The sequence below is a fragment of the Lissotriton vulgaris genome, chromosome 1_1 (assembly GCF_964263255.1).
Source record: "Lissotriton vulgaris chromosome 1_1, aLisVul1.2, whole genome shotgun sequence".
Lineage (NCBI taxonomy): Eukaryota > Metazoa > Chordata > Amphibia > Caudata > Salamandridae > Lissotriton > Lissotriton vulgaris.
Genome location: NC_141685.1, coordinates 1,160,180,582 through 1,160,324,760, shown reverse-complemented (window position 1 = coordinate 1,160,324,760; position 144,179 = coordinate 1,160,180,582). Strand labels below are relative to the sequence as shown.

General features: G+C 46.4%; 1 pseudogene; it reads right to left on the bottom strand.

Moving 5' to 3' along the window:
- Positions 1-27,298: 27,298 nt before the first annotated feature.
- Positions 27,299-28,053, bottom strand: LOC147748851 (prolyl-tRNA synthetase associated domain-containing protein 1 pseudogene; annotated as a pseudogene).
- Between the last annotated feature and the right edge of the window lie 116,126 nt (positions 28,054-144,179).

The window sequence follows — 144,179 nt, the reverse complement described above, 5'->3', positions numbered from 1 at the left end:
CACACCTTTTTGTCCGCTACTACTCTCAGCCGAGCCGGGAATATCATCGAGTATGGCAGTTCCTTCTCCCTCAACGTTTTTTTCACTTCCAGGAACGTCCTCCTCTTCCTGGATACCTCAGCCGTATAGTCTGGGAAGAAAGCAATTCTCGAGTTTTGAATTTGAATGGCCGGCGCCACTCTTGCGGCCTGTAGAATGGCGTCGCTGTCCCTGAAGTTGAACAGTCTTGCCAGTATTGGCCGAGGTGGGCCTCCTGTCTTCGGTTTCCCCCCCCGGAATGCGGTGGGCCCTTTCCACCGAAAAGAAGTTTGAGAGTCCCTTAGGCTGGAGTCGGTTTTTGATCAGGTCCTCCACGTAGAGATCCATTGCCCCTGTGTCTTCCGATTCCGGCACACCTAAAATTCGGACATTGTTGCGCCGGGAGCGACCTTCTTGGTCATCCAGTTTGTCCCTGAGTAGTTTGTTGTTAGTTTGCAGTCGCTCCATTGCCGTTTGTAGTTCAGACACATCCTCGACCAGTGATTTAGTGACTACTTCGACCTGCTTGACCCTCTCGTTCATTTTCTGGAGGTCTGCCCGTATCAAGGTGACTTCAGTGGCCGTAGCTCCCACCGTCGCTTGCACCTGGGCCAATGCCGCCAGGACATCTTCAAGTGTGGCCTTTTTAGCCCCTTCGGTCTCCGTCGCTTTCCCCGAGTTCTTGCGTTGCTCTTGGGGCGGCGTCTGTCTTTCGTACGCGAATTTGTCCAGCTTGGCCTGGGTAGTGCTGTGCTTGGGGCCCCTGTTTGCCATGGTGCAGTGTGTTATCAGCGTTGCAAGATGTCACAGTGGGCCAGTGTTCGGGCCGAGCAGGGCCGTCCACGTATGCACCAGTAGTCCGCTGTGTAGCGGCCACGTAGTTGAGTCCACAGTGAGGGAGTGTAGTGTCCCCTCGCAGGCTTTCGGCAGCTGAATGTCAGCTCAGGAACGACTTGCCGGGTGTTATCTGAGTCTATGATAGTCCATGCGGCACCTCTCCCCGTGGTGCTATTAATTAGGTGGTCTGCCGAGCCCTCATACCTGCATTGAGCCAGTTGATAAGTCCGGCGGTGTGCTGTGGGTCGCAGCTAGTGCTGGGTCATGCCTCTGCTTTTTGCCGGGCCTTAGCGCCCCTTCAGTGTGCGTGCTGCCAGGGCCCCATCCGCTCCCATCATTGTCTTTCCAGTGGAGTGCCTTATGAGCGCTCGTTCATGCCACAGAAGGGGGTCCGCAAAGAACCGCTGTCCCCCGCTTGCACTCCCGGGAGGTTGTAGTGATTGCTGCTCTGTGTGAATGGCCGCTGCTGGGGCTCGGGGTGATACTCGCGTGTAGTGTGTAAAATGGCGGCGGCGCGTCTGTAGTCCGCGGTGCTTTCCGCGCTCCCGGCCAGATCCTGCGGGTTTGTAGAGTACCGCTGGGTGTCGCGGGGCTCCGCTTGTGTATTTGGGCCGCCGGAGGAAGTTTCGCGGACTTTCTGGGCAATGCGTCCGAGGGGCTGGCACTTCCTGCCACTCACCGCCGCCCCGAGACCACTTCTGGCCGGCTATAGTCTTGCTGCGACTCCGCTGCTTTCAAGCTGACAATAGGTCCCTCTCCGGTCTCCGCCCAGCGTTTCGAGGCGCGTTCAGGCCGTCACCGACCCCAAAGTTGCTGCGCTGGTTGCCGCACGGACTCCGGGTCCGGTCCTCCCCTTAAAGCTCGTGAAAACAAGGATAATTATGACGGATTGCCGCGGAAAGCCGCCTCGTCTCGGGAGCCTCTCTAAGCTGCGGCCGCCATCGTTGGCTGCTAGCCACGCCCCCTCGCATTGAAACATTTTAAAATGTTTTGCAGCTCTGTATTTTCACGACATGGAGTGTTTGAAAGTGTACATGTGTTGAATAAACTCCACATACAACGCAAAGAATCAGAAAGGAATCTGCTAACAACGAATGCAAAGGTAGGCCACATAATGGCTTTCACACTAGGCTAGAGAGGCTCTAGGTTTGAATAATTTACACTTTGCATTTTCTTAACAGGCCCCTGCACCTTTCACTGCCAAAACGTTGGGGAATTAAAGAAAGAAAAATTTCCGAGCATAACAAGAGATTCTTCCTCAGTCCACCTCCTAAATCTGGTATGTAGTCTTAAGTCAGAGACATTGCATTGGTCATTTGTGCAACTGTAATGGAGATAAACAATGAGATTTTTAAACACAAAACTTTATTGTTTTGTTGTTCACATCATACAGACAAAAGAAAAAAGGCCCTGATGAGATTCCAGGAAATGGTTTCCTGTAATCGAAACGCGTTGGCATACTTGGAGGCACAGACACAGTTGGAGGCACATTTGAAGGAATAATTTACTCACAAGAACTATTTGTTAGCTTTAACACCATGAAAGAGTATCATTAATTTGACTCTATTCCTTACGCTTTCCTTCCTTCCTGCCTTTCTTTTCCTCCTTTTGATTTTGTCTCTCATTTATTGAGATTAGGTACACATCAATTTAATGTGTTTTTTGTTGTGATGATGTTTTTTTGAGTTTGTGTAGATACATTGTGACTTGTTTTGTTTATAAATTGGTTTGTATAGTATTGTAAATATATGTACAGTTTGTCCTCTCTTTGCTAATGAATATATATGTAAAAAAACTTTGAAAGTAAATAAAAGAAGTCAAAGGCATAAAATATAAGTACATGATCAGAATTCAATAAAGAGTATTCTTGACCTTCATTAATTGTTCTTGTTTTTTTTTAAAAAAGAGTGGTCTAGGCATTTGTCTGTTTTTTGCATTTATATATGGTCCAGCCTTGTCCACGTCCAAAAAGGACCTAACTCCTATTACTTGAGCTGGGCTCTTACCTTTCTCAACTAATAACCCCGTTTTATACAGATGGATAATCTCCACTGCTGTCAAATGTGAAGAACAATGTACGATATTGCAGATCATGGTGAAGAGTGTACAGTTCCAGTAAGTGAGGGTGCATTGTGCTCACATATCTTTTTTGGGCCTTTTAACATATGTGTGCCTTTTGAATAGCCCCTGCTCAGAAGGAAACCACTAATCCTTTCTGTTGCACCACACCACCTCATTGATGGGAAAAATCCCATAAATTTCACCTATGAGAGGGCCTATTACACTGCCTTTAAAAAAGCGTCACATTACTTTGCAAATTATTACACTTATCACTGGTATCAGGTTTCAATTGTAGCCCTGGGAGACACGTTGTCTAGAACCACCTTTGTTGCAAGATGAGATGTGGTGAGGAGGGAGCTGCTTTGTATAAAACTAAAGTTTTTGCAAAACTCTCCTGAAGTAATAATTGTCTATAGTTGAATAACCTTAATTTGGAGTTAATATGTTCAAAATGCTATGAGTAACATATCTGCACAAATTCCATCCATTGAAATCAAGAATTGCTGCTAGATGTATTCTATGCTGTACATTCAAATTAAATGCTGTGCATTTTTGCCCTCTGCTCACGGGCCCTCATCTTCCCAGCCAACTGGGAAGTCACCATTTACAACATTATGATGTATTATTTGATCCCTTAGCTATGAGAAAAAGCATGGGGATCAAGATTGAGTACGTGTGTGCACTTGAAAACGGAAGGTCAATATGCCGAAACTTAAATAGTGAGAGTAGCTCACAAGCGGAGGAAATAATAAGCGATGTAATGCTTCATTGCAGGGTTCTTGAACAAGCTCAAATCAGATACACACACCAGCACTTTAATGAGAATGGAAACGAAGAATATATTTTAAGATGATCCATTTCTTGTGAAAAACAAGTAATCTGCTTTGCTGTGTTTCCTTAATATTTGTAATAAAACAAGCACGGGTTCGTAAAATGGCATTTTTCATATTGAAAGATGTAATGGTTGGTAATAAATACATAAAACATACAATATTGTATCTCCGGACTTCATTTAAATCTTCAAACTCACAGCTCAGATCCGGACTACGTTCCACTGCACTAAATGTAGATGGTCCCTGTACTTGGCCTCATAAATAGAAATGTGCCATTTTTGAGAACGGGAGGCAAAAAGATGCGCATAGAATATAGGGGAAGATTTCTACTCTCCGTTGACATGCTTTGGAGAAATGATTTGTGCATCAGGGAGGTCGAAGGCTATTAAAGTGTTTGTGGAATGTATCAGGGAATGCCCATGCACAAATAGAAAAGATGGCAAAAAGGCTCATCATAGCTCAGCCCTCTTTCTTTGAAGGTCCAGGTCTTGGCCACTAGTGGGACTTTGGCAGATCAGCGCGCAGTATACTTCCATCCATTCGGCAATAATCCAGTCCATGGAGAAAAGAGTTAAACAGAGCCCGCCTTTCCCTCCCTTTCTCCACCACATGTGTTTCTGCAAGGATCTGTAATGTGCTAAGTGGAACCATATGCCCAGGAAAGCTCTTTCTGGATCCAGGTTCAAAGCCTTTCTCATTTTCTTTTTTGTATTTATTTGATAAGATTTTTTCCTTCTTTCTAATTTTTGCTGCTCTTTGTTCTGGTTCCACTGAAGATCTGCGTAATGAGGCCCGCGGGTGGCCTGTGCTGCCTCGGCTGCTCCATGGCTTCCAGGTCATGCCCAGGTCAGGGGTGCAGCCACCTCACCAGGACGCGCCTTGATTGAGTGCTAAAAGCATTGGCATCCTTTACTTTTTTGCACGTTTGGTTAAGGCTGCGTTGCTCCACGGATGAGGCATCTTAATTGCACATGCCTTTTACTGAAAATGGGTTCCACATTTGATTGGAAGGGCAGGCTTGATTTCTCACGCTAGTGTACTGTTGAAAAACACTCGGCTTGCAAGGGGCAGGCGATCGAATTCTATCAAACTCTTTCAGGACGGCCAACAAGCTGATACTGTAAGAAACACACATGGCAATGGCTACTTTCAAATTCCAATATGTGGCATGACCTGTGCATATGTGACATCATTTAGAATGTAGCTCAGAGAGACAATGTGCCTGCGGCCGAAAGTTCAGCAAACTACAAGGTGATGAGTGGAATGCGTGCATTAATGTCAGCCACTGGCGATTGCTCGGGCCACATTCCAGTCAATCGTTTTGAGGCGAAAGTTGGCAAACGAATTTCTTGACCTTAACATGAAGGAATGAGTCATAGTTCCAGTTATCCACTTCTTCAGTGTTACTCATGACCAACATTTGGGCGGTGCTAGCCGCCGTGAAAATAAAATCATGGAAGTCTGAGTAAAGGTCCAGGGGCCTATTTATGGGGATGTCACGCCGTGCAGCGCAGCAAGTAACCTTGTTGCGCTGCACTGCATTACAAGGAAAGGGCAGGAACGCACCGTTTTTAACCCCTTGCATGCGGCCGCGATTCTGCGCCTACGGCAAAATCGCAAGTTGGCGGGTTTATGACGGCCCCCAGCCGTCATCAGCACACAAGCGCCGTAGTGCATGACGGATGGGGGCCGTCATCAGCATGCAAGGGGTTAAGGCATTACCTGCCCTTTGCCCTGCGTTGGCGCCCTTTTGGCTGTCTAGCGCCAATGTGGTGTAAGGGTACCTGCGTTGCATGCAGAATTGTTTTTGTGCAAAAACAATCCTGGGAGGCATATACCTCTTCCTATGTGTGCTGCAGAATGCAACACACATAGAAAGAGGAAGAAACGAGGACAAATCGCCATATGTCCCATCCTTAATCCTTCCCTGCGAAGGTGTAAGATTTTGGTGAATTCCCAGGTTTACAAGTTCTTGTAAATCTGGGAATACGCCAAAAACCACAGGAGCCACATGGAAACACCCACACAACACCCATGGAACACTTTCCCAGGACAGAGTAATGCATCGCATTGATTTGCCCTGATGAATTGGATTAACAAAATGTATATTCATTTTTTCTTATCCTTTTAACTGTTTTTAGGATGTGTGTGATTTTATGCTCTTTTATGATTTTAATTAATCGAAATAAAGAATCTTTGACTGACTGACTGATTTGCGTTGTGTTGCGCTACTCCAGATTTTTGGAGCCACTCAGAGCCACACAAAGCAGCTCTTCGTGACTTCAAAAATCTGTCTTAAGGTTTGCTTTGCTCTTGCACCATGTTGCGTGGTGCAAGAACGATGCAACACTTCTCAAGAATAGGACCCCAGTATTTAGCCAACTGTTGGAATGGAGAAAGTTCAACAAAGCGTTCACCCATGCCTTGAAGTCTCTTTAGCAATCTGGAGTGTTTCTGATGCTTACCTCAGTACATACTACGATCATGCATGTGCTCTCAAGATTTGCATGATGTGGAATGAGTCCCAGAGGGGGGTCTGCGCCGGGAGTGCACACCAAGTGCACCTACATGCAACTCTCTTTCTTTTTAGAGTGTGACTACAGCCATCTCCCTTAGAAGCTGAAGAGTGACAGTAGTGGCAGCAAAATAATTATAGTGCCGGGCACACCTTTCTACCTTTAATCTGCTAAGGGGCACCTGCTTACTGGCCTCACCCTTGTTTGAAATTGTCCTGCCACTCCCTTATAACTTGGTCCTTTGCCCATCCATAAGAGCAATTGATGTTGCTTGTGCTGGTAATGCTGACATGTAGATCTTGCATGTGCATGCATTGCTTATGTATGAAGAATACATGTTGCTAGCACGCCAGTGATTGTGGCCACAATGGGTTACATTTTGCATCGAGCATCCTCTGTATGGTATCTAAGATAGAGACTTTGAGGGAGAGCCAGGACTCCAGATGCATATTTCAGGGCTTCTCTCCACAATATTTTACAGATTCCTTTGTTGCTGAATTAAAGATAGGAGATAGAAGATGTTATTTAGAGTTTGGTGGAAAGAGTACCTTTCCACCAAATTGATGATTCATACTCTCTATTTGAAGTCTAGCGAACCATCCTGTTTCTGCCTCTGGACCCCCGAAGGCTCTGCCTATCGACACCCAAGACTGATGGCCCCAGGACATAGGGCTGTTGGCCTGAGTACCCCAGACCATCTGCCCTTTTTAGAGTGGACATTCGTCTGCAGCTTTTTTCGATTCAGGAATGTCAGGAAAAGCCTGGTGTTCCAGAACGAAATAAAAAATAAATAACCATCATACCCTTCAATCAAACTCCCATTTTCGTGGACCGTTCTGTTTTTTTGTTTCATAAAGCAAGCTCCCACTTTGGGAGTTTGCTTTTGAGAAAACAAATGTCTTAGCTGAGCGGCTGAGTTGAAGAATGGCTGCTGCACAGCACATTTTCAGTACCTTTAGTAGCACCTCCTATGAAGGACCATGCATCTTTATATATGGTAATGTGGAGTCCAACACGGCTGCAGAGTACTTGAATGTGCTGTCCTGGCACAATAGAGTACAGCTTGCTGAACGTTGAATGACCCCTAGCGTGTCCCTTTGAAGCTAGGTAGTTCACCCTGACTATTGTTCACTGGGAAAAGTTCTCCATCCACATGTCAACAGGCAGTTAGTTGGGAGCAGACTCCCTTGCCTTTCTGTTATTTTCGGTTGCTCCTGAAAAGTGAGTCTCAGCTCCCTCCTGCCTTCCTGCCCACTCTTGTCACAAAGATCATGGCTAGGCCAGTCTTCGTAGAATTCACACAACCTAATAACTGCCCAGAACTGTTCAAAGTACTGTTGAAATACACGAGGAGTATCTGCAATTTAGGTATAAAGATGAAACAGGAACTGTAACTCATTGAGGCTGAATCCAATGGCCAGAAGCCTGTGGTCCCACACTGCTGACCACTGCGAGATTTCTTTCAGCTTCATGATTCATCAAATCCTCTTGCCAGGTTAGGGACCAGTAACTTAGGGATGACTTCTGAACTATCCAGGAGTGCTTCCTGGAACCTACTTGAGGGAGAGAACTTCCCGACTGCTCTGAATGGTTATTGGATGTGTCCTTGCATGAAGACAATGCTGCACAGAAGCAGAGGTTGCAAAGAGTTGGAGCACGGTGAGGCAATACAAAGCCACTTGACACCACCTGTCAGAGTTGCCAGTCCATACATGTGTTCATTGCGAAGGCGACGTCGACCCCCGTGACTTAGGGTGTCCTGGAATTCATCTCATGAGAATTCCAGTCTGATATGCAGCATATAGAAGGACTGAAACAATGAGTCAACTGTTAGCATTGAAGCAGTAGGTCTATCCTGAATCTCCAAGTGCTGGCTCCCCGTCAATAAGAGGATTACTTTCCGCCTCCTAACCCACGCACACAAAGCACTTTACGAAATTGGACCCGAATGCCTCAACACACGACTGTCCTTCTACACCCCCTCCCGCCAGCTACGATTCTCCAACCAAACCCTTGCCACTGTACCTCGCATCAACAAAACCACCATGGGAGGTAGATCCTTCTCCTACCTGGCAGCTAAAACCTGAAACTCACTTCCCACTCACCTTCGCCTTACTCAGAACCACCTAGCATTCAGAAAGCAACTCAAAACATGGATATTCGACAAGTAATTCCCCACCCTTCTTCAAGCGCCTTGAGACCCTCTGGGTATGTAGCGCGCTATATAAATCTCTTGACTTGACTTGAGAGAACCCCAACAATGTCTGGAGGAGTATCACCACTGCAACTCGGGGTGGGCACCTGCTTGTTTTGAAGGGGTGTTTGAATTTGGGCCCGAGGATGACTCTTGCGGCAAGATCCCTGTGACCATGAGCTCTGCTGTCACTCATGCTCCTCTGCCAGGTTTTTGATTGTACTGCCACAAACTACCTTGCCGCTGACGTGTAACGTGACGAGTGCACTCTGCCTTTTGAGCTGAGGTCCTGACTGAAGTGTCCTAGCTTGGTGGGCCATTCCATGTGCACACCATCTGAGAGGGATGTCCTCCACTCACAGTAACACACACAGGCAGCACCCATGAAATACATTCAGAAACGTCACAATTGGGGCACCAAAAAGTAATGTGACATTGTTTTCTAAGGTGAGAGACAAGTACTCAAGTGGGGGCTAACTGAAAGACTTGACTGTGACTGTGTATAACCAAAGCATCAGGCAATATCCCCTCCCAGGCGCTGTAACAGATGTACTGACCCAGAAAAGACTGTCCCACAACACGCCATGGAGAACTGCTTCCTTTAGTGCCTAATTAACCTCATTCTGCTAAATTGTGTACAGTGATCCTTTTATTAATTACTTTGTGGGATAAGATTACTTTCCTTTCCGGTAATCAATGTCCTAGCTGGACACTGATTTGTTACTTGTCATCTGAAGACTGTTGAATGCTGAGTCTGTAACTCCATACCAAATCCTGAGTAAGCCCTGGACTGCTCAACCTCTCTACCGTGAGAGTCAAGTACTAATGGAGTACGTGGTGACCAGTTTTGCGTCCAACAATAAAGTTAAGCCCTGCGCCAGTGGTAAAATGTTCTGGTTGGTGCAATCTGAGCTCAGTAACCCATGACTGCTCAAAGACTTCTAAATACATTCTCATACCAATGCTCAGCATAGAACTATACATGCTTTAAAAGTTGACAGATATGGAAAATGAGACAGAGGAACTTGAAGTCATATGCCCATAATTGGTGCTTGCCTTGAATCTGGGCGTGTCTCTGATCTGCATATCAGACAAGGACCTCTGTAATTGAGCTCTCCACAAAGGGGGAAGCCTCATAGGTGACCAGTGCTTCAGAAAGGGGACCTCACTTTTGCCCTCGTGGCTCTTTGGATAAACATCACCCAAAAGCAAAGACACATCGAGGGAGGTATGTGGTGAGAATGAAGGAACAGTAAATATAGTTTTCACACTTACAATAAAGTATTATTGTCCGGCCAGATTGATGTGATAACAGGATCGCTCCTGGCAAGGCCGGAGCCCACTGGATGAAATGGACTGTAACTTCATTTCTTGGAACATTGGTGGCCTGGCAAACAAGTTTCTCGATCTGGCATAGATTTGATTCATAAAAAAGTGTAATGTGATTTGTTTACAGGAAATGTGGGCCAACGAGAATAGCTCCCCCTTGGAAGGTTACAAGTCCTTTTTTGTACCTGTACTTCCCTCAAGATCAGGAAGATCCAAGGGATGTCTAGGTTTTTGTTTCTCCAGCCATAGAATGTAGAATGTCATTGTTCCCTACAATCAACCCCTGTTTGCAATCAGTGTTGCTGAGTAAAGGGTCTCTTAAACTGGGGCTTTTGAATTTTTATAATGCCATTTGTCTTATCCAGACGTTTGTAACATATTCTGTTGGGTTACTATGTAAGGAATCAGCTTACAATAATTTTATGATTGCAGGAGATTTGAATACCCATCTATGTGGGGATCCAATGATAACTGACCTTACTGACCTGTTTTGCCCACGAGTGAAGGGCATCCATTTTGGAATTTCCTTAATGCCTTAGTTAATGAATTTGACTTAACCTCTGCTATGTGCAAACTGGAACTTTGCAGAAGGATCTTAACCCCTCTATTTTTGGGAGGGGAAGTGGTTCATTTATTGATTTTATCCTAGTGTCAACCCCTCTCTTTAATCTGATCTGGATTTTTTCCATTGAAGCCAGCATACATGGCGATCATAATCCACTATGTTCTCAAATTAGCTGCCCATTATTAGCGCCAACTAAGGGGGGAGGGAAGAGGTGATTATTGAAAGCTATGGATGGAAGCAGAAGGCTAAAATGGGCTCATTTAATCCCAGAGTAATTCCGGAATCAAAATCTACCTTGTGTCAGCAAGAGTTAGCAACTTGTATAGCTCCGTTGCCGGATCCAAGTGACATTATAGCGGCCTTCAAGGTCATTTCTTGCACAATATCAGACCTCCTTAGTGCCCAAGCGCGGCAACCTTCTATTTTGGCCCCAGATAGTTTAATTCGGACTGCTCTCATGCATCTAGGAAACTGAAGGAAGCCCTAGGCTAGAGTCCAAGGGACATTGCACTAATTAAGATCCTTGAAGGGTGTATAAACCTGAATTAGCTAGACAAAAGGTGTCGCTAAAGGAGGAAGCATGGCTGCAGCTAATCAAAGCAAGCACCCTAAAGAGTTGGGCAAAGTTCTGGAGCATCATAAATAGCCCCTTTTTAGCTGAAGATGCATAATATTTAACCACTTACCTAACATTGTTCTAGAGCACCCAATTCAGCCAAGACGTCCTTTGAATCAATAGCTTCGCTCACACACAAACTAAGGCTTATACAACAGAGGAAGCATCTATCATTTACAGTCTTATTAACGAAGTCAGTGACTTACAAGCACACAGCGGATCGATTAGTCATCAATTAAAACAACTGGAATTTACAGGTAAAAGGGAATTGAACCAACGTTTGCATGCATTGACGTTGATACAATACCACAAGATCAAAAGGATCCCACGGGCCTCAGATTATCTATTAAACCTATCCATTACCGACTGTAGCAAAACACGCATTTTATGGAAAAATGGTATCAGATATTAAACAAGGGTTCTTTGGATCTGATCCTTCTAATCATCGAGGAATTAGCTAAAACTATTGAGGAGCTGAATTCGGAAATTGCAAGTATACGGGCAGATTTATCCGAGAGAATGCCAGAAGATGATTGGAGGAAATTTCTGGATGATCTCAATTTCAAAAATTGCTAAATACGGAAAGAAAGTGTAAGAAACCAAACTGCGAAAGTTTAAACCAGATACAATCGACTATAAGTTGAACGAAGCCTATACCTGGGCAGAGGTATAAGCGCAAAGAAGGTTCACTCGACGTCCGACTACATCTTCAGAAGAAAGTTTGGCTACGGATAAAGACATCGATGCATCAAGAGCTCCACTTAGAGTGTCTCAACCTCCTTCTATCGAAAAACCAGTGGAGGAAGCTGGTACCTCAGGTCAACGGGTTTCTTTTTTGTTACAGGCCAAGGAATCAGATCATCCACGGGATCCGTTAAGCCAAAAAAAAAACTAGGAGAGGACAAAGAAAAGGAAAAATCTCATTTTATAGATTCATGAGGAATTTACGACTAAGGAATTTTTTTGAGAAAATCATTTCTACAGAAGAATCCAACAGACCCAAAATGGAGATTTTCAAACCTAAAAGCACGTTTGAAGCACCCACATCACATAAAACTCTGGATCTGTTTGAAGCTCTTGTCCTTAAGATCTTAAAAAATTGAATTACAAAAGAGGAAGAAGAATGTCTAACATTTTAAGTAGAGCTGAAAAAAGTATTTTGATTCACTTGAGTCCCAAATCAGAATTGACTTTTCAAAAGGCAGACAAGGGAGGCGCCCTTGTACTAATGGACACCGAATTCTACAACGCTAAAGTACCAGCACATGTAGATGACAACAACACTTATCTACAGTTGGAACAAGCTCCCACTTGTGAGATTAAAAAAAAAACTGCAACATTTGGTAGATAAAGCCTTAAACATGGGCTGGATCACAGAGAATATGAAAAAATTCTTGTTAGTCGAATTTCAGAGAAGGCCTAGTTTGTATATGCTGCCAAAAGTGCACAAGAGTCTTGAGAACCCTCCATTCTGACCCATAGTGTCAGGATGCAAATCACTCTTTGAACCAGCGGGAAAGGTTATTGATTACTTCTTGCAACCCCTCATTCAAAAAGTGGCATACATCCATACAGGACACCTCAGATTTCATTCTCAAACTTGAACAGGTACAACTGTCTACTGGAGTGAATCACATCTTGTGTACCATAGATGTGGTATCACTTTACACGTCCATAGCTCATTCAGAGGGATTAGAGGTACAAGAGTGGATGCTACTGCAACACCATTTTTGCTTACATCATAGCTATTTCAAATGGCGTGACAAATTCTATATGCAACTCAATGGAACATCTATGGGTTTTCCTGGGGCCCCGGCGTACGCCAATACATACATAGCCCAATACGAAGAAGAACACATTTTTGAAAGGAGCGAATGGGTCAACCATCTAAAATGTTACTGTCGTTATATTGATGACATTTTTATTGTCTGGTCTGGAACCCAAAAACAATTATTGGAGAACATTGAGATCTTGAATACTAAAAACCATAGAATTCAATTTACATACACCATGTGCACATCTAAAATCGCCTTTTTGGACGTAATGGTTTAAATCAATGAACAGCACTTGATGACTACATTTTACCAAAAAGAAACGGATACAAACTGTTTACTTCACTACCAGAGCTTCCACCCTCAGAGTTTACTGAACAATTTACCCTATTCACAATTCCTGAGATTGAGACGTATAATCCAGGATAAAGAGAATTGCATAGAGCACATTTCAGAATTCAAAGGAAAATACAGCAACTGAGGATATCCCAATAAACTGTTGGAAGATGCAGAAAAACAAGCACTGGAACAGGATCGCAATACTCTGTTAATAAGAAGAGAAAAAGACAAAACCAGGAGGAATGTGTTTGTATCCAAATGTTCTATTAATTCTCAAAAAATGAGTAGTATTATCACCAAAAGGTTGGAGCTACTACAATCTGAGACAGATTTTCATATCATCTATACAGAACGTCCTTTGTTCGCATATACTCGAGCATAGAATATCAAAGAGATTCTGAACACAGGAAAAAGACAATCTCAGACAAAAGACTTTAAAGGCATGCGCAGATGCGCAAATTGCGTACATTGTAATAATATTATCAGTGGAAATAGCATCTCTCACCCACATACAGTGGAAAAAATCAAGGTATTCTTTGATGGTGATTGCAACACCAGTCAAGTAATTTATACGATCAAATGCCCGTGTGGCCTATTGTCCATAGGCAAGACAGAACACAAACTAAAGACGAGGATCTCTGAACATAAAAGCCGGATTAGGAACAAAGTTATGACTTCTGCATTAGCAACGCACTGGGTAGATAATCACCACACAATTGCGCAAGTTAGGTTCCAAATTATTGAGGCAGTTGCCATACAAGAGGGTCAGGCCACAAATAGAAAATTGCTTCAAGGGGAGACATACTGGATAAAAAAACGTAATACTTTGACTCCGTGCGGTCTCAATGACCGGATTGAACTAAGTTGTTTTTTGTAATGAATCAACATAAAAAGAATGTTTCATCAATTTAACAAGTATGCTTCTTGTATTTCCTATTGTCTCTCCTCTTTTTTGTTTACATTTCAGCATTGGTTCACACTTCAGCACTCGCTCACGTTTTATTTTTATTTTTATTCATTGCCTAAATGAACGTGGATGTTTGAGTAGGGATTTTTGAGTGAAAACAGATAATCACTTCAGTTGGCTTAGGAACATAATGGATCTGTGGGTAGTTATAGGGATCGTTGTTAATCATTATAAGATATTCGTAGTAATAAAGCTTTTGTTGAAATCGGATGTTTATTTGGATCACCTAGGAAACGGGAACTTCTGTAATTATCGCGAGATGGCGTGAACACGCAAGCTGAGTTGTGTGTAGTTTGGTTGTTTTTTCACGGAGGTTAGACCAATTATAATTGAGGATGTGATGACGTCAATCGCGCAAATAAGGACTCTCACACAACTCTGAATATAGCATAAAAGGTCACCTTTATTACCAGGACAGCCAAAGACAGACCCGCAACAATAACTTTTCCCAACAATACTTTGCTTTTATTTTCCCCAAACCTTTTCCATAGAATACATTTCCTTTTTCCCAATGCTTTAATTCCAAATAACCATAACTTGTTTTCCATACCATCAGTATGTTTTCCTTCTTTCCATCTCTTCCCCCACCTACCCTCCCAAGCCCTCCCCCTTAGAGAAAGGATGAATCCGCTCTAGATTATCCTATCCCTTCAAACACGCCAACAACACAACAAAAGAGTCTGCCTGTAGTGCCCTAAGGTAACATCCTGGACATTTTATTTTATTTATTATTATTATTTATTTATTTATTTTTTATTGACACATAACACGATAACACAAGACTATAGACAAAAACGACCATACCCTTGACTTCTTTCAAAGCCAGGGTGAGTGGGTGGGTCAAACGCGACACCACCGCTCCTCTCACTCGCTCAGAGTGACGTCAAACCCTCCCTCCCCTCCCCGCACTTGGACCTAACCCCTCCCACCCTCCCGCCACCCAATCAGGCCGCGTGAGGTCGTCCCTCGCGTGAAATACCCCAGGGGGACATCGGCTTTGCAAAGTCCCCCTGGGGGCCCATCGCGCAAATAAGGACTCTCACACAACTCTGAATATAGCATAAAAGGTCACCTTTATTACCAGGACAGCCAAAGACAGACCTGCAACAAAAACTTTTCCCAACAATACTTTGCTTTTATTTTCCCCAAACCTTTTCCATAGAATACATTTCCTTTTTCCCAATGCTTTAATTCCAAATAACCATAACTTGTTTTCCATACCATCAGTATGTTTTCCTTCTTTCCATCTCTTCCCCCACCTACCCTCCCAAGCCCTCCCACTTAGAGAAAGGATGAATCCGCTCTAGATTATCCTATCCCTTCAAACACGCCACCCAGGAAAACTTCTGAGTTTTCCTGCCCCACTCAGACCCCCACCCCATCCTAAATGGACCGCTCAAGTCTGGTGTAAATTCTCATTGAAGGAAAACACTACCTTTTATTGTTCAGCTGATATGGTTTTTTGTTTTGGAGCACCACAGGTCAACACACCATAGATTGGCCAACGTGTCTCTCAGTTCCATTAGGTAATAAGACTGACCCATTGGCGAGAGGTGAACTCCATCACTCCTCAATAAATGCTGCATTTCGTTGTTGAAATGCTCATGTGCTATTACCGTGATGCCCATTGCTGTACAGAATGTTTTCAAAGCCCTATTAACTTTGCGGCGAGCTCTGTCCACAGCCGCATGAACTCTGACACCTTTCCATTGACTCCTGTACAAAAATTCCGTCCACACTACCCGAGTCCCCACCCATCTGTCTTTTATCACCGCCAAGTCCAGTTTCATTTGTTTGATTAAAGCCAATCCAGACAATTCTACCAGATCGTTTTCGCCCAAGTGCAGTATCAATAAATCAGGAGTACCCCATGCCGCAGCCAACTTAGTTAAAACAGGAAAGAGCTCCCTCCATTTCATCCTCCCTAAACCTTTCCAAATCACCTCATGGTCATTACTATACAAACCCAGACCTCTCCCACACAGCTGCTGTTCAGCAAAGTTCGCTGCCCATTTTACTATTGAGTGGCCAACAATCCAGGTCCTCTTTTTCCGAGGAAAATCCGCCACTCGACCTGTGATGGAAAAAACTAACATTAATACTAATCCAGAAACCCCTTTTTTTTTTTTTTTTTAAACATTTACAATCTGACATATTTAAAGCAACAATTAGATTTCCATCTCCCAATTTGCTGCAATTCCTCTTTTCCCCAACCCAACCTAGCAGCTTCGGTAGCCGCACCGATTCTAAAAGAGTGCGTCCCAAAACTTCGCGGATTTTCCCCCACCAACGCCAAGGCCTTTCTCAAAACAGCTAAAAATTGGAAACAATTCAACTGCGTTTTATTCTCATGGCAAAATATCGCTCCTTCCTGAAATACTGCTGAATGAACAAATGATTCCCATGCCCCCACCGGGCAACAACCCCCCACCCCACTCCGTCCGAGCAGCACCAGCATCCCACACCCTTTCTGGTCTGTCTTTGACTGCCTCACCTTAATCTGCAACAGTCCATTTCCCAAAATTTTGATGTCTGAGGACTGGATCCCCACCTGATTTCGCAACCCAAGTAACTCCGATATCCTAGATGCACCAAAGAACAACCACACCATACATAACTTGAAACGAGACCATTCCCATTCATTATAACAACAGACGGGCAGAACACCCAACAGTTTTTGTAATAAGGCAAAAGTAATGGGATCTCGCAACTTTTTCGCATGCCAGATGCTTCTCCCAAACCCTTTTAACATTTTTTGTAAACGGAAGCCCATCCGGAACTCACACCCCAAAAACAATTGGCTATAAAAAGAAATACCTGCCAACTTGCCTGAAATAGTCGAGGGCGACAAACCTTTGTCTATCAAATACAACACAAACTCCCACATAAACTGCTCATTTTGCACCGCTGTACCGTTCATGCCGCGCTGAGAAGCATAGCCTAAAAAACCAGACCATGCCAGCTGATAACTGCGTCTCGTGGAGCCCGCTAATGACTGTTCAACCAACTCCGCCATTCTCAGTTCCCCAGGTCCCACATGCTCGACGGGATAGATGTCCTGCATCTGTCCGCTCCAGGTGCCAATTCCCGAAACCTCTGCCACTGACAACGAGATAAAGCGTCGGCAATTGAGTTGTTGACTCCAGGAATGTGTTGAGCTCTAAAAACAATATTCAACTGCAGAACACGCAACATGAACGCCCTTAACAACTGCAGCACCCGCACATCCTTAGCCCGTTGCCCATTAACCAGGCTTACCACTGCCATGTTATCTATATGAAACAACACGCAGCGGTCTCTGAATTCTTCCCCCCAAACCTGCAGTGCCACCAAAAGTGGGAAGAACTCCAAAAAGGCGATGCTACGACCTTGCTGCAACCACAGTGGCGGCCACCGCTCCGCACACCATCTTCCTTCCCAGAATAAGCCGAAGCCCATGGCCCCAGCCGCATCAGAGAAAATTTGCACTGGCCACACTGTGTCTTCTGTCACAAAATTGACGGACACTCCATTGAACTCTTCCAAAAATCTCAACCATATGATCAAGTCCTCCTTGATTTTTGATGTCAAGCGTATGTGATGGTGGGGCAAAGATGCCCCCGCCATCGCAAAACCCAGGCGTCTACAAAAGGTCCTACCTGCCCTGACCACTCTGCATGCAAACGTCAAGTACCCCAGAAGCCTCTGGACCTGCCTCAGCTGCACTTTCTTGGCTCCTAACATTTCCTGAAGAAAAAGCCTGATCTCCTGTACTTTTGCCAAAGGCAAACGGGCCACCATTGCCGTGGTATCTATTTCTATACCCAAAAAGGTCAATGTTGTCGTTGGACCTTCCGTCTTGTCTTCCGCCAATGGCACACCAAACTCACTAGCCATGTCTTGAAAACATGCCAAAGCCTTAGCACATTGCTCCGTACCAGCTTTTCCTACAAACAGAAAATCATCTAAGTAGTGACATACCGACGCATGTTCTGATCGTCGGATGACACACCACTCCAAACATTTGCTAAATGTTTCGAACAATGAGCAAGAGATAGCACAACCCATAGGTAGCACACGGTCCACATAGTACTCTCCTTCAAAATACATACCATGCAACTCGAAATCCACTGGATGTATAGGTAAAAGACGGAAGGCTGCCTGAATATCACATTTGGCAAGGTCAGCTCCCACCCCAGCTTTGCGCACCATCTGTAGAGCATCGTCCACTGACGAATATGACACAGCAGAATCAGTGGTGGAGATGAAGTCATTTACTGACTGCCTTTCCGGCCAAGACAAATGATGAATCATGCGAAACTCGCCTTGCGCCTTCTTTGGAATAATGCCAAGAGGTGACACTATCAAATTTGGCAAGGGCATCTCGAAAAAGGTACAATTATTCTGCCTAAATCCAACTCCTTTTGCAACTTCATCCTCACCACCGTAGACAGCTCCTTTGCAGATCTGAGGTTATCCGCCCAACGCAAAACTCTGGGACCTTGGTAGCCTATTCTAAAACCCAGCCAAAAGCCCCAAAACAACTTAGCTGCCGCCTCCGAGTAAATCTCCAGATAACTCAAATCGCTTGCAATCTAATTGGGGTAGGAGCCTTTTGGAATAAGGGTTGGCAATGTCCCTCGCCCCCTCTGAGCAATTTTGTCCTGCCTAATCTCCGTGTGCCACTGTGTACGGAGCTAGCTACTGATGAACTGGGGCTCCCTCCCCCCTCTTTATCCTTCCTCCCCCCATGCCCTGCCAGTGATTGTAAACTTTCCACTGTTTTTGTCCCCAACCCTTCGCCCCCCGCCACCACCCCCTGACCACCCTCCGCAGGCGCAACACCTGAACCACCTGCCAACGGCCGTGTCCAAGCAGCCCAGCAGTCTGTCTTACCTGCTGGTAACTGCGAAGCTCGTTGACGAAAATCTCCCAGACCATCACGCTTATGATGTCCGCTCTGATTCCTACGTGCCGGTGAGAGAACCGCTCCAGAACTCTGAAACACACTGGCAGAAGTTAATTGTCCTACCCCCCAACCTCCACCCTTCCATCAGGAATAATAATTCTCATTTTCTTTATCAGATTCATCATCATCACCTTCATGATTTTTGTCAACTTCTGAAATTACAAAACTTGTACCTGGCCTATTGCCAGACGTCACGTTCGTAAACTGGCCATGTACCTCAGACTCAGGCCTCCGTGTAAAGCGCCCAGTCGCAGGTATAAAATCCGCACCAGATTCGCTTCTTGAACTAACCCCTCCCCCAAAAGCCGCACTCTGCTTCGCAGATTGAGACAAAAAGAACTGCTCATCCGTTACCAAACCAGCAGCCTCCGTAAGGTACTCGCCGCTCAAGCGAGGAACCGTTCTATACTTACCTGATAACTGTAAAGCTGAATTACCAGACCTTTGCTTCACCGGCATCTCATCATGCTCCACCCACACCCATTGGCCCTGCTGAGCCTCGGACCCCGCATCAAAAGCCACCTGATGGCGCCCAGGCGGAGGCCTAGCGTCTGGAAACAACGCACCATTTCCCCTCATTTGCCCCACACAACCTCTGCCACCCTTATCCCCCCGCCTCCCACTCCGGAACAGCCCAACTCAATGCTTCCACACCACACCCCCCACCATTTGATTATCCTGTGGAAAATAAGTATCATATGCTACATCCCCATCGACACCCTCATCAATGAATTGCTTTGGGGGGCCTCTAGGCTGAGGAACAATAATGTCCTGGCAGTCCATTAACTCCTCCTGCTGTAGTAGATCCTCTAATTCTTGTGCACCGCCCCTGTCATCGTCGCCTTCCTCAGCTCCTGACTGTCCATATTCTTCGGACTCACTATCACTGGAATAATCTACCAAAATCTGTTTCTGCCTTTCAAAAGAAACTTCTGGTGCTATGTCAATTCTATTGCTGATCTGCGATGTACCTTCTGACCTCTGAGGCATATCTGCTGACCCTGTCATGCTGGACTTTATCCGTGCCACTCTTGACACCTGTGACGCAGGGACCATATTTTCCTCGAACACCCTGTCAACATCCCTCTCTGCCAGCTGAAACTGCGACACACACGTGTCAAACACACCACCAGCTCTGCCTCCGCGCCTGCCAGCACGTCTTCTGGCTTGTGTGGTAGCTAACCTTCGGCTTGCCTGCATCGCACTTGGGGCCGATGCCGAGCGCAGGGGTGGGGGCTTCTTACCCCGTCCGCCTTTTGCTCACTGAACGCGCTCTCCTGGCTCTCACCGCCGGCACCTTTGCACCGCCCTCCTCTTCAGAAACATTACTGGGAACCGACCTGCAGGCAGCCACAGCGCGCAGGACTCCCTCCGCTGCTAGGCGACGGGGACGCTTCACTGCTACTGAGGTGTCTACCACAGCGTCAGGCCTCAGCAAATCACTCCGACCAACTGCCACCAACGCTCTAATTTCCTCTCTAGCAATGTCATCAGCCGCCATTCTTCAAATACTGACGAGAAATCGTCGAAAAAACAGCTCACAGAACGTGTGACAGCGCTGACAGGATTACCTCACAGCTGCTCCTGTCAAACGCGACACCACGCTCCTCTCACTCGCTCAGAGTGACGTCAAACCCTCCCTCCCCTCCCCGCACTTGGACCTAACCCCTCCCACCCTCCCGCCACCCAATCAGGCCGCGTGAGGTCGTCCCTCGCGCGAAATACCCCAGGGGGACATCAGCTTTGCCAAGTCCCCCTGGGGGCCCATTGGTATGAAACACCGCAGCGAGCACTCTGGTCGCAACACCCGTGGCAGTGGGTACTTGTAGAGAGGAGATTGCTTCTGTGAAGAAGGTGAGCAAAAGACTGGCGGTTACATATGGACGCTTGGTGTTGATTGTTCGGTAGGGGTCAGAAACAGCAGTAATTATATTGTTGGTTTTTACTTTTGGCAGTGATTAGAAGTAGTGACGGTCAAGCTACGTGTCTACATGGATCAGGATTGGGAAGACCGGTACCTTTGAAGATTACGATATGCGTGTTTTGTGACACTGATCTGAGTGAGCAGATATGGTTAGCTACTTCGTTATAGGGAGGTTGTGTGTAATCATGTCTCTAGGTATATTCTCTTTTTAGATTATATACACATCTCAGGACGTGAGTATTCTCAAGTGTTTTTTAGATATGTAAGAATTCACACACAGAGTTGGGGTTTATACTTAGAAATGGTTTCCCGTCTTTTGAATTGGTAGGTTCATCTCAATAGTCAGTGATGAACACTCAGCCGGGTGTTTTCTACATTTGGAGTGAGTTTTCCACATTATTTCCACTCGAGGTTTTTGGCACAAAGGTGATGGTTCTTTCTTTTTTTCACATTTAGTTTTGATCCGGCATTCATGATTAAGTTACATTGAAAGAAATTATTCTGTACTGTTGTGCTTGTTATACTCTTTTTTCCTTGGTTTTTAGTGCAATCACCTGACGAAGGGACCTCATCTAAGTCCCGAAATGCATTGGGCTTAAGTCATCTTGATTGTATTATATATTATGTGATTGTGTATCAAAAATGTTAGTTCTGTTAACGTTTTCAAAAACAATGTTACTATACAAATGTTGAAGGTATTGTTTAAACATTTGCTGATTGGCTTATGAATAAACCGCAAGACTAAGGAGTCTTAAATAGTTCTTTTCCAAATTGAGTAAAGATCAAAAAAATCCTATTTATGTTGTGCGCATCCTGAGTCTAGTAGGCAGGTTCTGCAAACTAGCCCCACTTTAGAAGATGCAGGAAAGGCACTGGGGGCCCGTATAACAGAGGACAAATGGGTGATACATGTTAAGGACATGTTTCAGTGCCCCCGACAGGAATACACTTACTAGATTGGGGGGGAAATCCAACTTGGTCTTTTCTTTAGAAGAGGTTAGAAAGGGTATTGCTGGGCTGTCCAGCAATAAAGCTCCAGGACCAGATGGCATCCCACCTGATCTTTACAAATCCGATTTGAATCTTTGGGCACCAGCGGTCATCAATGCAGCAGTAAAAAACTGCACCCCTGGTTTCTTGGCCACATCTACTATAGTCCCAGTACTCAAAAAGGGTACTAGAGATAGCACCCATTGCTGTAGGCCAATCTCTCTATTGGACTCAGTGGTCAAGGTGGTTGGTCGTATCCTTTTAGATAGGTTGACCAGCTGGGCAGATAATGATGCCATATTAGCCGATGCCCAGTATGGTTCCCATCCGGGACGGTCGACCGTGGACCAGTGTTTAAACTTATTTTTGATCCTTAACAAGTACACAGTTGCCAGGCCAGGCACAATCCACCTGGCCTTCAAGGATCTGTCATCTGCATTTGATCACATAAATAGAACAAAGCTCTGGCAGGCCATGTTGTCCATCGGGGTGGAAGTTGATATTGTCCATTTCCTGCAGGACCTCCATAGAGATACTATGTCTGAGGTTCTTTACACTCAAGACATGAAGGTTACTCGCCAGCTCTTTATAAAAAGAGGAGTCCGACAAGGGTGTATCTTGGCTCCTTTTTTGTTTAACTTATATATTAATAAACTAGAGAAGTTTTTATTGGAGTCGAAGGTGGACTATTCCCAGGTGAGTCGTCGTGGCCTGCCCATTTTATTGTACGTGGATGATGCGATCCTTATGGCCTGGACCGGAAGAGGGTTGCACACACTACTTAAAGCATTTGCTTCATTTATGGAGGACCAGGATTTGTTGATAAATAACTCAAAATCCTATGTGATGCAGGTAGGATTACACACAAGAAAGCGTTGTCCTTTCAAGGTTGGATCTGCCCAGGTTCCACGCACAGATGTCTTTTCCTATCTGGGGTTCCTGATAAACGACAAGTTGAAATGAGGGCCATTGAAACAGAGAAAGAAAGGAGCTTTTGTGCGTGCCAACACAGCCATTTTTAACTTTCCCTCTAGACTAGGAAGGAGACCGATCGGGGCGCTACTGCAGATATATAGGGCAAAGTGTATTGCTAAACTCTCCTATGTTAGTGAAATCTGGGGCTATACCGTTCAGGAAGAACTCCAAGTGGCTGAAAGCTGTTTTTTTAATGCTTTCTATGTGTGCCCCAGGGAACTTGCTGGGGGTGTGCTATCTCTCTGACCTGCTGGCCTTTCTCCCAGTGTTTTTGTGTGTAAATATCTGGGAACAACCCTAAACAAATTGATCCTGAAGGATTGTTTGGTCCTCGACTATGCCCATCACATCGCCTGGCTGAACTATATAAAGGGATGTTTCTTGAGTTTGGGGAGAGCTGACTTACTTTCTAACCCAGAATCTGTGAACAGGAAAGACCTGTGGTGGGAAAAGGAGTCCTTTTTTAGACTGAGAACCTTAGACAGCAAAGGTTGGGAGCTGAGGAAGACTAGTGTATGCAGATTTGTCATCCTGAAAACGGTGTAATCTACACACTATGGGGTCCATTAGGATGTTGGGCGGTGGCACCACCGCGGTGCTGGCGGGGTGGAAAAATGCCTTTTTCCGCCCGCGAGCAGCAATACTCACGTCCGCCATATTAGTATAGGAAAACATAGGTAATTTCCGATCCGCCGCTGAGCGACGCGCACCGCCATCAATGTGCACCCGCCACCGCGGCGGTGTGAGCAAATGGAGACTCTCCGCTGTGCGGAATGACGTCCGCCCCGCTCCACAAATTTGGATGGCCCAAACAGGCAGACGCACAGCAGCGGAGACACCGGCCAACCAGAGAAGGCAGAAATTCGACAGCGGAGCGCGAGAGCAGAGACCCGGTCCTCTCCACCCGGTCATGAACACCATGGACCCAGCCCTACATATGCATCCGGTGATGTACCTGCTACAGCACTACCATCAAATGAGCCGCCACGGACGACGCCGCAGGTATGCAACTACACAAATACAACACACAACACACAGGCTGACACAGGGTGCAATTCCACCACATACACCCTGCTGGGGGTAACAACACATTCAGAAAGGCACCCACACATTACCCACCTGCCACCAAATCACCCCACTGCATTCTGAACGCACATCGACCGTGAACTAGCAGCAACGTCCCGTTCCCGGTCACGTCACTGCCACGGTCAACACATGCGCACAATGCAGAAGGCAGGGCCACTCCAAGGCATGGGCAGGGCACAAAGACCACAGGGACACACCACCCCCAAACACACATCAATACACCCCATAAAGTCACAGGCCAGGTGCCCATCCTGGGCACCCCATGCACACCAACAAGAAACAATCAACAAGCAGAGCAAAAGGCAAGCACAATACACACCCTGCACGACACAACAAACAACCAGGGAGACAGCCACTGCAGGAGTGGCTGACAAGGAACACACAGCACCAGTGCCACACACACTGAAGGCTGACAATCCTTGACAGCACATACACACACCCTGGGTGTAGCTACAAACATAAGACACACACAGGGAAGCTTGAACATATGCCTGTCCAAAAACAACACAAACACCACAGGAACACACACAGAACCCTAACAGAAACAGACATACCCTGTCAGCCAAACAGTGGAAAGGCAATGGGAGCACAAACACAACATGAGTGCACAACATCATCACTCAGGAACAAAACACACACAACATACCACAAATCACACAAGAAGTGCACCTGCACAGAACCACACTGCTACATCAAACCAACCACAGATGTGCATGAAATTAAAAAACAACAAACACCACAGGACTTCAGGGGATGCACATCAGGGAATGCCAAGCCCACATACACACAGCACTGTATGCAAAACAAGCAGTGTGTGCACACCAAGCAGAACAGCTACACACAGACATGACTGACACAACCCCAACACACACACCACTAATCAGCACAGCACACCCAGGAAGTGAAGCAATACCACAGCCAACACACATACATCCAACACAACAACAACAGAATGCACCACTCTGGGATACAAGAGCAGAACCATCTTCACCAGAGCACTGGGCAGCACACACAGCTGAAGTGCACATGAGCAATCCTCACTATTAAATAGCACAAGAACATCACACATAGGCCATTGGGGCAATGTCCAGAGTGGAACATCACTCTTGGCCCAAGAACTGCACCACAAGGCACAGTGTTACAAATGAAGTGATGGGGAGGCACATACACATGTAAACCAATGGGACAGCTGACATCAAAGTCAACTGACTTGCATGTCAGTAGTAGAAATGTAAGGGGTGTACCATACACAAATAGAGGGAGTGCAGACCCACAATGGCTAGGCACAAGTGGCACACATAGGGGATGGCATTACACCACACACACCATGCCACACACACCATGCCATACAGGGGGATAAAAGGCACCATGTGTCAGGATTACAGGTCCCAGGCGTCATATTTTAAAGAGACACTTGAAGAGTGACAGAAGGAAGCCTCAGTTGTCCTGGAGACAATTAGTGGCTCACCATTTTATGAAGACCTTTTAGATTGCGGCTGCGGTTTCTCGCTGTAATCCAACATGGCGGCTGCCGCGATCATTTAGTTAGCGCTCTAGTGTTTTTCAGCGCTTCAGGTGACAGTTAAGTGCGTGCGCGACCGTCTATGCTCTGGGCACTTCAACTGTCAATTTTACGGGAGTAGCAGCTTGTTTCCTGAGCTCCGGTTTTTCCTGTCAGAGTACTTTGTGAAGAATTCTCCGCTCGCCTATTTGTTCATTTCTGTTTTTGGAAGAGTTCCAGTGAGGAGGTCGGTAAGCAGAAAATTTCAGACTTCGTGGGACTACAGGTATTGCGGTGGCTGGTTGTAGGAGAGACTTGTAAGCGTCTCTTCTCCTAGCTTGCTGCGGACCTTTGTCATTCATTCTCGTAATAATTTTGGAAGGCGTTTTGGTTCCAGTATCCTGTACTTCTTCCTAACCTGAAGAAGCATCTCAAGTGCACAGGAATTCTTTAGTTGCTTCAAAGTTTAAGGGCGTATTAGTTTCTGAATGATATGCACTTTAAGAACAGCTCATAATTCTTAAGAATTGAAGAATAGCCAGTCAGTGTTTCAAGAGACTTTGAGACAGTATATTGTGTGACAACCTAAAGGATTTTAAGAGCAGTTTACCTTCAAGTAGGTGTAAATATATATATATATTTGTGCTTACCAACTTACCTGCGAAGAACTTCATTTGCTCATGATACAACGTTCACTTGAAAAGAAATACAGAAAGACAGTTGAATAAAGTTATTCATTTATAAACAGACAATAACAAGAGAGAGGCATTCACCACTGTGAGCACAGGTAAAGGAATAGGAAAAGGCTATTTAGGCAGGCATGTATTTTCTAGTCTAGATTTGAAAACTGTTGTGTGAACTAGTAATCTTGTGCTTTGTGATTACAGGTGTAGGAGTTCCCTCACGGAAATTCCAGTTGAGCAAGACACCGCAGTGGCAGTCTCTCTTTCTCTCCAATTCCCCTTTCCCCCTCTTTACTGCTAGTTAAAAGAGATTTTGGCTGTAGTGGAGTAGGGGAGCTGGGAAAAAGTCTTCTGATCCTGTGGAAGCCTGGTTCTGGTATTCGGCGCTCGACAGATTGAAGTGCCTGACAGAATCTTCCACCTGGTCAGAATGGCTGAAGGTTTAGATGTTAAGGGGTTAGCATTAGTTCTAGAAGGTATTCAAAAACAATTGAGTGATACTATGGCGGAGGTTAGGAGGTCGGGTCAGGAGGCTGGTGTTCTACGTAGAAGGTTTGATGAGTTTGTGGCAGGCTCCAGTACATTACCTAGGGAGTCTAGTTCGCAACCATTCTCACCCTCTTCATCCACCACTGAGTTATCCACACAGGTTATCCATGCATTCTCCCCCACTATTCCTTTGGCAGCCCCAGAGAGATTCATGGGTGACCCCCTCAAGGCTCAAATATTTCTCACACAATGTTCCTTACATTTCCTATGCAAACCTATTATTTTTAAAGAGGACCAGTCTAAGGTGGCTTTCGTACTGTCATATCTGAGCGGAAATGCGGCTGCATGGTTCATGCCCCTGGTATCTACCAATGATCGAGTATTATACAACTTTGAAGAGTTCAAGACAGAGTTTTTATGCATTTTTGATCGTAGAACCAGTTCTCAGGCAACAGATAACGAACTTTTGGATTTGAGACATGGTAATAGGGATCTGGTGGCGTATCTGGCGCAATATAACAAGCTAATAGTGGAGACTGGGTGGCCAGTAGAGAAAAGAGCAGCGCCTAAAGGACGAGCTTAAGGATGGTCTCGCTCAGATTCCGAAGAGAGCCACGGATGTTTCTGAGTTTTTTTGTTGTTTTTTGTTTCGTTTCTTGCAATTTATTCCAAGGGCTAGAAATGTTAAAATTGTTTCTAGGGCCAGTTTATCTGCATTGGGTATTGTTTTGCATCCATGACATGGCAAGGATGCACCGCATTTCAGAATCCCATCATGCTGTAATCATGTTTTATATCCATTTCTTCACAGTGATTCTCAATGTATTTACTGCCTGAGTACTTAAATTAATCATCAAATTTGATCATTATAGGTTCATGCCCAATTTTCTTCACAGAAGCCAAAAAGTCATCTGGCTTTAACCCCATGGTGGCGGAATTTGTCATTGGATGAAAGTACACTTTTTCATAGCCTCCTTCCAGAAAACGTGAATCCAGGACAAATTTCACATCTCCGTTAGTACAGAATAGAGCCAGTGGTTTCGCGCAGCCTAGGACCACTTTCAGTTTTTCTAACATTGTAGCTTCATCAGCAAACCGCAGATTTCGACTCCCAACGTTCAATTTTTTGGCAAGATCATTAAGGTTTATCTGTGTGTCATGAAGAACTGTAACTAACCAGAGGCTTTTGTTCTTCTTGTCCTTCAGAAATAGATTTTTACTGTGAGCTCCACTCAAGTGCTGAACATGAGGCATCATTTCTTCAACTGTGAAAACCTCGGGGTGTTCCAGGCAGACGGCCTCGATGTTGAGCGCCTTTAGGTATTCCTCCAGCTCCGCTCGCAGCCCGGTGCTGGACATGGTGGCCCTGTGTGGCTGGCAAACAACCCTGCAACTGTAAAGATTTCGGAGAGCCCTGTGTAGAAAATGTTGTAATGTACTTGCAATCTTCTTCGAGTTCTAAACTGATGATAGCCTTTATTTCAATCAAGGCCAGAAAACACTTTTGCACCATTTAGTTGGGTTATCATTTCAACAATATGTGGATCTGGATATAGTTCTTTTTTAATTGCCTTGTTTTCCTGACGCATGTCAACACATTAAGCGTTTAGTTTCTTCACTGTCCTTTTTAGGCACTAACCATTGGATCGAATCAGTAGAACGCTCTATAATGCCATACTTTAGTAACGATTTAAGCTCTTTTTCAACAGCTTCTTTAAGTGGGATGCAATTTGTATATGTCTCTGAGCAACAGGACGTACAACCTCATTAATGTGCCATGTCACTTTCAAAGCCTCAAGTTTTCTACCCCATGAAACAATGAAGGGAATTGACTTACTATTTTGTGATGAGCATTCATATTATAAATTCACGGAATTCAGTCACATATCAGCAGCTGTGCTGAAACTGAGCAAACAAGCACTGATGCTTTACCTTAAATCACATGGATGTGTATTACGCCTTTGTTTTGTGGTGTTTCATTGTTGTAGGAAACAATCCTTGACTTTTTCTGAGAGTCGATTCAGCCCATGTATACACTTTTGTTTTTGATGGCGTGAGTTGCGGTAATGGAGACAGTTCATTATATTTCTCTTCAGGTATTATGTTTATTGAAGCACCACTGTTGATGATAAAAGATATCGAACATCCACTTATTATTAATGTAATCCTAGGACACTGTTCATATAACTGGTGCTTTACCACGTCAATTTGTATGTGACTACCATCTTTTCTCACATGCAACCATTCAAACTTGCACACATTTCTCTAAGCTAACCATTGATATGGCACAAACATCTTCTTCACTTTCACTCAATATTGAGGCAGATGAACAGTTTGACGATGATTTAAATGACGATCAACTTCATTTAGTGTCAATTTGCCTTAATTGATATCACCCTATGGCCTTGTGGGCGTGAATTGAACTTTGCGTCTAGGAGGTTCTGGCTGCCACTTTGTCTTTGTGCTGTGACACACATACCTTTTCCTTCACTTTGCAAACTGTTGCAAAATGGTTCTGCTTCTCATGGCCTTTACATAATTGTCCAATGGTGGAATATTTACCTACATGTGGAAATGACAATCCACATCTAAAACACAACTTCTTTTAAAATGTAGACATCACTTTCTGATCAACACTCTCTTCAGACTAAGTGGCTTACTTTCAAGCACTATGGGCTGCCAGAACAACTTTTTGTGATGTTACGGTGGCAAGCAAGGCTTAGCCATATCTATAAAGCTACTTAAAACAACCCTGCATGGCTTTTCATGGCCTTGTAGCTATGGAGTGTGGCACCATGGTGGAAGTCACTGCTTTTCTTCACACTGCTACAGGGAGGCATACCATCAATCAATCAATCAATCAATCAAATTTGTATAGCGCGCTACTCACCCGCTAGGGTCTCAAGGTACTGGGAGGGGTGGTGAGTCGCTACTGCTCGAACAGCCAGGTCTTGAGTTGTTTCCTGAAGAAGAGATGGTCCTGGGTCAGCCGTAGGTGGGTGGGGAGGGAGTTCCATGTCGTGGTCGCCAGGTAGGAGAAGGATCTTCCTCCAGCGGTGGCTTTGCGAATTCGTGGGACGGTGGCGAGGGCGAGGCACGCGGATCAGAGCTGGCAGGTGGGTGTGTAGAATGTGAGGCGGCTGTTGAGGTATTTGGGGCCCATGTCGTGGAGAGCCTTTTGTGCGTGGGTGAGGAGTCTGAACGTGATCCTCTTGCTGACGGTGAGCCAGTGCAGGTCTTTCAGATGGGCAGAAATGTGGCTGTGACGGGGGATGTCCAGGATGAGTCGTGCTGAGGCGTTCTGTATGTGTTGGAGTCTTTTCTGGAGTTTGGCTGTGGTTCCAGCGTAGAGAGTGTTCCCGTAGTCCAGACGGCTGGTGACGAGGGCCTGGATGAACGTCTTCCTGGTTACGGTGGGGTTCCACCGGAAGATCTTTCAGAGCATGCGCAGGGTGTTGAAACAGGATGACGAGACGGCGTTGACTTGCTTGGCCATCGTGAGGGAGGAGTCCAGGATGAAGCCCAGGTTGCATGCGTGGTCCGTTGGCTTGGGTACGGTTCCCAGGGCAGGGGGCCACCAGGAGTCGTCCCAGGCGGAGGGGGATGGTCCCAGGATGAGGACTTCCGTCTTGTCTGAGTTCAGTTTCAGACGGCTGAGCTTCATCCATTCCGCGATGTCTTTCATTCCTTCCTGGAGGCTGGCTCTGGCGGTAGCGGGGTCGTTGGTGAAGGAGAGGATCAGCTGGGTGTCGTCGGCGTAGGAGATGATGTTAAGGTTGTGGTGGCGTGCGATGGCTGCGAGAGGGCTCATGTAGACATTGAAGAGGGTGGGGCTGAGCGAGGATCCTTGCGGAACGCCGCAGATGACTTCGGTGGCCACGGATCGAAACGGTGGGAGGCGGACTCTCTGGGTTCTTCCGGCGAGGAACGAGATGATCCACTCCAAGGCCGTTCCTTGGATTCCGGTGTTGCTGAGGCGCTGTATAAGGGTGCGGTGGCAGACAGTGTCGAAGGCTGCTGAGACGTCCATGAGGATGAGGGCACCTGTTTCCCCGTTGTCGAGCAGGGACCTGATGTCGTCGGTCGCTACGATGAGGGCGGTCTTGGTGCTGTGGTTTGCTCGGAAACCGGACTGCGAGGGGTTGAGGTATCCGTTTGTCTCGAGGAAGGCGGAGAGCTGTTTGTTGACGGTCTTCTCGATGACTTTGGCAGGAAAAGGGAGGAGCAAGATGGGACGGAGGTTCTTGAGGTCTGTGGGGTCCTTGGTGGGGTTCTTCAGGAGGGCGCTGAGCTCGGCATGTTTCCAGCTCTCTGGGAAGGTGGCGGATGCAAAGGAGCTGTTGATGATGTCCCGGAGGTGGGGTGCGATGATGCTTTGTTAAATATGTGGTGTGGGCATGGGTCGGTTGGGGAGCCAGAGTGGATGGCGTTCATCGTATGGGTGGTGTCTTCAGTGCTGACCGAGGTTCAGGTGCAGAGGGTGTTGGTGGGGGGCGCTGGTTCGGTGGTTGGGTGCGTGGTCTGTGGGCCGAAGCCGTTGTGTATGTCGGCGATCTTGCGGTGGAAGAATGAGGCGAGTGCGTCGCAGAGGTCTTGCGAGGGTGTGATGTCGTTGTTGAAGGCGCTGGAATTGGAGAGCTCTTTAACGATGCTGAAGAGTTCCTTGCTGTTGTGGGTGTTGTTGTCCAGTTGTTCCTTGAATGTAGTCCTTTTGGTGGTGCGGATCAGCTGGTGGTGTTTGCGGGTGGCGTTCTTGAGGGCTGTCATGTTTTCTGTTGTCTGGTCGTGGCGCCAGGCTTTCTCGAGGGTGCGGCAGGTTTTCATGGAGTTTTTGAGGTCGTTGGTGAACCACGAGGCTTTCTTGCTGCCGGGTCTGCTGGGTGGTTCCTTCAGTGGTGCGAGGTTTTCGGCGCAGTTGGTGAGCCAGTGTGTGAGGTTGCGGGCTGCTTCGTTGGGGTCCGTCGTGTTGGTGGGAGGGTTCTGGCTGAGGGAGGTGGTGAGCTGGTCGGCGGTGATCTTTCTCCAGCTTCTGCAGGGAACCTGTTAGGGGTGGTGGTGGGTCCTGGTTCTCCTGAAGTTGAAGTGTACCCAGCTGTGATCTGTCCAGTGTAGTCCGGGGGAGTGGCTGAAGGAGATGTGCTTCAGAGGAGAAGATGGGGTCCAGCGTGTGGCTGGCGTAGTGGGTGGGGGTGTTCACCAGTTGCTTGAGTCCGAGGTTGGCGAGGTTGTCCAGCAGGGTGGTGGTGTTGCTGTCATTGTTATTCTCCAGGTGGAAGTTGAGGTCCCCTAGGAGGATGTAGTCTGGGGAGGTGAGGGCGTGTGGGCTGACGAAGTCAGCGATGGCTTCACTGAATTGTGTGCTTGGTCCCGGGGGTCTGTAGATGAGAGTGCCTCTGAGGGTAGTCCTGGGGTCGGTGTGTATCTGGAAGTGAAGGTGTTCGGCGGCGGTGAGGGTGTCGTCGGAGTTGGTCGTAATGTGGATGGTGTTTGTGTGGACAATGGCGATGCCTCCTCCGGTTTGGTTGTTGCGGTCCCTCCGGGTGATCTTGTAGCCATCAGGGATGGCTATGGCGATGTCGGGGGCTGAGGAGGCGTTCATCCAGGTTTCTGTGAGGAAGGCGACGTCTGGTGCTGTTGTGTCCAGGAGGTTCCAGAGTTCGATGGCGTGCCTGTGGACGGAGCGGGTGTTGAGCAGGATGCACTTGAGGTGATTGTTGCTGGTGCTAGGCTTGGCGGTTGCTGGGCCGGGTCGGAGGCAGGTGAATTTGCAGGTTCGGCAGGTGAAGGGTCCATGGGTGCGTTTCAGGGTGGCTCAGTAGCAGGCGGGGTTCTGGCCTGCGTTGAGTGCGTGGAGGGTGGCGGCGTCGTAAGTCCTTCGGGTGCGCTGGCATCATCGAGGGCCAGCGGTCCTGGCGCTGGGCGCGGTCCAGGCGCGGACGGGCTTGCCTTTGGCGTGCCTCCAGCATGCAATCGGTGCGCCCGCTGCGTATGCTCGCTGCGCGTACGCGCGGTCCCCGCCATAAATGGTGAAGTGGGAGGGAGGAGCAGCTGGGAAGTGGGAGCAGGGCGGCAAATAGGAAGGGTGCAGGGTACAGAAAAAGAAAAGGGGGGGCCGCAGGGGAGCAGTGGCGGGGGAGCGGGAAGACGGTCGCGCAGGGCGGCGAGGAAAACCAGGAAACACGAGGAACAAACAGCCACAGGGCACAGAATACAATCCAATAAACAGAAACAAGGCACAATACTCAGTCAGAAGGGTGGACTCGGGCAGCAGCGGGAACAACTCAGGCGCACTCACGGGGGGCCGTGCGGTGCGTGGAGCGACCGGCCCTGTGAACAGGGTCAGAGGTCACAGCTCACCACCGCGTGGTCCCAGCCATAAATGGCCAAGTGAGAGGGAGGAGCAGCTGGGAGGCAGGAGTGGGGCGGCGAATAGGAAGGGGGCAGGGTACAGAAAAAGAAAGGGGGTAGGCCGCAGAGGAGCAGCGGCGGGGGAGCGGGAAGACGGTTGTGCAGGGCGGTGAGGAAAACCAGGAAACACGAGGAACAAACAGTCACAGGACACAGAATACAATCCAATAAACAGAAACAAGGCACAATACTCAGTCAGAAGGGCGGACTCGGGCAACAGCGGGAACAACTCGGGCGCACTCACGGGGGGCCGTGCGGTGCATGGAGCGACCGGCCCTGTGAACAGGGCCGGGCGGTGCAGTGGATGTTCCCTTGCAACACACATAGGTTTTCAATAGATTTCCAGATTTACAACATGGTGTAAATCTGGGAATACATTATAACTTTGCACCTCCCCACGGGTGGCGCAACGGGGAGAAAGAACATTATTTCTCCTAGGTTTTTCCTCTTCCCAAGTGTGCTGCACTCTGCAGCACACATAGAAAGAGGAAACTCCTCCAATTATTGTATTTGTGCAGGAAGCTGTGCCTTCCTGTACAAAAAGAATCATGCCAACAACACAGACACCCTTGCACCATAGTGCAAGGGTGCCTGGGTTGGCACAAGGCTGCTAATTGTGCACCAGCTTAAAGGACAGGAATGCACCGTATCTTGTAAGTAAGGTGCAGTCCTGCCCTTTTGAATAGACTTGGGTAGTGCAGCAAAATTACTTGCAGTGATGCCCTATACCAATTCTTTGCAAATATGCTCCTCAAAGTTTTTCACAGCGTTCGCCGTCTGAATGAATTTGACAAGCATCCATCTGTGACTCTAAGACGCATAGCTTTGTAATCATTTAATTAATTGAACTTACAGTGTTTGATGAGTCTGTCCACAAAGACGAACTCTGTGTCATTCTTAACTGAAATATCTTTCGTAATCAACGTTTGGCACAGGATTTAACTTGACATTCAATGTTTCTTAAGTCTGACGATATATGATTTCTTTGTCAGTTCTCAGCATTTTCTTTATGACTCCTTTCACACCATATTCTGGAAGAATTTTGAGATACTTGATAATCCTTTTGTTATCAGTCTCCTAAAGTGCATCAATGAAATGATCAAATGTCTCTAACCAAGGAGTCCATCTATTGCCAATATTTAGCTTTTTGGCTGTATCGAAAGGTGGTGGTAGTTTCAGGAAGGCAGCAGCATGGTAACTAGTTATGGGAGTGGCTGATATTGAGGGTGGAGCTCTTTTCACTACATTTTGCTGTCCATTAGAGCCAGTGTAATTTGCTCGATTTCTGAAGTCTTGTGATGGACCAGCTTCACGTTCATCGCAGACAAGCCCTTGGACACTGACCTGCTCCGGCAGTGAGGTTGTATAGCTCCACGTATCGAGGCTCTGGAAAGTGCAATGACCATATTCCCTTTTCTTACTTATTTGTCAGCCCGAGCTTTTATGTATTTTGTAAGTATTTGACTACAGCAGTCTTTAGTGCTTCTTTTCCATGTCTGTATATAACCACCTTTAGCAGGATAACCCCATATAATTTCCAAGTCTGTCTTGTGTGGCAGTGCGGTACCTTCATGTATGGCCTGACCCACAAGTTCTGGACCAACATCATGTAGATTCTTTGTTTTTTTGATCTTCACCTATTTCACAGTGGCTGGAGAAGTGCTTTAACTCCACATGCAGAAAGCATTGATTATGTACTACGACAGCAGCTCATGTGGAATGGTTGAGCAGTCTGCCTGGACCACAGCTACTCACTTGGAGAGCATAGTTGTTCTCCGGGTTACTTATACTACCCTCATTGTCAGTTGAAGCATATACCCAGCCCTGGTTCCCACTGATGACAATGCCACACAAGGAGCTGACCATTACACATCTTTATACTTCTGCATGTAACCACAAACTCAGTATTCTAAACCAAGCTTTCAGTGCAATTCACTCTGACACCTACGTCACAGCTCTATGGAGTCCTGTAGAAACCAAAAGGTTTCCGACATACTACTCGCAAGACACTACACTATGCTAATCGGAATATTTCACACAAGTGTCTAGCAATTTCTAGATAAGATGAAAGTTAGCTGTAGTACTATTTACTTACTTTCTTTAGCACTGGCTGTTCGTTGGTTTATGTTATTAGTGCTTATATAAATGTACCATATGGGGCTCCCGGACCCTGAGTTCTGTTTTGTTCCCATCTTGCCACATTTGCTATGTATTCAAAGACAGAGGCCAAATATCAGTCTCTTTGTTTTGAGGGACCTTGGTTTTACTCTTCTTTCTCTGACTTCAAAATGAGAGAGTTTATCTGAGAATCTGGCAGTGTGAAAGTGAAGACTTTTTTCCAGCACACAACAAAATTTAACTATCTGGAAAGAACAGTGCAAATATTTGGGAATATATCAGAATTAGGAAAGCACAAATGAAGCTAATGTTGGGTAATTCTGAAGTGTGCTGGAAACCAATATTTTAATGTGATCAAAACAAATCAATAGACAAGGTGATGCCATTTCCACATATTATTGTTTATGCGCTGTATCGGCTTATCAGTAAATCTCTATGTCTGTGTAAATGTAATGGTCAGTTCAATTGAATTGAAAGTGTGTTCTCCATAATGGCAGTACACTACTACACCATACTTACTCCACTTCCTGCCACTCCACTCTACAGCGCTCTACTCCACTCTGTCTCTCTACACCTCTCCACTCTACAACACTCCACGCCTCTCTACTCTATGCAAATCTACTTTTCACTACTCCACTCTACACTACTCCACTCTATGACACAACACTCTAGTCTATGCCACTCCACTCTACGCCACTCCACCCTATGCAACCCCACTCTAAAAATTATATTTTAAAATCTGACTTAATCATAAATTACAATTTTGTATTACAATTCCAGAGACACCAAACATGAACTGCTTACATGTTCTATTTGGAAATTACACTTATGAAATCAAATACAAGTAACTCCAATGTTAGCCTATGAGAGAGGGAGGCCTTGCCGTAGTGAGGAAAACAAATGTAAGAGTTTTTTACTACCAAGACATGTAAAACTTAAAAAGTACATGTCCTAATTTTTAAATGTATTTCGCCCTGCCCTCTGGGCTGTCCTCAGCCTACCCTAGGGGTATCTTATATGTATTAAAAAAGGAAGGTTTGGACCTGGCAAAAGGTTTGCTTTGCAAACATTATTATATCAATAAAACATTTACTATGAGTAAAACATGTGCCTCTGTATTTTTTATTAGCTTTCCAAGCATCAACATGCAATAATAAAATCAGCCCCTAAAGGGCATCACTTTTTAATCACATAACCTGTACCCAAAGACTTAGCCCCTAGAGGGCATTGCACCACAATAATCACAACTATAAAATAATCCGCTAGAGGGCACTGCACTCCTAGCTGTAGAACATAAGCTTTAGCCTTGGAAGTGCCTTGAAACTTTGAGAAAATTCCACAGAGGTCCAAGATTCCTGAGTCAGTCCTTATTAAAACATTCTTTAGGGGGGAAGTGCTGCACTCGTGCAACTCCCCTGTACTTCTTCTGTGTTGCCATCCTGGGGCCACCACAAGTAAAGAAAATTAGGCAAATCGAATAGCTCCGGAGGGCAATATGTGGCTCTCCAGCCAGAGCAGTGAATAGTTTTACAGTGGCTCTCCCACTGCACTGGGAGAGCCGCAAAGCTTTCCTTTTGGTGTTTTTTTTTCGGGGGGATGCTAAGTCTCAACAGGACAACTTCATGCCTCCTCTTATTGGGGACAGCTGAAGGAGCTCACCCTTCGCTGTCCAGCCACTGAGCGCAGGTGTGAGAGCCAGCAGCTTTTCCTTCCCAACCCGCTCCTTTGGGCAAGGTGCAGCCTTTCGCGGTTAACGCTCCGCTCCCCCAGACACAGGCACAGGGAGCGAGGGTGGGACCACCACCATTGGGGAAGGCATGATGGTGCTCCTACATCTTCCCTTTGCTTTGTGGGGTGGAGATGAGGTCTTGTCCCCCTTTTAGTAGAAACAACCTGGGGGATGGGGTTGTGGGCCATTAGAGAGCCTGTGGAAGGAGCCCACCACACACCCCCTCCCTGAGAAAAATGAAATGACTCATGTGCTGACCCCTGGGCTCTGACCCACCCGGAGAGTAATTGGGGAAAATGTTGCAGAGGCCTACAATGTTTTGCGATAAGAAAAGTCCAAAGGACATCAATATCTAAAATGCCAATTGTGATGATCTTGAGCTCATTTGACTCCTGGTGGGGTGCTATAGCACCAGGGGCAGGGGCAGCAGATCTCCTCACCTCCAAAGTTGTGTAATCTCCAGGGAGCTAGCTCTCCTAGCTTCCTGCTTGGTCTCAGAAGACAGAAGTCTGGGCATTTCCTAACTGGTACTCAGTGGGTGTAAGAGGGCCTCCGGGGAGACTCACTGGTCCTGGCAGTCAAACCAGCAGAGTCTTTAGTGGCCATAAGGGGGTTCTTCCTATCAGTTGTCAATGGTGACCGCAGGGTCCAGCGGTGAAGCACAGAAGAACCACCAGGCAAGAGAGAATTCCCCCTCCCGCTTGGGCCACAATTTTAGAAATGAGTGGAAAGTTCCAGAAGCCAGGCACTCCTGGCTTCTGTAACTAAACCCAGGGTGCCATGTCACCTCTCCACTGCTGTCCCATCCCTCCAGCACAACATGCGGGGACAGTTTAAACTGGCATCATCCAGGAGTCACTAGTCACATCTCCTCTGGGGGCCTCAACTCCGGCCCTTGCTGACATCACTGCCAGAGCCTTCCTCACCAAATGTTCAAAGGGAACCCCCTCCTCTTTTGACTCCAGAGGTCTGGCCTCCCCTGTTTGGTAAATGGACTTTGGCAGGCCCATCCCCGGTGCAGTGTGAAAGCTGATGGATTGATGCAGATCCTTCAGCCCCACCCCTTTCCTCTACAGGAGTTTGGTGAAGCACTGTTAATTGCTCCCTTTGTGCAGGGAGTCCTTTGTTCCTGCTGCTGGAGAGTAATGCAATTATCCTGTCACACCAGGGTGACCATTGGCCTTGGGCTCTGACCCTGAGCTGAGCTAGAGAAATATGACAACTCCTCCAGACACATAAATTGTATAGATATCTTTCTGGAACTTGCATATTTGATTTTGTCATATATGTTATGCCTCGTTTTGGTCTGTCACTGGTCTCTGTAGGCCCAAGGGAAGCGAAACTGCACCCAAAGGCAGTTTTCACCCTTTGTATATAATAAAGTGTCACTACAGACAAAACAGTAAATCATACTGACTTTCTCTATTAGTGTACACTAATAATATTTTTTTTGTAAACGATGTTTATTGCCTTTTACATGTCATACAGCAGAACCCTTTTCAGGGTGTCAATGTGCAATAAAACATAGAACACGACCGAGCAACTGCATCTGTTGTTACCCTTACTTGGTCCCATTCGCAAATGCTCGGCTATAACGGTCACACTGCTATCTAATATCAGTACAGCATATATACAAGAAAATTCCTCCCTCCCCTCTCCCCCAACAAGGAACTAAGCCTCTCCCTCCCCGCACTGCTGTCTACCCTCGAATACTATTGAGCTCAGTTAGTAGACTCTCTTGCGCTCGAGGTGTGGGTAATGGTGCTGTGCAGGGACCTTCCATCGCAACCCCTTTCCTCTCATGTGTGTGTCGATGCCGTGGAGTGCTCCCAGCCCTCTGACTCTACTGAGTTGTTTCGTCCTAATCTGGTCCCTGGGGGTTCTCTAAGTGTGGGGGTCTCTACTGGGGTGGAAGCCTCCAATTCCCCGCCATCTCTTGTTAAGTCCGCCATCAGCTCCTCCCATGCAAAAATGTACACCAATATTATAAGGCCTAACCCAGGTCAATACCTAATCTTGCAGAGGCCACCTGCGCCAGGCTACCTGTGTGCAGTTACCGGGCTGTGCACAACGTCTCCCATGAGTGACCCAGGTACGTGTGCACATGCATGTGGGCACATGTGTACATGTGTTCATGTGTAACCAGCCAAATGCTCCTTACCCTAACTGCCTCACAGCGGCCTTATCTTAAAAGGCAGACACTTGTGGTAAATGCACGGCGACCATTTGCCATGTGATTACCATGGGTGAGACATGTAGTGAGGCTCACCCACAGTAAAAAGCATAAAACCAGGTGATCCAAAAAAGCGGACAAATGTGGTCATACTGAATGGGCGGAACCCAATTGCAGCAATTCGTATTAAGGTGGTAAAGTCTGCCAATGTGTAGGTAGAAATCTACTTGTGCTGGTATTTTGGGACATATATTTCTCTTTGTGACTAGGTCTCATGAGATATAAATTACAACATGGGGTGTATCCTGAAAAGCTGATACGAATCTGCATTCCTGGATTTATGCCGCCCACCCCAGTGTAAAGCCAAAAGCTGGTCAGGATTGTCACCAAGAGAAATGCAATTATGTATTCATCCACCTGAATGTTTAAGCAAATGCTCTTAAGATGGCTAATTGCCAGCAGATGGGAGGCAGGCCACATGCCTACACAAAACTATTACGGAAGGACTGGGATGATTCATTGATATGCGTGATTGACGCAGTTGGTGTGGAAAATTAATGTTTGCAGCTGTGTAAGCATGTGAATATCATGTGTGTTTCAATGAGATCCCTGGGTGATGTCGTCATGCTCCCCCTCAGCAGAGCTACGGTCAGCTCTCGCTGATCTGCATGCTTACACTTTGTCAGCATTCAATGACATGGCTGGAGGTAAAACATAACTACAAGTGAGGCATGTTGGCAAGGATATGTTGGTGAGGCAGTCAAGCAGTGAATCAGTTTTTTAACACTGGCAGGTGAGTCTGACTAGATGCCCTTGGTTGTGGCACACCAAGTGAGACTTGAAGTTAGTGGATATCGGGATGCTGATGTTTATTATGAATTCAAGTAACATAGTGTGTCTGAAACTGCTTGCCAGGTATCAGAAATGATGGTTGAATGTGCCATGTACCCCCAACTAACACTGAGAAAAATTAAGGTATGGAGGAGGCAAATCTACAAACATGCTAGCCCACTAGAACACATTCATTCCTAGGTGTCCTACGCATGAAGGGGCCCACCGCTAGTATTGTTGGTATAGCCCAATACTAGGAGGGTTGTCTGTACACATGCAGCTACAGTACTTTACACGTGTATGCTACATTTCCTTCCCATTGATGACTGTGGCTACCCTTCACAGACCTGGCTTCTAATACCATTTGATATCACACTTCTAAAAATGTTAGGGACACCGTCCACACCTGTCTACCCTGCAGTTGTTCCTTGAAAACAGGTACCTCTCAAAACAACCACAGCTTACCTCATCAGATGAAATACTAAGTGCTATATTGAGTTCTCTGTTTTGGTTTACTGATGTTTGGTAGGAATTAACGTTGCTGTAAATGTGTTCATATATGAGTCACCATTTGGTATTGACTATCACTTCAAAACATCTTACAAAAGCTAAACACAGCGCAAAGCATCCCAAATGATTCATGAGGTTTATTTGTGTAGCTCAGTGAAAGACAAACTATAAACAAAGGGCTTCATTTACGACAAAATGACGCAGCGCGTCACCACAAGACATTTTGCTGCGCCCAGTTGCGTCATTGGAAAAGCACAGGGATGCTTTATATTTTCAACAATTGACACATCTCTGTGCTTTCCCATGCACTGGTGCACAATGGCTGCCATGCCCCAACGCAGGCACCCTTGCACCATGCAAGGGTGCCTACGTTGCAGGGATGATTGTTTTGTGCAGGAAGGGACACAAAAACAATAATTGATGGTGTTTTCCTCTTTCTATGTCTGATGCAGAATGCAGCAGACATAGAAATAGAAGAACACAAGGAGAAATAAGAGTATTTATCGTCATTGTGCCTCCTTATGCCTCCTCCCGGGAAGCGTAGGATTCTGACGCATTCCCAGGTTTATGAAATGTTGTAAATGTGGAAATGCGGCAGAATTAATGGGTGTTGCGTGGGAACACCCACAGCCTGCCATATGCCCCTTTCACGCAAAGTGATGCTTTAAAATGGGCCGTATTTACAAGGCCATGCAAAGCCACGTAGGGTGGCTTTGCGTGGCCTAGTAAATATGGACCTGCCCACTGCGCCACTGGTGTGTCAAGAAAAGTGATGCACTGGTGGTGCTAGAGGCTTGTAAATAACACCCCAAGAATGAAAAATGTAATTAGGGAAAAGGGATTTAACTTGTTCTAATTGTTGTTGAAAATGTTGTGCCAGTGAAAGCGGGAAAGTCATTGCACCAATAGTCAGTCCTCTATCTTTGAACATAGAGCATGATCAGTATCTGTTCTAAAGGCTTACTTTTAAAAGGTATACGATCACAAAAAAAAGGAACTACTGGTCTGTAAGAAAAGGTGAGATAAGGCACAATCAGAATCTATAACGTCACCCTGAACTGTTATTAGTTTGAAAGGAATCCCATCAGCCCACCAAATGGCAGAGCTTCATCATCTGGGATTGGTAAGTTTGGTACTCAGTAGGACAGCTCTCCTTGTAAAATCAAGAGCTGTACCATTCCATAATACCAGTGATAGATCAAGCCATAGATGTTTTAGAAAACGGTGGTGCTAAAAAACAAGTATTACAGTGATTAAGGATATAACGAAACTAGAAAGTGCTATTAAAATTGATTACCATGGTAACAAAGACTACCTTTATTATGTGCTTACCACAGTGTCAAGGTTAAAAACTGCTCAATTGCGATGGCGACATATATTTTGTCTGAGAATAAGATGTGGCTAGTGTAATGGATGTGTTGCGCAAGGGAGAAGCTGCACTGATCTGGGTGTTTCTCTCTGGTGGAGGTTTCACTGGAGTGTGTGTCTGAGTAGGTCGTAAAATGTCACAATTTATTGTGTGATTGAATACCTTGATATCTTTAGTGGAGCAGACGAAGTTATGTGCTGAAATTGCTTTGTGTTTTGTGCTACGTGCTTAGTGCTGAGGGAAGAGTGCGTTTGTGAAAATTGGTTGGTTGGTGTTGAACCATACTGTTATTGGTTGACTATGTCATAGAGCGCCACATTGTTACTGGTTGTTGATTGGAACGGGAATAGTGGGTAAAGAATTTTTTCCTGATTTGAAAGTAAAAGTTTGTTGTGATTGTCGTCATTACTATTGAACAAAAGTCTTTAAGGCTATATGAGATTTGATGTGGGGAGATGGGAAATTACCCATTGGAGAGAGAGAAGAGGTATCACCTGAAGATACGCCAGGTCATTATATGACTATAAACATGGGCCTACATACATGTATTTGGCTGAATCCATAGCTTAAGATTACAGAGAAAGAAGGTGCATTAATGTTCCCACGGTATGGCACATTTGATTTGAGAATTGTAGGAAGGTAGGATTCTTCTGCATGTGTACCCCCACTTTTTTCCTGGTGCTAAGCTGGTTTTTTACTAGTCTGACTGGGATCCTGCTAATCAGGACTCCATAAACATGCTTTTTTCAAAACAAGTTATGTTATGTGCTTTGGTACACTCCAGATTGGATACTGGAGTACACTTGTCAGTCCCTAGTATACGGTATCCATGTACCCAGGGCAGAGGTACCCCAGAGGCCTCCCAGGGGCTGAAGCATGTATTATGCCACCCTGAGAGGCCATGCAAAATGGAACCCACAGGCCTGCTATTGCACCCTGTGTAAGTTGCTGCATACACCACTTACCTAAGATATAGGTTTGCTATATCTAAGGGTCACTGAACTTAAAACCTATAAGTCACCTCTATAGCAGGCCTTAACTATCCTAAAGGCAGGGTGCTTGGTTCTCAGTGAGAGTCTGCCACTGCATGAGCAGGACACCCCTGCAACCTACAGAGTCTATTCTCCCGGGTTGTCTGTGAGGTAGCCATTTACAACATATAGAGTGGCCTTATGCAACTGCGAGGTGACCAACTCTAAAACAGCTGAAAGCAACCTTATTGTATTTGGTGTCAAACATTGTGGAATCATACCACCACACCGGTAACCGGTGTGGGAGGAATGATTCCCCTCCTCAGAAGCGAACTTCGTTGGATCTCTGCTGTTCCCGGTACCAGCCTTCTAGTCCTGGACAGCACAAAATGATTGCTGCCGACAAGAGACACATTTCTGCCCTCCTGCTGCTGAGCCAAGCTCGAGCAGGGAAAGGCAAAACAATAGGCATCCTGTCACAGGGGGGTGTGACCACCTTCTAGACAGAATTTAGTGTATTAGGGCTTGGTGGGTATGCCTGCCAGCAACCAAAAGTCTGCATGAGGGGCACATTTGGTGTCCCTGTGCATAGTCCAGTTTAAACCAGTCCTGGGAGCTGTAGGCTCCTGCTCTGGCGTGAAACTGGACAAAGGACATGGGAGTAACCACTCCCCTGTCCGACCCTCCCCTAGGAGGGTCCCCTGACTCTGTCCAACCCTCTCCTGTGGGTACAAAAGGGCTTACCTGGCTGTAGGACCCTCGTTTTGACATGGACAAGATTCTGAACCAGAAACCATTGAGCTTCGACCGTCTGGCCACTCTAGACTTCGCTGGACTTTGTTTGGGCCTGACTTAATCTCTCTCTCAGCCTGAAGCATCGTCTGTGCCTATCCATACAGGCTCTGCACAGAACCTGTGGAACATCAAGGACAACCAAAGATATCTCTCTTGGACTGAAGGAGTCACCCCCATGCATCCTCAGGCACCACATCATGGCTGACTAGTCTGGTGCTCCTGAGCTCCTACAGACTCTGAAGGCTCCAGCAATACAGAATGTGGGTTGCTATGTCTCTCGAGGTCTGAACTGCCCTCTTACCAAGTTTGAGGACAGAATCCCTCATGGGGGCTGCAATACCTGTACCCCTATACACCGCATTTACTTGCAAATGCATATGCTTGTTGCCATTTTCCGAGCAAGTGCATTGAGATCTGCGTAGCTCCAACCTCTGGCACTATTTTCCACCAAGAACTCTGGCCTCCTCACACCGAGTGCTCCGTGTGCTGCTGTTTGGTGAAATCGCTCAAGGTCCTCTTGCGACTCCTGTGCCTCCAGTCTGTGAGTCTCCTTGAGGGTAAAATTTGCTTTTCTTGGGCTTTCCTAGTTGCTCCAGGCCTGCCCTGACTTCCCTGGCTTTGGTGAGTCTCTTGAACCTTGCTGGTCTGAACCATAACCTTCCTTGACCTTCTGCGTGGGTTGCCATTGCCAAGGCTTGTTGGTGCTCCCGCGGGACACCGACCCCTCAGCACTTGTTATCCTATGTGGGACAGCTCGTATCCGGCTCCTAGTTGACCTCGATGTCTCCTGATCCCAGTGGCTGCAGAGTCAAGAACTCCATCAACGCACCTGAAACACCCGACATCAGTGGGCATTCGTCTACCGAGCCCCTGGTCACTCCTGAGTGACCCAGACTCTGTCCCCTCTGCTTTCAGGTACTCTTTGACAAGAATCCACCTTTGGATTCCAACGGACACTTTCCCCTTCCTGTATCGGCTCTTCATCGAAGTCCTCCATTGGGTTCGACAACGGTTTCCGACGCTACTTCAGACCTATGCACCCGGCTTCCCTGGGATGAGTAACTCTGGTACTAAAGTATCCATGTGTGGGGTGGCTTTACAATCTTCTAACTTCCATGGGGTTGCTTCAAAGTCTGCTGGGAAGGGTCTTTAAAATCTAAAACTTCAATCGCAACTTCCCCATTGAATTGTACGGAGCACGCGGTCGTGTTCTCACACTGCACCCCTCCTCCGTGGGATCCCTACTTACTCACCTTGGGTGGTTCCTTGGGGATCCCAGCAATTCTACGTCCTCTAGAAACTGTCTTGACTCGAGTTGTGGTTCTCATACCACTATTTTGGTATGTGGTTTGGTCTCTCCCAGGAGCCCACTGTGTATTAGTGCTATTTACTATCGTTTCTGTGCTACAGAATTGTGGGCTTTGTGATAATCTCCGTGTAGGAAAGACTGTGTCATACTAGAGAGTGTTATATTAATAAATACATATTTTTATAACTACTCTGTGGTTCTACTTTCATTTAACTAATACAATAAGGATTCATTCTGGTAAAACAAGCTGCTCAACGTTCCTTTAAGACTAAGCCTGAAGGCTGCTCTCCACAGCTACCACTTGGATAGCTTTCTGAGGTTATCTTTGACCTCTTTAATCGCCGCAACGGTTGTTTGTACTGGTAAAGTTGCCCACTTTAATTAGTGGACCGCATATACCAGGCAAACTACTCACATTGGTGTGCAGCGGTTGGAATTCAAGCCTGCATTGTTTTACAAGGTAAATCTTTGTATTGGTTAATTGAAAACCACTAGTACTAGGTACATATAATACTAGCTTAGAATAAGTAAGTTCTACTGAACTTAGGTTTGGGTAAGTCAAGGGTTTAGCACACCCTTTCTGCAACCTCAGAGAGTTTAGTTCCCACTAGGTTAGGTAGGTGCATCACCTCACCACACTTAGTATGTCTACTAAAGGAGATGCCAGTGGCTCTCTGCCTTCTAGATACACTAAGCTTTCATTCCAAGAATTGAAAGCTCTGTGTGCTTCTAGAAAATTGAAGACACAGAAAAAGTGCCAACACTCAATGTCTGATAGAGAAGTTAGTGTTAGATGACCTAAGGAAGACTCCTGGGTCAGATGAGCAGGACAGAGTGGTTGGGACAGGTAATGAGGACAGGTCAGGAGGTGATACCTTTTATGACCTGGAATCTAACCCTGAACAGGGAGAATCTGATGGTTCTCACCTGGATAACTCAGATCTTCAAGATGGACGATGCCATGGAGTGCCTCTCTTTACTCCTCTTGGAAGAGTACAGAGTTTACCAATTAGATCTAGATCTCCCTCTGCATAGCCTAATCACTAAGGACAGTCTGTAGGGACCTCTGTATCTAGCAAGAGGGATCACTCTTATGATAGGGAATACCAATTGCTCGAACTTGAGAAAGCTAGGCTTAGGCCCAGGCAAGAGCAATTGGTCCTTGATAAAAAAGTACCTAGGAGTCCAAAGAGCTAGAAAATAATCGGTGGCAGCAACAGTACCCTGGAGTTAAGGAACATTCCTTTGATAATAGGAACCTGAGCATGATTTTCCCTCCCTACCATGTTGGGGATGACATCCATAAATGGATAACTGCTTTGGAGAGGGCCTGTAAAGTTCAGAGGGTCCCTCAAGAACAGTGGGCAGCTATCATTTGGCTCTCCTTTGCTGACAACGGTAGAGATAAGTTCCTCACTGTTAGAGAAGAGGATGCTGATAACTATTCAGTTCTGAAGAGTGCTCTCATTGATGAGTTTGCCTTACCACTGAACAATACAGGATTAAGTTCAGAGACACCCAGAAGACACAGACTCAGGATTGGGTAGACTTTATGGATAGTGCTACAAAGGCTCTGGAAGATTGGTTGCTTGGCAGTAAAGTGCATGACTACTTAGGATTGTACAATTTGATTATGAGGGAGTAGATCCTTAATAATTGTCAACACCAGCGTTTTTTCCAGCTGTACCTGGTGGACTCAGATCTGACTTCTCCCCAAGAATTGGGAAAGAAGGCAGATAAATGGGTCAGAACAAGGATTTAGCACAGACCATAGTTTAGTTTAGTTTACAGTCTTATATAGCGCTTGAATCACCGTTGGAAGGGCATCTCAGCTCTCAGGAAATGCAGCAGAGGCAACGGCAGTGGGCTAGCCTAGAACAGAGCTGTTTTCAGGGCTTTTCTAATTTTTTGATGGTCCGGGCATTGTCTTAAAGCAATAGGGAGTTGGTTCCATATTAGTGGCGCTTGATACAAAAATTTCTGGCCTCCTGTTTGCGTCTTTTTTATTCTGGGGATCTTAAGTAGGGATTTAGAGCTTGATCGCAGAGCTCGTTTGGGGGTGTAGTGGTGGAGCCTCTCCGCCAGGTAGGAGGGTCTTTTTCCCCATATTGCTTTGTATATTAGGCAGCATATCTTGAACTTCACACGCTTCCCTATGGGTAACCAATGTAGCTGATGGAGGAGGGGGAGTAAGGCTGATCTGTGGGGGGCATTTAGGACTAAGCATGCAGCAGTATTTTGTATCATCTGTAGGTGTTTTACTGAGCCCTTGTTGGCTGCAATTATTAAGGCGTTACAATAGTCCAGCTTGCTCTGAATCAAGGTCTTTCTCACTGTGTCCGAAAGATAGGGAAAACTCTCCTCAGTAGGCCTAAAACGTGAAAGCATGAGCCCACAGTGTGTGTAACATGTTCTTTCATGGTGAGGGTCTGCTCGAGGTGCACTCCCAGGTTATTAGCTGTGGTAGCGGGGGTTGGGGCGTTTCCCAGTTCCTGTCGCCACCAGTGAGGTGTCCACAGAAGTGGGGCGTCTCCGAAGAGTAAGACCTCTGTTTTCTGGCCATTCAGCTGGAGGAAGTTATTTTCCATCCATTGTGAGATTGCCAGCATGCCGGAGGAGAACGTAGATTGGGCTGTCTGCAAGGTTTTGTTGAAGGAGATTTGAGTTGGGTGTCGTCCGCATTGGATATTGGGACGAACCCGAAGTTCCTTAATAGAGCTTGCAAGGGTGCTATGTAGATATTAAACATAGTTGGGCTTAAGCATGAACCCTGGGGGTACCCTCTTAGTTAGTTCTTGTTATTTGGACCGTATGGGTCAAAGTTAATGGTCAGGGAACGATTAGAAAGGAAGCTAGCCATCCATTTAAGGGCCACTCCCCCTATTCCTGCCTCCCTTATTCTCTTGAGCAAAGTCTGGTGGTCGACCATATCGAAAGCGTTTGAAAGATCTAACAGCACTAGAAGGGTGGGTTGGTTCTGATCTATGGCAAGCCTGATGGTATCGGTGACGGCCACCAGGGCCGATTCCGTGCTGTCTTTGGGTCGGAAACCCGATTGAGCCGGGTCCAAGTAGCCAGCCGCTTCGATACGGTTGAATAGATGTTTGTTGACATGTTTTTCTAGGACTTTGCTCAGATAAGGAAGGAGGGAGATGGGGCGGAAGTTTGAGAGATTTTCCATAGGCATTTTGTTGTTTTTCACGATGGGGATTACCTAGGCCGCCTTCCATGAGGGAGGTAGGTGTCCTTCCTCCAGAGATTGGTTCAGTATGGGGCAGATAGGGTGTGAGAGTAGTTTGGCAAGGGATGCAGAGATTCTCTCAGGTAGGACATCAAGTGGAGATCCAGATTTTATTTTGCCCATTATTGTTTCAGTTTCTTCTGGGGGGAAGTTCAGCATCGTTTTTGTTTTTAGATTATAACTTGGAGGGGGTGCTGAGAAGGTGCCTGCAGAAGGGGGGCTCTGGTTGAGGTGATTTTGTGCATTTATTTGAAGCACATTTCACATGTAACCATGAACGCATTTATTTACGTTTGTATTTATCTAGAAGTTATACGCGAAGTGCACAATGAAATGCTTGGTGATTGTTAGCTTGACTGACTGAAGGCCTTAATTCTAAAATGCATTTTGCTTGCTCTGCATGTTTCTCCTTTTACAGGTGTGTTTTCATGGTTTCATAGCTAGAGAGAGGAGTATTGTTGTATTATTGATAGTGAGGCCTAACAGAGTAAATCTTGGCAGGAGCATGGAGAACTAACAAGCTAAAGAAGCCTCCAATTTATCGCTTATCAGGAATGGAGGGCTACTCAAGGTTGCTGTGGCTGTCCAAGTTCTGTGGGATGGGAAGGTCTGGTAATGTTGCCTTTGAACACTGTGAACTTTAGCACCATTGGTTCCTGGAGTGGTGGGGAGAAGGATTCACTGATGCTGGAGTATCTGTGTATTTTAATTGCTGTATGCACTGTTAGTGTTTAGGCAGATCCCAGTGGATATCGAGAGGTATCTTACCGACACCCATTTCGAAAACCCTCAGTAAAGCCCCATTCCGGCCGTAATGCATCCCCCCATTGACAATAGATTGCCAGCCAAGGCTGCAGTGCTTTTACATTAATGGGAGTAGTGGCACTTGCTCCAGGGTGCCCCTGTTGACCTGCACCCTCTGTTCTTGGCTGTGTGTCACTCTGACCCACAGGCCGCCATTCTGTAAGAGCTGGGTCTCACTCCGTGTCCTGGAACCTTGCTCCTTATCTGTCCCGGCCCCGCCCACAGCTTCATCTGAGCCCCCGAAGCCAGGGAGCTCATTATGCTGTTACCGCGCTGAGAGGATGATGCGCCACCCACTGTTGCTCTCACTGACAGTCCCTCTCCTCCCACTCCTACCCCACCCATGCTGGCTCACCTTGGACCCGCCTCCCCCACCCTCAGGGAGGCAGGCTGCTACAGCGGCAGCCACGCCGCCTGCGGCTACACATGTAGGATGTGCCACCTTCTCGACACCGGACTGCAGAAGGTCGTGCCGGTCCGCTATGCCCAGAGTCTGGCCCGTATGTTGTCATCGGAGGGAGACGCTATCATCTCTCCTGCTGGACTGAGGCTCTGCCGTAAAGGTAGGCCACAATTTACAAAGCTTTTCCCCTTAAACCCAGGCCCCCTCCAGGTGATGCACAGGGTCTGGAAGAGGTAGATCACGTCTCTCCGGACCCTTCCCTCACATTTCACCGGGGAAAGACTAGTCTGCGACTTTGTGTTTCCCGGGGCCGTCATTGTGTGCTACATGCTCGGGAGTTAACATACAGAGTGAATGGTGTGCTAGATGAAGAGAGGGTGAGATCAGCACAAGATGGCGACCACTCCACTTCTTGTTGCCTTGTATGTGTGTCCCCAACTTCCGGAAGCTTTTCCCCTCCAAGTCCTAAAGCCTGAGATGAAGGGCTTGGGAATTCAATAGGCTAGAGTCCTGCCAGAGTTCAAACTAATGCTTCAAAAGATGTTGCTGCCAGGCCAGTGCTGCACTCAGACTCTACTCCACAGGCCCCATGAGTCTGAGCTGACATTTAATTTGGGCCTTGTGTATGATGCCAGTGTTTGTATGTGTGAGAGTGAACATGTGGCTATGTATGTGTATAGTAGCACCTGTGACGAGTGGGTGTGTGGTTGCATATGAGAGATTGACAGTTTTGCCACGAGTCAACCTGATGTTAAATGTTTATGATTTGCAGATTCTGTTGTCTGCTGTTGGTGAATGATCCGTGACCAATTTTGCAAGAAACGAATTGAATTATGTACAATCCGTGTTGTGTGAAGTACTACAACACTAATAATCCTTTGTCTGCCCTGCCAGGAGAAAGACGTAATGCCCGGCGGTCTGCTAGAACTCTCTGCTCTCATTCTGGAATTTTGCAAAGGAATTCCCTTTTATCATTCACGGACGTGCGTAAAGTTGGTGCATGAGTGTTCTGCGCACCATTGAACATTGGACCCTTGGTGAAATTGAACCTTTGGGTTTTTTGTTGCAAGACTTACCTGTGTAGCCAGGCTTGGTACCAGGTCGAGGTTGCCACCCCATGTCCTGAAGAAGACTCGCAGCTGAGGGTTCACTCTCCCTCATTGCATCAGTCGAGCCGAAACATCGACGCTCTCCACCTGTCAAGACCTGTACCTACCTCCATCCCGACATTACATTGAAGGTGCATTAATTACACATGTACATATTTACAGATTACATGTAAATGAACATGCTACATTGGACAGGTCCACTTTGTCTGGTTTTAATTACCAGTAACTCTGAAATTTCCAAACTGTTTGTATTGTATATTCTTGTGATTCACCCCTTCTCACCACCCTCCACCATCATTTCCCTATTTCTTTTTCTTGCTCGCAACCTTTACAGATTGAAAAGTAACAACTCTGCTGACAATTGAATTAAAACATTGTTGTTGTAGACAATCTAATTTGGCTGGCGCTTACTTTGTATTTTGTGTGTGGGTCTTCTACACATGTATTCATGAATGATGATTGAGTATATGTATGTAGGAATGCATTTGAATATTGATTATAAGTGTTGTAGTACTTTACAAAACACGGATTGTACATAATTAAATTTGTTATTCCCGTATTGCACCCAGATCCGTTCTGACTTTTTGGGTCACCCCATTATCTATAATGGTCTGCTGTTGGTAAACCGGAACAGGGCCTGGAGATTAAAACTTGACTGTGCGTGATGTGCGTCTTATTTATATCATGTACTTGCAGAATAATACATCTAGGGACAGATGTAGGTAACTTCAATTTAGCAAGTCCTTAATAGCGATTTTTACTGAAACGCTATTAAGGACTTGCTAAATTGAATGTAGGTAGGAATCGCTAAAATATTACCGATTCGTCAATATTCCTTAATAAGGAATCGGTAATTGAGATTTGTTATTACAGAATACCAAGCCATTCATTCCTATGGGCTAGGAGGCCCATAGGAATGAATGGGAAGATATTCACTATTAGCAATTCGGTATTACAGAATCGCTAATAGTGGGAGCTATTTCAAGGGTGCCAGGGTGTCCAAAGGACACCCTGTTGCACCCCTGAAATGTGCATGTGTGCACATGTTTCGCACATACAGGCCCTAAGGGCATGGATGTCTGCTACATTTCAAAAAGCAAAAAAGTGCTTTTTGAAAGGAAATTGCTACTTACCACCAACTTGAAGTTGGTGGTAATTAGCGATTCCTTAAGGCTGAAGTGCACTTTTTTTAGTGCTACCAGGTACATGCATCAATCTCGGCATTTGCGATTCCTTAATTGCGATTTTTAAGGAATCGCAATTAAGGAATCGCAAATGCCTATGCATTAAGAAATCTCTAAATAAATTGCGATTCCTTAGAATTCCTTATTTGCGATTTGCATTTTGCGAATCGCAATTAAGGAATCCCTTCCCATTCATTCCTATGGGCCTAGAGGCCCATAGGAATGAATGGGAAGACAATCTCAATTTGCGATTCGCAATTAGCTAATCGCAAATTGAGATTGCGATTTCAAGGGTGCAGGGGTGTCCAAAGGACACCCTGTTGCACCCCTGAAATTAAACAATGCACATATGTTGTGTACACACATGCCCTAAGGGCATGTGTGTGCACAACATGAAAGTTAAAAATATGCACAAAATTGCATATTTCTAACATTTCGCAAAATTACCATGAGGTCCAACCTCATGGTAATTTTTTCTCTCTAATTGCGAAATTGCAATTTTTTAAAGTTTCATGCATTGCTTTTAAGGAATCGCAAAATTGCGATTCCTTAAAAGCAATCGCACTTTAAAAAATCGCTAAAATAGCGATTTCTTCACTTTTAGGTTGATGCATCCCAAATAGTGATTTGGGAATCGCAAACGGCCGAATTTTGCGATTCGCACCGTTTGCGATTCCTAAATCGCTTGATGCATGTGCCTGTTAGTACATTACATTTAAGAATTCGGTATTTCGAATTCCTTAAATGCAAGAGCAAAATAAGGAATCACTATTTTGCAATTCCGTAGTTTGCATGTAGGTTTAAAGTCACCTATATTGCACTCAGCCAAATACCAGTCGGTAACGCAGAAATTCTACGAATTTCTGCATTGCCGCTCGGTATATGGCCACCTACATCTGGCCCTTAGTTCCTTGTTTCTGTCAGGAGAATGTATTCAAAATCAATAATTAACAATCAGCACGAAAGGAAACTGGTGAGACATGTCTTTAGGTCCTCATGGATTTTAATCTTTTTATGTAACAGCCAGGTCTCTGCTTTTAACTACTGTGACTTCAGTCTGTTTTAAAAAATTACTCTACTGCTATTTGCACTTTCATAATTCCGCTTCCTCACACACTGACACCTTGAGTGTTCTGGTGTCCCCCTGGTCCGTTTAGGCTTGTGCCGATTGAACGGAGGGGCCATACACCATTTTGGAACACCAAGGCTGTCCTCACTTCCTGTGTAGAACGCAAGGTCAGCGTTCCACACACTGCTGCACGGTCCCGCCCACTCCCTCTCAAAAGGGATTGCGCCGAGCGGACATGCGCAGACAATTAACTATCGCCGAACACAGCGTTTTGAGCCCCTTCCGACTGATGCAATTGGGCCCCAGTAAAGAGACCCACGTTGAGCAACTTGTAAATAAACCCGGGCTTAGTTCCAAGCCTCGTACAGCCCTGATGTGTATGATCCCGCCACATGAATACTTAGTGCACCAAGCGGGATTTGTGCCCTCCCATCTTTACTACCCTAAGGGATTTCAGTCATACTTACAAGAGATTTTTGGTCCTGAGGAGAACCCCGCAATTGGGGGTTCGAAACGCGTCGGTCCTGAGGAGAACCCCGCAATTGGGGGTTCGAAACGCATTGACCTGACCGGACCCATTGTCAATTTGAATAAACAGACGACTATTGAGTTGTAAATAAGGATTTATTTCCAAATTATAGTTCTGACGGAGTAGTACTCTAAATTAAGGAACTTATCAATGTTCATGCTCATATGTAGAAAGAATTAGTGTTTTTGACATAGGGTCACCTAAAAATCTGTTATATATGTGTGGTTTTGTATGAATGAGGTATGTATGATTTGGCCAAAGTATGGGTAGGATGTGTGTCAACTCGGTAATGATATTGTTTATTGAAAAAATGTATTGATGATATTAATTGTATTGTTTTTTCATCTGTTTGTATATGCACAAAAAATGTCCTGTAACGTGGAGAAAAAAATGATTTAAATGAGTTTTTCATTAGTGGAATAAATAAACTAGTGACATAATTTATAAAACGGACCGGTATGTTTCATTCATAAAGGTCATTTCAAAATAGACTGAAAGTCATATCCAGTACTGGCAATTGTGTTGTTCTTTTATTATTGACAATTAACGATCAGCACGAAAGGAAAGTGGTGAGACATGATTTTAGGTACTCAGGGATTTTAATCTTCTTATGTAACAGCCAGGTCTCTTCTTTTAACTACTGTGACTTTGGTCTGTTTTAAAAGATTACTCGACAGCTATTTGCACTTTCATATTCCGCTCCCTCACCCACTTACCTTGAGTGTCCTGGTGTCCCCCTGGTCCGTCGCGGCTCGTGCCAATTGAACGGAGGGGCCATACACCATTTTGGAACTCCAAGGCTGTCCTCACTTCCTGTGTAGAACGCAAGATCAGCGTTCCATACACTGCTGCACGGTCCCGCCCACTCCCTCTCAAAAGGGATTGTGCCGAGCAGACGTGCGCAGACAATTAACTATCAGCACAAAAGGAAACTGGTGAGACATGTTTTTAGTTCCGCAGGGATTTTAATCTTTTTATGTAACAGCCAGGTCTCTGCTTTTAACTACTGTGACTTCGGTCTGTTTTAAAAGATTACTCTACTACTATTTGCACTTTCATATTCTGCTCCCTCACCCACTTACCTTGAGTGTCCTGGTGTCCCCCTGGTCCGTCGCGGCTTGTCCTGATTGAACGGAGGGGCCATACACCATTTTGAAACACCAAGGCTGTCCTCACTTCCTGTGTGGAACGCAAGGCCAGCGTTCCACACACTGCTGCATGGCCCCGCCCACTCCCTCTCAAAAGGAATTGCGCCGAGCGTACGCACACAGCGGCGCGCCAAAGGCAAGCCCGTCCGCGCCTGACCGCCGCCAGCGGCCAGGTACCCTTCCCCCTTGTTTTTTTTCCCCCTATTATTTTTTATACTTTAAGGTGCTTTCTTATCTCCCACAGAGGGCCATTATACAATACACGAGTCAGGAGCTACACTCCTTAAACACTGCTCCCCACCCTCCTCTATGCTATCCCCCAGTCCAGGCACACTACCAACCGAGTCGGAAATCTCTAACTAAACCCTACAAACTCAACCACTATAATAGCAAGCCCTTATCACTACCTTTACTGAAACTAACCTGTTTGTACTGCAATGCTCGGTCCTTCCCTAAACATGCACTAGAAATGTGGTCACTGCTAGATATCGAAAAGCAGGACCTTTTTCTCGTGACTGAAACCTGGCTCCAAGACTCCTCCTCACCTGACATCGCAGTAGCCATGCCTCCTAGCTACAGGATATTCAGACTGGACCGAGTCGGAAAAAGCGGTGGGGGCACCGCAATTATCTATAGGACAAACATTTCACTACACGTTATTGATACCTTCTTGGCTAACTGGGGCGAACTGTGTATTGTCTCCTTCATGACAGGAAACAATGAGCTATGGAAAGTTGCTCTTCTCTACAGGCCCTCTTGCACCAAAACTAATTTCGTCAACAATCTCATGGAGACAATAGCCCCACATACCCTAACCTCTAGCAATTTTATCTTGGTATGGGACTTTAACTATCACGCTGAATTAACCCTAGATCCCCACACTTACGACCTTGTCTCCAGTATCAACTCATTAGGCCTGAACATGTTAGCTACTGGCCCCACTCACAAGGCAGGCCACACATTGGATCTCCTATTCACAAACTCATCCAAAGTGGTGGTTGATCAAACTCTCCCCGTTCTATGGTCATATCACTTTGTCATCAGGTTCTACATCTCCACAAACGCAACACAACCGGTCAAAAAACCATGTGAAATTGAGCAGGCCATGGAACACGATCAACATCGAATCCTTCACCACCCATTTTTCTCCCCCGCCCATCACAGAGTGCAGTGACCCTAATAATGTAGCTACTGCCCTAGAAAATGCAATCCCCTCCACCTTAGACTTCATTGCCCCCAAAAATATATCCAGAGTGTAGGAGAGTAGGGTCTGCTTTCCTATGGTCACCCCACGTTTTGCTTTTTGCTTCACTGGTTTTCGACTTAATGTGGCTGTGGGCCTGCTAATCGGACCCACAGCCCAACTGCTCTCTCTCTAAATTCACTACCAAGTGCTTTATGTGCATTACCAATTGGATACTGGTTCACCTTATGAGTCCCTGTACAGTGTACTATAGGTACCCAGGGCCTAGGTGCATCCAAGGCCTACCAGGGGCTGCAGCATGTATTATGCCACCCCTGGCTGGCCATTCACATTGACACAACTGGCTGATCACTCAGCTGGGGCAAGGTCGTGTAATCACCCCTTGCTTAGATATCGGATACCTATATCTAACCTTATATCTAGACACATATACACCTATAAGTCACTCCTATGGCAGGCCTTAACAATCCTGGAGGCAGAGTGCTTGGTTTTATGTGAGATTGTGCTCTAGCATGAGCTGAGCCTGTCTGCAGATTTCGGAACCATGTCCTTATAGCTGTTCTAGGATATTGCCATACCATATACTCTTAAGTGCATTATGAACCTCGCGGTTAAATGCTAACTCTGGTTTGGCTTTATCAAAACATGTCGAGTAAGGTGTCATACGATTTGGAATACTACCCCCTCGCCAGTTCTGGTGACGGGGTTTGAATTCCACCCTTCTAGAGGCGGAAGACATGTTGTTCCTACTATTCCCGGTTAAAGTTAACCAGAGCCTCAGCATCACAAAATGGATGCTGCTGCCACAGACACAAGTCTGACCTTCTGCTGCTGGGAGTCCTTCCAGCGTGGGAGGCTTGGACAATAGGTGTTCTGCCTTGGGAGGTGCCAGCACCACCCCGGACAGGCTTTTGTGTATTGGGGCAGGGAGGGCTGAAAGAAATGAGACACTGCCTGGGGCACACACGGTGTCCCATGCATAGTCCAGTTCAAACCGGTGCTGGGGAACTCCAGCCCCAGCTCTGGCATGAAACTGGACAAAGGGAAAGGGGTGTAACCACCCCCTTCCCTGGTCCCACCCATAGGAGGGACCTAGCAGGTAATCCAGCCCCTAGATTTGGTATATGGGTAGGAGCTGAGTCCCAAGACTTTAGATTAATCCTGACTGAAACTCTGAAGCAAAACTCTGGACCTTCGATGATCTACTTGAAAGAAGATGACTGAAGAATCTCCCTTGTGGTCAAGAAGTGACCACCCTGCACAAGCAGGCTCCATCCAGCGATCAATGGCTTGCTTTGTTGCCGCCTCTCACCGGAACCCGAGCACAGAGAACTGGACTTCCAGACATCCAACAGCCCGATCCACAGTCCCAGCAAAGCTGAGACCCGTGGAGGCGACGAGAGACGTGGGACTGGCCATCTTGAAAAGTCTGCGACCTGCTAACTGGGCAGCCCCCGAGGCCTCCTCGAAGCAGTGCATTGGGGATTGAAAAGCCCCAGCCCTGAGCAGCATCTGCACTAAAGATCAGCCCTGCACACTCCACGAGTTCTGCGTGGGGCCCTTTTGCATTTTCCTGCTTGACGCGTCTGCCTGGTCACTTGCCCATTGGCTAGTGGCCATCTTGGTGACGATCCTTTAAATTTACACTGCTGGTCTGATTGCTCTAGACTGGCCCTTGCTTCCTTCAAAAGAAGCAGCCTCTCAGACCTTGCTGGTCTGAGTAATAAGCCAACTTTGTTTCCTGCGTGGGTTGCCTTTGCCAAGCCTTGTTGACTCCAATCCTGAAACCGACACCACAGACAGCGAGAGCCTTCATCGGACAGTCCGTGCCTGACTCCTGGTCATCGTTGATGCCTCCTGGTCTACATGGCTGCAGAGATAAGCTTCCCATCAGCACCTGATTGATTCGCGACATCGCCTGGTTCCTTCCTGGTCACTGGCTAGTTACCCAGACTCTGTCCCCTCTACTTTCAGGTCCTCTTCATCTTCAATCCACCCTTGGATCCATCCGGACACTTCTCTCCTGGTCGCCTGCAGAATCTTTCTTCCAGGCTCCATAGGAGTCAACGACAAAACCCGACACACTTTGACACCTATGCACCTGCTTCCTGTGGGTGAGGTAATGCGTGTACTTCGGTGCTCCTGTGGGTATCAACTATCCAACTGTCTAGGTTTCAAATAACTTTCACCGAGTCCAGTCAGAAGTACCCTAACAGAACTAGTTTGTAACTTGTACGTTCCCATTCATTCTCTATGGTAACATGCGTGTGTGATTAGACACTGCACACGCCTCCCGTGGGTCTCCTGCTTCCTAACTCTTGGTAGCTCAGCGTAGCCCCAGCGATTCCCTAGGCCCTAGGCCTATTCACTTTTCGTGTAGTGGTCCTTATACCACTATTTTAGTATATGGTTTAGCGTGCCGCTAGGGCCCTACTGTATTTTGTGCAACTTATTGTATTTTAATTGAATATCTTGTATTTTGCTTGTGCCTCTGACCTCATAAAGAGTTCAGAGGGTTTGTCTAGTAATAAATAGCATATATATTTTATATATATCCTGTGTGGTGTCCTTTCATTTGGTATTAAAGGGGTTACATATGGTAAAACAGCTGGCTTCACATGCCCTCTTGAGTTTAGCCTAAGACTGCTTTGTCCATGCTACCCCTAGGATAGCTAGTCTATAAGGTTGACTTTACAACCATCACCATACGGGTTGTTTGGACTGGTGCAAGGTGCTCACTAGAATAGTGAACCTCATATACCAGGCCAACTTCTCACACAGAGGTTCTAACAAACTCTCCCCATGGTTCACCTCCGACTTAGATATAACCAAAAAGTAGGCTAGGGTAGCCGAACGTAAATGGCGACATACTAAGGATCCAATGGACAGACAACTTTATAAAACTGGACACAGACACTATATGAATGAGATTTCCGCAGCTAAAAGAACCTATTTGGGGAACAGGATAAATTTGGCAGCCAACTCACACAAAGAGCTATATAAAATAGTTAAAGATTTTACGAACCCTCCGGTCTGCCAGCCCCCTCCTGTTGAATGCCAGGACTGGGTCAACACCCTCTGATCTTATTTCCAGGATAAAATCCATACTATCCATGCATCCTTCCCCAAGTCAACCAGCACTATGGCCACCAACGTACCCCCTAATCAGGCAGATACGTCCCCTCATCCGCATGTGGCAGTCCTCAAAGAATTCCAACCATTCTCAGAAACCAAAGTAGCTCACTCATTAAACAAAATTATATCCGGATCCCCTCAGACCCTGCCTCCTCTCATATTCTTGCTAAAATTGCACCGGCTTTGATTGCCGATCTCACGAAAATCCTCAATCTCTCACTATCCCACTCTCTGTCCCCTCTCAATGGAAACAGGCCATCATAAGCCCCATCCTTAAAAAACCCTCGGCTGACCCCAAACTACTCTCCAACTACCGCCCTATCTCCCTCCTACCTATATTCGGGAAAATGATGGAATCCCTAATCACCAAGCAACTATATAAACACCTAGAGGCCAACTAGCTGCTTGACCCATCCCGGTCAGGTTTCAGGGCTCACCATGGCACTGAAACCGCTTTGCTAGAGATTGTGGATAACATCAGGCTGACACTCGACACAGGACAATCTGCCATCCTGATCCTGCTTGATCTGTTGGCGGCCTTCGACACCATCTCCCACAGCATTTTCCTAGAGCGTCTGCTGGAGATGGGTGTCGAAGGCCCAGCCCTACTCTGGATCAAATGCTACCTAACATAACGGCGCTCAAAGGTGCAAATCGGGTCTTTCACCTCAAACAGCCAAGATAACGACAAGTGGGTACCCCAGGGATCAATTTTGAGCCCCACACTGTTTAATCTATACGAATCCCCCCTCGCACAAGTAATAAGGGCGCACAGCTTTGATACTGTGTCCTACGCTGACGACACGCAGATACTGATCACCCTAAGCCCTGACCTTAATGATACCAAACTGAGATTCCAAAAATGCATGATCTCAATCAAGGACTGGATGACTAATAACTTCTTGATGCTCAATGCTGGTAAAACAGAGATTGTGCTTTTTGGAAATGCCCACAAACATTGGACTAACGAATGATGGCCGCCATTACTAGGGCCCTGTCCCCCTCCCAAGTCCACGGTCCAAAACCTGGGTGTGACAATTGACGACAAGCTGTCCATGGCCAGCCATGTCAACAAGATAGTGCACACAAGTTTCGGGCTGTTGAGCAACATCAGGAAAATGTTTAAATGGATCCCCCTTTCCTCGCGCATGCCCCTAGTCCAAGGCCTTATCATTAGCCGGTTGGATTATGATAATTCACTACTTGCTTCCATCAATGAGAGCCTCCTGGCTAAACTCCAGGTTCTACAGAATACCGCAGCCAGGCTGGTCCTTGATCTCCCCCCGCTCCCCATCTTTGCCCAATCTTAGAGCTCTCCACTGGCTCCCCATTAGAAAGCGCATAAACTTCAAGGTTTGCTGCCTAGTCCACAAAACCGTCAATGGACAAGGTCCCAAATACCTAGAGAAGAAGCCTGTCAACCATTGTTTGGTCAGAACTCTTCGGTCCGCCAACAAGTCTCTCCTAACCATTCCCAAAGTTCGCACTGTCAGGAATGGTGATAGATCCTTCTCTAAATTAGCTGCGAAGCCTGGAATGCCCTACCCCTAAACATCAGGAGCGAAAGTCATGGGTCGCACTCCGACTCCACCCACCAGCGGGTGAACCCCAGGAGCATCACAGTAGATGCAGTCTTTGTAGCGAACCCAACCACATGAGATTCCGAAGACTCCTAAAAACGTGTCTCTTCTAGCTATTTGACTTCCGGTAACCCCTTTCTAGCATCTGTAAGCGCGTTGAGACCTACGGGTGATTTATGCGCTATATAAACACAATTATAAATTACAAATTATAAATTACAAATAAGGGAAAATAAATGTATATTTAAAATGTAAAATTCAAGTACGTAAGCTTCATTCCTCAAGGGCAAAGCCATGCCGATTCCCTCCTGAAATCCCACTCCAGCCATCAGCCTCTTCTCCATTCCTCTTCCTCTCTTACTGCTCTGGTCTCAGTCCTCTATCTTTTGCGGCATTATTTTCCTCAGGCTCATTATCTTTCGCTGTTACTAAACGTACGCTCCCCACAACACTGTCCCTTTCTTTCTCTCTCCTTCCTGCATCTTTTTCTACTGTCACATGCATTTCCCTCTGTCCTATTTACTATTTTTCATATCCCCATATCCCTTTCCTCTATTTTTACCTTTCCACAGGATTTCTCTTTCTGCTGCTCACTTTTACTTGCAGCAGAGAAATATTGCTGGACTGAATATGTATATATTGTAATTATATTATATCGGCATGAACAAGGAGAGCCTGACAGCGTTTTCGTACAATGGTTTATGATATTTACATCATCGTCTTTGCAGCTTGTCAAGAGCCGATATTCACATCGGTAACAATCATCCAAGAGCCTACATAATGTATGGAACTGGCAATACCAGAAGCCATCCTTGCTGATAATTCGTGCTCAAACAAAAGAATTTAGTGGCTATTTTATTTGCTGACATCATGACTTTCGCAACATTTCAGGAGCTTACATTCTCGTAGATTTTTACTTATGTTTTATTATTCCGCGTTTCCGGAGCTTAGCTTGTTATGGATCAAAGCTTGCTAAAGCATCATTTGGGATCAGTAATCCCATTACCTATTTCAATTTCAAGCCGTGTTTCGGACACATGCGACTAGAGGGGAGCAGCAAAGGCATTTCCCTAGAAGGTGATTTTTCGGGCACCCTTAAAGTGGTTGAAAAGTGATCTAGTCTGAAAGTGAAGGGCAGGGAGATCCATAACTCTGGAGCCTCACCTGAGAATCTGAATCTGTAAATGATAATTACCTATGTTTCTTCCCATGCTGGTTTGTCATCTCTTCGAAAACTCTATTGTCCCGATCCCCCCAGCTTTTTATGTATCGCTGATACTTTCCATTTTCACTGAGTAATCCACCCCATCCTCTCGCGCCCTTTACGTACTTCCCTTTTTAGCCTTCCTATTTGGCAGCATTTATGAACAGTTAACAGGTTTTTAAAAAAATCTGTGAATTTTAATTTCCCATCAATTAATGTATAAGGGAAGGGAGTTTTAAGTGGGATAAAAGTAAGCAGAAGCAGCTTCTTTTCTTTAAAAATTGGGATTCTCACAACCACTTTAGGAGTGTTAGTATGGATGCACCCTCCTAATGCATCTTGCTCCGTATTTCAAGTACTGTCTTGCATTCTGCTCTATGTCTCGAGCTCATATCCATCAAATACTCTCAATGCCCCCACCCTCATATTGCTCTATTTTACACTGATGGCTATCTATTCCCATGTACTCTGTTGGTTTCGTATTCCCTAAAACTCACATCAACATCTTCCTCAGGGGCTTCTTCTCTCTTTAGACCACTCCTTCAGTCTCTTCAATGTCATGTTTTTACTGTTAACCCAAACTTTTTAAACCACCTTAAAGTACTTGTCTCTCTTTTTCATAACTCTCACCTCACCAGTTAATTCCGACAATCGACTGACCATGAGTAAATTACTCGTAGTCTAATGTATTGTAGCAATGGATATATTGCAGTTCAATCACAATTGACGCTTTTAGAAAAGCGAATTGGTTGCAGAGATGTTCAGTTTTTAACATCTCGATGTAGGTACATTTTCTATCCCCTAATGCATTGCAGTTGACTGAGCATTGTGTGGAAATCAGTTATTTGCAGTTCCACATGGACTTGACTTTCTCACATGGTCAATGAGGGAAATATCCTTTACCCCGCAGTAACAACAACGACCTGCCTTTGCAACGCAGTCACTACCTTGACTGTGACCTTGCCACACGTTCCTTTAACCCTAGCTGCAATAACCTGCTTTCGGGGGAGTTTTGGTGGACTGGTGTTGGATTTTTAAGTCCCAATACATTCCCTAGTGTTGAGTAGACTGGAGTTGTAATAGTAATTTATACTATTCCTAAATCCAGCGCCCCGTCAAGCAAGTTGTTGTAACGACTTGCGTGGAAAAGTAATGCATGGTAACGCTGCAGTTGGGGTAGTGACAGCATTGTAAAGGCATTTGGGGTAAATGCATGCGGGGTTTCTGTCATACAACTGGTCTATGATGTTTTCACATAGCAACAACCTGCATAAATACACTCCACACCAGTCCACATAATTCCAATCTGCATAATTTCACTCAACACCACACAGTTTCATGCCACACAATTAAACCCAACACATTTCCATTCCACACCATATAATTTGACAACTACCCACATAACTCAACTCAGCAACACAATTACAGGACTCACAACATACATCCAATACCCACCACAGAATTCCACATCATGCCACAAAATTCAACAGCACACCACATAATTAAACTATACTACATACCACACCACCTCTGCACCAGTGCAGCACCACCTCACTACCAGCACAGCACTACCTCTCCATCAGCGCAGCACCACCGCCTCAGCAACAGCACAGCATCACTCTGCGCCCCCACAGCATCACTTAGCATCAGCACAGCATCCCTCAGCACCAGCACAGCATCTCATCATCATTTATTTATTTATTTTATTTATTTTCAGAGTTTTATATAGCACTGGCTAGACCCGGAGATATCAGAGCGCTTTACATGAGGAATCAGCAGTTACAGGTTACAAAATTACATCAGTTACAGGAGCCAAGTATAAACATTGGAGAAAAACAGTGATTACACAAAGACATGAATTATTAGCGCATAGCATAGCCAGGACACAAGTCTGAAGGGGAATGGAAGGTAGAGGGGTAATGGTAAAAAGGAGTAAGGAAAACAATGGGGAGACGAGGAAAGACAATGTCCAATGTCCGGCTGGGTAGGTGACGGCTGAGGGGGTGAACCCGAGCCAGACTCTTCTATAGTTGCTTAAACAGCTCTACCGGGCATTGACCATATTGCTCGATCTCCGCGGTAAGTATAACATTCAAGTTATCCGCCCGGGGGCATCGTCATAGTTCCATCAGAAGCACCAGTCCCGGTGTTTCTGGGAAGCGTTGCCCGCCTCAACCCCCAGCTCGATCCCAGGAGGGCCGCACGCACCATCATAAATCACTTGATCCAGACAGGTGGATTCTTCGCCACCAGTTAGATGCGGTCTCTGCCCACTCCCACGGAAAGCACCATGCGCACTTTCACTATGGCTGCCCACCCCAACCTCACACTCATGGGGCGCCGGCAGTACCAGGTGCTTCTATGTGTTAGTAGCGCTTTCACTTTCCTTTAAAGCATATCGCAAATGCTGCCTGCAGCCTCACGGGTCCATAGGCCCCGTGGAGTGAAAGGTGATTGGTGGGGTCACGGTCTGCCACGATCAGCCCGGAATCAGGGTCAGGCCGACTGGTCACCTCCTGCTTCAACAATTCACATCGGGTGCAGTGCCGCAGCTTGGACCCGCCAAGAGGGTGGTGAGTGTCATGCTTAGGGCAGTCAGACTCCTTCGTCACCCCTCACTCTGTAGTTTGGTATCCCTCAGGCTTCGCTCTCAAACCTCCATGGTGGGTGGAGCTGGGCTGCCACCCTCACACCTACTATACCTCGAAGCTTCAATGGACTTGGTTTAACCCCTCCCATGCTCATGACGAGCTCAGCTCGTCAAGAGCCACGGTGCTCCGGTGCTCATGACGAACTGAGCTAGTCATGGCCCGTGGAACGCTCGCACGCTGGGCTAATTCCCCTGCTGTGCTGAGCGTTCCATTAAATGGGCGTGGTCGTGACGAGCTGCACACGAGCACCGTGGCTCATGACGAGCTGAGCTCGCCATGAGCATGGGGGCACTGTGCGCGACCCCTGCCCCCCAGTACAGCAGGGGAATAGCACCAGCAGCCAAGGGGTTAAAGCCCACTCCGAGGGGTAAGACACCAGCGTGCAGGTGCTAACTGCCGGGGTTATTTGAGATACATTGTAAATGAGTGTTTACACCTTTGTGTCAACAACACGTTTTCAATTGTTAAAGTGCCCCTGTTTGCCTAAGTTAAAATGAGTCTGGGAAAATAATTTCAGTCAGTAGTCTTTATTACTTTCAGAATGTTTATTGATTACGAAGTAAAATGTAAACACCAGCATCATTTAGGTAGGGAAGGAATTGCCCATGTAAAACCCCAATATTTGTTTACCAGGTGCTGTTAATTTCTCACTATAGTGTGTTAGGAATTTGAAGAGGAGAATCATTTTTGCTTATCAAGCGAGGAACGATCTGAGATTGTTTTAGTGCTCAATTGTTGCCACCAGTAGCATGTCTGTGGTGATCCCCCATGCTACTGTTTCAGTTTGGCTCGGTGTCTGCCCTGGCCTGTTGTAGGTGTAAAGGTACGAGTTGTCTTACATATTTGGATGCAGTATTAGTAGCAGCAAAATACCAGTCTAGTGGCACTCCATGCTAAGCACAGATTTTCAGATTGCGGAATAAGAGAAAGCCCGGCATGGGGCGGTTTTACCGGAAAAAACAAATGTTTTTCTTGTTGGTAAGAGTGCCCCATGCCATACTTTCACTTTAATGGTGGCCAAGCCCCTTTCTTTAGACACAACTCTCTGTAACCTGATTACTGCGAGCAGCATCTAAAGAAAGGGGCGCGGACACTATAGAAGTGATCTCACATTTGCGAGAGCTTGAGCTATTAGTATTAGAAATGACAATGCCTTTTACATATGTGTTGGTTTAAAAAAACAATTAAATAAAAGGCATTGTCATTAACAATGCCAATAGCTTAAACTCTCACAAATGTGAGACCTATTGCATTGCAAATGTTTGTTTTAATAGGGTTGTTCAGTTGTAAATAATATCTTCTTGGTTATACATAAGGTAGCCTATAACAATTTTTTAGGTCGAGCGTCGATCAACCTGGTATATCTCTTATGTGGGGTTTGGCAAAATCACCGATTGTCATTGGTTACTATCTGTGGCATTCAAAAATGCTGGCTTGTTGTTGGTGCATTTGTGTAAATGCCCCTCCTTTGTGTACTTAGTTCTGTCCCTGGCGATTTCACTCCGAGAATATTTTTGTTGACCATCACACTGTACAGCGTGTGATGGCCTCTCCTCCCCCTTGGGCATGGCATAATGCATCTTGGCAGTACTTATATGTTTCCCTCGACCATCAGCGCGGCATGCCGTGCCTTTTTGAAGCTCATACGTCCTTTTGTCACATGAAGAGGTTTTTGTTACATGAAGAGGTTACACCAATGGAATAATGGCATCTCATGAGTCTACGCAATACCTAAATGAGCTCTGTTACCGGGCATTGCAGAGCAGTCAGTGTCTCAGTGGCTGCAAGCCATCCACAGCAGTCACAAAGAGGAGATGAAGAGCCACTTGCTGGGCCTGTCGGTGATCAGCCTGCATCCCCCCTACAGTCGGGTCTCCGAATCCAACTGGGCCAGCTTCTCCGCTCTCAGGAAGTGGTCACAGATAAAACACCAGACAATGCATTAGGAATCACAGGGACCAAGCATGAGGTATGTGTTGACCTGTGAAAATGTTTAAATAATGTTTATACTTGTCTCCTGTAACTGAAATAATTTTGTAACCTGTAACTGCTGATTCCTCATGTAAAGCGCTCTGATACCTCCGGGTCTATCCAGCGCTATATAAAACTCTGCAAATAAATAAATAAATAAAAATTCTGTGTACTATAGAATGTTATGTGGCCGACCGACTGTTGTGTTTTACTGTTCTTTGTGTTGAGCAACTGTATTCGGTCACCCTTTAGCCACACTCCTCCTTGTGAGCTGCATGTTGTACCGGAAATAATATAACATGCAGGCGCGCAACACACATTGGCTCACGGGGCTTCAAACCACCACCCCCCGTCGTGTGTGTCAGCCCGGGCTGACACAGCTTCGGGGGTGGCGAGTATCTAATTGCAGCCGCACCTGAGTACTTAACAGGTCTTCAAAAGACCTTTTAGTTGTAAATGAGGCTTTTGTTGTGTGTTCACCCCTTCTTACAGCCACTCTGTCTAAGTTCGGAAGAATTAGCCCCCCCAAAATATTTTTCAGCCCCGCCCAGAGCCCCCCCCCCCCTCCCCCCCCCCCCCCGAACTTTGGCTCTAGTTGCTCGCCTGATAACATGCATGCTGCCGGAACACAAGCATGGCAGCACCGGGCAGCAAAAGGTGAGAAGGTGCAGGGCCGGGCTTGTTTGAAAGAATTGTGGGAGTTCCACTTCTAGCAGCACGTGTATGATCCCATCCGTATAAAGCACCAGTTCCCCATTGTTTCCTTCTGAGTATCCTTATTATAGTCAGTGGTGGGTGGGTGAACCTGTCCGGCCCACCTGCAGATGCTCAATGACCACAGAAGCAGGTGTCCTGCTCCCCTTTATTATCCCGCCCACCAGGCCGTCTCAGCACTAAACCTACAGTGTCTGCTCACTCATACAGGAGAAGGTCTCGGCGGCTGAGCCTCGGACTGACGCGGCATAGATACAGAGCGGGCTCTCTAGCTATAACTGCTGTGGTTTCCCGGAAACCTTCCCCTTGCTGCCATGTGCTGGCTGAAGCTCGCCCCAGACACCACATTTTGGTAATTCATTTCTTTATTAACTTGTAAAAACAGGAGAGAGGCCTGGGACTTTAAGAGAATATCAGCTGGCTAGATGGCGCAAAATACCGAATCCGTTACTGAGCAGAAACTGCAACTTTACTCAGATAGTTGTGTAATGTAAAAACCGGTCATCTAATACAATAAGAAAGTACCCCATCAATACCAGTTGTTAACCTCTCACCCCCCACCCTTAAACCTAATTTTATTGCAAAAATGTCCTCATTCAGCAACTCATACCGTCAATAACCCATATTTGTTCATTATCTATTCATCCATTCATACCAAGTCATTTGAGCATCTTTTAACCTTTTACCACTGTGTGTTTTCATATAGTAACACAGCAGCAGCTCACTGATATTACAGCACATAATATCCGTTACATCCTCCACGTTATCATATACGAGGTCCCGATTTAATCTAAAAAAAACTAATTTATAGATGATGCATGAAACATAAACACAACATTTCTCTGCAGATGTGTGTAATAGCCTCTCACACATCACCCATATAAGCCAAAAACTCATAAGGTCCCAAAGGCGAGATCGATTGCATTGTAAATGCTTGTTATTATAACTGTTCAACATGGTGCACAGCAGCCACACTGCTCTACAACATAGCTGAAAAACACTGGCAAAGCCAATAGCTCTGGCTAAACAGTCATAAGGTCTCAAAGGTGAGACCTACTGAGTATACTCTGTGGTGACTTAAACATTTTTACAGCTGCAGATTGCTCTGCTCACACTCTGCCAAAGCCAGTACGTTTTTCTGAGCCTTTTTACACAAGCACATTTATGTGGCATTGCACAAACTATTAATTTTTTCATTTTTGATTCTTAAGTACCCGTCAACCATCTTGGAAATATAAATGAAAGTGTTCCACATCCAGACCACAGAATTCCACATCATGCCATAAAATTCAACAGCACATCACATAATTAAACTTCACTATATACCACTCCACGACACAAAATACCAATCTCACATAACAACACTCCATACTCAATACCACATAATTACTACCCACACCACACTATTCTACACCATACAATTCCACAAGTAACAGTTCGAAACCACATACTTCCACTAGACGCCACATACATTCATTCACTCCACTCCATGGGTGAAAGTCATTGTCATTTACAACGCTAATCCCATCTGTCTCATGTGGTTGACTTCAGGTCTTCTAGCACAGTTTATTTCCTGTGCTTTTTCAAGGTTTCCATCCCTCAATCCCACGCTCTCGTCCTCTACTTGGGGTGTCTTCTGCGTACAGAATTCCACAACTAAGAATTCCAATCCACTCCACAACACATATATCCACTCCACTCCGAACCAAAACACGAGGAAAAAAGACATTGTCATTTCCACAACTCCAATAGCTCTAACTCTTGCAAATGTGAGACCTATTGGTCTTGCCAATGCTTGCTAATATTGTGTTACTTCCTCATATGTGTCCATAAAATGACCTTTTGCCCTGAATTTTGACCCTTCCTCCTAAATTATTACAGTGACTGTCTGATGTTGCTTTCTTTTCAGGTGATCCCCCTTCTGACTAATGGTGCCGATATTCAACATTAAGAGGCTGTATTACTATTAGTATAGCCCGACAGCCAGCTACTCACGCTCTTAGGCCCTTTTCATTATGACTGGGATTGAAACGACGACCTCTCACATCTGATACGTTTCCACTGCATCGCTCTTCCATTTTTCGTTTCCTTCGTGGAGCCTGCATCAGCAGCTGCACTTGTTCAGAATTTTACAATTTGACCACATTTTTTTTAACTTGAAAACAGATGGCTCTCAAAATGCCTCGCATGGATGAAGGCTGCGGCAGGAACCGTTTCATAAAGGAGACTTATCGTGCTGCCCGCAGTAATAAATAAAAGGAAATGTGGGATTGATAGAAGCGCGCACCAAAGTCGGGGATCAAAAATACCTTTAATCTTGGGAGACATCCTGCGCTTCAAAAGCGCGCGGCACAAGGCACTCTATCTTTCTCTCACAACGGGTTTTCTCTCTCAATCTTCTTTCTCTCCCCCGCCCATCTTTCGCTTGCGCTCTTTCTCGCCTCTGTCTGGCATTGTACGCACCCTTCGTCCGACGGAGACCGCTTACCACGAGAAGAAGCCGTAAGACTAATTGTGTGCTTTCACCAGCCGGCAAAAATCAATCACCATTATAGGGGAATGGTGGCAACTTGTAGTAGTATAACCCAGAGAAGGCTTCAAATCCGGAAGCCATGCGCCGAATCAGACATCATTCATCCTTTCACATGAGAGGTCAGAGAAACCTATTTCCAGGGCGTTAAGTGAGCCGGGTCTCGCCGGTGCGGAGCACGGCAGTTTTTTTAAGGAGGCCTCAAACGAGTCTTGGAATCTGTTTTGTGTCCTGGCACAGGCCGCCCGTTTTTTCTGGATTGCAGTGACAGCAGGCATATCGATGTGCGCTGCTCACACTGCTCACCTCTCACTAGTGGAAAAGTTAGGGCATGACGACATACCAGGTGAGCATTGCAGGAGAAGGGAAATCCTTTAAGAGAGTCATTTTCTCTCTGCATTTCCCTTTTCTTTTTGAAACTCAGGAGCAGCAACATTGTCTTGGTGTCACCAGGGCTTTAAGGGGAAGCTTTTTCAATATTGTATACAAGCCATAGTTGCTGCTTATTTATCTTATGCAACTAACAACCATTAACAAAGCAAATAGTCCTGACTTGTTGTTGGTATGATGTTACTTTTTTATCCTATATCTGGATTCAATATCGGAAACAGCAAAATACAAGTTGGGCGGCACAATATGCTAAGGACAGATTTTTGGTTTACGTGTTTTTAAGACACACCCTTAATTACATTGGTCACGCCCCTTTGAGAGACTCCTCAGTTTTTTCATCCCACTTAAAACCCTGCCTATTTCAATGGAGCCACTGAGCTCTCGACCAGAGTGTTTTTTGTGGCTGGCCGCCGGAGCATCTCAAACACAAGCTTCTGCTCATAGAGCAGTATTGTGCTTATGTGCAGAGTGTATTCTGCTGAAAACAGTTTACAGATGTCGGGGGCATAGCCTCATGTGCATGGAGGCATTGCACTATGCAAATGAGGAAACTCCTTTGCTTTTGTACCAGTGCATCTGTGCCATATTTTAGAGTTGCACTAAGACAATTAATCACATCTATTTTAAACACTTCTACAATTTGCGAGGAATGAAAAGTAAGATATGTGCCAATAATCACAAAAGTTTGGTCAAGTGCTTAAATTTCACTTACCTGATTGCCCCCTCTCTCTACCATCTCTCCCATGTCATGTCTCCTCCACTTGTCTTCCAGGAAGCAACCAGACTCCCCTGAGCAATCACAACGCAAAGCTGCAATGCAGCATTGTGATTGGTCTGGTTGCCGTGGTTCGGCACTCAGATGAGGAATGGGAGCCTGGGTATGTTCTCCACCCAGGCTAGAGGGCAGCCTGGGTGGAGAACAAGCAAATTGCGCATGACATTTAGGCTGGCCTGAGAGGGCCAGCCAAAGCGTCTTGCAATATCTCATATATTTCATTCATTTCATTTCATAATCTTTATTTCGGCACATTTGAGCCATAAAAGATGCATAAAAACAACAATACATAACACATTTTATTAATAAAGGAATAAATGATTTTACAGATAGTTGGGTACAATTTAGGAAATCAATACGATAAAATCCATAATTTAATTAAGAAGGCATAGCATAGTACATTATATAAAATTAATTTTGCCAGTTCCAAGGTTAAAATTACGATAAAAATCACTGATATAACAACCAAATTAATAAAATCAGAATAACAGCACCTTAGATTCAAGTACAGGACCATAAACTCGTTACGATTCCATTTATAAGTCCAAGCCCTTTTTTTTGCGTACCAGACTTGTTGCAAATAGGAATCTACTGACACCAAAGACAGTCAATTGTCTAGTGTCCGTTTTTATAATCCTCTGCGTTTCCTTATAGGAACGCACTCCAATAGCATTACACAATGGCTTAATCCATCTTTTCCTGGCCATCTTGTATGCTGCACAAAAAAAGAGGATATGTTGTTCATCCTCTTTACTGCAATTATGGCACATTGAGCATTGCTCACTGGTTTTGGTTTCACTTGACCTAGACCACCTTGCTAATGTTATATTGTTTTTCAACATTCCGTACCTGAATATAATATAGAGGCTTTTGACCAAAGGTGGACGGACTGCATCCAAAAAAAACCCTCAAAATACGGTACATCCTTGAAAACCAAGAAATTGCTTGTCATTGATACGCCAATATGGCCATTGGGCAAGTTATGCACTATATAGGCCCAGAAGGTCGTTTTCACAAATTTTTTTGATGTCTGCGTCAAGCTTTCGGCATCTTCCCAAAATTGCGACAGCCCAATTCTTTTTAGCCATATATGGACATGTTTTAACCATTCATTAGAATTATGCACATCCAGTCTCATTATTTCTTGGAGACCGTCTCTGTAGTCTACAAGCTCTGGTGCACACCAGAGTCTTACCCAAAATGATAATGGTCTGTGCGCCTCATATTTAGATCTAACATTAACGGTATTAATGGAGTGCGTTTAGGTAGCTTCAAGAGGCTTCTATAAAAATTATTTTCACTATTCGTGAAAACATTCCCACCTGAAGTCCCCCATATTTCTTCACCGTATAGCTCTGCGGACTGGGCCTTAAATTTAAAAACTTTAAGTGCCGGGGAAACAGCCTTACAAAGACTCGCCCCGTGTTTTTTTAGAATAGGTAAAGTGTTCTGAGTTAATATCATTTTCCTCTTCTCCACTTGGGTTTTCCACGAAATCTTTGAATCTAATGAAACTCCCAAGTAGACAAAATTCTGTACCAATTCTAGTTTTTGATAAATTAAAAATAAATTCACCCTAAAAGTTTTATGAGGGTTTATTGCCATACATTTAGTCTTTTTAGTATTAAACTCCAGACCTTTTTTGGTACAATACAGTTGGAATGAGTTTAGGAGGGATTGCAGACCTCTGGGAGTTTGAGAGATTAATATAGTATTGTCTGCAAATAGCAGATCTGAAACCCTTTCTCCATTCAGCTTAGGGGAGTCATTGTTACAATCCACTAGGTGAGCTGGGATATCATTTACAAACAGTGAAAAAAGCGTAGGAGCCAACACGCATCCTTGTCGGACTCCTCGCTCTATGGGGATGGCTTTAGTTAATTCTCCGTTTGGTCCCCAGCGAACTCTTGCGTAGTTGTTGTCATGTAACCTTATAATCTGTTGAAGCAAACAGACCCGCAACCCCTGTGAATACAAAGAACCTCATAAAAGATCGCGTGAAACTAAATCAAATGCAGCCCTGAGGTCTACAAAAGCAACACAAATGTGTCCTTTCCTTAAATAAACAAACTTCCAACAAAGACAACAAAATCTAAAAACTTGGTCAATGGTGCTTATTCTACTTCTAAACCAGATTGGAACTTGGTAAGTATGGAATTTTCTTCCATCCATAAGTTCATACGTATTAAAATATGCCTAGAGTATACTTTTTGTAAAATATCCATTAAACTAAGCAGGCAATAGTTGGATGGATCATGCCTATCGCCCTTTTTGAAGATTAAAACGATTTCCGCACCCTTCCAACTATCTGGAAAATATGCACCAGCTGCCAATATGTTACACAAGTGATTAATATAGGGCGCCCATACATTGATCTCATGTTTGTATAGGTCGCCAGGAACTTTATCTAACCCTGGAGCCTTGCCATTTTTTACTGCATTAATAGCTAGCTCAGTTTCCTCCATGACAAACTCTAACGGGCAGTTGCAGACAGTTTGCCAAGGTAAATCCTTTTCCCGTGCCCCGTAACCTCTGGAGCTTTATATAAATATAAAAAATGTTCAACCCAAGTCTGTTCGTCAAGGAACACATCCTTGGCCACTCTCCCTGTGTGGTTTCCGTTTGCCGCATTGCCTCCATCGTTGTGTCCCCATCTACCGCATTGCCTCCATCGTCTCTCTTGTCTAATGCATTGTCTATGTCTGTCCTGTGTTTTTTATGAATTTTTTATGATGCTGTTATCTAAATAATTGATTATCCATAAAAAAATATTCACAATTATGAAATTCAATTTAATTCTTTTTACAAAATAAGTATTTTTGACTAATAAAAATGTAAGAATTTTTCTATTAATTTGGTGATTAGTCCTTCCGGAGTGGGCACGCTCTATTGTTCCTTGGTTATTTATTTAGTTCATTTATTGTTGTTTTCTAACTTAGCTATAGACCTTTCTCAAACTTATTGTATCTCCCTATGTATAGCACGTTCATTAGTATATAGGCGTCCCCTATTTCTAAAGCAATGGTTTCCGTTTGCCACCAGTCTCCGAAATCCTACTTGATCCATATTCTACGCTGCCATTAGCAGGTCCGACCAACTTTCCTCATCCCAATTCAATCTGGCATTAGCCTGAATCATCTTATATTCTTTTCTCGCCACCTTAATCACTTCCGGTAGATTACTTTTAATCGCCTCTAGGAGCCTGGCCTTGCCAATGGGGCAATCCTTACCATACCATGGTTTTCTATCAACTAGATTATTTGCTTTATATTGGATTTTTTTGGCATTTTTGTAATATATGGTATTAATGATCTAAAAAACCCATTATGTAAATCAATGAAAGTGTTATCCCCTGCTGGTTGGCTTATATAACTGGAGAACGTATCTGCTAAAAGCGAGTAAATGCCTGCTAACACTGTTCCATGTTCCAGTATTTGTGCCCATTTCAGGGATCATTGGTTGTTACTAACTAATGGAGCAAAATTATTTGTATTTGGCAAATCAAAACTTTCGTTCTCTACAGTGACACTACAAAATAAACTGGCGTCAATTGCCAATTGAAGTGGGCGGTGGTCACTTTCAAACCTAGGCATAAACTCTAGGGTCATTTAAATATGGCCAGATGTCAAGGGATACTAAAATGTAATCAATTTTACTTTGGGAATTATTTTAATAAAAAGTCGGAGCCTTTAAGGAGTCTGAGGGGAGACGACCATTACAAGCCCTTAACCCATATACGGTGGTCAACCTCATAATTTGGACTGCCAAGACAGTACAACGCACCAACTCAACATTGTCTAAGAGAGGAATATTATTAGCCCTATCTTCCTCATAGAGGACATCACGGAGACACATAATTGGCTCATAATTACAGTTCAAGTCTCCCCCTAGTAACATATTGGGTTTCTCTTCCATACTATTTAGGAAACTACCCAACTTTTCTAATATCGGAGACTCCTTGGACAAACTATAGGGTCTGTTGTAAACATTAATTAGAAAAAAAACCCTGCCTTCTTTCGTAGTAACCTTCAAACCAAGTAAATCTAATGAGTCAATAGCTAATAATGTTATGAGGATGTCCAGCGTTACTTTTACCCATAGTGTGAGTCCCTCCCCGAAGGCCTACCTCTAACTGAGGGCACTGCATCAATATTATAAGTCCTATATCTAACTCTGTGCGGCGTACTTAACGCCCAAGTTTCCTGTAGGAAACAAATATCGCTAGTGTCTATATAGGTACTCCATTCCAGGTCGCAGAGATTTTTCATGAGACCCACTATATTCCATGATATTAATTTTAAATTTAGCGGGATACAGCTACGCTTATCTTTCTCAGTGCCATCTACGTTTACATCCTTTATACCATTGTTCACACCTATTAAAACTCCTACAGCGCCCGGTATTGATGGCGGTTTTTGCCTCGCCAAAACCTCTACTCCTATGACTTTCCTGTCCAGTACCTGTGCATCAGCTTCCATTCGAGAGGAACTGGACCCTTTTCCCCTAGTTTTTTTCCTCCCAGCCTCTAAACCAACGCCTACGACCGTTTGTGCAAGCAGTCAATCAACCATCTCCAGAGATGGAAGATCTTGAAATCTGTTAGAGGTATGAACGGGAAATCAATCAATCAGAGCATTTATAGAGCGCTAGTCACCGGTAAGGGTCTCAAGGCGCTGAAAAATGGGGGGGGGAGCTGCTACTGTTCGAGAGCCAGGACTTGCTGCTGCTACTGCTTGAAGAGCCAGGTCTTGAGGTGTTTCCTGAAGGTGAGATGGTCCTGGGTCGTTCGTAGGTGTGTGGGGAGGGAGTTCCATGTTTTGGCTGCTAGGTAGGAGAATGATCTTCCTCCGGTGGTGGCTCTGCGAATCCGTGGGGTGGTGGTGAGGGCGAGGCTGGAGGAGCGGAGTTGGCATGTGGGAGTGTAGAACGAGAGGCGGTTGTTGAGGTATTCTGGTCCTATGTTGTGGAGTAATTTTGTCCGTGGGTGAGGAGCCTGAACATGATCCTCTTGTTGACGGGAGCCAGTGCAGGTTTTTCAGGTGGGCGGATATGTGGCTGTGGCGGGGGATGTCGAGGATGAGTCGTGCGGAGGCGTTTTATATGCGTTGTAGTCGGTTCTGAAGTTTGGCGGTGGTTCCTCCGTATAGGGCGTTTCCGTAGTGCAGTCGGCTGGTGACGAGGGCCTGGGTGACAGTCTTTCTGGTTTCGGTGGGGATCCATCTGAAGATTTTTCGGAGCATGCGCAGGGTGTTGAAGCAGGAGGACGAGACGGCGTTGACTTGCTTGGTCATCGTGAGGGGTGTGTCCAGGATGAATCCCAGGTTGCGTGCATAGTCTGCTGGTGCTGGGGGCCACCAGGAGTCGTCCCAGGCAGAGGGGGATTGTCCGAGGATGAGGACCGCTGTTTTGTCTAAGTTCAGCTTCAGGCGGCTGAGTCTCATCCATACTGCAACGTCTTTCATTCCTTCCTGGAGGTTGGTTTTGGCGGTTGTTGGGTCTTTAGTGAGTGAGAGTATCCGCTGGGTGTCGTCGGCGTAGGACATGATGTTGATGTTGTGTTTGCGAGCGATGGCGGCGAGGGGGCTCAAGTAGATGTTGAAGAGGGCTGGGCTGAACGAGGAGCCCTGGGGTGCGCCGCAGATGATCCTGGTGGCCTTTGATCGGAAGGGAGGAAGGCGAACTATCTGGGTTCTGTTGGAGAGGAACGAGGTGATCCAGTCCAGGGCCTCTCCTTGGATCCTGGTGTTGGAGAGGCGGGTTATTAGGGTACGGTGGCAGATGGTATCGAAGGATGCCGAGAGGTCCAGGAGGATGAGGGCATTGTTTCTCCGTTGTCCATCATGGTCCTGCTGTCGTCGGTGGCTGTGATGAGGGCCGTCTCTGTGCTGTGGTTGGCTCGAAATCCGGACTGGGACGGGTCGAGCAGGTTGATAGCCTTTAGGAAAGCAGTCAGCTGTTTGTTTACGGTCTTCTCAATGACTTTGGCCGGGAAGGGTAGTAGAGAGATGGGGCGGAAGTTCTTGAGGTCTTTGGGGTCCGCCGTGGGTTTCTTCAGAAGGACGTTGATTTCTGCGTGCTTCCAGCTCTCAGGGAAGGCGGCTGACGTGAACGAGCTGTTTATGACGTTCCGTAGAGGGGGTGTGATGATGGTGTTGTCTTTGTTGAAGCTATAATGGGGGCAAGGGTCGGAGGGGGAGCCGGAGTGGATGGAGTTCATGACGCTGGTGGTGTCTTCAGTGCTGGTAGGGGTCCAGTCGCTGAGGGTGGAAGTGGGGGTCGCTGGTTTGGTGGCTGCAGGCGGAGTCTGGGGTCCAAAGCTGTCGTGTATATCTGCGATCTTGCGGTGAAAGAACGTGGCGAGGGACTTGCAGAGTTCTTGTGATTGTGTGACATCGTTGTTGCTGGCGCTGGGGTTGGAGAGCTCTTTGACGATGCTGAAGAGCTCCTTGCTGTTGCGGGTGTTGTTGTCTAGTCGCTCTTTGAATGATGACCTTTTGGTGGTTCGGATAAGCTGGTGGTGCTCGAGGGTGGCATTCTTGAGGGATGTTCTCTGTAGTTCGTTCGTGGCGCCAGGTTTTTTCAAAGGTTCGAAAGGATTTCTTGGATTCTTTAAGTGCGTCTGTGAACCATGGGGTTTTCCTGTTGCCGGTCAGGCTGGGGGGTTCTTCAGTGGTGCGAGGTCGTCGGCACAGTTGGTGATCCACTGTGCGAGGTTGCGGGCTGCGTCGTTGGCGTCAGTGGTGTTGGCTGGCGGGTTCTGGCTTAGTGATGAGAGCAGCTGGTCTGTGGTGATTTTGCTCCAGCATCTGCGGGGGGTCTGTCGTGTGCGGTGGTGGGAGGTGTTCTTTTTGAAGGTGAAGTGGATACATCTGTGGTCGGTCCAGTGTAGTTCTGTGGAGTGGCTGAAGGAGACGTGGTTGCTGGCGGAGAAGATGGGGTCGAGCGTGTGGCCGTCGAGGTGGGTGGGTGTGTCAACCAGTTGTTTGAGTCCAAGGTTGGCCATGCTGTCGAGCAGGTTGGTGGTGTTGTTGTCGCTGTTTTTCTCCAGGTGGATATTCAGGTCCCCTAGGAGAATGTATTCTGGTGCGGCTAGGGCGTGCGGGCTGATGAAGTCGGCGATGGTTTCGCCGAATTGTGTGCGTGGTCCCGGGGGTCTGTAGATGAGCGTTCCTCTGAGGGTGGTCTTGGGGTCGGTGTGAATCTGGAAGTCTAGGTGTTCGGCGGCAAGGAGCGTGTCTTCGGTGGCGGTTGTGATGTCGATGGTGTTCTTGTGGACGATGGCGATTCCTCCTCTGGTTTGGTTGACGCGGTCCTTCCGGGTGATCTTGTAGCCGTCCGGGATGGCTATGGCGATGTCGGGGTCCAAGGAGGCGTTCATCCAGGTTTCCGTGAGGAAGGCGACGTCTGGTGCTGTTGTGTCGAGGAGGTCCCACAGTTTGATGGCGTGCTTGTGGATGGAGCGGGTGTTGACGAGGATGCACTTGAGGTGGTTGTTGTTGTTGCGGGGTTTGGAGGGTGTTGGGCGGGTTCAGAGGCAGGTGAATTTGTAGGCTTGACAGGTGAAGGGTCCGTGGGTGCGCTTTGGGGTGGCTAGGTAGCAGGCGGGTGGTCGTTCGGTGTTGAGGACATGGAGGGCCGCAGAGTCGTATCTCAGCCGCATCCTCTGGATCTGGTGGGGTCCAGGGTTTCTGGTGCTGGGCACGGTCCAGGCGCGGATGGGCGCAGATGGGCTTGCCTTAGGCGCGCCTTCGGCGCACCAGTGGCAGGGGGGAGGAGGGGTCAGCTGGGAGGCAAGAGGGCAGAATTAACAATCAGAGGGGCAGAGAGAGAAATCAGAATGGATTCATTCTCCCTGGGCATATTTAAATAAACAGTTAGAATCCACTCCTTGAGTTTAAGGGTGTCTCCTCCACAGTGGGGAACACCTTTATGTTTTTAGGTCCCCTCACACACCAACAGGCCATTTGGTGTCATGCTTCATCATCGGGGTCATCGTACCCCTCTACGGGGTACGGCGTGCTGCAACCTACGGAGACGTGGGAGCACTTGTTAGACTATGTGTGGTGTTGGTGAGGGGGTATTTTGAATAAATGTGAGTGTATTGTGGGGTTTGGGAAATAGTGATAGTTAAAAAGAACCTGGCTCGTGGGGTGACTAAAAATTATTTAATAAGCCCCCGGGCTGGTGCTGTTAAAAATGTGTGCGTCGACATGTTTCGGTGCCAGAAGCACCTTCTTCAGGACGGGGTGCACAAATCCCCACCTTACTCACGTTTCTCTAACTAATACCAGAATTTTCTAATAAAAGTGTGGAAAAATTACAGTGCCGGTAAAAGTAATGTACCTAGCAAAAAAAGACGTTGTCTATTGATCAACCTGTAAAGGAAAGAAAACAAAAAAAATTCTGGTGGTCTCTCGCTCCATATCCATAGGTAAAATGTCCAGTGGTTACAGGTGACATACTATATCTGTATTCCAGTGCTTATAGTGGGATAAAAATATTTTACAAAAAACACACTAGACTCACTGACACACAACATAGAGCACACACACTTAATGAGGACATTTTTGATCAGATGTTTTTAAATAATTTCCTGGTCGTAACACTATTGTTGGTAAAGAGGGAAAGGACAAAGTTTGTGTTATATCCCTGTAAAGTGAGGAGGAAAAATGTCAATTTCATGCCATTACATATTTACAACATACTGTTTTGGAGTTGTAGATAAACCTCATGAGCCAAAACATCAGGATCTGGTGTGCTAACTAGCACCTGTTTGAGAAAGAAAGGTATATTCAGGTCTTGGTTTAACTTACATTCATGTAGTGGTGGCAGTGCTCACAATCATCAGACCTTTCTACTCACGATTTCTATGAGGAAATACCTCCCGATCGATCCCTACGTGGCTCCGGTGATAATGCCAGAAGGAATTTTGAAACCTGGATTTTATACCTTTTCCCGGGTTGGAGTTAATTAGTTAATTGCATGACTAAGGTTTCCTTATGGCCATATATGGTCATTGTCGGTTTTAGTTAGTTAATTGCATGATTGTGGTTTCCTTATGGCCATATCAGGTTCTTGGACTACAGTCTTCCTGTGTGTTACTGGAAGTAGGGGAAGAAATGTCTTTAACATTTTTAGCAGGCCAAAACAGGAACCAGCTACTGTTTGGGTCTGTGCCTTCATAGATAATTTAGCATCTAGATTGACCCCTAAGTTCTTCATAGTGCTAACTGATGTTGCAGGGGAGACATGTCCAGAGGCCACCATTGGCGCCACACTTCGCATGGTGAGGGACCAAAGAAAATGATCTCTGATTTTTCCGAATTGCACTTTAATTGGTTCCGTCTTACCCAGGAGAATACCTCCGTCAAGCAGATGTTGACCTCATCACCTCTAAAATTGGTGCCCTTCTCACATGTGACCAGCAACTGAGTATCATCTGTGTATTATACTATGTATATGGCCCACTTGCATTTCTGATTGAATCATTTGAAATTCAAATATTCTCATATGCGGACGACGCCCAGCTTTTGCTGAACTATGAAGATCATTCATGTGAAGCCAAGGAACAATTTTCAGCCTGCATTGTGGCAGAGATGGGGTGCCTGAAAGCCAACTGTCTGCAATGTAATACATACAAAAATGAGATCCTGCTTTTCTGCCTTAACGCCCATCCTGGTTTGTCTGGTGGCTTTCTGAGCAGATGTACACTGCCCCCCCCCCCCCCCCCCCCCACCCCCACAGAGTTGGGAAATAATTTAGGGGTGCTGTTTGATGTTCGCCTCTTTTTTAAACCACAGAAATCTCAAGTGGTAAAACATCTTGCTGGATACTTAGGATGATGAGGTAAATGTTCTTGAATATTTTGCCCTGGGAAGCTCAGAAATCTATTGACCAGGCCCTAATTCTTTTCAGTCTACAATATGCCAATGTTCTCTACCTGAGTGTCCTGGACCACCTGATACACCAGCTGCATATAGTGCATGAATACGGCAATTTGCCTCCTTTTCAAGCATTCCAAAGTTTGGTCAGTGTCGTAATAGAGTAACCAAATGCATTGGCTTCCTGTTAAAAAAGGATTCTCTTTAAGGCATTTACTTGGTGTTGCAGAAATCTGATAATAAAGCTGCATGCAGAAGTAGTACTTTTTCTAACCTTTATTCTAGAGCCCGAGATTCTCGAATGTGGTGCTCCCTCCACCAGTCAGCAAGCAACTGCCAGTGAATAGAACACCATAACAAATCACAATACAACTGGAATGCCAATGAGCATTCTGTTCTTAAAGCAATAGTTATTTACAGTAAAAGTAAATTACAACACATACCCTTCTATTATAAATGAAAGTTGAAGGCAATAACCTCAAGCAAATTAGGCATGAATAAAAAGTAAAAGAATATTGAGCAAGAGCAACACAAAAATATTGCTTTTTCCCCATATAGTTACATGTGTACCTTATCTTACAAAATCTCGAAGATAACTTAGAGGCCTCCTTAACCTGGGAATTCTGCTGGCAAGACTTCTGTTACTATAGTCACCATTGGGAATTCTGCTGACAATACTGTTACCACCATCCATTCCAGTACCATTCAAATTGATATATACTTGATTCATTCGCTAACGCCTCATCTTTCATTAACATAAATCACTGCAAAGTTCATCTTCATTTTCAACACATCCTGGTACGCCATATTTAGCAACTCCCCTCAAGTGGCAGCATTCACTATTGGCTAAAACTACATACCACCAATGAACTTCCTTTACTTCAAAAGGTCATTAAAATGTACTCAACCCTTTCTCTACACGCCTAGATCTTATTTTGACCCAATCACCTGGTGACATTCTAGTTCTGTGATTGATTACTACTTGTTCATTATTAGTACATAAACTCTTTCCCTCAATCAAATATCTCCTCCAAGAGGGATTAACCCCTTCGACGCTGATGACGAGCTCAGCTCGTCATGAAGTACTCCTCTCGTACGCTCATGACGAGGTGAGCTCGTCATGAACCGTGGGTTTTTCAAATCTTCAGCGCACAGCGGGAAAATGCGCTGCACCGATGGAGTTAAGATTGGTAATGGGTTTCCTCCCCCTTCATACACAAAGGGACATTACTTGTGATAGAATTTTCTGTAGTTCGATAGGGCCCAACCAAACCAGATATCTCATCTTCTACATCTAACCTGTTGGCTACAGCCAACTATAAAGTCCCTACAATTATGTGGTTTACTCTCTCAACAATCCGTTGGCTTGGTGATTACACAACGCAGTAAGTGAATGCTTTCACCCACAAGCAAGTAAAAAATCTTTCATATCCCCTGAGGTTAATTGGGCATCTTTATCAGTGACAAGCACAACCAGCAAACCCTCATAACGAAAAATGTTAAACTCCATATTTATGGTTGTTCTTGTCAAAATTTCAAAAACAAAATTCACCACCAACCACCTTAAATGCACGTCCCCCATGACCATGCCAAATCTTCCACAATCTAAATTTGACATAGGACTAATGAATTCCATGGAAACGCTGTGCCATACCACTCCAGGATTGTGAATACTGCCTAAATATGTCTGCAATCCAACCTTTAGCCAAGCGTGATAAGCAGTCTGGCTGAACATCCTACCATCCTGGTATATACTCGATCCTGTATTCTTGTAAATGTGAAGCCAGTCGAGCAAGTTTTGGCGAACCTTTCCCAGCTCCTCCTGGTGACAATATTCTCATGAGATATGTATGGTCTGTACGCAGAATGATTTGACATCCCCACACATATGTTATGAAATACTCCACCACCAAGTTCCAGCTAGTGCCTCTCTTTCAATAACAGTAAGGACTAGGCCTGGGTGGAACCTGTGGAGTTTTGTTCCATTGAATTCTGCGACGTGCCAATTATTTTTTTCAAGATTCTGCCGAACTCCGCAAGGGGGCGGAATAGCTTGTCCGTCCATTCACGCTGCTTTTTTTACATGCGAGTAGCACGTTCCGTGCTGACTTGCTGAAAAATCAGCATGAACGACACCACACAGTCCATATGGGCACGGCCATTTTGTTTTACCTGCTTTCTGTTCAGTGCATGGTGCTGGGCCTGATTTCTTCATACGTTGTATATCTTTCAGATTCCCCCCATCCCACTCATCCACCCCTTATTTAGCTTTATTTTATCAGTGTGTATGTTAGACTTGGCATCCTTGGTGTGGTTTCCCCTGATGTTTTGCCTCTACCTCCTGCATTTTTGCCTGTTTCCTAGATTTAGTTTTTGGTAGCTTAGAAGCTTTGGGCACTTTGCCACGGCCAAACACCGTCAAAGTGCAAGTGCAATGTGTAAACTGTGATTCTGATTGGTTATCCATGATTGGCATATTTGATTTACTAGTAAGTCCCAAGTAAAGTGCACTGTGTGTGCCTAGCGCCTGTAATTCAAATGCTACTAATGGGCTTGCAGCACTGGTTGTGTCACCCACCTGAGTAGCCCTGTAAATGTGTCTCAGACTTTCCACTGCAGTGCCTACGTGCACAGTCTTAGACTGCCATGCCAACCTGGCAAGTGCACCCACTTGACAGGCCCTAACCTTCCCTTTTCTTACAGTGGTGTCTGGGTAGTGTAATGGGTCGTGCTGGGGGTAGTGTTTTAGGGTTTAGGGTAGTGCAGAAGTGTTTAGGTAGTGTAGGGGGTCATGCTGGAGGTAGATTTAGGGATTAGGGTAGTACAGTGGTGTTTGGGTAGTGTACGGGGTCGTGCTGGGGTAGTGTTTTCGGGCTTAAGGAAGTACAGAGGTGTTTGGGTAGTGTTGGGGGTTGTGCTGGGGTAGTGTTTTAGTGTTTAGGGTAGCACAGTGGTGTTTGTGTAGTGTAGGGGGTCATCCTGGGGTAGTGTTTTAGGGTTTAGGGTAGTGCAGTGGTGTTTGTGTAGTGTAGGGGGTAGTGTTGTAGGGTTTAGGGTAGTGCAGTGCTGTTTATGTAGTGTAGGGCGTTGTGCTGGGGGTAGTGTTGTAGGATTAAGGGTAGCGCAGTGGTATTTGTGTAGTGTAGGGGGTTGTGTTTTAAGTTTTAGGGTAGTGCAGTGGTGTTAGGATAGTGTAGGGGGTCGTGCTGGGGTAGTGTTTTTAGGGTTTTGGGTAGTACAGTGGTGTTTGTATAGTGTAGGTGGTCATGGGGGGTAGTGTTGTAGGCTTTAGGGTAGTGCAGTGGTGTTGGTGTAGTGTAGGGGGTAGTGTTTTAGGGTTTAGGGTAGTGCAGTGGTGTTTGTGTAGTGTAGGGGGTCATGGTGGGGTAGTGTTTTAGGGATAACTATAGTGCAGTGGTGTTTGTGTAGTGTAGAGTGTAGTGTTTTAGGGTTTAGGGTAGAACAGTGGTGTTTCTGTACTGTAGGGGTTGTGCTGGGGTAGTTTTTTAGGGTTTAGGCTAGTGCAGAAGTGTTTGGGTAGTGTAGGAGGTTGTGCCGGAGGTAGATTTAGGGTATAGGGTAGTACAGTGGTGTTTGGGTAGTGTTGAGGGTCGTGCTGGGGTAGTGTTTTAGGGCTTAAGGAAGTACAGAGGTGTTTGGGTAGTATAGGGGGTCGTGCTGGGGAAATGTTTTAGTGTTTAGGGTAGCGCAGCGGTGTTTGTGTAGTGCAGGGGTTCATACTGGGGTACTGTTTTAGGGTTTAGGGTAGTGCAATGGTGTTCATGTAGTGTAGGGGGTAGTGTTGTAGGGTTTAGGTTAGTGCAGTGGTGTTAGGGTAGTGTAAGGGGTCGTGCTGGGGTAGATTTAGGGTTTAGGGTAGTGCAGTGGCGTTTGAGTTGTGTAGGGGGTAGTGTTGTAGGGTTTAGGGTAGTGCAGTGCTGTTTGAGTACTGTAGGGGGTCGTGCTGGGGTAGTGTTTTAGGGTTTAGGGTAGTGCAGAAGTGTTTCGGTAGTGTAGGGGGTCGTACTTGGGTAATGTTGTAGGGTTTTGGGTAGCGCAGTAGTGTTTGGGTAGTGTAGATGGTCGTGCTGGTGGTAGTGTTTCAGGGTTTAGGGTAGCGCAGTGGTGTTTGGGTAGTGGAGCAGGTCGTGCTGGGGGTAGTGTTTCAGGGTTTAGGGTAGCGCTGTGGTGTTTGTGTAGTATAGGGGGCTGTGCTGGGGGTAGTGTTGTAGGGTTTAGAGTAGTGCAGTGTTGTTTGGGTAGTGTGGGTGGTCATGCAGGGGGTAGTGTTTTAGGAGTTTAGGGAAGTTCAGTGGTGTTTGTGTAGTGTAGGGGGGTCGTGCTGGGCGTAGATTTAGAGTTTAGGGTAGTGCAATGGTGTTTGGGTAGTGTAGGGGGGTCTTGCTCGGGTTAGATTTAGGGTTTAGGGTAGTGCAGTGGTGTTTGGGTAGTGTAGGGGTTTGTGCTGGGGTAGATTTAGGGTTTAGGGAAGTGCAGTGGTGTTTGGGTAGTGTAGGGGTTGTGCTGGGGGTAGATTTGGGGTTTAGGGTAGTCCAGTAGGGTTTGTGTAGTGTTTGCGAGTTTGTTGTTGGGGTTAGTGCTTTAGGGTTTTCGGGTAGTACAGTGGTGTTTGTGTAGTGTAGGGGGGAGTGTTTTAGGATTTAGAGTAGTGCAGTGCTGTTTGTGTAGTGTAGGGGGTCATGGTGGGGTAATCTTTTAGGGTAAAGTATAGTGCAGTGGTGTTTGCGTAGTGTAGAGTGTAGTGTTTTAGGGTTTAGGGTAGTGCAGAATTGTTTGGGTAGTGTAGGGGGTCGTACTGGGGTAGTGTTGTAGGGTTTTGGGTTGCGCAGTGGTGTTTGGGTAGTGTAGATGGTCGTACTGGTGGTAGTGTTTCAGGGTTTAGGGTAGCGCAGTGGTATTTGGGTAGTGGAGCAGGTCGTGCTGGGGCTAGTGTTTCAGGGTATAGGGTAGTGCAGTGGTGTTTGTGTAGTATAGGGGGTCGTGCTGGGGTTAGTGTTTTAGGGTTTAGAGTAGTGCAGTGTTGTTTGGGTAGTGTGGGTGGTTGTGCAGGGGGTAGTGTTTTAGGAGTTTAGGGAAGTGCAGTGGTGTTTGTGTTGTGTAGGGGGGTCGAGCTGGGCGTAGATTTAGAGTTTAGGGTAGTGCAATGGTGTTTGGGTAGTGTAGGGGGTCGTGCTGGGGCTAGATTTAGGGGCTAGGGTAGTGCAGTGGTGTTTGTGTAGTGTAGGGGGTGTGAAGGGGTAGTAATTTAGGGTAGTGCAGTGGTGATTGGGTAGTGTAGGGGTCATGCTGGGGTAGATTTAAGGTTATGGGTGATGCAATGGTGTTTGGGGTACTGTAGGCATCATGCTGTGGTGGTGTTTTAGGGTTTAGGGTAGTGCAGTGGTGAATGGGTAGTGTAGGGGTTGTGCTGGGGTAGATTTAGGGTTTAGGGTAGTGCAGTGGTGTTTGTGTAGTGTATGGGGTATTGTTTTAGGGTTTATGGTAGTGCAGTGGTGTTTGGGTAGTGTAGGGGTTCGTGCTGGGGTAGTGTTTTAGTGTTTAGGGTAGCACAGTGGTGTTTGTGTAGTGTAGGGGTTCATTCTGGGGTAGTGTTTTAGGGTTAAGGGTAGTGCAGTGATGTTCGTGTAGTGTAGGGGATAGTGTTGTAGGGTTTTGGGTGGTGCAGTGCTGTTTTTGTGGGGTAGTGTAGGGCGTCTTGATGGGGGTAGTGTTGTAGGATTAAGGGTAGTGCAGTGGTGTTTGAGTACTGTAGGGGGTTATGCTGGGGTAGTGTTTTAGGGTCTATTGTAGTGCAGAAGTGTTTGGGTAGTGTAGTGGTTCGTACTGGGGTAATGTTTAGGGTTTAGCGTAGCGCAATGGTGTTTGGGTAGTGTAGGGGGTCATGCTGGGGGTAGTGTTTCAGGGTTTAGGGTATTGCAGTGGTGTTTGGGTAGTGTAGGGGGTCGTGCGGGGGTAGTGTTTTAGTGTTTAGGGAAGTGCAGTGGTGTTTGTGCAATGTAAGGGTCGTGCTGGGGGTTTTGTTTCAGGGTTTAGGGCAGTGCAATGGTGTTTGTGTAGTGTAGGGGGTCATGCTGGGGTAGATTTAGGGTTTAGGGTAGTGCAGTGGTGTTTATGTACTGTAGAGGGTGGTGCTGGAAGTAGATTTAGAGTTTAGGGTAGTGCAGTGGTGTTTGTGTAGTGTAGGGGGATGTGCTGGGGTAGTGTTTTGGTTAGTGCAGTGGTGTTTGGGGAGTGTAGGGGGGCACGCTGGGGTAGACCTAAGGTTTAGGGTAGTGCAATGGTGTTTGGGTAGTGTAGAGCCTCGTGTTGGGGTAGTGCTTTAGGTTTTAGGGTAGTGCAGTGGTGACTGAGTAGTGTAGGGGGTCGTGCTGGGGGTAGTGTTTTGGGATTTAGGGTAGTGCAGTGGTATTTGTGTAGTGTATTGGGTAGTGTTTTAGGGTTTATGGTAGTGCAGTGGTGATTGGGTAGTGTAGGGGGTCGTGCTGGGGGTAGTGTTTCAGGGTTTAGGGTAGCGTAGTGGTATTTGGGTAGTGGAGTGGGTCTCCCTGGGGTTAGTGTTTCAGGGTTTAGAGTAGCGCAGTGGTGTTTGTGTAATGTAGGGGTCATGCTGGGGGTTTTGTTTTAGGGTTTAGGGTAGTGCAATGGTCTTTGTGTAGTGTAGGGGGTCATGCTGGTGGTTGATTTAGGGTTTAGGGTAGTGCAATGGTGTGTGTGTAGTGTAGGGGGGTCGTGCTGTGGGTAGATTTGGGGTTCATTGTAGTGCAATGGTGTTTGCGTAGTGTAGGGCATCGTGCTGGGGTAGTGATTAAGGTTTTTGGGTAGTGCAGTGGTGAATGGGTAGTGTAAGGGGTCGTACTGGGGTTAGATTTAGGGTAGTGCAGTGGTGTTTGTGTAGTGTAGGGGGTCGCGCTGGGGGTAGTGTTTTATAGTTTAGGTTAGTGCAGTGGTGTTTGTGTAGTGTATGGGTGGGTGTTTTAGGGTTTAGGGTAGTGCAGTGGTGTTTGAGTACTGTAGGAGTCATGCTGGGGTAGTGTTTCAGGGTTTAGGGTAGCGCAGTGGCATTTGGGCAGTGGACGGGTCGTGCTGAGGGTAGTGTTTCAGGGTTAAGAGTAGCGCAGTGGTGTTTGGGTAGTGTAGGGGGTCGTGCAGGGGGTGGTGTTTTAGTGTTTAGGGAAGTGCAGTGGTGTTTGTGTAATGTATTATTATTATTATTATGTTTCTTATATAACGCCTGAATCGCCCCCCGAAGGGGTATCTCCGCGCTTGCCTTGGGAACCCGTCCTGGCTTTTCCCTGTGAGATAGCCCCTACAGGGCATCCCCAAGGTGAAAGCCAGGCATCCCGCCGCGGGGGGCCGTTGTGGAGATTAAGCAAGCTTAATGCCCAGAGTTGCAGAGTGTGAACTCATGATTAGGTCAGGCACCGAAGCGAGAATTATCGAGTCCATGGACATTTGAGCTCAAGACCCTGCCGCGTGGGGTCGTGCTGGGGTTAGATTTAGGATTTAGGGTAGTGCAATGGTGTGTGTGTAGTGTAGGGCGGTCGTGCTGCGGGTAGATTTGTGGTGTAGGGTAGTGCAGTGGTGTTTATGTAGTGTAGGGGGTCGTGCTGGGAGTAGATATAGAGTTTAGGGTAGTGTAGTGGTGTTTGTGTAGTGTAGGGGGTCGAGCTGGGGTAGTGTTTTGGTTAGTGCAGTGGTGTTTGGGGAGTGTAGGGGGCACGCTGGGGTAGACCTAAGGTTTAGGGTAGTGCAGTGGTGTTTGGGAAGTGTAGGGGGTCCTGCTGGGGTACATTTAAGGTTTAGGGTAATGCAATGGTGTTTGGGTAGTGAAGGGTGTCGTGCTGCAGTAGTGTTTTAGGGTAGTGCAGTGGTGAATGGGTAGTGTAAGGGGCCGTGCTGGGGTATATTTGGGGTTTAGGGTAGTGCAGTGGTGTTTATGAAGTGTAGGGGGTCGTGCTGGGATTAGATATAGAGTTTAGGGTAGTGCAGTGGTGTTTGTGTAGTGTAGGGGGTCGAGCTGGGGTAGTGTTTTAGGGTAGTGCAGTAGTGTTTGGGTAGTGTAGGGGGTCCTGCTGGGGTACATTTAAGGTTTAGGGTAATGCAATGGTGTTTGGGTAGTGAAGGGCGTCGTGCTGGAGTGGTGTTTTAGGTTTTAGGGTAGTGCATTGATGAATGGGTAGTGTAAGGGGTCATGCTGTCGTAGATTTAGGGTTTAGTGTGGTGCAGTGGTGTTTGTGTAGTGTAGAGGGGTCGCGCTGGGGGTAATGTTTTCGGGTTTATGGTAGTGCAGTGGTGTTTGTGTAGTTTATGGGGTAGTGTTTTGGGGTTTATGGGTAGTGCAGTGGTGTTTGAGTACTGTAGAGGGTCATGCTGAGGTAGTGTTTTAGGGTTTAGGGTAGTGCAGAAGTGTTTGGGTAGTGTAGGGGGTCATACTAGGGTAGTGTTTAGGGTTTAGGGTAGCGCAGTGTTGTTTGGGTAGAGTAGGGGGTCGTGCTGGGGGTAGTGTTTCAGGGTTTAGGGTAGCACAGTGGTATTTTTTTGGTAGAGCGGGTCGTGCTGGGGGTAATGTTTCAGGGTTTAGAGTAGCGCAGTGGTGTTTGGGTATTGTAGGGGGTCATGCAGGGGGTAGTGTTTTAGTGTTTAGGGAAGTGCAGTGGCGTTTGTGTAATGTAGGGGGCGTGCTGGAGGTTTTGTTTTAGGGTTTAGGGTAGTGCAATGGTCTTTGTGTAGTGTAGGGGGTCATGCTGGTGGTTGATTTAGGGTTTAGGGTAGTGCAATGGTGTGTGTGTAGTGTAGGGGGGTCGTGCTGTGGGTAGATTTGGGGTTCATTGTAGTGCAATGGTGTTTGCGTAGTGTAGGGCATCGTGCTGGGGTAGTGATTAAGGTTTTTGGGTAGTGCAGTGGTGAATGGGTAGTGTAAGGGGTCGTACTGGGGTTAGATTTAGGGTAGTGCAGTGGTGTTTGTGTAGTGTAGGGGGTCGCGCTGGGGGTAGTGTTTTATAGTTTAGGTTAGTGCAGTGGTGTTTGTGTAGTGTATGGGTGGGTGTTTTAGGGTTTAGGGTAGTGCAGTGGTGTTTGAGTACTGTAGGAGTCATGCTGGGGTAGTGTTTCAGGGTTTAGGGTAGCGCAGTGGCATTTGGGCAGTGGACGGGTCGTGCTGAGGGTAGTGTTTCAGGGTTAAGAGTAGCGCAGTGGTGTTTGGGTAGTGTAGGGGGTCGTGCAGGGGGTGGTGTTTTAGTGTTTAGGGAAGTGCAGTGGTGTTTGTGTAATGTATTATTATTATTATTATGTTTCTTATATAACGCCTGAATCGACCCCCGAAGGGGTATCTCCGCGCTTGCCTTGGGAACCCGTCCTGGCTTTTCCCTGTGAGATAGCCCCTACAGGGCATCCCCAAGGTGAAAGCCAGGCATCCCGCCGCGGGGGGCCGTTGTGGAGATTAAGCAAGCTTAATGCCCAGAGTTGCAGAGTGTGAACCCATGATTAGGTCAGGCACCGAAGCGAGAATTATCGAGTCCATGGACATTTGAGCTCAAGACCCTGCCGCGTGGGGTCGTGCTGGGGTTAGATTTAGGATTTAGGGTAGTGCAATGGTGTGTGTGTAGTGTAGGGCGGTCGTGCTGCGGGTAGATTTGGGGTGTAGGGTAGTGCAGTGGTGTTTATGTAGTGTAGGGGGTCCTGCTGGGGTACATTTAAGGTTTAGGGTAATGCAATGGTGTTTGGGTAGTGAAGGGTGTCGTGCTGCAGTAGTGTTTTAGGGTAGTGCAGTGGTGAATGGGTAGTGTAAGGGGTCGTGCTGGGGTAGATTTGGGGTTTAGGGTAGTGCAGTGGTGTTTATGTAGTGTAGGGGGTCGTGCTGGGATTAGATATAGAGTTTAGGGTAGTGCAGTGGTGTTTGTGTAGTGTAGGGGGTCGAGCTGGGGTAGTGTTTTAGGGTAGTGCAGTAGTGTTTGGGTAGTGTAGGGGGTCCTGCTGGGGTACATTTAAGGTTTAGGGTAATGCAATGGTGTTTGGGTAGTGAAGGGCGTCGTGCTGGAGTGGTGTTTTAGGTTTTAGGGTAGTGCATTGATGAATGGGTAGTGTAAGGGGTCGTGCTGTCGTAGATTTAGGGTTTAGTGTGGTGCAGTGGTGTTTGTGTAGTGTAGAGGGGTCGCGCTGGGGGTAATGTTTTCGGGTTTATGGTAGTGCAGTGGTGTTTGTGTAGTTTATGGGGTAGTGTTTTAGGGTTTATGGGTAGTGCAGTGGTGTTTGAGTACTGTAGAGGGTCATGCTGAGGTAGTGTTTTAGGGTTTAGGGTAGTGCAGAAGTGTTTGGGTAGTGTAGGGGGGTCATACTAGGGTAGTGTTTAGGGTTTAGGGTAGCGCAGTGTTGTTTGGGTAGAGTAGGGGGTCGTGCTGGGGGTAGTGTTTCAGGGTTTAGGGTAGCACAGTGGTATTTTTTTGGTAGAGCGGGTCGTGCTGGGGGTAATGTTTCAGGGTTTAGAGTAGCGCAGTGGTGTTTGGGTATTGTAGGGGGTCATGCAGGGGGTAGTGTTTTAGTGTTTAGGGAAGTGCAGTGGCGTTTGTGTAATGTAGGGGGCGTGCTGGAGGTTTTGGTTTAGGGTTTAGGGTAGTGCAATGGTGTTTGTGTAGTGTAGGGGTCATGCTGGCACTAGATTTGGGGTTTAGGGTAGTGCAGAAGTGTTTGGGTAGTGTAGGGGGTCGTACTAGGGTAGTGTTTAGGGTTTAGGGTAGCGCAGTGTTGTTTGGGAAGAGTAGGGGGTCGTGCTGGGGGTTGTGCTTCAGGGTTTAGGGTAGCACAGTGGTATTTTGTTGGTAGAGCGGGTCGTGCTGGGGTTAATGTTTCAGGGTTTAGAGTAGCGCAGTGGTGTTTGGGTATTGTAGGGGGTCATGCAGGGGGTAGTGTTTTAGTGTTTAGGGAAGTGCAGTGGTGTTTGTGTAATGTAGGGGGCGTGCTGGAGGTTTTGCTTTAGGGTTTAGGGTAGTGCAATGGTGTTTGTGTAGTGTAGGGGGTCATGTTGGCGGTAGATTTAGGGTTTAGGGTAGTGTAATGGTGTGTGTGCAGTGTAGGGCAGTCGTGCTGGGGTAGATTTGGGGTTTAGGGTAGTGCAGTGTTGGTGTATTGTAGGGGGGAGTGTTTTAGGGTTTAGGGTAGTGCAGTGCTGTTTGTGTAGTGTAGGGGGTCGTGGTGGGGTAATGTTTTAGGGTAAAGTATAGTGCAGTGGTGTTTGTGTAGTGTAGAGTGTAGTGTTTTAGGGTTTTGGGTAGTGCAGAATTGTTTGGGTAGTGTGGGGGGTTGTACTGGGGTAGTGTTGTAGGGTTTCTGGTAGCGCAGTGGTGTTTGGGTAGTGTATATGGTTGTGCTGGTGGTAGTGTTTCAGGGTTTAGGGTAGCACAGTGGTGTTTGGGTAGTGGAGCAGGTCGTGCTGGGGGTAGTGTTTCAGGGTTTAGGGTAGCACAGCGGTGTTTGTGTAGTATAGGGGGTTGTGCTGGGGGTAGTGTTTTAGGGTTCAGAGTAGTGCAGTGTTGTTTGGGTAGTGTGGGTGGTTGTGCAGGGGGCAGTGTTTTAGGAGTTTAGGGATGTGCAGTGGTGTTTAGGTAGTGTAGGGGGTCGTGCTGGGGCTAGATTTAGTGTTTAGGGTAGTGCAGTGGTGTTTGTGTAGTGTAGGGGTCGTGCTGGGCATAGATTTAGAGTTTAGGGTAGTGCAATGGTGTTTGGGTAGTGTAGGGGGTCGTGCTGGGGCTAGATTTAGTGTTTAGGGTAGTGCAGTGGTGTTTGTGTAGTGTAGGGGGTCGTGCTGGGGTAGTAATTTAGGGTAGCACAGTGATGTTTTGGTAGTGTAGGAGTCATGCTGGGGTAGATTTAAGGTTAAGGGTAATGCAATGGTGTTTGGGGTACTGTAGGCATCATGCTGGGGTAGTGTTTTAGGGTTTAGGGTAGTGCAGTGGTGAATGGGTAGTGTAGGGGTCGTGCTGGGGTAGATTTAGGGTTTAGGGTAGTGTAGTGGTGTTTGTGTAGTGTAGGAGGTCGTGCTGGGGGTATTGTTTTAGTGTTTAGGGTAGTGCAGTCATGTTTGTGTAATGTATGGGGTAGTGTTTTAGGGTTTATGGTAGTGCAGTGATGTTTGGGTAGTGTAGGGGTTTGTGCTGGGGTAGATTTAGGGTTTAGGGAAGTGCAGTGGTGTTTGGGTAGTGTAGGGATTGTGCTGGGGGTAGATTTGGGGTTTAGGGTAGTCCAGTGGGGTTTGTGTAGTGTTTGCAAGTTTGTGGTTGGGGATAGTGCTTTAGGGTTTTCGGGTAGTACAGTGGTGTTTGTGTAGTATAGGTGGTCATGCGGGGCTAGTGTTTGAGGGTTTAGGTAGTGCAGTGTTGTTGGTGTAGTGTAGGGGGGAGTGTTTTAGGGTTTAGGGTAGTGCAGTGCTGTTTGTGTAGTGTAGGGGGTCGTGGTGAGGTAATGTTTTAGGGTAAAGTATAGTGCAGTGGTGTTTGTGTAGTGTAGAGTGTAGTGTTTTAAGGTTTAGGGTAGTGCAGAATTGTTTGGGTAGTCTAGGGGGTCATGCTGTGGTAGTGTATTAGGGCTTAAGGTAGTACAGAGGTGTTTGGGTAGTGTGGGGGTTCGTGCTGGGGTAGTGTTTTAGTGTTTAGGGTAGCGCAGTGGTGTTTGTGTAATGTAAGGGTCGTGCTGGGGGTAGTGTTTTAGTGTTTAAGTAAGTGCAGTGGTGTTTGTGTAATGTAGGGGTCGTGCTGAAGGTTTTGCTTTAGGGTTTAGGGTAGTGCAATGGAGTTTGTGTAGTGTAGGGGGTCATACTGGCGGTAGATTTAGGGTTTAGAGTGGTGTAATGGTATGTGTGCAGTGTAGGGCAGTCGTGCTGGGGGTAGATTTGGGGTTTAGGGTAGTGCAGTGTTGTTGGTGTAATGTAGGGGGGAGTGTTTTAGGGTTCAGGGTAGTGCAGTGCTGTTTGTGTAGTGTAGGGGGTCGTGGTGGGGTAATGTTTTAGGGTAAAGTATAGTGCAGTGGTGTTTGTGTAGTGTAGAGTGTAGTGTTTTAGGGTTTAGGGTAGTTTCCGTCGCCAGTGTTGTAAATAAAGTGGTACACTGAAAAGGTTAAACAACACTTCTTTATTGCTTCTAATCACCACCACGGGTGCCAGTCAGCTGAAGTCTGCCGTGGAATGTTCGTGCATTCCAGAGTGGGCAGTACCAAGTGAGGGCAGGTAGGAGGGGGTGCGGGAGATATCAAGAGATTACAACACATATACAACACATCTCCTTATGGAGGGAGGGAAAAGAAAGGGGCCGGTGAAGAATACAATACAGTCATAAAATAAGCGAATAATCAAAAGGTAGATACAGGAATACAGCTTCGTTATAAACCAACCCTGAATAAACAACAGGTAGATACAGGAATAAAGCTTTGTTATGAACCAAACATACAACCAGTGCTGGCATATGAGTACATCAAGAAGTATAGTAATCCTTGCTCCACCGGGGTGCAACAGTGGGCCTGGACGACCTCCTGAGGGCCACCTGATTCATACTGTGTGACTGTGACTGCACCTGGGTAGCACCAAATTCTCTGTGTGGAACAATCCTATCCCTACTCCAAGTTTGACCATTTGCTAACTGTACCACATTCCTACCTACTTTGATTACCCGCAGGGGTGCGGAGAATCTGAAGGCACTCCTCCCTCTAGGCTTGGGAAGGTCTATACAAATCCAATCCCCTTCCCTTATCCGACTAGTTCTCACATGTTTATCAGCATTGTATTTTGCCTCATACTTATCTTGGTGATCCTTATGTCGCACTCCAATTTCTTCCCTGTTTACTTGTCACTTGGTCTGTCTATTTATCGGGGGTGAAAGCCTGGTTTTTGGAATTCTTCCTTTCAATGAAGTAAAAGGGGACACCCCCGTGACCTGGTGAGGGGTGGTACGGTAAGCCCAGATAGTTTCTTGTAGAGCCTGTGCAGCTGGTGTGTTTAATGTCTCTGCACGCTGTATACACTCTTTTATAAAGCGGTTCATGCGCTCCACCAACCCGTTGGCACGGGGGCAATATAATGCAGTTTTCTGGTGGATAATGCCCATGTCAGAAAGGAACTCCTTCATTTCTTCTGATGTAAACTTCACCCCATTATCTGTGATTAAAATGTCCGGGATGCCTTCATCGAAGAAGGTGTCTCTGAGGAAGTTGACAAGTACCCTGGTATCAATTTTGTGGACACATTTATAGATTACCCACTTAGAGTGGTAGTCCACCAAGACAAGCATAAACCTTTCTTTCAAAGTTTTCAAATTAAGAGGGCCAATTATGTCCAAAGCAAGCTTAGACCAAGGTATCTCCGGTATAGACACCGGGGATAATAGTGGTTTCCTTGTCTGGTGAGTCTTATCAGCTTTGTTACACTCTAAGCAGTCCCTTACAGAGTGTTCTGCCATGGCATCCATCCCTGGCCACCAGTAATCTAGCCTGATCTTACTCTTCGTTAGACTACGCCCCAAGTGTCCCACATGTGCCAAATCTACAATTTTCTGCCTGAGGGAACTCAGTAGAACAATCTTTTCTCCTCTGAACACCATATCACCCTGAATGTTAAGTTCCAACTTCACCTCCCAGAACCCACTCAACTCAGGTGCCATCTTACTCTTTTCACAAGGCCATCCATTGATTATATAGTTTTTAAGTGTTTGCAAGTTCCCATCTTGGTTCAAGCCTTGCTCCCACTCCTCTTTTCCAAGACAAGTACATTTCAACACATGTTCCTCGTCTACTGCTGCTTCCTCACTCCCACTAGTAACGTTAGTTGAGCGGGACAGGAAGTCTGCTACAACATTTTGTGAGCCTGGCATGTACTTCACAGTGAAATTGTACCCCTCCAAACCTAAGATCCACCTTGAAATCCGTGGTGTAGTTTTCTCTGACCCTTTTGTAGTAAAGGCGTACATGAGGGGTTTGTGGTCGGTTCGCACCGTGAAGGGTATGCCCCAGAGGAAGAAACGGAAGTGTTTGATGGCCCATGTGCAAGCTAGCGCCTCTTTCTCCACCACAGAGTAGTTTAACTCCGCCCCTTTAAGGGCACGTGACGCAAATGCCACTACTTGTTCTTTGTTCTTATCCATTTGTGTGAGGCTAGCCCCCACTCCATTGTTGCTTGCATCAGTGTATAAAATGGTGGATTTAGTCGGGTCAAATCTTCCCAAAGAGGCAATGCTATCCTTCACTGTGGAGAACGCCACTTGACAACTTTCATTCCATGTGAAAGGAGTTCTTGTCTTCATTAACATTCTTAGAGGTTCAACAATATTAACATAATTTTTCACAAATTTAGCGTAGTACTCTGAAAGTCCTAAGAATGACTTTAATTTGTCTACACTAGTAGGTGGTTTAGTTCCTTGAATCGCATCAACAAGGTTCAACTTTGGTTTAATACCATCTTCTGAGATTGTGTGGCCAAGGTACTCCACAGACCCCCCCCCCCCCCCCCCATGCAACACTTCTCTTTTTTGAGGGTCAACCCAGCTGCCTCTAGTTTGGTCAATGCCCCCATCAAAATGGAATTGTGCTCCTCCACATCCTTCCCATAGATGAGGATGTCATCCTGAAAGCATAAGGTTTTGGGAAGGCCTTCCAGCACATGCTGCATGATCCTCTGGAAAGCAGCGGCTGCCGAAGCTAAGCCAAAAGGCATGCAGATGTATTGGAAGGCTCCCAATGGGGTAATGAACGAGGTAAAATGTCGTGAACTAGGGTGTAATTCTACCTGGTGGTATGCGGAGGTCAGGTCTAGGACACTGAAACAACTAGCCCCCTTGATCAAAGTGAGAACCTCGTGTATGCGTGGTAACGGATGCCTGTCCACCCAAATGCTGTTGTTGAGGTCTCTAAGGTCCACACACAACCTAATGTCCTTGCCTGATGATTTCATTGTCAAAACGATTGGGGCCAGCCATTGTGAGCACTCTATGGGCTCAATGACCCCTTGAGCTAACAGTCTGTCTATTTCTGCTTGTAGGGGGGCCTGCATCAAATGAGGTATTGGCCTTACTTTATGAGCAACCGGTTTGGCTTTACTTTTCAGTTTTATAGAATGCTGGTAGTTCTTAAGTAAACCCAGCTCATCCGTAAACACCTTGGGGAAATCCTTACACACTTCCTCGCCACCTACTGACTGGTCTACCAGAAGTACCTGGTCGGGAATGTTGGGGTCTAACTTGATGCCTAATTCCCTTTGGTGCTTCCACCCCAAAAGATTAGAACCTTTTGTGTGAGATAAATTTTACCCACAGTGTGTCTTCCCTTGAACCCAATTCTCATTGTTGTCATTCCCACCAAAGGTATGGGGTCACTATTGTACCCCCCTGGATGTATGTCTACAGGTTGTATATCTTGTAGTCCTGCGGGAAACATTTTTTTAAAATGTTTCTGCTTCAACTAATGTGTAGGGTGAGCACGAGTCGGCGAAAACTGTAACTTCTTTCTGGTCTAAGGTGATAGTGCATGACGGATACCCCCCAGTCTTGTCTTCACCCTGAACATTGAACACCAATTTAACTTCTTGAGCAGCCTCTTGTTCAATGGAATGGACTGATTTGGATTGGAAATCTCTGCAAAGTCTAGCTAAGTGTCCTTTTCTTCCACACTTGTGGTATGTGACTGACCTTGCTGGGCAACTTACGCTATTAGCCAGGTGATTGGGGCTCCCACATCCGAAACACTTAAGTTTGGTCGCAGGAGGGACCACCCCTGGACTTTTGTTCTTAGTTTCTTTGCTGGTTTCTTGTTTGTTTATAACATTTACTTCTGTGTTCTTCTCACCCTTCATGGCTACCATACAATCCGCAGTGTGTTCAATCCCCACAGCAATGTCTATAGCTTGTTTAAGATCTGGGTTGGCCACCAGTAGCCTCTCTTGTATTTTGGTGTTGTTGTTACACCTAACCAGTTGATCTCTGATAAGAGAATCTTGCAGAGTTTCAAATTCACAAGTATTCGCTAAACCTTTTAGTGCTGCAATATAAGTTTTCACCTTCTCACCTTTACCTTGCATTCTAGAGAAAAATTTGTGCCTCTCCAAAACAACATTAATTGTCTTTCCAAAATGTTTTTCCAGTCTACTCACAGCTGCTAAATAAACATTTTCGTCATCATCACTATCCTCCTCTGCCTCCGCAGATATATTGTCATATGTTTTACGTCCTTCAATGCCTAAATTATGTAGTAAGGTATGCAGCTTTCTTAAAGCAGAAAATTTCTCGCCCCAATGGCTATCAGGTAGGACTCTAGGAGACTAAACCACTGTTTCCACGGTAACTGTGGTTCACCCACCTCATTCAAAAATGGTGGTGGCTGCGACATATTTGCACTCGCCATACTGAAAGAAAATTAATGCACCCCTTAATAACCACTCTATTCAACTTGTACTCCAAAATGGTTAACCTTAACAGGCAAAAGTCACCTTCTTAAAATATAACCATAAAGGAATACTCAGATTACACAAGACACAATGCCACTATGCCTGTTCCATTGGGAAAAATAGGAGAACTAAACGTTTACGTCACATAAGGTGAATAAATGTTTGTAATCCAAGTAAAGCTGTGTGACCCCTCTACTCAGCTGTGCCCATCAGCGTAGGATAGTCAGGAAGAGAATCTTGCAGAGTTTCAAATTCACAAGTATTCGCTAAACCTTTTAGTGCTGCAATATAAGTTTTCACCTTCTCACCTTTACCTTGCATTCTAGAGAAAAATTTGTGCCTCTCCAAAACAACATTAATTGTCTTTCCAAAATGTTTTTCCAGTCTACTCACAGCTGCTAAATAAACATTTTCGTCATCATCACTATCCTCCTCTGCCTCCGCAGATATATTGTCATATGTTTTACGTCCTTCAATGCCTAAATTATGTAGTAAGGTATGCAGCTTTCTTAAAGCAGAACATTTCTCGCCCCAATGGCTATCAGGTAGGACTCTAGGAGACTAAACCACTGTTTCCACGGTAACTGTGGTTCACCCACCTCATTCAAAAATGGTGGTGGCTGCGACATATTTGCACTCGCCATACTGAAAGAAAATTAATGCACCCCTTAATAACCACTCTATTCAACTTGTACTCCAAAATGGTTAACCTTAACAGGCAAAAGTCACCTTCTTAAAATATAACCATAAAGGAATACTCAGATTACACAAGACACAATGCCACTATGCCTGTTCCATTGGGAAAAATAGGAGAACTAAACGTTTACGTCACATAAGGTGAATAAATGTTTGTAATCCAAGTAAAGCTGTGTGACCCCTCTACTCAGCTGTGCCCATCAGCGTAGGATAGTCAGGAAGCCTCCTCTTAAAACACACAGTTCAAGTTCAAAGTCATCTGTGGTGTACCACAAGGATCATCACTCAGTCCCACCCTCTTCAACGTTTATATGAGTCCCCTCGCATCCATCGCGCAACAACACAACCTCAACATCATCTCCTACGCAGACGACACCCAGCTGATCCTCTCCCTCACCAAAGACCCAAACACCGCCGAAACCAATCTACACGAAGGAATGAAAGAAGTAGCTGAATGGATGAAGAACAGCCGTTTAAAACTAAACTCGGACAAAACAGAAGTCCTAATCTTAGGATCATCCCCCTCTGCCTGGGACGACTCATGGTGGCCACCGGCCCTGGGCACAGCACCCATACCTACAGATCACGCACGTAACCTGGGCTTCATCCTAGACTCCTCCTTCTCGATGACCAGACAAGTCAATGCCGTCTCCTCTTCATGCTACAACATCCTACGTATGCTCAAAAAAATCTTCCGTTGGATACCCACCGAAACAAGAAAGACAGTCACCTACGCACTGGTCACCAGCCGACTGGATTATGGAAATGCCCTTTACGCCGGAACCACAGCCAAACTACAGAATAAACTTCAGCGCATCCAAAACGCCTCAGCCAGACTCATACTGGACATCCCCCGCCAAGCTCACATTTCCGGTCACCTGAAAGGCCTTCACTGGCTTCCCGTCAACAAGAGAATAACGTTCCGTCTCCTCCCCCACGCACACAAGGCCCTCTACGACCTAGGACCCGAATGCCTCAACACACGACTGTCCTTCTACACACCCACCCACCAACTACGATCATCCAATCAAGCCCTCGCCGCAATTCTGCGCATCCATAGATCCACCATGGGAGGAAGATCCTTCTCCTACTTAGCGACCAAAACCTGGAATTCTCTCCCCACTCACCTCCGCCTTACACAGAACCACCTCTCCTTCAGAAAACAACTAAAAACCTGGCTTTTCGATAAGTAAAGCACCCACCCTCCCTCAAGCGTCTTGAGACCCTCTGGATAAGTAGTGCGCTATACAAATTCCCGAACTTGAACTTGAACTTGAAGTGAGAGAAACTCAGGTGAGCCTGAGAGCGAAAATGCAGGCCGAGGGCAGATCAGTCCCTGAAGGGTTAATTACTGAGGGGGCGACGCCGCGCCACTTCAGGCCAACCAGCTGTGCCTGTCAGCGAAGGATACAGGCTGAAGACAGATAAGACCCTGGAGGGTTAATTTGCTGAAGGAGAGGCGCCGCGCCACTTCAGCGACAAGCTGATCAAAGTACCAAACGGTGTAAAGCCTCTACTCAGCTGTGCCCATCAGCGTAGATAGACAGGCAGCCTCCGTTTAACGAAGACAGATCAAAAGTTCAAGTGAGAGAGACTCAGCTGTGCCTGTCAGCGAAGGATACAGGCTGAAGACAGATCAGTCCCTGAAGGGTTAAATTACTGAGGGGGAGGCGCCGCGCCACTTCAGCGAGACGCCTACTGAGCTGGCGCGCCTCCGTGAGGAAACTGACTGCGCAGGATCGGAAAGTCTCTCCACACACCGCTGGAGCAAGTATCAAGGACCACCTCAAGAAAGTCCACACGCAGCCACGTAGCTCCAAATACGGGTCAGAGGACGTTGAGAGTCCGACTTTAGGGACACTGTTGAGACACACTTGTCACACGATGCACCTGCTTCAACGGCCGCCCGTCACGACCTTCCTCTTCACAGGGTAACTCTCCTTACATCCCACAACCAGGGCAGATATTAAAGAGGACGGAAGACTAAATTCCTTCACGGCGATATGCCAGGGGCCAGCTGCAGTTAATTAACTTGCGCTAAAACACCATGTCGGAAGGCTCCCTCCCCTTTCAATTACTTCCACACCGGACTTGCTGCTGGCAGGAGACACAGGGGAAACTTGTGGAAAATCGCTTCCCTCTCCTCACCTCTACACCATGTGTTCCGGAAGCAACACAGCAGGGTCGTGGGTCAGATGGAGACACTACCTCCTCGTCAAGAAAGCAATGCAGGCTGTAACACTGCAGGATATCACACCTTCCCTTCTTCACGTCGAAGTACCGGTACGATTCTTCTTATAATTTCTCGCTGTGCTGGAGTATCATTGGGGGTGATGGTGAACTGCCCCCACGCAGTTTCCGTCGCCAGTGTTGTAAATAAAGTGGTACACTGAAAAGGTTAAACAACACTTCTTTATTGCTTCTAATCACCACCACGGGTTCCAGTCAGCTGAAGTCTGCCGTGGAATGTTCGTGCATTCCAGAGTGGGCAGTACAAAGGGAGGGCAGGTAGGAGGGGGTGCGGGAGATACCAAGAGATTACAACACACTCCATCTGATTCACCCCATAGCCACACAAAATTCACAGGTTGATATGTGTATTCAGCCCCAGACATCACCATTGCCATCCCGGAAGGATACAAGATCATCCGTAAGGACCGCATCAAGCAAACAGGAGGAGGCATCGCTATCGTCCACAAGAACTCCATCCGCATCTCAACCAGCTCAGACGTCAACCTTGCCAGCGCCGAACACCTCCACTTCCAGATCCACACCGACCCCAAGACCACACTCAGAGGCACCCTCCTCTACTGGCTCCAGGACCCCGTGCACAATTCAGTGACGACATCATTGACTTTATCACCCCACACGCCCTCCCCTCCGAGGACTACATTTTATTGGGAGACCTCAATTTTCACCTGGAAAAGAGCAATGACAGCAGCGCCACCACCCTTCTGGACAATCTCGCCGACCTTGGACTCAAACAACTTGTCACTACTCCCACCCACATTGCAGGGCACACACTCGACCCCATCTTCACCTCCAGCAAACATGTCTCATTCAGTCACACCACAGCTCTTCATTGGACGGACCACAGCTGCGTTCACTTTATCTACAATAAGACCACAATCCACAACCATCTTCAACCCACCCTGCGAAGAAATTGGAACAAAATCACCACCGACCAGATCTCCTCATCGCTTCTTCTAAACCCTCCTGTCCACTCCTCAAACCCCGACCAAGCAGCCATTAACCTCACTCAATGGCTATCCAACAGCGCCGACATCCTAGCACCGTTGAAAAAACGTCAAATCAAACTAGGCACCAAAAACGCCTCCTGGTTCAACGATGATCTTAAGAAATCGAAGAAACTCTGTCGCTCCCTCGAGAAGACCTGGAAAAAAGACCCAAACACCAGCACCAGGGACGCCTTCAAAAACGCCACCCGCATACACCACCAACTAATCTGGTCTGCCAAGAAAGCCGCATTCAAAGTCCGACTAGACAACAACGCCCACAACAGCAAGGAATTATTCAACATCGCCAAAGAATTTACCAACCCATCAGCCAACTCCAACAACATCACCCCCTCCCAAGCCCTCTGGGACTCCCTAGCTTCCTTCTTCCACAACAAAATCGCAGACATCCACAACAGCTTCGACAACAGACCCGGAGACCAACCCACCCAACCTTCTGCAGGACCTTCACCCCCCTTGAACATCCTTAACGACTGGAACCCAATCTCCATTGAGGACACCATCCGCCTGATGAACTCCATCCACTCAGGATCCCCAACTGACCCATGCCCTCACCAAATCTTCAACAAAGCAGACTCCATCATAGCACCACACCTCCGAGATGTCATCAACTGCTCCCTCAACTCCGTCACCTTCCCGGAAAGCTGGAAACACGCAGAACTCAGCGCCCTTCTGAAAAAACCCACAGCTGACCCCACCGAGCTCAAAAACTACCGCCCCATCTCGCTTCTTCCATTCCCGGCCAAAGTCATCGAGAAAGCTGTCAACAACCAGCTCGCCGCCTTCCTCGAAACAAACAAATCCCTCGACTCCTCACAGTCCGGATTCCGAGCCAAACACAGCACTGAGACCGCACTCATCGCTGCAACAGACGACATTCGAACTCTGCTGGACAACGGAGACACAGTCGCCCTCATCCTCCTCGACCTCTCCGCTGCCTTTGACACAGTCTGCCACAGCACCCTTCTACAGCGCCTCAGAAACGTCGGAATCCAAGGAAAAGGACTGGAATGGATCACCTCGTTCCTCACCGGAAGAACCCAGAGAGTCCGCCTCCCACCATTCAAGTCAGAGGCCACTGAAGTCATCTGTGGCGTGCCACAAGGATCTTCTCTCAGCCCCACCCTCTTCAATGTATATATGAGCCCCCTTGCGGCCATCGCTCGCCAACACAACCTCAACATTATCTCCTACGCTGACGACACTCAACTGATCCTCTCACTCACCAAAGACCCTAACACCGCCAAAACCAACTTACACGAAGGAATGAAAGAAGTAGCCGAGTGGAGAAAGCACAGCCGTCTGAAACTGAACTCAGACAAAACAGAAGTCCTCATCTTAGGCACCTCCCCCTCCGCCTGGGATGACTCTTGGTGGCCAGAAGCACTTGGAAAAGCACCCACCCCGACAGACCACGCACGGAACCTGGGCGTCATCCTGGACTCCTCACTCTCGATGACCAGACAAGTCAACGGCGTTTCATCATCTTGCTTCAACATTCTTCGCATGCTCAAAAAAACATTTCGTTGGATCCCCACCGAAACTCGTAAAACGGTCACCCACGCACTGGTCACGAGCCGCCTGGACTACGGAAACACCCTATACGCAGGTACCACGGCAAAACTCCAGAAAAAACTCCAACGCATCCAAAACGCTTCAGCCAGGCTCATACTAGACATCCCGCGTAAAGAACACATCTCTGGTCACCTGAAAAACCTCCACTGGCTCCCCGTAAATAAGAGGATTACTTTCCGCCTCCTAACCCACGCACACAAAGCACTTTACGAACTTGGACCCGAATGCCTCAACACACGACTGTCCTTCTACACCCCCCCCCGTCAGCTACGATCCTCCAACCAAGCCCTTGCCACTGTACCTCGCATCAACAAAACCACCATGGGAGGTAGATCCTTCTCCTACCTGGCAGCTAAAACTTGGAACTCTCTTCCCACTCACCTTCGCCTTACTCAGAACCACCTAGCATTCAGAAAGCAACTTAAAACTTGGATATTCGACAAGTAATTCCCCCACCCTTCCTCAAGCGCCTTGAGACCCTATGGGTATGTAGCGCGCTATATAAATCTCTTGACTTGACTTGACTTGACCATGCCCCCTTGTTCCCAGCTCATCAAGATGGGCCACTCCTTCCCACCCAGATGCATGTGGCAGCCATCACATTACCCTCATCAAACTAACAGGATGTAGCCATCTTCCCTGGGTGGGCTGTTTGGGGGTGTGAGGCCTGCACTACAACTCCCACCAGGCCTTCTGTCCCACCCCTGAGAATGATGTAGCACTCCGCCCCACCTAGAATCATGTGGCAGACATTGTATGGTTCACCCTCACCTAACAGGTAGGTAGCCATCTTCCCTGGGACGGCTGTTTGGAGGTGGGAAGACTTCACCACAACTCCCAACATTCCCCCAGGCACACACCTGTGAGCTGGATGGTGCACTCCACACCCAGAAGCACTTGGACGCCATTGTCTCACCACAAACAAACACATGGGTAGCCATCTTCATAGGGAGGGGTGGAGCACTCCACACCCAGAAGCAGTTGGAAGCTTTTGGACGTGGCCCTTTTTGCAGGGTCATCCCTGAACTTTTTGCTTTCCTCCTGTATTTTGTCTGACCTATTTTTGTTGGTTTTATGACTCTGGGCACTTTACCACTGCTGATCAGTGCTAAAGTGCATATGCTCTCCCTATTATAAATTGATTTATGGATTAGGGACTGCTTGATTGGCTTGTTTGGTTTACTTGTCAGACCCTAGTACCGTGCACTGAGTGTGCCCAGGGCTGGTAATCCAAATGCTGCTGGTGGGCCTGTAGCATGGGTTGTCAACCCACAGAAGTAGCCTGTAAAAGTGTGTCTAAGGTCAGAGGGTGTTGCCTCTGCAGCTGACGCATTGAATCGAGACTTCTCGCATCATCGGAGAAGCGTGGCGCATCTGGAAGAACATCACGTCTTTATTTCTTTGCACCGGAACTTTGCCGCATTTCCATTGATGCAACACTTTCGTTGTGGAAGGGTAACGTATCGTAAGGTACATGGACTCAAAGTGTCGTATATTAAGAACTACAGAGAACAAAGCTAAACCTACCATTTTAAGTACAGTATTGTGGATTTTTGCTGTTTGTGGTCTTGTGATAAGTCTATATAAAGCATACTTATTTTTTATATAAAACCTGTGTGGTGCCCATCTGTAGTGTTGGCACTTGATTACTGTATGTGGTCACAAATGCTTTACACACTGCTCTAAGATAAGCCTGTCTGCTCGTGCCAAGCTACCAAGGGGGTGAGCAGGGGTTATTTTCGGATTGTACCATCCTACCCTGATTAGAGGCAAAGGGCCCCTATTTGTCACAAGTACCTACCTGTGCCAACTAGATACCCCAAAATCTAAAAGAAGCCATTGTCTCACCACAAACAAACTAACAGGTAGGTAGCCATCTTGACAGGGAGGGGTGTATGTGGGTGATAAGACAGCACTACAACTCCCACTATGCCCCCTTGTTTCCCAGCTCATCAAGATGGAGCACTCCCTCCACCCAGATGCATGTGGCAGCCATCACAGTACCCTCATCAAACTAACAGGTAGGTAGCCATCTACCCTGGGAGGGCTGCTTGGGGATGTGAGGCCTGCACTACGACTCCCACCAGGCCGCCTGTCCCACCCCTGAGCAGGATGGAGCACTCCACCCCCACCCAGAAACATGTACCAGAAAGTACACCACAAAGTGACCACAGGACAGTTAATCAGTCACTGCATGCACCCCAGCATGCATCCAGAAAAGCATGGAGACAGATGACATTACACAAAAATTGACACAGATACAATCTCAATATACAGTGTGCAGACAGCTAAGCGTATGTAACTGTGACAGAAACAGGAGTGTGACTCACAAAATCCAGTGTTGAAGCATATCAGGGCACCAACATGCAAATCAACAAAGGCTCCCTGTAACTTCCATGGGGGCTGACCCTGAAAGACCATAGGAAAAGTAAACAAGCATGGTCTATTGAACAAAGAAATCAAAGCACAAGACAGGACAAAGGAAGGAATGAGACAACAATGGCTAGTTCATGCGCAGATGTAATGGCTGCCAGGAAGAGCAATCAGCAAAGATGCTTCCCACCAAGTTGTTTATCCGCCAGTTGTCAGATGACAACCTTTCATCAAAATCATAATATATGCACATGGGGAATGGTATCCATTGACATGTCACCCCATGCCCAAAAAATGTAGGTCCCCCCACATCATGTCATGATGTTAATCACTGTGCAGACTTACAATGTGTGAAATAGTCAACTGTGCATTGCATTACTTGTAAATCAGAGACAGTGAACAGCAAGCTTGAGGTGGGCACGTCAATGACCATCTCCCCTCTGTCCCACAGGTGACCAAGAACTGACTGCAGAGGACGACAACACCAACGTGCGGAGCCAGTCTCCTCCCCCGGCACATGAACTCTCTGCGGCAGACTCACTGGATTCAGATCATTTTAAGAAGGAAGCCAGCCCATTTGGTATGCCAGGGCGTAACCGGTCCCAGGACAACACAGCTACCCCGCCCCCTCAGCAACAAGTACGACAACTACAATGCTGAGCCTTGCTGGAACAACCCCTGTGGCCACCACCAGCACCACCAGTGATGGCTGCAACACCCGCCCTGGTACAGAGGCTGTCTAACACACCCCAATAACTGCGGAGGCCAGGGGGAGTAGGCGTGTGCAGACAGTGATGAGCCAAAATGCCCGTGACAGAAGGGCAGGGGAGAGGCCATAGGGCACATGGAGAGAACAGCACCATGGGACTGAAGCCCTGGCAAACATCACCAGAGTCATTGGGGCCTACACCAACATAAGCAGACAATGGCCCTGTTGTATCCTGTTACTCACCTGCAAGTGAAGTAGTGGTTGATGAGCTGTTGACGCAGGTCAACACCTTCCTCCTCTCCTCTATCCTCGTCACTGGACATGGGGTGGTTTGCAGGTGGGGGCCTCAGCTGATCATCACCGTCCAGCAGTAGGATCTCTTTGCACAAGGCCAGGTTGTGGAGCATGCAGCAGGCAACAACCATCTGGCACACCTTTTGGGGTGAGTACATCAGGGCACCTCCGGTCTTGTCCAGGCAGCGAAACTATGACTTCAGGAGACCAAAAGTACACTCCACCACATGACGGGTCCTCCCATGGACTTTGTTGTAGCGGACTTCAGCCGGTGTCTGGGGATTGTGCAGTGGGCTCAGCAACCAAGGACGGTTGGGATATGCAGAGTCACTTAGGTGTGAGATACACAGAGCTACTGTTGAGTACAACTGTGGCAGAGGACAGCAATTCACACACAGACAGCATGCCAGTTGACTGTACATACTCACCCAAAATCCATGCACACTCCGGAAGCAGATTAGCCATCAGTTGAGGCACAATTTTGTTATGCATGATTTTTAATTTTTTTTTATTTTATGAGTTTTATATAGCGCTGGCTAGACCCGTAGGTATCAGAGCGCTTTACATTAGGTTACAACAAAGCAAGGTTGCGAGTTGCAAGATTAAATAAGTTACATATTGATAACATATGGAAACGTCAAGAGTACAGTCAAAGAGCAGTAACGTGAAAGACAAATGCATGGAAATTAATAGGGGAGGTGGGAAAAACAAAAGGGGGAGAGAAGGTAGAGGGGGACAAAAGTAGTGTAATGAAAGAGGGTGGGGGATACGAGGGGATGGAGAAAAGGTAAATCAGAAAAAGGAAGAAATGTTTGAGGATCCTCAAGGGGGGAATGAGGGAAAAGGGTAAGGGACGAGGGAATCGACAAGATGGCAGGTCTGGGTCCGGAGAAAAACAGCAGAGAACAGCAGCAAAATGGCGGGCAGGGCAAAAGAAAAAAAGTCATGAAGTTCATGAAAGTGACGCAGGGAGTGTGAATTAAAGTGCGAGAAGAAGTTGGGGGGGTATGTAGTTCAAAAACAAAGTCAGGGAGGAAGGGAGAGGAGGCATGTAGGCTCGGGTCCACTGGGGTAACGTTGAAGACAATCAGCCTGTCGTGGCTCCCATGCCCCCATACCTGGGAAAAGTTCACTTGGGTCTCCGGAGTCGGTGACGAGGCGGGGCAAATCCAGGAAAATAGCCAGCATGGGGAGGCAGCGAGGCGGCGGTGAGGACTGGCAGGCAGCCAGTGGAGGCAAAGATGCGCCATGGCTGGCCCCACTTTCAACAGCGGTGAGTCGGTCCAAGGCCGTAGGCAGAAGGAGAGAACAGCAGCGGGACGAGGAATGTCTTTTTCTGATGTCTAGGTTGGTAGGAGAAGGTCGCAGGAGTACCCAGGCCGGACTTCCAAATAGCCGAACCAGGCGGCTTCATTGGGTATCAGCAAAGACGTCTTGCTGTCCCGGGACAACGGGAGAACACACCTTAGAGCAGTCCAACACCATCTGGAGCCATCTGGAATAGCCAGAGCTGTGCCGAAGCTGGATAGGCAACAGGAGGACTGTAAGCTCTGAAAGCGGTGGAAGAGTCGGAACGAGAGGTATCAGCGGTGTGGGAATCCATGCCCCGATGTCCGGCTGGGTAGGAGATGGCCTCGGGGGAAACCCGGGGCAGACTCCCCAATAGCCGATCCAAGCGGCTCCACCGGGCATCGGCTAAGTCTTCTCCATGTCCGCTGTCCAGGTACAGGAGGAGAAAGCTTAAAATGGGGTTATTAAGGAGTTAAAGGTCCAATGCGGCAAACACAGACCGGGAGCTCCCGGCGGGAGCTCCCGCCGAGCGGCCATCTTGGATGATTCATGGACTGAGCCTGGAAACTTGACACACACGTGTGAAATGATCACATTCGCCTGGCACACCACTTGCACGTTGATGGCATGGAAATGTTTCCAATACCTGTAGAGGAGCTCACGTGCCTGTGGTGGGCCCAGCACAACATGTATGCAATCAATGGTACCACATAAAAATCACTCTTAACAGCCGCCAATTCATGGCTCCTAGGGAAATGTATACATCTGTCTTTGTAGATCATCATAGCAGACAGGACATCATGTAGCACCATGCTGAACATGGGTTGCAACATCCCACCTGCTCTTGACACTGTGTGCTGGAATGGACCAGTGGCAAAGAAATGCAGGGCCCCATCACCTTCGATGTTGGGGTGACAGCAGTTGGATATGTTCTGCGGGGCTGCAGGTGGGGCTCCAACATAGCACATAGGTCTTGTAGGGTGGCTCTATCCAGACGGAATTTCCGGATGATCTCCTCCTCCTCCATGTCTGCCAGCACTGTGAAGGGACGATGTATATTTGGTCTCCTCCTATTTGAGATGAAAGGGGACACATGTCAATGCAATACAACATGACATGTGTACAACATCTCATGTTTTGAGTGACAGAGAACCAAAAATGACTGTCATCACAGTTGAGTCATAGACCATCTTACATGTAGGGACACCCTCTGCTACACTACTCATACACTTGTCCCCTTTCACACAGCAAGTACCTCCAAAACAGGTATACAACCGTTACAACGCAACTTTTAAAACTCACTACCATTACAACGATACTTTTACAACGCAGGATCCATTATAACGCATGCCTTTACAACGCATGACATTACATAGCCGATGCTATTACAACGCATGCCATTACAACGTAAGTATAGGTAAGTATATAATTTTATTTTATATTTTATTTAACATTATTTAATTAATTTAATTAATATTAAAAATAAATAAATATATTAATTTATGTATTTTTATAAAATAAATAAATATATTAATTTAAGTAATTTAAAAAAATAAGTATGAGTATAGGGTATTTTTAGGGTTCAGGGCTAGGTTTGGGTAATGGGGTACAGGGGTATTTTTAGGGTTCAGGGCTAGGTTTGGGTTATGGGGTACAGGGGTATTTTTAGGGTTCAGGGCTAGGTTTGGGTTATGGGGTTCAGGGGTATTTTTAGGGTTCAGGGCTAGGTTTGGGTTATGGGGTACAGGGGTATTTTTAGGTTTCAGGGCTAGGTTTGGGTTATGGGGTACAGGGGTATTTTTAGGGTTCAGGGCTAGGTTTGGGTAATGGGGTACAGGGGTATTTTTTAAGGGTGGGCGAAGTTCGTGAAGTAGCGCTACGCGAAGCTACGCGAAGTGCACTTCGCACTACGCGAACTTCACATAGCACTACGCGAGCTGCGTAGTAGCATGTTCGCACTGGGCAAGATGCGTTTTCAATGATTGCACAGTGCGGACAAGCATCCGGCACGGTGCAATAATTGAAAACGGCATCTTGCACAGTACGAGCTGTAGTTTTCTGCTGCTCGAGTAGATTATTACTCGAGCGGCCGCTTTCTCAACGCGAACTGGTAGTTTCTCATTGAGAGCGGTCACGAGCATGCGCAGCCACTCACAATGAGAAACCTTACCTGCCCGCGTTGAGAATCTCGCCGGGATGTCATTTTGCTTGCTCGCGGTCGCGAACATGACGTTCAGGACCGCGAACAAGCAAAAAATGAGCGCTGGACTACGCTACGCTGCACTATGCGTGTTCGCACTGTGCTACGTGCAGTTCGCGTAGTGTGAAGTTGCGCAGACTTCGCAAACTCCGCGAGCGTAGTGTAGTGCTTCTCCCAGGGTTAGTATTTTTAGGGTTCAGGGCTAGGTTTGGGTTATGGGGTACAGGGGTATTTTTAGGGTTCAAGGCTAGGTTTGGGTTATGGGGTACAGGGGTATTTTTAGGGTTCAGGGCTAGTTTTGGGTTATGGGGTACAGGGGTATTTTTAGGGTTCAGGGCTAGGTTTGGGTTATGGGGTACAGGGGTATTTTTAGGGTTCAGGGCTAGGTTTGGGTAATGGGGTACAGGGGTATTTTTAGGGTTCAGGGCTAGGTTTGAGTTATGGGGTACAGGGGTATTTTTAGGGTTCAGGGCTAGGTTTGGGTTATGGGGTACAGGGGTATTTTTAGGGTTCAGGGCTAGGTTTGGGTTATGGGGTACAGGGGTATTTTTAGGTTTCAGGGCTAGGTTTGGGTTATGGGGTACAGGGGTATTTTTAGGGTTCAGGGCTAGGTTTGGGTTATGGGGTACAGGGGTATTTTTAGGGTTCAGGGCTAGGTTTGGGTTATGGGGTACAGGGGTATTTTAAGTGTTCAGTTTTTTCAAAAACGACTTTAAATAAATGAAATTAATTAAATGAAACGAAATTAAATTAATTAAATTAAATTAATTCCAATTTATAAAAAAAGAGATATACTTACCTATACTTACGTTGTAATGGCATGCGTTGTAATAGCTTCTGCTGTGTAATGACATGCGTTGTAAAGGCATGCGTTGTAAAGGATCCTGCGTTGTAAAAATCGCGTTGTTTAATGGTATGCAATGTAAAAGTATGCGTTGTAACGTCATACATCCTCCAAAACAATATCTAGCCACGTGAATGCACAAAGATACATGGCCACATCTAGCATGAGCAGCCCTGAGAGTAATTCATACAGCATGTGTGAAACTGCAACACTACTATCACATACATAGCTGCTGTGTCTGCCACACCTTTATGCGTAGGTTGCACAGGGCACATATCAACAACACAATGAGCACAGTCTGTGCCCAAACCACAAGTGTGTGCATGAGCCACGAAAAGTGGATAGTTAAATTTACACATTGTCCATTAACACATACATCACTTGGATTTTGTCAGTCCTTTCACACTTGCACTGTGTACACATTGCAGAGTACATCACAACACTGTTCAGTGTCAATGCCCATCAATACCACAAGTAAGCATGGGCGGAAAATCCGTTCCGCTTGCGGATTTTGCGGATTTTCGGTAAATTCGCAATCCGCAAACGCTCGCGAATTTACCGAAAATCCGCAAATTCGCACGCAGCGGATTTTTTTTTCTTGGTGATACAATTTTGCGGCGTGCGGTGTAAGTTTGCAATTGCGAACATGTAGGTGCGGCGGGCAGCAACAACTCGCGCTCGCGAAATTTCAAAACTGCAATTCTGCACAAGAAATCCACTAGCAAGCAGCATAGACCTTCTGAAAATGATGATTTTTATCAGAATAACTCCTCAGGTTGACATTTGCCTGCACTTTTTTGGATTTGAGTCCTTTTGACTTTCTTTGGATCACTTTTGGATTAGAAATCAACTTTCACAAGTAAGCTTGTTTGGGGCATTACAGTTGCTGTAATGCTGTTCTGCAGAAAAACGAGTTTTGCAAAAGTGAAAGCATTCAGCAGGTGCAAAAGTTCAAACTCATCATTAGTAACCATTCCCTGTAGTGCTTCCTGACTGGGGCCCCTCCAGAGTTCAGTTGCTAGTTGCAACAATTGTATGACCTTGCTCTGACCCTCACAGCAGGCTCATAGAATAGCTACAAGTAGGCCACAAAGGTCCTGGAAAAAAATTGCACTGCAACAGAAAGCAAATTACAGATAAGGAAGCAGGTGCCAGACTGGAATTTTAAAACAGTGACACATTAATAAATCAACCCCAAATTAATTCATGTCAGTTGAAGCAGGGCAGGTGTGCTTGCTTTTTCCCCCCATAATCTACAGTGATGATGAACCAGAGGGTGGCATTGATGTACCAGAGGGTGGCATGGGTGAAACAGAGGGTGGCAGGGGTGAAACAGAGGGTGCTGGGTGCCTGTGATGATGAACCAGACGTAGAAACAACATAATCGCGACCGTTGCGAGCCGACATGTAAGTTCGCAATTGGGAACTGGTACAAAACCCTCGCGAACTGGCAGAAATCCTTGCAAACACAAAAAAAAAAAATCCGCAAATTCGCAGTTCAGTTGCTAGTTGCAACAATTGTATGACCCTGCTCTGACCCTCACAGCAGGCTCATAGAATAGCTACAAGTAGGCCACAAAGGTCCTGGAAAAAAAATTGCACTGCAACAGAAAGCAAATTACTGATAAGGAAGCAGGTGCCAGCCCTGGAATTTTAAAACAGTGACACATTAATAAACTAACCCCAAATTAATTCATGTCAGTTGAAGCAGGGCAGGTGTGCTTGCTTCCCCCCCCCCCCCCCCCATAATCTACAGTGATGATGAACCAGAGGGTGGCATTGATGTACCAGAGGGTGGCATGGGTGAAACAGAGGGTGGCAGGGGTGAAACAGAGGGTGCTGGGAACCTGAGATGATGAACCAGACGTAGAAACAACATAATCGGGACCGTTGCGAGCCGACATTTAAGTTCGCAATTGCGAACTGGTACAAAACCCTCGCGAACTGGCAGAAATCCTTGGGAACACACAAAAAAAATCCGCAAATTCGCGAGAATTCGCGAATTTTGCGGATTGCGAGTTCACAAATTCGCAAAATTCGCGAACGCCAGATTCGCAAAATTCGCCCATGCTTAACCACAAGTGACATGTGAGGGAGTACATGGCAATGTTTAAAATCATGTACAGAAACATGGCATGTGTAGCCAGCAGTGGGGAAAATGCCCCATTGGCATTGTGTGCACAATGAAGTGCCATTAATCATGTGCTCACTGTGCATTGTAAATAACTGCACATTGGATATTGACACAGCATGATATTTCCATATGTGCTGTCAAAGTGCTCTGCCACCCAAAACCCGGTCACCCATGTGAATGTATGGCACACAAATCGTGTTGGCTACCGCTTGGCACCAGCGGTGTGTCACCGCCAATCCCCAAAACACAAGTGCGGTGGTGATAGCCATAGAGACATGCCCAAATGGTGGTTAGCATGCTACGCAACCCAAATCGCGATGACTTATCTGAATATATGGCTAACAAATCACTGTAGCTACCACCTGACACCAGCGGTGTGTCACTGCCAATCCCCAAAACACAAGTGCAGTAGTGATAGCCATAGAGACATGCCCAAATGTTGCTTGGCATGCTCCGCCACCCAATCGCGGTGACTCATGTGAATGAATGGCACACAAAACACGGTAGCTACCGCCTGGCACCACCGGTGTGTCTCCGCCAATCTCCAAAACACAAGTGAGGTAGTGATAGCCATAGAGACATGCCCAAATGGTGGTTGGCATTCTTTGCAACCCAAATCGCGGTGACTCATGTGAATGTATGGCACACAATCCCGGTAACTACCACCTGGCACCAGTGGTGTGTCATTGCCAATTCCCAAAACACAAGTGGGGTAGTGATAGCCATAGAGACATGCCCAAATGGCGGTTGGCATTCTTCACAACCCAAATCGCGGTGACTCATGTGAATGTATGGCACACAATCGCAGTAACTACCACCTGGCACCAGTGGTGTGTCACCGCCAATTCACAAAACACAAGTGGGGTAGTGATAGCCATAGAGACATGCCCAAATGGTGGTTGGCATGCTGCGCCACCCAAATCGCCACGGTGACTCATGTGAATGTATGGCACACAAATCGCAATAGCTACCGCCTGGCACCAGCGGTGTGTCACCGCCATGGACCATGCCCTCACAGTCAATGGGAACCTGCAATCACGGGAGACTAATGCAATTTTTTTAATTGCGGTAGGCGTGCTCCGCCACTGTGGAGCTGGTCATTGGATGCATTTGAAAGATGCACCACCGATCTTGCGACCGCCTGGCCACTGCGATGTGGCATCGCCATGGAGCATGCATGCCCTTACAGCAAATGGGAACCGCAATCGCGGTAGACTAATGCAATTTTGAAAATCGCAGTAGCAGTGGTCACTGGATGCATTTGAAAAAGGCTGACCTGGACCACCAATTGTAGCAGCTTAGTACCACTGAAATTACCCCAGGGGGCTATATATGTGTGGGAAAGAGCCCCACATTTCCACAGCTCACAGTGCCTGATGTCTGAGACCCCTCACCTGCTGCTGCCTCCAGGGACTGCTGCCTGAGACCCCTCACTGGCTGCTGCCCCCTGGGGCTGCTGCCTGAGACCCCTCACCTGCTGCTGCCTCCAGGGACTGCTGCCTGAGACCCCTCACATGCTGATGCCTCCAGGGACTGCTACCTGAGACCCCTCACCAGCTGCTGTCTCCAGGGACTGCTGCCTGAGACCCCTGACCTGCTGCTGCCTCCAGGGACTGCTGCCTGAGACCCCTCACCGGCTGATGCCTCCAGGGACTGCTGCTTGAGACCCCTCACCTGCAGCTGCCTCCAGGGACTGCTGTCTGAGACCCCTCACCTGTGGCTACCTCCAGGGACTGCTGCCAGAGACCCTTCACCTGCTGCTGCCTCCAGGGACTGCTGCCTGAGGCCCCTCATCACCCAATGCCGCTGCTGCTGTCCCTTGGCCACAGTGATGTCGAGGACAGAGAATATCTGTGCCAGTCCCTTCACCAGCAAGGAGCTGGAGGTCCTGGTGGACGAGGTGCTCACACAGTATCCAAAGCTATATGGTGCCCCAAATGTCGTGGTAAGTCTTCAACAGTGTGAGTGACAGTGCAGCGGGGGCACACATGTAGTTGATCAGATGCAGTTTGTGCCTGAGAGTGTGGGGTTGTATGATGCACTGCCTAACATGCTGTCTCCAGGGGTAAGGGGGGTGTTCCCTATTTCACACGGTTCCATGCCTGCACAACAAGATTGGAGGGCCATGTATTGTCTTGTCAGCCATACAGTGACGCAGCCAATTGGTAATGCAGGAGTCTTGACGGTGATTGTTTGTGTGAATGGCTGTGTGGGTCCCTGTTGTCCATCTCAGTGTGAGCCCACCTGGTCTGCACTGTCAATACCCAAAATGACAAGGACACATCACTGAACGTACAGAGTGTCACATGTGTCTTTAGTCATTACTCCCCATCAATGAGCCATCTGAGCCCTGTAGATTGCACATGACAGGCCCTGTGAGAAGGGTGTGGGTTTGTGAGATCATGTCCCTCAGTGTGACATCCATGACACAGTGAGCCAATCACATGGCAAGGACATTGAGGGCCGCACAGTGTTGGACACATTGAGTCTAGCCCCAACACAGGTTGATATGCAATGTAAGTCTTGCTCTACCTAAAAATTGACAGTAGATGTGGGCAGACTACCCATGGCTTTCTGTGCTGGCATCCTGCATGTGTATGAGATGGGCATGTACGGTGTCCCCCCTCACACCTGCATGCATTTACGTGTGCTTCTCCCATGATGATGTACCATGTGAGATGCATTCTTGTTTCTGTAATATATATCTGGGGATTTGGGATGAGACTGCATCATGCTACCGTACAGAGAGATTTTGGTACATAACACTGAGTCAGTGATGTTTTCCACATCTTTTCTGCCATAACTGTAGCTCAAAGTCCTCCAGCGTAAGGTAGTGTGGAGGGCCATTGCATGCAAGGTGCGGGCTCTGGGTGTCTCTATCCGACAACACACCCACTGTCACAAGAGGTGGGATGACATATGCCGGCTGAGCAAGAATGTGGCTGAGATGATGGTGGGGCTGCTCCCTTGGACTGGCAGGTTGGCACGGCGGAGCATGACACCACTGATGGCCTGTATCCTGGCCGTGATACAGCCTGAGCTGGATGCACGTTTGAAGGAGCATCAGCAGCAAGCTCGATGTGAGTGCTCTTGGAAGGGTGACTTTGGCTGTGTGTGTCTGCATGTCTTTACATCCTGTACCAGTGCAGGGCAATGTGATGTTGGTAGTGTGATGCAGGGTCTTGTAAGTGGCCTCTGTGTTGGGTGCAGCTGTCATGCATTTGCACTACCTGTACTTCCTAATGTCCTTTGAGTAATGGGCATTGACATTGCATTGATAGTCGTGGGCTTGAGGTCTCGTCAGCATTGGGTCAGTGTGGAGAATCCCATGTAAGGACAGGGCAGTGTGCAGATTCTGAGAGTGCTTTCATCAATGCGTGCATTGCCTGACCTTAGTATGTTGATGTTTAGACATCTAACACCAATGTGCAACAGTAGTTGTGCCCCACAGTACAACATGGTGTGTGACATGAGCTCATCGCAAGTGTGGACTGTTATGTTGTCGTCTGTATCTGTGTTGTCCCCTTCTGCTCCTCCCAGATATGGCAATGGCAACATGTAGTGGGGTACATCTTTGCCCCCTTCAGGGCCCTAGGTGTGCTCAGTGCTATTTGTGTGTCTGGTTGAACGCAGCCCTAGAAAGGATAGTGAGCTGTGTGAGCATCACATGGCTGACTTGTGCCTCGTTAGCTTGTAGACAGGCAAAGGTAGTAGTCACAAATTGTGGTTGCATAATGTTTTTGCACAGGGTGTTGTGTAACAAGAAAATGTCATCATCTTTAGTGATGCTTTGATTGCATATGAATGATCTGCTGATGCCAATGAACTGACCCTAAATCTCTCTCATGCAGCCTCTCCAGTGGGCGTGGAAGGACAGGGGGTGGACACCAGTGGTGAGGCATCAAGCACAACTGCTGCACACGAGCAAAGTGACACAGATGTGACCAGCGCCTTGGAGGGGACTGAAGTCTGCTGGCGGAATCACAGCCAGAGGCGCAGAGCACAACATAATCAGATGCCAGCGTTGATGCATTTACGTTGGCGGGCACAGGGAACGGGGACTCTGCCTCCTCTTCCACCACACAGCATCCAGTGCCTACCCTCCCTCCTACGTCCACTAGTGCTGGTCGTTTTGGCACCAGTAAGAAGGGCAGAGTGTCCTTCGCCCCAGGTGGGGTGAATGGTTGGCCCTCCATGGGAAGGATGGTGGCCTGCTGGGCTCAGCAGACCTCCATCCTTGAAGACTTTCCTTTTCACCCAAGCCTTCCCATCTTAAACACTCATCTCACCCCCTCTCCGGCCTGCCTAGTAGCAATTGTCAGTGAGCGCCAAGAAACCGCCAGGTGTACGAGCGCTATACAAATCCCTTCAAATTCAAATTCAAATTCCATGTCTGGGACTGCTTGTCAATAAAGCAGTTTAAAAAATGCAGCCTCTTTTCCTTAAAGGAAAATGGGATTCATTTAAAAAAAAGAAACATTTTTGTTTCATTTTTTAAGGGCAGATGGTGGTCTGCCTGCCCGCCTGCCCTTAAAAAATATTTCAGAGCCAGTCACAAAAGGGAAGAGGTCCCGTGGGGACCCTTCCCATTTGTGACTGAATTACCACCTTCTTGAAGAGGGTGGTGATTTGCAAGTGTAAAACATTGGTACATGGCTTGTGACTCGCTATTAGGAAGGGAACGCCCCTTCCTAATAGCGAGTCGCAAAACACTATTTCGCGAGTCGCAAATGATTTGTGACTCGCAAATAGTGTTTGTACCTGGCCCTATCACAATTAGCATGCCCTTATTTCTGGAATATCCAATCCATTCTAAAAAGCTTTATTCTGCAGATGAGTCATAAAAGCACAATACATAAAAAATGGGAATATTTCCTACATAATACACAATCATTAAGCAAAGTTTAAAACATTATCAGAGATAAATGTAAACTGTGAGCAATAATAAAACACAGTTAATGTAGGTTAAAAATACTGGAACAGATAAAACAAATAAAACAGTTGCAATTCATAACAGTAGATAAAACCATGATGCCTCAGTTAACTTTCGGGAACTTAATATGTATAAAATGTACCATTCATTAATACAATACATATTATGTGAGTAGCCAACTACGTTTACACAGGCACAAAAAATAGCAATGGAGATTCTTCAGTTTGCAGGGAATGAATATGATCTAATAACCCACGTCCATCTCAAAAATGTTGCTATTGCAATGTCACTGCAGGGTGATGTATCTGTGTGCAATATACTAAACGCGTCACCACTTCTTCGGGTACCCAGTGACCTACAGATTGGCGTGAACCACGCTCGGTGGGAGGCAGCGTATGCTGGGCAGACAAACAATAGGTGTGCCAGCGACTTCAATTGGACCTGACAAGAGGAACACTTACTATTGCCTGAAGTGACCCATTTTTCTGTATAAGACCTTATTGGTTATGAGCCCACCCTAAAATGGAAGTACAACTTCTGATCGTACGGTTTAGTTATTAGGTCCCAACACTGCCCCAGACTTGGCCAGGGTTTGACTTCTAAGAATCCTCCCGTCAGTCAAGACGTGTCGCAGTTTCTGAGTGTATTTTGAAACACCGATTCTCAGTATTTTAAGATCTCCTTTGAAGGAAATAGGGCACATGTTGGGTTTTCCCACAGGGTAGTCATGCCAATACTGACTAGGAAGGTGCTTACCTCCTGTAACCATCTAATTTTATGAAAGCAATCTGCCTTAATTAAATCTTTGAGGCCTGCAGCAAAGGTTGCCAGTTCTGGCGTGCATCAGATTCTTCGCCAGTATAACATGGGACGTAACCTGGCTATATCAGCCAGTGCTTTTCTACCTAAATTGTGTAGTATTGGGCACACTGGGGTGCTTTGCAGAAGGCTTGTGATCTTACGTAGAAAACTGTTTTCTGCAACTGTTAGCTGGGAAAGATTCTCATACCCCCAGAGCTCCGCCCCATATAGAGCAGAGCTAACAACTTTCATGCTATAGATCTGCAGCACCGGACTAACTGGTTTAGTGAGAGAGTTGTTAAACTCGGTTTGTAAGGCACCCGATAGTTGCCGATACTTCAATGTGGCTGTGTCAAGCTGACCTTCCACCTCATGTTGTTTTGCAAAATAACCCCCAAATAGGTGAAGGCACTAACTTGTTCCAGGGGGTCGGTTGTTCATAAGTATGCCTCCTCTGACCAATCTATGCTGATTGAATGACATACATTTTGTTTAAGAAAAGTTGATTTCCAAGCCACGAATAAGACAGAACTCCTCAAAGAGCAGCAAAGCACGCTGAAGACCGCTAGGGGTTTTTGAGATAATTAACGTGTCATCAGCGAACATAGAAATTGGGATTTTTACACCTGCTAAAACAGGGACATTATGGGGACGACCATTAAAAACTTGGCTATCTCCATTAATGAAAAGACACTATAATGTGGGAGCCATAACACAGCCTTGGCGCACACCTTTCTCTATGGGAAAGGGGTTGGTAACATTACCCTGAGAGCCCCACAGTATTTGGACAAAGTTGTTATTCGTACTTATAAAGCGCGCTGTAACCCTACGGGCATCCTGACGCTGAGATACATGTACACTACCACCATATAAGCTGCAAAAGAAACAAGCACGGTTGACATGCTTATACTCTAGGGAAAAGCCAGGTCTTTATTTTCTTACGAAACAGGAACAAGTTCTGCACCTATCTCAGTTCAGTGGACAGACCATTCCATGGCCTGGCAGCTGCAACACTGAAGGCTCTTCCCCCTGAATTTTCTCTTTTAATTCTTGGTATTTTTACCAGATTGGTCGAGGAGGAGCGAAGAGTGCGGATAGGAACATACCAGCCAAAATTGCTCTGCAACGTTCTAGACCCAAGCCTGTGCAGTGCCTTATAAACAATGAGTTGCCCTCATGAAGGCGAGCAATAAGGGAAAGCAGTTCTGGTGACATCCCCAGCTCCTGCAACACTGCCCACAGTTGATGCAGGAGACAAGGTCAAATGCTGACTTGAGTTCGACAAAGACAGTCCGCCAATTAATCTAAATGAACCAAAACACCTGATCGATGGTACTGGTGTGGGCCCGGAAGCCTGCCTGTAGTAGGAATTAGATACCCTGCTCATCTATCCAGTCTTGGACCTTGTTTAATACCAGCAGCCTCATCACATTTTGCAAAGAATCTATTAGGCTGATGGACCTGTTGTTGCCTGGATGGGATTTATCCCCTTTTTTATACACTGGGATAATCTCAGCCCCTTTCCAGGATTCGGGGACTGGGGCACCTAGGGCAATTGCAATAGCCAATAGTGCAATATACCGTCACCATTTAGGATTGTCATGGAGGATGATGTCAGCAGAGATACCATCTAGGCCCGGAGTTCTTCCCCCCGGTACTGCTCCTAGGACAGAGTTGGCATCAGCCAAGACAAAGGCCATGTCTTGATAGAACAAATACGAAGGCCGACAACATCTCCTTCATCTACGCTATGTGCATATTGGGGTTTAAAATGATTGACCTATTGATCCTGAGCCACATGGTTTTGTGGCGGTAATGGCTGTCCTCCCCTGTCCCATTTTACTATGTTCCAAAACTGTTTGGAACTATTACTGGCACATGCCAGTCTAAGGTCCTGCCATCTGCTTTCATCCCATTGCTGCTTAGACTTTTCCTGGGTCCTCCTGTAGTTTCTCCTGTTTGACCTTACGTTGCCTGGATCCCCTGCTTTAATTGCTTTCCCAAAGTTCTACATGCTTTCCTACCTTCCTTGTTGAACCATTGGCAGGGTTTCTTTTGTTTATTGCTTATGGCGCTACATTGCTTGAAGAAATGAGAGCGTAGATGGGTGAAAAATGTGTTATGAGTGGCAGTTATACCCACAGGAAACTCAGGGTTGACAGAACAGGCCTCTAGCTCAGCTATCATGTGGTCAATATCCTTAGTATTGGTGGGTAAGAGTTCGGGCTTCTCTACTATCTTTACCCATTTTAGTCGCCACATAGCATTTGTGGGGACCAAATCAAGAGTGATCAGGTCATCATTAACTGGCTGTGTAAATACCCTCTGAGCGTGTAGATCTAGGGTTGAGCACAGGAGGTGGTGATCGCTCTGTAGGCGGTTCCTCACATGCATTCCCCAGGGCCTGCCATAATTTGACATCGATTAAAAGATAGTCTATACGCATTGCCCTGTGGCCCTTATTAATGTGTTCGCCCCATGTCTATCTGATGCAGTTCTTCCATTTGCTGCCAGTAGCCCTTTTTCAAGACAAATACATGTCATTTGGATTGCCACATCCAATCATTTTTTATGGGTGCTAGTTCCTGTCTTGGGATGCCCCACTGGGCGTCTTCCTCTCCTGTGAGATCATACTCCTTGTTGCCAAGGGGCTCAATGGTTGCGTTAAAATCTCTGGCAACTAGCACTAAGGAGTCCCACGAATACAGGTCTAGAAGATTGTCGAGAGCCGCTAAAACTTCCGACTTCTTCCCCCCACTTAATCCCCTCATATAGACATTGTAAATGTCGATGTTACATTGTGGACCTGTCTTCAGCCGAACTGCAAGGATGTCAATGCTCTGGGTCCGGAGTACCTGGATGTTATAACTGATTGCTTGGCAAACCCAATTGTTAATACCCTTGATGGTCGACCTTTCCCCCCACTGGTAGCTGGAAAGTGATAGTTTAAATAGCCTACACAATGGAGAAGGTTCACCAGCCATGTTACCTAGAAGAGGCAGATATTGTGGTGCTCAATGAAGGTGTGCCAATCAGGAGATATAACCTTTGACCTCACCACTGCAATTTTCCATGATATTACAGCTAGCCTGGATGATGTGAGAGAAGGTGAACTCTGCCTGTTACACCTATTAGTTCATTGTACTCTAGTATCCCTCTTTCCTGCTAGTGGGGGGTATTGTGGGTAGATTTCTTAAAACGGTTATTGATGGATTTTGTACTGCAGCATCCTCACTCTTGCTGGCAGAAGTTTAAGTTTTATGCTCCATAGGGGTGCCAGGGAGTGAGGATAACCTTCAATCTACCTTCCTTAATGGTGACTGACTAAGATGTGAATTCTCCTCAGGGGGATTATATGTAAGTCTAATGTTGGGTGCGGATGTCAAAATTCACGAGGTTTTCCACCAAATGGTGGTGAGGAAGTGACAGGGCTATATAGTCTAGGGGAGCATTTGGGCAAGTTTATCTTTTGGCTGTAAGAAAGTCGTCCCTTATTACGGGCCTACCACCCCTACCATGGCGAGTCTCCTGGGTGCACTTATTCAAAAGCGAATCCTCATCTTCTCTAGATGATTCTCCAGAATACTTGGGGACATTAATCATGTACACAACGTTTCTTGTACCTGGCATACTACTTGCCTTTCTTGCCAGTATCTGCCCACCACTTCTATTGAGATGGGGTTTTGTGGGGGTGCGAAGGCCATAGCAGGAGGCAATGAGAGCCTAGGGATGGACATGGAGTTCCACTCCCTAGCAGATTGCAAATGGCTCTAACTAGTGCCTCCCATAGGTGGTTCCCTGATTAGCCCAGTAGCCCTTGATCTTTGTGATTCCTGATCTTTACTATGATGCGTTTGGCAATTGCTAGCACCCATATCCTGTTTTCTGAGGTGGCTATTTCTAGGGTATGCTCCCAATGAGGATTTGACCAGCTCCATAGCTAAATGCACATTTCTTAGGGAGTTGCTAAGGTTCCATACAGACACCTTAAGAACACTAATTTCCTTTATCGGGGCTAAAAACTGGCTGGACACTGATCTTTGAAAATAATCATCTGTGGGCCTACCAGGTTGTCCAGCACTACCATCAGGTGCTATGCTGCTCTTACTAACTTTGCCTGCTTCATCTGTGTCCCTTTTATTGTTATGTATACTACACTCAGTATCTTCCGTGCTCGTGCTATGTACCTGAGTCGTGTCACAGGGGAAAATTGCTGGTGGGTCAGGCTGGTCTTACAAGGCAGCAAATCTATTACTATAGGGAAAAATGGGCAGGGCTTCTCTGGAGTCTGGATGGAACTGGGGAAGACCCTCTGCTACATCACTTGCCTCAGATTCTCTCGGGGTTCAGGGGAAGGGATCCTACTAACTGCCTTTTTAAACATATCTGGTATGCGCCCTTTGCCTGTTTTGCTACTCTGGCCTGCTGTGTACTATCCCTAAGTGTCGTATCAGAGAGTGATGAATCCAAGAGGCCCTCGCATCCGTATAACACAATATCTATCCTCTCCATAACACCACCCTCGGAATTATTACTGGGACATAGGCCTTTCCTTTTTGCCTTCTTTTTTTGACCACCACCCATCCCTCCTTCACAGGTTTTTCTCTTTCCCTTTCAAGCCCCAGAGAGGACAGATTCCAATAATAAACGTAAAACAACTGTCTAAAGGCCTAAAAAAGAAAATTGCATCAATGGCCAATGCCCTTTAGCTCTTTAGCTGCAATAACTGCCCCTTATCAAGAAAGCTGCCTGTACACAATTAAAAGCTGCCAAATGATCACCTGTACAAGGGTCCTGAAGTTCAGGTGTCAGAGGGATTTCCCAGCCTCCTCCGGACTCTGATGGGGGCAAACAGTCCCGCCCTTGGCCCGGGCTTTGCCCAGGCGTGGTCCGGGCACACCCACACGGGTCCCGGGAACCACGTGAAGCTTTTTTTAAGCGCCTCCGGGCGTGAAAAACAGGTGACAGCGCCGCCTGACGCAAAGCGTTTTGGGCTAGCAGTCCCCTTGTAGCAGCTGTGGCTGTGTGCTGCTCTCGCACTTCGGAAACTGCGTGAAGCATTTAAGCACTTCCGGACGTGAAAAACAGGTGACAGTGCCTCCTGGCGCAAGGGGGGCTGGGGGGGAGGGGGGGGCAGCCGACTGTAGGGAGGTCCCCCCCGGGCAATTTGGGTGGGTGTGTGGGGGGGTTGTAAGCTGGGCCCGGCCATTTTAGTTTTGGGCTTGTTTTAGTTAGTATCCCAAAAGGAGCCCAAGCATAAATGCTTTGGGCTCCTGCTCCCAGCCACCATTTTAGGTTTGGTGACCTGGTGGCTGGGAGCTTAGTCAGGAATTTTTTCTGTATTTTGCGAATTTCGATAATTTAGTTAGCGTTTAGTTAGCATATTTGGAGTTTGCTTACCTGTATTATGGAGGACTATAGGGTTTTGGAAGCGCTTCGTTTGCTAAGTGAAGCCGACAGAATGGACCTTGTTATCGGCGGTCGGCGCGTGCCCACTGCGACAGGCCTCTGCTGGTGTCGCGGCGGCTGTGGCAGCGTGTACATCCCCTAAAAGGCGTCGGGCATCCCCGGTAAGTGAGAGGGGCGGGTCCCCTACTCGGAAACCAGCCCCGTCAGATGCGGGTCGTGTAGGGGGCGGAGGGGTCGCTGGCAGGTCGGGCGGGCCTCCGCGGGTTCAAGGCGGAGGGCACTTTGTTGTGTCCAGTGGTGGTTGTGAGTGGCGCAGAGGCGTGGGGGTGGGGGCGGGCGCCTCTCCATCTGGTACCAAAAAGCGTGGAGGCTGAAGGGGGTGGCAGGAAGTGCTCTGCTTTGCTTTCTGCCACGGAACAGAGGGCAGTGATGGGAGCTGGTGGTGCGATTAGGGCCGCGCGCGGAGCGCATTGGCATTGGGGAAGGGGCGGAGCGGCTGGGAGGTGGGAGGGGAGCCGATGGTTCCTTGGCAGATTGCCCCGGTTGAGAGTCAGAGGACCACTCGACCAGAGGGTGCTGAAGGCATGCTATCTATGAGGCAAGGAAGTGTGTTGGGGTGGTGTTAACCCAACATTTGAAAGAAGGGGAGTGTGGCACACAATATATTGAAGGGGAGGAGGATGAATTGGAGGATGAAGGGAACATTGGCAGCCCTTTGCTATTTTTGCCCCCTGTATCTTTGAGGGGGGGGTTATCAATGGGGGGATCTCCAAAGGAGATGGTGAATGGGCTCAAGTAGAGGGGGGGTGCGTGGCAAATGGGGAGTTTCTGGTTTAGGTGCAGGGCAGGTTGGAGAGAGTTTTTCCTGTAGTAGTGGCGCTTTGGTGGATACGTATAATCATGGGGATTGGGGAGGCAGAGTGAGAATCCTTTCAGTCTCCGTAGGTAACTTTCATAATCAGAAGGGGGAAAGGATCACTGGTCCTGCTTAAACCTTTGGTTCACAAGTCAAGGAACTGGTATCTCCCAAAACGTATATGACTCTCATACACGTGTATATTGATAGTGATAGTCTCTCTTTTGCAGTATATACTGTGTCCCCGCTTTTCTACACGTGCGTGCGTAATCATTGAGTCATTTTTTGTCTTGTGCACCCTCCACCAGGAGGTTTGCCTTAAGGTTTAAGGCAGTAGTGATCGTGGAAAGTGGGGGGTAGTGGTGTGATTATTAAAAAATCCGAACGTCCAGACAAAAAAACAATTTAATAGGTCTGGGTTCGGACTAAAACTAAAAATTACGGATGCACTTTGCGAATTGGTAAGGGATTCTAGTGCATTATATAGAATATTGTTAAAAAGAGGTCAACATGTTTCAGCCTTTGATAGTCAACAGATCTATAGGCTTTCGTCAGGACCAATGGGGGTTAGTGAATGGTGAAAAAACTGTGAGAAGAATAAAGGGTTATTGACCTGATTCTTCGTGACTTTAAGGTTTCATTGTACCTTGTCTTTTTTTGGAAATTGCTCCCTCGGGGATTTGGGCTGATCGAGAGAGGCCTTACTTAGTGCCTTCTTACTCGGTCCTGGCAGCATGTGCTGACTCTGCCTGTCCTCACCTGGAACTACGTTAGTTGGTCCTGACGAAAGCCTATAGATCTGTTGACTATCAAAGGCTGAAACATGTTGACCTCTTTTTAACAATATTCTATATAATGCACTAGAATCCCTTACCAATTCGCAAAGTGCATCCGTAATTTTTAGTTTTAGTCCGAACCCAGACCTATTAAATTGTTTTTTTGTCTGGACGTTCGGATTTAAGGCAAACCTCCTGGTGGAGGGTGCACAAGACAAAAAATTACTCAATGATTACGCACGCACGTGTAGAAAAGCGGGGACACAGTATATACCGCAAAAGAGAGACTATCACTATCAATATACACGTGTATGAGAGTCATATACGTTTTGGGAGATACCAGTTCCTTGACTTGTGAACCAAAGGTTTAAGCAGGACCATGGGTTCCTTTCCCCCTTCTGATTATGAAAGCTTTGGTGGATACACCATGAGGAGCATGCAACATGTGTCCTGGTGAGAGTGTCGGAGGTTTTGTTCCAAGTTCATTGTTAAGGGTGCAGGGGGATTTGGAGCCAGCGGGCGGTGGTCAGGCTTGGGAGGGACTAGACATTTTTCCTTCTTGGTCAGTAGGATTCCGGGGTTGTGGTATGGTTGAATGGTCTGATCAGAATGCGCGCCTGGGGGGCCTGTCGGAGTTAAGGGGTCCAGTGGGGAAGCAACAAGGGGAGAGTGATGTTCCTAGGGGGGTAGGAGTTGGGGCCAAGCTTCGGCAGTGGTAGGGGCTATGTTGGAATGGAGTGATGATGAGGAAAGGGGGTCTTATCTCCCAGTGGTAAGTACTGGCAGGGCTGAGCAGTCTGGTCAGGTAAGAAGGTGGTCGGCGGGTCCGGTAATTTCTAGTTGGTGGGGGGCAGAGTAGGATTTAGCTAGCAAGCGTGGAATGGCCCAAATGCGCCGAGGTGAAGGGAGGGTGGAGCCTTGCGCGGCACTATCCGTACCAACGAGGGATCCGGTCGCGGTCAGCGCACGAAGGTCTGGCGCGACCTCGCTGGCCCCAACGACTAGCAGGTCTAGGTGGTTTACCTTATCGACTGCTATGGATTAACAGAGTCAATGCATGGGAGAGTACTGGCGAGTACAGTCGGCTCCCCCGGACGCTCAGAGGCCATGAGGGCAAGTGTTGGTAATGCTGGGTCTAGTAGGACCCATGAGGTGCTATTTGATACTGATGGACTTTAGTTGGTGGAGACGATTTTGCTTGATTATGATGAAGACAGCCCAGAGGAAGGTGAATTGCATGAGATGGAGAGGGGAGGGCCTTCTCATTGGTCTCTGGAGTTGGGCAGCAGCAACAGGTTGTGGCACCAGGAAACAGAAGAGAGCACAGCCCCTCAGTGAGGGCTCCTCGAACAAGGGAGAGATCAGATTTCTCGGCACCGCGGTCAGAGTCCGCTAGAGCAGCTTCTTTAGAGTCAGGTGAGACCACTGGAACACAGGCCAAACCAAAAATGGTGTCTGTGGGGACAGGGGTGGAGGGGGGTGGGGTGGTGACGGAAAGGAGACGGCTCAAAGGTAAATATGTTAAGGACACAGGAGTAGGCACTGATGACGGAGGTGTGGCATTGGGTTCTAAGGCGGAGAGCGGGACTAATACAGATGCAGCTGGGGGAGTTAAGGAGCCGCTTGACAGTGAGGAATTGAAAATTAAAAAAACACCTTACATGGGGGTAACCAAGCCTTTGGGTGCTGTTGGCAACCAAGGAGCGCATATGGAAGGGTGAGTATGTTGAGATAGTGAAACTCCTGCATAGGGAGGTCAGGTCTATGGAGAGCTCTAAGGAGAAGGAGTAAGAGTTGGCTAGGCACCCCAAAGTGCCATTGGCCATTGAGAATTGGACGGCAGCTTTCTTAATCTATGGAAGCGTGTATTGTGAGAAATTCCCAGAGCGCAGCGTGTCTATCTTTAAATATATGGATGTGATTCGGAAGGCGCAGATTACTGGGGGGGTTATGCATGGGCTCAATATGATGAGGAATTTTGGGCTCGGATGGCATGGGACCCTGAGGCAAAGTGGGGGGAGCTAGATACAGATTTATGGCAGCATATGATGGGGGCGGCGTCAGGCGACAAGACCATTTTTACAGCTAGTGGTTTACCGTTAATATATTGGCCCTTTCAGGGGTGGGAAGCACAACGGCTACACAGATTGGAATGGGGGCATGCTGGGATTTCAATAAAGGATTGTGCACAAGGGAGTACTGCAAGTACAGGCAAGTACAGGCACGAATGCTCCAAGTGTGGAAAGCGGCATCCCCTTGTTAACTGTTGGGGAGTTAAATCACAATGAGGTCAGCAAGGGCATCAGACAGGCGCAGGCGCATCTGGCACCACATAGCAATTTCAAGGTGGACGGGGGAGTAGAGGGGCACAGGGCAATGGGCCAAAGGGCTCCTACGCCAATTAGGCTGTCAAGGCTAGAACACGCACTTCAGGGGTATGAGGATGTAGGAGTGAAGCAGAAGCTTCTGGAAGGTTTACAATATGGATTTCATTTGGGTTATCAGGGTCCAAGGCGGAGAAGGTGGGCAGATAACTTGAAATCAGCAGCAGAGCATCAAGGGGTGGTGCAAGAAAAACTGAGCAAAGAAGTGCATGAAGGGAGGATGGCAGGCCCGTTTGATGATTGGCCAATTGAGAACTTGATAATATCACCTAGTAGAATGGTGCCCAAAAAAGAGGTAGGGCAATACAGGCTAATTCAGCTTTTGTCATGGCCTGAGGGGTCTTCGGTGAATGATTTCATTGATGAGGAGGCTGCTTCGGTTTCATATTCCTCAGTTGACGTGGCCATGTCACTAGTGGTGACCGTGGGCGCAACTGCAGAGATGGCAAAATGTCACATTAAGTCTGCGTTTCGGTTGCTTCCAGTACATCCAGGTGATTGGGATCTTCTGGGTATCCATTTTGAAGGAAAATGGTACGTGGACAAAGCATTACCGATGGGTTGCTCCATGTCATGTTCTCTATTTGAATGTTTCAGCACATTTTTGCAATGGCATTTCACGCACCATACAGGTCATTCTTTGGTAACACATTATTTGGATGATTTTTTCTTTGTTGGTTCCCCGTGCTTCGCGGAGTGCCAGACAGCTCTGGACACTTTTCATGAGCTTATGGAGGATCTGGGAGTGCCCTTGGCTCCTGAAAAAACAATGGGACCCTTTACAGTTTTATCCTTTTTGGGCATTGAAATTGATTCTGTGGCAATGCGGGCTCGCTTGCCGGATGACAAAAAGTTAAAAATGCTAGACTTGTTGGACACTATGCTGTCAAAACAGAAGGTGAAGGTGAAGAAGGTTCAGGTGTTGCTGGGTCACCTTAACTTTGCTTGCAGGGTAGTCAGGGCAGGGTGGACTTTCTGTAGGCGATTGGGCAGAGCTTTAGCTGGTCAGCATTTACCTCACCATCATGTCAGCTTGTCAGCAGGAGTGAAGGAAGATCTGCGTATGTGGTCTGTTTTTCTTACTTCATTTAATGGAGTGCCTCTGGTCAGGGAGGAGGATGTACAGTGGGATGTTCAAATGTTTTCGGATGTAGCAGGCAGTGACTTCAATTCAATTGTTATTAAAGATTTGGAACTCCAAAGAGGTCCACATAAAATACATACAAGTTATTAAAAAATAAAGAGAAACCATATAACAAGCACAGTCCTTAAACTATCATAAAATTGTTAACAGCCTACCTTAAATTTGCTAAATTTTTTGTAAGTGGAGGCGAACAATATTAACGGAGACCCCAAGTCATACAGTACTTAAGATTTTCCACATTACAGCTCCAAGGATGTACATAGGACATTATAAAAGCTGGCAGTTCATTCAATGGAAGAGCTGAAGTTCCAATTCATCTACCAGATCAATTTAAAATTAAGGACAAAAAAATTAAAACATGGGTATATTCAAACCTGTGCAAAAGGCTTTACGATGGCAGCCGGCTCACTAAAAAAAAATTTAATAAAAGCTGAAATACTAATGCTTTACAGATGGAGGAGCTAGCTAAAAGGCCAACTGAAAAAATAACCATCCATTTAAAAAGTGTGCTAGAAAGGTAGAAGAGATTAAAACATTTTAATCACTCTGCTTCGTTTTTTTTATCCAAGATTAATAATCAAGTTGTTGCTACACTTTTTACGCGTTCTTTTGAGAACATCATTACCGAATTAAAATATATACATAAATTCATTTTTAGGACAGAAAAAATAATCTCGAGCTGATGCTTCATTTTTAACAGAGTTTTGCAAAAACATCGGACGAAGCCAGCGATGACGGCTCAATGTCAAAGCTGGACATACAAACAAAACGTGGTCCAGCGTCTGGTTACTCAGTGTACACAAGTTACAAATGTTCCCATTATTCAGGTTCTCCGACCAATTTGCTGTAAAGCCATTTAAAAGCAAGAGATTCTTACGTCCTAAAATAAGCAAGCATCGTATGCCGTGTTCTAAATTCCAGAATAAATATTTTTGTGCTGTTCTCGAATTTGTCCTAATTATTAGTTTTAGTCTTTCTTTATAGTTACAGGATTGAATATCTCTATCAAAACTAATTCGGCCACTCAGAGTTTTTAAGAGAGACTTAAATCCTGATAATGGAAGAGTGAGCACTGATTCTTCTTGAATGCTAAAGGTTTTTAATGCCAATTCAAAATCATGGTAAAAAGTATATTTACCTGCCTTAAAATCAAAGATTTCATGGCATAAGACACCTCTTAGTGAATCTGGCTCACTATGTTTTAGCTGGTAGCCCCATCGTAAAACCCTGGATAAGCCTTGGATATAGGAACTTATCAAGCCAAATTCCAATCTAATTGCCGCCGTAGGAACTAAAATTACACATTTTTCGAAGTATCTGACCTTCAACCTTGTCCAAAAAACTCCAGTCTTTAACAGAAGTTGATGGTTTCGCATAAAGCAGGGTTGGAGGGATTTTTGCCTTAAAAACAATTAATAAATGTAAAAAATGCCTTCTACCCATAGCGCCATTGGCGTGCGAAATAGCTTTACTAGTACAATGTAAAATAGGAGATTTATTTTTTAAGCTGCTTGTTAAAAGTTTCCCTAGGTAAAGGTAAGAGTCTACTACCTCCAGCCTTTCAGGACCGATTTGCCAATTAAAATCGTATATTTTTCTCTTTTTAAAACTTTTTAGGATTAAAATGTTACTTTTGAATACATTTATTTTCAAGAAGTGGCCCACAGTATATTTTTGTAGGAGAGACAAATTTCTATTCAGCCCAATAGGGGTTAAGTCCATTACTACTATGTCATCTGCATATAGTAGACATGCAAAAGGACGGGTACTAATCTTTGGAGCATATTCAACAACTTGAGCGAAACAATCGGGTAAATCAGCTATATATAGGGAGAAAAGCAGTGGTGCTAATAAACAACCCTGTTTAAGTCCGTTTTCAGTAGGGATTACATTTGATAATCCTTGATCTCCACCCATTAATATCTTGCACCAGGTTTGAGAGTGGAGTGCTATAATCAAGGATAGCAGGGGAGAAGGAAACCCCATTTTTTGTAGTTTTCTCCATAAGATAGGTCGATCTACCTTATCAAAGGCTGTAAAAAAATCTATAAAACCCATAAAAACGTTTGAGTTGCGATAGATTGTATATTTTTCCTCTATCAATTTCAGCATAAAAATGTCATCTAGCGTAGAGTGATTTTTCCTAAAGCCTGCTTGCTCGATGGGGAGGACTTTCTTCTCTACTACCCATTCCGTGAGGTGTTCAAGAATTCTGTGTGCAAAAATGTTCCCTGTCGCATCCAGTAGAGAGATTTGTCGATAAATACCTGGATGTGCTCTAAGGCCCTTTTTGTATAGAGGGATTAAAATACTTCCTGACCAGAATGGTGGGGTTTTCCCATTAGAGTAGCAAAAATTAAATAATGGCGCTAAATAGGTGGCCCATAAAAGAGGCTCCTTGCTCCTGAAGATCTCATTTTTTAATAGCACGACCACTTGATCAATAGAATGGACATAGTTAGGTATAGAAATTGAAGGCTGTTCCAAGGCCCCAGGATCAGGCTGCAGGAAACAAGATTCCCGGAGTACAATTCCACCAAATAAGTTTTCCAATCCTCTTCATTTATAGGAATGGGAGGAGATTTCACCCTAGTACCACACCAGTTGGTGATTATTTCCCAATACCGTTTAAGAATATTTTTTGAAGCTGCCTCTTTTAGCTGTGACTATGCACTATCTTCCTTCATTTGCCTTAGGGAGCCTTATTTTCTCTGCCTTTTTCTCTTTGGCAGGTTTATTAGATTGCTTCGCGCATGCGAAAAATATAGGAACTGGGTTCTCACTAATTTATTTATTTCCCTATTTGAAGTAAGCAATGGATTCAAATATGATCTCCGTTGAGCAGCGACATAGTTTGATTTGCCTGATTTAGCCAAAAGGCCAATTTTATGGGAAAAAACTTCGAGTAAATCAGGCTGAATACAGTAACACTCAACTGATTCTAAATGCTGCTGATCTTTTATTATTAATACTAGGTGTGCTTTCAGTTTAGAGGTCACTTGGGTGTTCCAGTGGCATCTTCCATTTGTTACGTTAAAACCTACAATAGCATCTTTAAAGTTCCAGGAGCCTACCTTATCACAAATGAAATTGATTTTGAAGCAAATTAGCATGTGATCACAAAAAACATTTCCCAAAACTTCCATATTTGTAACTTTATGAAAAAAGTCTGCAGACACCACTAGATAATCAAGAATTGATCTCCCAATGGGAGCCTCATGGGTATAGTTTGCTGGAATATCTTTCCCCAACCTCCCATTAACAATTATAAGATCTAAACTTCTCAGACCTTCTAGAAGTAAAACTCCTCTTTTGTCTGTCCTGCAATTGTTTGGGAATTGAGCAGGGGGAATGTTTAGGGCTTAATTTTTGTCCGAGTTTGAAAATACCCTTAGACTATGTGATGAAACTTTTGAGTTCAGATCTCCCTCTATTATTATAGACCTACAGTCTTCGGATTCCAGGATGGAGGAGACAAAAGAAAACAGATCTTTTAATAAATATGAGGAAGATGCGTCAGGAGGTAAATATGCGTTTATTATCAGCAATGAGTCCAACAAAACCTGGCAGACCTTAAAATCTAACTTAATTGCCTGAATTAGGTTAGAGACGTGAGGAAGTTCTTTATAGGACCAGCTGAATCTTGTGCTTAACAGGATTGAAATACCTCCTTTAGCATGACCTCTTTTTACAGGAAGCGCCGGCCGGCTTAGCACTATATAATCTTCGGGGGGCCAGTCCTTAGTTAACCAGGTCTCTTGGAGACAGATAATATCGGGTTTCTGCTCTTTCAAGAATATTAGTTTGTTTTTGTTTGTGCTAAGACCGGCTGCGTTCCAGGATATCACATTAATTTCCTTGCGAGGAAGAATTCCTGCATCTTAGGCCTAAGTGTCTATTTGAATTAAGAGCACCTGCAAACCCAGCTCCATTTCTTGTCTTCCTCCTCTACGGGAAGCACTTGTTGAGTATTTTTATCAGTATGGAGCAAAACCCTCCTACCATTTTCACCGAGAAAGACCTGTAAAATACTGTCTTTCTCTGGAAATGGTGTTCCTCGTCCGGAGGAATCTGCAGCAATATTAGGCAGCTTAGTTTGGCGCACTTTTTTCAAAGATAGCTCCTCTTCTGGAATTATGACATCAATGCCGCAACAGCGTAATTTAGCGCTGTGTGACAAAATCAAGTGGGAAATTGCTTTAGATGAGAATGTAACTCTTGCACCCCTAAGAATATTATATGTGTTATAAGTTTATAATTACTTTCAATCATCCGCAGTTCCACTATTTCAGCAAAGTACCCCAACAAAAAAGACCTATTCATATGTAATTCATAATCAAAAATTCTAAACTATAAGGGGCAGGGTGTAGGTTATTATCAGAACTAGAAGCCTTGGGGGAGGTATTATTGGAGCTATAAATGACATTAGTACCAAGAGAGGAGGCGAACAAAGAAGCATTAGGGTTCAATGTACTCTGAACCATTGCAGAGACATTTGTATCAGATGAAACCACATCATTGATCGATTTAATAGAGCCACATGAGATTAAAGAGGGAGAACAGGAGCCCGGTGGATTGTGCGCTTCTTGTCCATGTTCTGTCTTCAAGACATTTAAATCCAGCTTTGGAGGTGTAATATAGATAGGTTTGGACCTTTTTTTGTTTATCTTTCAACGTTTTTCCCTTTTTTCTTTCTTTTTTTGTCTTACGTGTGATGCAACTTTTATTATTCAAAACGTTTTCCTTACTTGAAGAACATCCAACTTTAGCATCTTCCTCTATAGGTTGTTTTGAGGAATTAAAACCAGTTTGAGGAAGATAGGAAATACCTTTTGAATTGTATTTGTCTTTTCCATCATAGTTTGCAGGCAGAATGAAGATGCGGCAACTGTAGTTATACTTCAGAATCAAATAGCTGCCGTAAAGAAGAAGAGAGTGACTTATCGAAAATATCACTGTTTTCTTTCCTTTTAATATTGGCGTTTCTGCTGGAAAAAGGCTTGCCAGCCTGAGTGCCAAAGTCCCACCCTTTAACTTGTGGAAGAAAATCTGTTTGGGTAGAGTAAGACTTGTCCGAGTTTACCTTTAAGCAAGGGGGAATGAAGGATCCATTCTTTATGCTAGGCAAACTTGGGGGAAGTACACAAGCTTTTCCTGATGATAAATTATGTTCAGAGGCAATATGCTTTGTCAGGGCTAAGACAGAGTCCAAAATAGAATCAGAGTTATCTACTGATTTCTCCATTAGGGTTAAGATAGAAACCAACACTCTTTCTCAGAGCAATGATTTCGAAATCAGCCTTTGAGAATCTAAATTGTGAATTGTAGGGAGAAAATCCCGGGAGAGATCAAGAGTGATTGGGCCCCGTGAGTCTAATAAGCTTGTTACGCTGGGTATACTACTGAACAGATGCAGTTTCGCAGGATGATCCTTAGTAGATGGTAGAGTGATGGGAATAAAAACCCTAGATGGTTCTAGGATTTGAGCATGAAGCATCTTTACGTGTACTTTTAGTTTGGTTACACGTTTGGGGGATTTGAAGGACTGGGCTCTTTTGGACCCAGCGGTGCCAGGGCACAACACCTGAAACCTTCGTGGGTAACCTGCTCCGGCGTACAAGTCACAGAGACACGGGACACTTCCTTCGGCGTCAAAGAGTCAAGGTTTATTTACTGCAGGGAACACAGAAGTCACAGGAAGTACATCGAGTGTAGTTCGGGGAGACTGCTTCAAATTGGTTTTGTGGATCGCTCCTTTTATACAGTTTTTACCCATAAGATAACATGAGACACAATAGTTTACAACCCGGTTCCCACATTTAGCTCTCAGAGGGGTCGCTTTGGTCACTTTGAAACACATAAGGTCCGGAACATAAGTGCGGAAACATTTGGCGGTTCCCAACTGTAAAAACCCATCTTCCCACCATTAGCAAATTCCAATCAGCAGTAAAGTAGATCGAAATAGGAACGAAGACAGGTGCAGAGGAAGACGGAGACAGTGGGGAGATCGGAAAGGGTGTAAAAGGGGAGGTAACGAGAAGCACGAGATACAGGCATCAAAGGGACGTGCCTAATGAGATGCACGGCTGAGACAATAAGTCCGTGCGGCAAGATGAGCCTCGAGTGGCGCCATCTGCCTTACAGCAGCAACCCCCTCGTCATAAAGACACTTACAAAGAACATGTGTCTTCCGCAAATATCTTGGGAGTCCCAGGGTCGCGAAGCGGACAGCGTCCGTTCGCTGGCTACTTGAGGGCAAGAGACAAAATGGATGCCGTATCTAAGATGGAACCCGTGGGTACAGATGGAAAGCCCACGTAACAAACGAACGGTTTAAGTCAGCACAGCGAAACTGCGCACACTTACTAAACTTGTCATTTGCGGTTCATAGATACCAGACTCGACCATATTCGTGCGAGTCGAAAACACCACTTACAATTGTCACGGAACCTCAGACGCTCCTTTTGCCCTCATGTAGGCAAGCACTAGTCGGAATCATATTCGATATTCATCAGACCATCAAGATGTCGTTGTAGCATAGCTCTGTCCAACCGAGTCCCCTTGGTAACAGATGGTTGTCTCATACACGTTGTAGCACAGAGGCCACATAAGGCAGGACCACACTGCACACAAAGGCAACACGTGAACAGGAACGCTACCACAACCCCGATGATCATCAGAATCTTCCAACCCCAAGTTGATACCAGGCCCCAAAACCATCCAAGTAATGTCCAATCCCCTACATCCACGTGTATGGATTCGGAGATCTTATGCAACTTCGAGATGGCTTGATAGACAGTAGGAGCATTATCTGGAATGAAAATGCAACAGCTCGAATGGATCACCTTACATACCCCACCGCGATCTGCCAAGACGACATCTAAAACCATACGGTTTTGTAACGTCATAAGTCTCTCCGCCTGAAGTTCTGTGGTGATATTACCAAGGGCACTGGCAGTAATGTTAGCTGTCGATTCTACCACTCGAGTCAAATGTCTCAGGTTCCTACTATTAACCATAGGTCCCCAAAACGGGAGGAAACCCTTGAAAAAGTCTCCTGCCTCTTGACCGGCAGTATCCTCTTCGCTAATTACGCCTCGTACAACTCTAGTCTTATGATAATCAGCATCTACAGTGAACGTCGGAGGCAACAGATTTGCAACAAAACATGAGCCCATGAAGTCTACGGGCAACCATGTGTATGCACGATCATGACAGATAAAGTATGTACCCTTGGCAGCCAGAAACACAGGGGTCGGGGACATTGGCAGAACGTAACTTTCAGTGCAAGCACTTGCTCCAAGTGAGGCTTGCGAACCACGACCCACAAGACAAAGATTACCAGTGTGGGGTACGACCCATATTGGAGACGAGCTTTTAAGCTGCTTTTCATTAGTGAACATACTATATTCCCCTCTACTTAGGACCCTATAGGCTTGTACCTCTTCTTTAGGGATGAGAAAAGCATCATGGATCTCATCTTCCATATCCTCTATTGCCATCGATAGCACCCACTGATACGAGGTAGGACCAGAGTTGGGGGAACGTTGTTCTGGAGTGGGGTGGAAACCCAGTGCGCTTCGAAGCATTGTTTGGAATGCTCGAGCTGACCCTTGGGAACTATACGGTAACACCAGATATGGAATTCCCTTACCCGTAGTATGTGGCATCAACCCACACACCCAACAATTAGTAGTGTTAACCACTAACTGATGCTGATGGAGGAGCTGAATAAAGGAATTGTTGCGGAATTCTACACGTCTAGCCTGTTCGTGTTCCGGTAACATGTGAAAGGAATGGGGAGAAGCAGTAGAAGTAATAGAAGTAAGGTTAGGGTAAGGAGTAGGAGTAGGGGTAGGAAGTAAAAAGTAAGACATAGTGTAATACACCCCACCCGCCAAAAATGCAGAAGCAGTCAGAAACAATACAAACAATTGGAATACAAAACATTTAGTACGACTAAGTTTCTGCAGCTTGACTCTATACGCCTGAGCTCCCTCCAAATCATTCAGCTTCGAAAATGCCATTTTCCTACGACCGTCCGCAACGTTTCTTGACGCACTTCGTTCTGTGCAGCAATAGTCAATCCCCAGGAGTTCCTAGGAACCGACGGCCTTTAACCTAACGTCAAGACCTACTGTCCAGAAGGAAGTACGCGCGCGGCCCTACGGCCCTCAATACACAATATGTATTTATATTAGCACAATATTTCTCAGCTGTGGAAGGAAAAAGATACAAGGAAGGAAGCTAGATATATGTACAAAACAATTTTCAATGATACGAATGTTCAAAGTTGATCAGGGGAAACGAGGATATTGCAGTTATCAATTTCAGCAAAGCAAGAAAAAATTTTATTTGTCCTTAGTGTGAGAACGCAAAGAATATCGATGTTTCCCGGGACGTGTCTGCTCGTCGAACAAAGGATCCGTTGAAGAGACAGCGTCCTGCTGATCAGTTTGTTGATTTGGTCTTGAGTCTTTTGCTGACAAGTGTTCAACAGTGGCTTTCTGCTGCGCTGAGGGTTCTCCAACAAGCTGTGCGTCGCTAAAAGGTACAAACGCCGGCAATGTCTCTGCTTCTGTTGACGCAATGCCTTTCCTCACCCACGGGTCTGCCGGCAAAGGAAGAGGGACTCGCTTACAATGGGTAGCATGTACCCAATTCTTCCGCCCCTCAAGACGAACGGCAGTCCTCGTGGCCAGGAGCACCTGGTAAGGTCCGGCGAAACGGGGGTCCAGATTCTTCTTGCGTGAAAAATTACGGGTAACCACCCAATCCCCGGGCTGGAGCTGGTGGCCTGGACCCTCCGTCTGCGTCGGCAAGGCGTCGTAAACCTGTTGATGAATTAACCTCAGTTTAGCAGTCAAGTCATGTAAGTAATCAATCAACATCGGATACTCAAGATCAACGAATATACCTGGCCTAGGAACCCCCCACACATTCGCAGGACGGCCGAACACTATTTCATAGGGACTAAGCCCTATTCGGGAGTGTACAGTCGCCCTAGTTGACAGTAATGCTAGAGGCAAAGCGTCAGGCCACGAAAGTCCAGTCGTAGCCTGAATCTTCGCTAGTTTTAGTTTAAGGGTGCCATTGTACCCTTCAACCAATCCAGCTGACTGGGGATGATTGGCGCTATGGAATTTTTGATTAATTCCAAGGCCCTTACACACACTCTTCATCACACTTCCAACAAACTCACTTCCGTTATCTGACCACACGACTCTAGGCATTCCATACCGAGGAAAGTATTCCTTCAGTAGGATTTTCGCAGTAGACAAAGCAGTATTATCTTTGAGGGGATAGGCCTCGATCCATCGGGAGAATGCGCAAACCACAACCAAAACGTATTTCAGGTTATTGCATCGCTCCATATGGATGAAGTCCAATTGGATCACCTCAAAGGGATACGAAGGAGGAGCAAAACTGCCAGGGGGAGTTGGAGTTCCTTTGCCAGGATTGTACATTATACACACCATACAATTCTTTACCAAACGTTCAGCACATTTCGTAATGCCATCATTCTTCCACACAGCAGCCAACAACTTGCAAATACCTTTCGCGCTAATATGTGCTAACCCGTGTGCCATTGTCACAACGGCCAGTACATACGCATCAGGCAACATCCATCTTTTCTGATCCGACAAATCAATCCAGCAACCATTCACATCCAACCTTCCCGTACTTTCTTTCCACTTCATCTTTTCAGTGTCGGTGGCCTCATTCTGTATTGCTTTCACACTCTCTATAGTATCTTCACACATATTCGATTCTGTAGGCCACCTAACCGAACTCGTCACATACATTCGAGTGCTAAGGTTCCGGGCAGTCTCCTTAGCAATCTCATCTGCAAACGCATTACCACGACCAACATCATCCGTCACTTTACAATGCGCACTACACTTAACAATTGCAACTTGAGCAGGCAAAGTCAATGCATCCAAAAGATCGTTCACGAGCTGGCCATGCTGTATTTTCGTGCCATGTGACGTGAAGAAACCACGCTCTCGCCACAACCGTCCAAAGCTATGCGCTACACCGAAAGCGTACTGACTATCGGTGTACACATTCACACGTTTCCCTTTTGCTAATACACATGCTCTAGTAAGAGCAATCAGCTCTGCAGCTTGGGCAGAATTCTGATTCAATCTCGCAGTCTCAACAACAGTATTCAACGTCACAACAGCATAAGCAGTAGTCACATCACCATTCGGCAATTTAAAACATGACCCATCCACATACAGAGTGCCGTCCGGGTCTTCCAATGGGGTGTTTTTAAGGTCCACTCGACCTTTTGTTTCCTCCTCTGTCCGCAAGTAACAGTCATGTTCTGCTACTTCATCTGACTCTGCACTAATTGGTAACAAAGTTGCCGGATTTAGGACATTACAACGTTTTATCTGAATGTGGCTTGCCAAGAGCGTCAATTCGTACCCAGATAACCTCGCACTCGTCAAGTGCTGAGTTTTCGTTCGATTCAAAAGAGTATCGACTGCATGCGGAACCATCACCGTAAGCATATTATCCATGACCAATCCTGCTGATTGTCGGATAGAGACCGCAGCTGCCGCAGTTGCTCTCAAACAACTCGGCAATGCTCTAGCTACTGGGTCTAAGGTCGAGGAAAAATATGCACATGGACGTTGCTTACCACCAAAAGGTTGCGTTAAGACACTCAAAGCACAACCTTCCCTCTCGTGAACATATAACGTGAACGGCTTGCTGTAATCAGGGGTACCTAACACAGGAGCCGAACACAATGAATCACGCAATTCAGAAAAACTTTTCTGACATTTTTCCGTCCATGGTAAAGGAGTCGAAACATCCTTGCACGTAAGAGCCACCAGTGGTTTCGCTAGCAATGAAAAATTAGGAATCCACTGCCTGCAGTACGACGTGATACCTAGAAAGGCACGCACATCTCTTTGGGTTTGTGGCACAGCCATTCGCGCAATCGCTGCAATTCTCTCTGGGGTCAATCTTCTTCCCTCCTTTGACAATAAGTGACCTAGATAGGTTACTTCTTGACAACAATATTGGAGTTTAGAAGGTGACACCTTGTGATTCAACTCACAGAGATGTTGCAGCAACGATACCGTAGCAATTTTGCAAATGTCCTGAGTATCAGCAGCCACCAATAAGTCATCGACGTATTGGATTAAAGCCGCACCAACCGGCAACCTAAACGCATCTAGTTGACCCTTCAAAGCTTGACTGTAAATCGACGGACTTTCACAGTAGCCCTGAGGAGCGCGTTTGAACCGGAAGCTACGTCCACCAAGAGAGAAACCGAAAAGGTCCCTGCTCTCTTCGGCAATCGGGATGCTGAAAAACGCATTTTTCAAATCAATCACCGAGAACCACGAAGCAGTAGCTGGAATCAGAGTCAGTAGCGCCGTGATGTCAGGCACAACAGGGAATTGAGGAACCACAATTTTATTTACCTCCCGTAAATCGATAACAAAACGATAAACAGGCGGTTTGGTAGGATCAGTACGTTTAAGAATGGGCAGTACAGGGCTATTGCACACGTTTCCCCGAGTCTCCTCAATCACATCTTTCTCGATCAAATCATAGATGATCGCTAACAAAGCTCGTTCACCATCAAGGGAGATACGGTATTGGGGAATACGTGGCAATCGCACATTCGATTTCAACTGAACAACATAAGGGGAGATATCAAGTAGGCCCACATCATTTGGACCCGTCGCCCACAAAGACGTAGGAAGAGAATCCAATTCCGGTGGAAGCTTATCGAGGGACAAATACATGGGAGAGACTACTCTCTCTCCGAACGTAAGCTTTACACCCGCAGGAGAACAATACAAAGTTGCATACAAACGTTTAAGCAAATCCAGACCCAAAAGATTTTCACCACAACCAGTGGTCAAAATCAACGGAGCTTCGAGCTCACGAGGCCCAATTTTAAGGGGCAAAGGGCGTGAAACTGGATTGCTAACGGGGGCGCCAGAGAATCCAACGGAAACATTTGTTAAGCCAGACAAAGGTGCGCCAGGGAGTTTCGAATGCATGATAGAACTTTTCGCTGCACCAGTGTCCAACAGAAAAGGCTCAACGACGCCCGATGTAGCAACTGCGACGTAAGGCCCTCTCTGATCAACCGGAACTGATACCACTCCCTCTCCTTGTCTTTGGCTGTCCTAGTAATTACTATCGTCAGTTCCCTGATCGACGTAATAATCGTCTACATTGTACTGCGCAGATCGTCCTTGTGATGATCCACGTTGATCGAAACAGTTATTAGAATTTGATGAATTGTCAGAACGGTCGTTCTGAGCACCACGACCTCTACCACGTGATGTATTCTGTGAACCACCACGGCCTCCTCTAGACGAATTACCACTATTACGGTCATTTAAAGCAGGACAATCAAATTTAATGTGTCCCTCCTGTCTACAATAAGCACATTGATTGTACCCTAACGAAGATCGTTGAAAAGAGGAATCATTACGCGGCTGCGATCGATTCGATTGCGACTGCGATCTATTCTGCTGAGGCGCATTCTGATTAGAACGCGGCGGATATGCTTGTTGCAACAACACTTTAGTTTTTAGCTCTTTCGTCTTTTTATCAGCACGGTCAGTTTCCTCTTTTTCTCTATTTTCGTAATATTGTGCCGTAGCCAATATCTGAGCCGAGGTCGAAACGGCCCACGCACTTTCTGAATTCTTTAATTTATTGCTCAAGTCGGGCAATAAGTTCGATACGAATTTATCCACAAACAACCGTTGTCCACCCTCAGTACCCATATCCTGTCCACTATGATCAACGAATGTTTCCTCGAACCTCGTGAAGAAGTCTGAAACACTCTCATCTTTCTTCTGCTTACAGGCTGACAACTTGTCCCAATTTACCCTCATAGCTGGCATAAGCGTTTTCATTAATGTAATGATTCGCTGGGGGAGAAGTTCAATCATCTGCTCAGGCTTAGCGCCACCAACTTGCAACCCATCTGCCGCTACAATGGCCGCCCAAGTACCACCTAGTTCGTTTGCGTGATTTTCCTGACGAATCTTCGCCCATACCGGTTGCGGTACGACATTACCGAACAACATGTCGATATCGGCAAGATTCATTACCGTAGCATCCACGAGCTGCGATAATTCTTTGTAATACCCCGCAGGATTTTTGCGAGGGTCGGGCAAAGTTTGTTTCACCTGAAGCACTTCCGATCGTTTCCATGGGAGGTGTATCCACACTCTCTGGAAGAATGGCGGAACCGGGGGATTCGCCCCAGGATTACCTGGCATCCAAACTGGCGGAACTTCACGCATAGGGTATTGGCCAGACCCGTCACCTTTCTCAATGTCCTCAACGAACAATGCATGAGGAATAGGAGCGGGACGAAGAGATAGCAACCGCTCAATAGCACGTCGGACATTAGTGTCGACTATCAGTCCAGTTGCGAACTGAAGCCGAAGTTCAGACAGGGCGGTCAGCACCTCGTCAGGCGCAAAGGCCACTATCTGATCATGTAAAAACTTGCACATTTCATCAAACACATATCTCTGAGTTGGTATGTTGAATTGATCAAACGTTTCGAGGACAACACGAGGTGGATTTCTAACAGGGTTTACTATCCAACCCATCGCCATATTGCATAGCGCAACACGTTCTCTATTAGCAGGAAGCTGGCTACGTCTCTGAGGACCATCAGAACCAGCAGACCCAAAAACAGGTCCGAGCGACTGAAAGAAGTTTGTCACACTGGGAGAATTACGATTACGAGTAGAGGGACAAGAGTAAGATACAGGACTAACAAGAGAAGGAGTAGAAACATTAGCAACAACAGGGGTTAACAACACAGGAGCAGTAGCGTGAGCAGTAGCGGGAACAGGAGTATGTGGAAGCGGAGGAGCAGTAGGAATAGAAACAGGCAAAGGAGCAGGAACAGTCGGAAGAGCGGGTGCAGGTTGAGGAACTGGTGGAGGAATGACAGGTGGAAGAACAGGTACGGCAGGGACCACAGGAGCTGCGATACCCTGTACGTACGGAGGTGGCGACTTCATCAGATAGGACATTAAAGAATCCTCAACTGCCTCTTCCTTCTTATCCGACTCCGTAGGCAAAGCAGGATAGCATTTATCTATGGACATACGCTGTAGCCTCTCAAACACTTCCTTATCCTTATCCTCCTTATCACGCTGAAACTGCTCAGCTTTCTTCACTATGGTAGCAACATTATCTCGCTCACTTCGTTTATTCTGTCTGATCTCTTTCTGTCGGGCTTCTTTGCGCCAGAACCGAAAGGCATCAAACATGGCCGGCCTAGATTTGCGTTCGAACAACTTTATTTCCAAATTATCTAAGATCGACGCTTCGAAGCTACCGTGAGGTGGCCAACGAAGATCGCCGTCTTTCTTTGTATATTTAATCCAATAATCGTTAAAAGCAATCGGGCCTAGCCCATGTTTGCTATATAAGTCATAAGTAGGAGTTCCAACCGGAGGTATCGGACACGAGTCCTCCAGCAGGGAATCCGCACCACAAGGTCTAAAGCAACTGAACAAAGTACTGCGACCAGGCATCTTGCACACTAGCCGAGTTTCACAAACTTCAAGGGTTACGGGATTTACCAAGTCCCAGCAAGAACAAAACCCTCGGTCTTTGGCGGCTGCAGTCGTCAAACAAATACAACAACAAAGTACGCTAGCAAAGTGTCACCGACAAA